The sequence below is a fragment of the Bubalus kerabau genome, chromosome 4 (genome assembly GCF_029407905.1).
Source record: "Bubalus kerabau isolate K-KA32 ecotype Philippines breed swamp buffalo chromosome 4, PCC_UOA_SB_1v2, whole genome shotgun sequence".
NCBI classification, from domain to species: Eukaryota; Metazoa; Chordata; class Mammalia; order Artiodactyla; family Bovidae; genus Bubalus; species Bubalus kerabau.
The window spans coordinates 73,135,342-73,257,237 of NC_073627.1; the positions used below are offsets into that span (position 1 = coordinate 73,135,342).

At 47.7% G+C, this 121,896-nt stretch overlaps 1 protein-coding gene and 2 long non-coding RNA genes across 4 annotated transcripts; 2 read left to right on the forward strand and 1 right to left on the reverse strand.

Annotated features, from left to right (window-relative positions):
- Positions 1-45,691: 45,691 nt before the first annotated feature.
- Positions 45,692-97,594, reverse strand: BLK (BLK proto-oncogene, Src family tyrosine kinase). 2 transcript variants are annotated; one of them, XM_055580174.1, is made up of 13 exons: positions 97,497-97,594; positions 64,051-64,159; positions 61,654-61,708; positions 60,140-60,233; positions 59,177-59,275; positions 58,089-58,192; positions 53,851-53,997; positions 53,230-53,382; positions 51,775-51,954; positions 50,598-50,674; positions 48,080-48,230; positions 47,006-47,137; positions 45,692-46,323 (listed from the first exon to the last, which is right to left on the reverse strand). In XM_055580174.1, the coding sequence occupies exons 2-13, from the start codon at positions 64,156-64,158 to the stop codon at positions 46,118-46,120; spliced, it is 1,506 nt and encodes a 501-aa protein (XP_055436149.1). In that variant the 5' UTR covers position 64,159; positions 97,497-97,594; the 3' UTR covers positions 45,692-46,117. The 2 variants fall into 2 exon arrangements, with proteins under 2 accessions (XP_055436149.1, XP_055436150.1); XM_055580175.1 differs by lacking the exons at positions 61,654-61,708; positions 64,051-64,159; positions 97,497-97,594 and having other exon boundaries at positions 60,140-61,019.
- Positions 61,230-67,820, forward strand: LOC129649825 (uncharacterized). The gene is made up of 3 exons (XR_008713303.1): positions 61,230-61,386; positions 63,621-63,800; positions 67,690-67,820. It is a non-coding gene; the product is annotated as an uncharacterized LOC129649825 (long non-coding RNA).
- A 12,245-nt stretch (positions 97,595-109,839) lies between the features above and the next one.
- Positions 109,840-114,225, forward strand: LOC129651464 (uncharacterized). The gene is made up of 3 exons (XR_008714155.1): positions 109,840-109,945; positions 110,046-110,289; positions 114,042-114,225. It is a non-coding gene; the product is annotated as an uncharacterized LOC129651464 (long non-coding RNA).
- Positions 114,226-121,896: the final 7,671 nt, after the last annotated feature.

The window sequence follows — 121,896 nt, forward strand, 5'->3', positions numbered from 1 at the left end:
AATAGAAATACCAGCTCATGCAAGAAGTCTGTGGCCTTGATGAGGCCGTGATGTATTCTTCCTTGGCTTATACCCGCTCCCCAGTATTTATGTCCCACAGAACCCTTAATAGCACCTCGTGTGCTTGGTAATGATCATTCATGTGTTTCTTGGCATCACCTCTCAATCCAGAGCCCCAGTGGGACAAAAGCGGGTTGTTCTTGACCCCACCGTGTCCACACCATGTCTCCGTATCTCAGCCTGTGGCTGGCACACAGAAGATGTTCAGAAAACATGGGCCGTGTGAATAAATGAGCTGATGAGGAGGAGGTGCTGGGCAGACATCAAGATTCTGGGGGATGGGCTATGACCTGAGCTCTTACGGCAGGGCATCCATGTGGGTCTGGGATGGTGAGGCCACCCCACACTTCGGCATCCTGGAGCAGGAGCCCGAAGCAACACTGGAGGCTGAGGATAGAGCAGGAAGCGGAGGTTCAGAGAGAAGATGAAGATGGTCTAGGGTCAGCCATGGGGAAAGGGGCAGCTGCCTCTGGGCGGTTCCTGACACTGGCTCCGTGCTATATCTCGGTCTGTGCCTTGCTTAGCACTGCGGGGGTGCCAGGTCAGGAAGCCCAGGCATCTATGGGATGCTTGTGCCCTGCGTGGATGGCAGCTCCAGGGTGCATCTCAGGAGGTGGGGGCGGTGTGTGCGGAGTTGTGGACACATGCACAGAAGTGCTGCTCACACAGGCTCCCCCACATGCCCTCTGATGCCCGAACTCAGAGGAGGCACTGGAACCAAGTGGGTACAGCCCAAGCTGCTGCTCTGGTCACCAGAGACCACCCAGGGCCACTCCAGAGCTCAAGGGTCACAGGGAGGAACTGAAGCCTCCTTGAAGCCACTCTCAGGGAAGGTGAGGAATCAGCCCTTTGGTAGAGCCTCCACTTGGACCAGCCTCCTCTCCTGCAGCAAGCACCCTTAGAGGAAGCTGGGCTGCTAACAGGCCACCCTGCACAGCCCCAGAACTCAGGACAGTTAGGAACTCCTGGAGAAAATGGGGTTTCCCCTGAGCCTGAGCAATAGCACGTCTCATCCCTGGACCGAGGCCCCAGCCAGTTGGGAGCTTCTGCTGGGTCCGTCTTGGTGAGGCCTTCCTCCCAACTTCCTCACCTCTTCCTCTCCCCTCCCGCGCCTCCCAGGCTCCTGCTCTGGCTCCAGGGGTCTGCTGCCTGTGTGCCGCCCCTTTATCTTGTCTCCCCGTTTCCACCACTATCAGCTACTATCTGGCGCAATTCCACCCGGCGGTGGGCAGGGCAGGAAGCCGGCGTGACTCTCCTCTTTGCTCTCCATCCTCTTCCTTCTCCAGAGACAAAAGCAAAAACAGCCTGTTAACAGATCTGCCATTTCCCTCGGCTCCTTGACTTCATTTCCCACTCATTTTTTCACAGCCTCCACTTTTCCACCACAGGGTCCAGGGCCATCACTTCCTCCCGCCTGTCTGCCGGGGCTGCCCCCTCCCAAAGCCGCCTGCTCCCCTTATCCTTTCTGAGGTCAGCCCGACCCGAGGTAGCCGACTGGTCGTCTGCAAGGATGGGGCAGGGTGGCGCTCTGGCCTGCCTCGTGGACCGCTAGGCTGTGGCTCCGATTGTAACCACAGGAGGATTTTGTTTTGTTTTGTTTTTGGTCAAAGAGCATCATGCATCCACTTATTAGATCACCATTCACTCAGACATTCACTGTGCACTTCCTATACTACTGCTGGACACCCAGAGAGGCGCAAGATGAGACCTTGGCCTCTAGTAACTTGGGGAGTTGGCAAGTTGCTGGGCCGAGTTAAGTGCTCCATCCAGTGCTTGGTAGGACTTACTAAGTGCAACCAAGCACTCTGAAAACTCAGACGAGGAAAGACAGATGCTCACAAGGAGAGTGGGTGCTTGTCAGCACCTCCTCTGTACCAGGAGCTGGGTTAAACTCTTGTGCTGTTGCCTCGTTGCATCCTGGTCCTCTCGGCAAACCTTTGGGCAGGTGTGATGATCATCACCAATTTGCAGATGAGAGACTGAGGCTAAGTTATGGCTGGTGAGTTCAGCATCTGGGTTCATAGCTGGAGTCCCATTTTACTTGAAGACCCAGCTCAGGGCTCCTGTGCACAGTCTTCAGCCCGCCCCTCATGCCACTTGGTCTACATCGCACGCTGGTGGAAGAGTGAGTGCTGGAGAAATCTCTGGCTTGAGAAAGAGATTAATTGCAAAAATAATAGATGCTGAATTGCACCAGGTCTCAGTTTTCCTCATCTGCAAAAGGGGTGATAACAGTACCTATCACTTAGGTTTGTTGTGAGCTTTAGGGGAACAGTGTGCATAGCGTGCTTATCATAGGGACTGGCATGCAGTAAATATTAGCCGTGAGTATTTTTGTGATTCTTACAGGAGACAGAATATCAGGAGGTGACTTAGGAAGTGGACTGTCAGGGTTGATATAAATTTTGTATCTGTTTTCTAAGGGCAGACACCCTGGGCCTTGTCATCTCAGACTGAGAGGATCTGGACAGGACAGTGCCCCAGAGGCTGTATTTCCATTTTCTCTTGAGTTTACTCTGAGTCTCCCCCGTGCTCAAACAGCTTGTTACTTTCAAAGTCCTTGGGTCCTTCAAAAGCTTGAGCCCCTTCTCTTGTGTTTATTGAAATTCAATTTTTTCCTTTTTCCCTTGTGGCATAATACCCGGTGGCTCGGTGATAAAGAATTAGCCTGGAATGCAGGAGACCTGGGTTCGATCCCTGGGTTGGGAAAATCCCCTGGAGGAGGCCATGGCAACCCACCCCAGTATTTTCATCTGAAAAATCCAACGGACAGAGGAGCCTCAGGGGCTACAGTCCGTGGGGTCACAAAGAGTGGGACACGACTGAAGCAGCAGAGCACACAAGCAGGCATGCGTACATCACATAAAGTTGCCCGTTTTAACCATTTTAAGCGTGCAGTTCAGTGGGATTTTGTACATTTGTTTCTGCACAACCATCCCCACCTTCCATCTCCAGAACTTTCTCATCATTGCAAACTGCAACTGTGTCCCCATAAATAATGACTCTCCTGCCTCCAGCCCCCAGCCCCTGGCACTCTCCTCTCTGTCTCTATGAATTTGGCAGCCTTAGGTGCCTCATATAAGTGGGATCGTGTAGTATTTCTCCTTCTATGTCTGGTTTATTTCACTCAGCATAAAGTCCTCAAGGTTGTCATTTGTATCAGGATTCCCTTCCTTTAAAATTTTTTTTTTTAATTTTTATTTATTTGGCTGCACTGGATCTTGTTGTGGTATGTGGGATCTTTAGTTCCCCGACCAAGGATCGAACCCAGGCTGCCTGCATTTCAGAGCCTGGAATCTTAGCCACTGGACCACCAAAGAAGCCCCTTCCTTCCTTTTTAAGATTGAATACTATTCCACTTAGGAACTTCCCTGTAGTTCATACAGGCAAGCAGATAAACAATCTGCTTGCAATGCAGGAGACTCAGGTTTGACCCCTTGGGTTGGAAAGATTCTCTGGAGAAGGGAATGGCAACCCACTCCAGTATTCTTGCCTGGAGAATCCCATGGACAGAGGAGCCTGGTGGGTTACGGTCTATGGACTTGCAAAGAGTCAGACATGACTGAGCGACTGAGCACACACTATTCCACTGCATGGATAGGCCATGTTTTTGTTTTCCATGCATCTCCTGATGGACATTTAAGTTGTTTCCACCTTTTGGCATCTGTGATTAGCGCTGCTGTGAACATGGTGTACAAATATCTGTTGCTAGATCAAATGGTAATATTATGTTTAATTTTTTGAGGAACCGTCATACTGGTTTCCACCATTTCACACTCTACCAGCAATGCACAGGGGTCTTTTTAAAAAATTAATTTATTTTTTAATTGAAGGATAATTAGTTTACAGAATTTTGTTGTTTTCTGTCAAACCTCAACATGATCAGCCATAGGTATACATATATCCCCTCTCTTTTGAAACTCCCTCCCATCTCCCTCCCCATCCCACCCATCTAGGTTGATACAGAGCCCCTGTTTGAGTTTCCTAAGCCATACAGCAAATTCCCGTTGGCTATTTTGCATGTGGTAATGTGAGTTTCCATGTAACTCTCTCCATACTTCTCACCTTCTCCTCACCTGTCCCCATGTCCATAAGTCTACTGTCTATGTCTGTTTCTCCACTGCTGCCCTGCAAATAAATTCTTAATGTCTATTCTCTATGCCTATGTCTTAGAGAATATGTCTGTTCTCTATGTCTGTTTCTCCATTACTGCCCTGCAAATAAATTGCTGCCCTGCAAATAAATTCTTGATTTCTCCATAACCCTCACCAACCACCTCAGGACACAATTTACTCTTTACAGGTGGGAGTATATATCTGATTGTTGGGAAATTCTTTTTGTCCCAAGTTCAAATCCTCTAGTACCCTTTTTGCTGGCCTGGTGACTCAGTGGTAAAGAATTCGCCTGCCAGTGCAGAAAACGAGGGTTCAATCCCTGGGTCGGGAAGATCCCTTGGAGGAGGACATGGCAACCCACTTCAGTATTCTTGTCTGGGAAATCCTATGGAGAGAGGAGCCTGGCAGGCTACAGTCCATAAGGTTGTACGGAGTTGAGCAGGACTTAGAGTGTAAACAACAAGAGTAAGAACCCTTTGCACCTGTCCTGGGCTGGCCTTGGTTCCTAGCCAGTCTAACTCTGCTCCTTCCCCTGGGTATCCCTTCGGCAGCCTGGGGCAGCCCCTGCCCAGCGGTCAGTACACTGACCCGCCCCGTGCCTGCTGGCTCCCGGCCCACCCTGCCGCATGCTGACATGAGGTTCCCGTGCTGACTGCTCCTGGGCCCCTCCTGCCCCTGAGTGGGCACAGAGGCCGACAGGACCGGGGGACGCCACTCCCTTTCTCAAGGAGTGTGAGTTATTGGAGGGAATGCTGGCTCCCTGAGGAGTTAAATCATCCCTTGACTCAGACAACAGCCCTTTGCCCCCCTGGAGAGCATCACTCATCCCGGCACCCGCGGGACCAGGCTCTGTGTCAGAGGAAAGTGCCGCTCCCTTTCCCCTCGCCCAGAAGCTCATCCATCATCCCTATTAGAATTTCGGCTCCTCAGATTAGACATGGAACAGCTGGCCAAGCCAGGGCTCCCCGGGGCTCTGGGAATTTGCTCTGGGAAGCTGGAGGGGATGCCTCAGAGGACGGGGGACCCCAGATGCCAGGACTCATCCCTCCAGGCCAGCAACTCCGCCACTGCTGGACCCCATGAGACAGGAGGACTTCAGGCTCGGTGTCCCCGAGGACTTGAACAGCCGTGGGGAGGGGACCTGGGGAGCCCAAGAGTGGGCTGTGGCAGCCATGGTCTGTGTGTGACGTGGCCACCCTGCCCCTGGACCTGCACTGGTCATGCCCAGGTTCTATAGCTCTTGGATAAATGTTGCAAAACTCTGCCCTGGCAGGAACTGCAGACATGTTTTCTCACTTACTTTTCACCAGCTCTTTGATGGAGGTATTAGTTGCCCATTTCACAGATGATAAAGCCAAGGATTGTGATGTTATATGACTTGCTTAAGGCCTCAGAGTCCATGAGAGCTAGATAGAGGTTTGAATCCAGATCTGGATGATCCAGCCCTGGCTTCTCTTTCTTGTCACAAATAACCCCACCAGTATTTTTATGCTCCTCAGAAGTAGTGCAGTGGTCTAATTCTGGGGGCAGAAAAGTCTCCCCAGGCTCTGCTGACATTGAGTTCATCTTCAGCTATTCTCCAGGCTGTGCTGTCCAAATATATTACATTTATTAGTGTGTGAAGCTATTAAGCTTTTAAGTTCTTCTGCTGACTTTAGAAAATCTTTTTCCAGTCTCCTGGCTGTCTGTTTCTACCATGTCTTAGATCCTGCCTGGGGACTTCCCTGGTGGGACTGTGGTTAAGAGTCTACCTTGCAATGCAGGGGACCCTGGTTTGATCCCTGGTTAGGGGAACTAAGATCCCACATGCCACACATGAGCTAAATTTGTGTGCCACAACTGCTGAAGCCCAAGTGCCACAACTGCCAGAGCCTGTGCAGCACCAACAGAGACCCTGCATGCTGCAAGTAAGACTCAGTGAGGTCAAACGGATAAATATTTAAAAAAAAGATCCTGCCCGGACTCAAGCTTCAAACTTGAATGGGATGTGGCAAGGGATTAAAAACTCTGGGAAGATAGACAATGCCACTTCTGAGGGGTGTGCCCTAGACCTCCCAAGTGACCTTAAGGAGGACAAGGAGTGGTCTCAATTCTAATAACAGTGATCACTCACCGAACCTCCACTGCGTGCTGGGTGCTTTGTGTAGCTTGACCAGTCCTTACAATCATTCTGAAAGATATTCTTGTCCCCACTTTACAGGTGACAAAGTAGAGGCTCAAAGAAACTAACTTGTTGCGCAGTTAAATGCCTCCGAAGTGCACACTTGTTCTGACACATCACAGGTGTTCTTGCATGGCCTGGGGATGCCTCCATGGATGAAGATTGCCCCTGGCCAAAGGCCCTGGCCAAAAGACCCTGATGATGGGAAAGATTGAAGGCAGGAGGAGAAGGGGAGACAGAGGATGAGATGGTTGGATGGGATCACCGACTCAATGGACATGAGTTTGAGTAAACTCCGGGAGTTGGTGATGGATGGGGAGGCCTGGCATGCTGCAGTCCATGGGGATGCAGATTCAGACACGACTGAGTGACTGAACTGAACTGAAAGGCATAGCGAGGCTGAATTGCTGCACCATCTGGAGCGGCCAAGTCAGACCAGGGCTGGGGTCTGCTCAGGAGCTGGAAGACCTTGAACATGGCTACAGCTCCTCCTTGATCACTGATCTCTTGGGCTTCCTTGTGGCTTTGACAACCATCAGTTATGTCAACACAACACCTTACATGTGCTGAAAAAGTCACTGCTTTGGGAAAATGTGCTTTTGTTCTTCACAACCAGAGTGTCAGAGCCACTGTGAGTATAGGGGGGTCCCTTAAATCTCAGAGTTTCATTGGAGAGGTGGATCCATCTGTTCACCCTTGGGACTTGGAGCGGGGAAGACCCTCCTCAGTCCCCTCAGCAGAGCTTTCCGTGGAGCTATCCAAGGTCCTGCAAGTGCTTTGCCCGGTGCTGCCTGTAATCAGTTGACCTCCAATCTTTCTGTCTGGGTCCTTGGCCTCTGGCCTTCCCTGACTTTGGGACCCACCAAACTTTACAGTACCCCGCCCTTTCACCCACTTTCTAGGTCCTGCTGATCCGAGCTCACTGGACCCAGTGCACCATGGCCTTGAGGCCTCCCTCTGCACCTCTGCTGTCCTTGCTGATAATCAGCCAAGCCCACTGTCCAGCAGTGTGTCACTCTGTCCCTTACATCCTCCCACGGGTACTTGCTTTCCTGTGTGGTTGTTCCTTGGAATCTGGTCGATTTTCAAGACATACTCAATTTATTGATTTTGTCCTTTCTACTTCCCCGGCCACATAAGCAGACATTTATGAAAAGTTTCCTGGCTTTACAGCAGTGGGGATATTCTAATTTAATAAAGCCCATGACTTGAGGAGGCTTGTGTCTCAGTCTTGTGACGTGGTTACATCTACTCTATGTATCTCGATACAAGAAATTGATTCTCCAAAGAGAATTGACTAGAAAATGAGCTTCCATTGAAAAGCTGGTTTGCTTTTGTGTTCTGGTCTCAGCATTGCTCCTGACCAGCAGTGTGACCTTGGGCAAGTCATTTAAGCCATACATCCCTTCGTATCTCCTGTCATTCACTCACTTTCTTGTACAAGTTACTCATCATGCATCATGCACTTGGCGAGGTGCTGTGGATGCCGCAAGGAGAAAGATACAGTTTCTATCTTCAGGGAGCTTGCAGTGTAATCCAGGAGACCAATATGCACTTGGCTAAAATATAAATAGTGTCAAAAATTATTACAACAGTAGAAGCAAAGTGCAGAGGGTACAGGGAGGCCATATCCATCCTTGCTGTCCCATCTGCTTGGAAGGCCTCACCCAGATGCTCGTGTGACTCACATCCTCACTTCTGCAGCTCTTCGGTCGATGTCCTGTCATCAGAGAGGCCATCTCTGACTACCCTATTTGAAGAAGGAACCCTGCCCCTGACCTGGCACCTCCCTGTGTCTCTCTTCTGCTTTTTTTCCCCCATAGCACTTATCATCCCCTGGCAGGGAAGAATCCATCCTATCTGTTAAGTGGGGGGCTTCACTCATGATCCCAGTAGTGAGTTAAATGGTGGCCCTAAAACATACATATACATCTTAGCCCCAGAAGCTTTGAATGTGACTTATTTGGAAAAAGAGTCTTTGCAGACATAATTAAGGATCTTGAGAGGAGGTCATTCTGGATTTACCTGGGTGGACTCTAAATTTAATGACAAGTGTCCTTATAAGAGATAGAAGAGAAGACTCAGACAGAGGACGAGGCCACTTGAAGACAGGGGCAGAGACTGGAGTGACGTGGACACCAGCCAAGGAAGCTAGAGAGGTTGGGAAGGATGCTCCCCTGGAAGCTTCAGAGGGAGCATGGCCCTGCCGACAGCTTTACTTCAGACTTCTGGCCCCCACGACCATGGGAGAATAAATTTCTGCTGCTTTAAGCCACCAGTTTTGTGATCGTTTGTTATGGCAGCCACAGAACATAATACCATCTCTATGTTGTTCCTATGGTCATCTTCATGGCAAATAGTCTGAAACCTAAAGAAGAGTCAGGACTGAGAACATCATTCAACAATGCCAACGTTTTCAAAGATTCACCAGCTATCTTTGTGGAAATAAACACAGCTTGGGAAGGGGTGTATAAGTCACCCCTTATGCACCATGCTGGGGAAACATGCAGAGCAAGAGGCTTTCTCTTGCTGTTCCCAGGGTGAAGAGAGAGATGCATGGTTATCTGGCCCCACTGGGGATATGGTCATCCACCAGCTTTGCCTACAAAATAAAAGAAGGGTCACATTTCAATTACAGCATGAGAAGGAGTCCAAACTTCTGTCAGTAAATCATTATATGAACCATCCTACATCCTTACTGTAGAAAGTGAAAGTGTTAATTGCTCAGTCGTATCTGACTCTTTGTGACCCTAAGGACTGTTGCCTGCCAGGTTCTTCTGTCCATGGGATTCTCTAGGCAAGAATACTGGAGTTGGTTGCCATTTCCTTCTCCAGGGGATCTTCCCAACCCAGGGATTGAACCCAGATCTCCTGCATTGTAGGTGGCTTCTTTACTGTCTGAGCCATAAGGGAATTCCTTACTGCAGAAACACCCATGTAAAGTCTGTATTCTACCTCTAGTCTATAAGGATGGTATGCGGGCCCATCTAGTGTATTAGTGTAGTATATTAGAGCATATGCTATACCTATTTATTGTTTTTTAACATCTGAAAATGACTTTTTTTGGTTACTAAATTACTGATCAAATGACAGTGTACATTTGATGAATTGGGCCCATAGATGGCAGAATGGGACCATTCAGTTCACATTCTTCAAGGAAAAGACTTAGAGGCATTGTCTCTTTCAGCTACTCAAGAACATTCCCTGTTTCCAAATGTACCCATTGTTGTTTAGTTGCTAAACAAAGAATCCATGAGATTCTCCAGGTAAGAATACTGGAGTGGGCTGCCATTTCCTCCTTCAGGGAATCTTCCCGACCCAGGGATTGAATCCATGTCTCCCCAAATGGCAGGCAGATTCTTTACCACTGAGCCACCTGGGAAGTGCTAGAGGCCTGTGAATCCACTGAAAAGGGCTCTGAGGACCCAAGCTCAGCTGCTGGCCTTGGGGAGGGCCCTGGACTGAGCAGTATTTCCAGGGGATTTTCATTTCATCTGCTTGTTTCATTCTTTTTACAATGACTTGAACCATTTTTAAAAGTTCTGTTATTTAAATAAAAAAGAATGAGAAGAAAGGTGCTCAGCTGAGGGTGTGACTTTGGGGTCACTCGGGCCTTGTAGCTGGAGGGGGCGGGGAGCGGGTGGGAGGTGGGCTCTGTGGTTCTCTGCCACTCCAGGCTCACAAATGCAGCTTTGACTGCTGCTGCTGCTTTCCGGTTCCTCGTCATCCTGTCGGGGCCTTGATGTGAGATCCATGAACAGACACAGTCCTAGAACCTAGTGTTCCAGACAGAGTGCTGTGCAGGCAGACTCGTGGGATGTGTCCTTTCATGAGGAACAGCCAGTAACAGGCCACCCAGCCCGACCCGGCCCAGCCCACCTCTGAGGCCACCCAGGTTCAGAGTGGAAGCATCCCCAACCAACTGTGGAGTGGTGGGTGCAGACCCAGTGGCCACGGCAGGTGTCTTGGGAGAGAAGGCTGCCTCTAGGCACGTGGCACCCTGTTCCCCTCCCCCACCCCCCGCCCCCAGGGTCAGAAAAGGAGGCAGCCTTTCACCTTTCAGAGAGGCAGGGGTTAATTCTAAAAGCACAGGACACCTGGGACCAGAAAAGGTCTCCAGGGAGGGGAGAAAGAACGCAGACTGTCATATGGAGGAGAAGCCTAAAATGGTATGTAAATTAGTTATTATTTTTCAGTGCAAAGGATAAAATAAACTGAGAGGATAACCAGCACAGACTTTTTAGGGCTCCTTCAGGGAACAGAAGAGTCTCATTTGTAACCAATGCTGTTAAGCCAAATGATACAATGCTGAAAAAAATATTACATTTGCCTCGCTTCCTACTTCTGTGCATTAGCACTTTCCCTGGCAAATGCTGCATCTTCAGAATTAAAAAAGCAATCAGGTCACAACTGCCATAGTCAAGAGGAGTCTAAGGAAACTTGATGAATAAACGTAACACAGCATCTTCGGTGGGCTCCTGGCACAGAAAAAGGACATTAGGTGAAAACTAAGGAAATCTGAATAACTGCGGGCTTCAGTGAATAAAGGCACGAATATTAGTTCTTTAATTGTACCAAGTGTATCATATTATGTAAGAGGTTAACAAAAGGGGAGACTAGGAGGGAGTAGGTGGGAACTCTCTGTCTTAGCAACCTTTTTGCACATCATTTAGATTCTAAATTTAAATTCTAATTTTAGATATCCTAAAATTTTAGTTTTTGTTGTTGTTAAAATACATCAGGCCTGGCCTGGTTTAATTGGAGTTTGTAAGTGATAGTAGGGGTGAGTGGAATTCAAAGTTTAGAGGGGCTATATAGATTTGTTGAAGCTCATCAAGCCATACATTTAAAATTCATCAGTTTTACTGTATTTTAATTACATTTTAATAAGCTGATTTTTTAAAGGGGAAAAAGCCACGAAGTTTAGGGGGTTTACAATGAGTTTATTTGAAGTAAGATTTGTGAGTGATTTTCTGTAGAATTTCCTCCCCACTGTCCCAGTTCACCCTTAGTTCAACTGTATGAGATACTATTATTCCCATTTCACAGATGGACAAACTGAGCTCAGAGAGGTTACATGGCTTTTCGACATCACCCTCCCCACTCCAGTTGGTGCTTTATTTACTCCTGTAATCTGGATAATCCAGATTACAGGATAATTTCCCAAAATTGCCTTGTCTCTTCATGTGTCAGTGTCTGCCAAACACTCACTCCCTCTTCTTTTCTGCCCGCCAAATTGGCCAGTGCCTCCCACCCTCTAAGGACGGACTCAGACCTCACGTCCTTTGAGAAGCCTTCCTGGATGCCCCCGTGTAACAGTCACTCCATAGTCGGTGCTCTCTCTGACCGCCTCCCCCACAAACATATTCTGTCCTCGACTTCTCTGACCTCTCATTGGACCGGGAGCAACTTGATGGCTGGGACGGTGCCTTTTCCTCTTTGAATCTAGCGTCTGCCCAGGGCCTGGCCAGCCCCGGCTGGGAATCACTTGCGTTAAACTGAAGCTAATGTGAAACAGCGTTGATCTGATCAGGCTGCCACAGCAGCGGCAATTTTCCTCACACTTCTGGAGACGGGAGTCCAAGCGCAAGCTGCGGGCAGCGTCGGGTCCTCCTGAGGCCTCTCCTTCGTGCAGATGGCCGTCTTCTCTTTGGGTCTGCACATGGTCTTCCCTCTGTGTGTTCGGGCTCTAATCTCCTCTCCTTATAAGGACACTGGTCATAGTGGATTAGGGCCCACCCTAATGACCTCACTTAATTACATTGTTAAAGGCCCCAGCTCCAAATCCAGTCATATCCTGGGGTTCTGGAGTCAGTACTTCACCCTAGGAACTTGGAGGAGACACAACTCCATCTATGAGGAAACCAGGGCAGGCTGTGGGGTTGGAGGTTGGTGGGGAAGCCACCACTAGGGTCCACCATTTAAAAGATGCAGTTAAGGGAGTTCCCTGGTGATCCTGTGGTTAAGAATTGCCTTCCAGTGCAGGGGATGTGGATTTGATTCCTGGTTAAGGAACTAAGAGCCCGCATGCCTTGGGACAACTAAGACAAGATGTGACTAAATAAATATTTTTTTTTAATTAAAAAAATTTTTTTGGCCATGCCTCTTGGCATGTGGGATCTTAGTTATGGGACCAGGGATCGAACCCGTGCTTGCTCCATTGGGAAGCCCAGAGTCTTAACCACTGGACTGCCAGGGAAGGCCCCCCAAAATTAAAAAAAAAAAAAAAAAAGATGCAGGTGATGTGTGGGCAAAGGCCTGAACATTTCTAGGCTAGAGTTACAAGGGCATTTCTTTTATTCCAGGGCAAAGAATGCGGGAAAGACTTGTCTTTGGAAAATGATATGAGGTCTTGAGATGAAGGATCTCTGAAGACACTTAAGTTTATGTATCTCCACTAATGACCGCTTCAGCCGGAAGAAGATCCTGCAGGCCTTTGGTCTGTGCTGTGTTTTCTGGCCTTGACCCTGCTATCGCTGTGCTCACAGTCTCCCTCTCACTCCTCTTTCTCTCGCTGTTACTTTTGCCTGTCCAGCCCACACAGCACGTAACATCTTCAAGGCCTTGCGCTCGGGGCAGGGGGAGGACCGGAATGGAATTTCAGACTAAACTTGCACTGGCCAGCTACCTTCTCAAGGGCATGGTGACGTCTCAGGCAGCAGCTGCAGCTGTCGAGGACAGCCAGGAAGCCCCAGTGGCTTCTTTTGCAAAGAAGGGGGAGGTCTTGACAAACTGCCCACTCCAGGGAGGGTTCTGTGAGCCCCGTCCCCAAGGGCCCAGTCATCTAAGACCCTAGGAATGCGCAAAGACAGGGGAAGCTGGCAACATTCATAACTGCTGGTTTGTGCCATCAACACTGCTACTTTGGGAGTCAGGGTTTGTTTTGTCAGCATCAGTCCTTACAGTGAATATTCGGGGGTTGATTTCCTTTAGGATTGACTGTTTTGATCTCCTCACTGTCCAAGGGACTCTCAAGAGTCCTTTTCATCACCATAGTTTGAAAGCATCAATTCTTCGATGATCAGCCTTTTTTATGGTCCAGCTCTCATATCCGTGGTGGCTCTTTATTATTTGGCACAGTACTTGCTGGTCCACAGAGTGGCCTCACACAGGGCTCCACATTTGATCCACACACATCCAACCATCCACATCCCCATCTTGCAAGAGAGGAAACTGAGGTTCTGCAAAGTGGCGTGACTCACCCAGGGCTGCCTACCTGGTATGGGGTGGCATTCACATCTGAGAATAAGTCCCTGGCTTCTGGGACTGGGCTCTGTGCCTGTGTGAGCTCATTTGAGCCCCTCACCAACCTCCACTGGAGAGGCTGGGGCTCCTCATTTCCCAGGTGGAGATGAGTCCCGTGAGTCCCGGAGGTCATGGAGCCAATACCAACTCTGATGACTTCTGATCTCAGGTGCTTTCTTCTCCAGCACACCACCATACCTGGACAGGCGGGACCCAGTAGGTTTGGGGCTGAGTCCTGTCTTCCATGCAGTCTGGCTGCTTGAGACAAATGGTGGCTGGAAGCATGGGGGTGAGAGTGGAAGTGTACCCACTGGCTAGGGGACCAGGTCATGCATCCCCTGACTCGGGTGCCACATCTCCTCGGTAAGCCAGGGACCGTGCTGGCAGCAGCTCTGGCCTGCAAACGTAGAGCATCTTTCCTTCCACCAACACCTCTGGGGGGAAGACTTGGTGTCATGGAAAAAGAGAGCGTGAACTCAGGAGACAGACCACCTGAGTTCAAACGCTGATGCTGCCATAGCCTTGCATGCATTAATTAATTTCCCTGAGCCTCAGTTTTCCCACCTGTATGATGAAGGCTTCCTTGGTGTCTCAGATGGTAAAGAATCCGCCTGCCAATGCAGGAGACCTGGGTTCGATCCCCGGGTAGGGAAGATCCCCTAGAGAAGGAAATGGTAACCCACTCCAGTATTCTTGCCTGGGAAATCCCATGGACAGAGGAGCCTGAAAATCCCATGGGCAGAGCAGCCTGGCAGGCTACAGTCTGTGGGGTCGCAAAAGTGTTGGACACGACTTAGTGACTACACAACAGCAGAATGGTGAAGGCAGTGATGCCTACTTGGTAAGACTGCTTTGGAGATAAAAATGAGACAACGTGTGTCCGTCATCCAGCACTGTCCCTGGAGTGTGGGAGACGCTTAGTAAGGGCAGCTAATGTGATGATGACTACCACATGGGGCCAAGCACCCAGTGTGCAGTCCTGGGAACTGTGTAGGTGCCTGGCGCCCAGAACAAACTCTCTGGATGATGTGTGTGTCTGCACACCTGGCTTTCCTGCTTGCAGCCCATGGAGCCAGGGCTGGGCAAGCATGAGGGTCACCAGCTGTGAAACCTTGGACAAGTTACTTCAGCTAAGTCTCCTCTGCTTGTCTGCAAGATAGGAATAATAATAGAAGCACTTTCCTGGAAGAGTTGTGAGAATCAAATGAGGCCATGCATGTAGAGACTCAATACAAAACAAGCTTTATATATACATGTATTTGAATATATATAGATATAGATATATGGGCTTCCCTGGTGGCTCAGCGGTAAGGAATATGCCTGTAGTGCAGGAGACCTGGGTTCGAGCCCTGGTTGGGAAGATACCTTGGAGGGCATGGCACCCACTCCAGTACTCTTGCCTAGAGAATCCCAGGGACAGAGAAGCCTGGCAGGCTGCAGTCCACAGGGTCGCACAGAGTCAGACAACTGAAGCGAATAAGCAGCAGCGGCATACAGATATCCATATGAAAGATCATTATCATCGTCATTGTTTCGTGTGTCAGCTCAGCCATCTCTGCCTGGACGTCCATGTTGGAAGGACTAGGGACCTTGTCTCAGTTAGAGGAGAAGGAAAGGGCCATTACTGATCAGTGATGTGTGCTGACAGTGGACGAGGAGCATAAACTCCCCAAGTTTCCTCTCTTGACATGGACGATCTCCAAGGTCCTGTTGGTGTCAAGCATGACTCTTTCCTACTTGGAGTGTTAGTTGTCTTCTCCATCCATGAGGGACTTGGGCTGGCTGATCTCGAAATTCCTTTTTAGCACCATTACTCTAGGACCCCAGTGACCCCAAACATCATCCAAAGTGCTCCTCTCCAGAGAGCTGGCTGTAGTGGGGAACAGGAAAGAAGTCAGCTCCTGCTGGCCCCTGACTCTGGGGTGGGGTGGTGGGGAGGGCTGCAGAGGCAGCTCCACAGCTCATTGGGCGGCGCCTGGTCAGTAGCCGGGCTTCCCCCAGCCTGCATGCACAGCCCTCCTCCCTGGGCCCAGCCTGGTGGGGACAGGCCGGTCCAGTCTCTCTGCTGTGCTCTCTGGCTTGAAGCAGTGCATCTGGGGAACTCTGTCCATGCCAGGTGGCCGTTGAGTCTGCTGGTGTGGCCATGAAACGTGGCCCTCAGAGCTGCTCAGACCTGAGGAGCGGATGGACCTTGACCGCTAAAGGGGCCTGCGAACAGCCCTTCATTATCTTCCCAGAGGAATGAGCCACTGAAAATGAAGCTGGAGAAGAGAACGAACATCTGCTGAGCTTCCCACTCTGTTGGCACCACGCAGCTTCTCAGGATACAAAGAAGACGACAAGGGGTCCATTATATAGGAAATAAGACAAAATAAGGCAAATTGCTTATTTTTTAGAATTTTTTTTTAAAACATGTCTGTTTCTTCTAACTTGACCAAAAGCAAGACAGTGAGGATATCCTTCATGCTGTTAACCAAAGTATCCCAGAATCTGGCAGTGTGCCTTACCTGTGGCAGACTTTCAGAAAATACCCATTAACTTAGTGGAACAATTACAATATTGCTGAGTAAGAATGGAAGTGTGATCAAGGTGCTGGGAGAAGGTAGAGAAGGTCAAAGCCAGAGAGGTGACAATTAGACTGGGTTTTGAAGAATGAATAGGAGTTCATCAGGGAGAGACAGTATCAAAGATTTTTTTTTTCTTCAGTTAGATTTCAGGATAAACTTTCTGTTGGTGATACTTATGAGACCCTTAAATAAGCTGTGATAGGAGGCGAAGGTGTGAGCCATAAAGAATAAATGTCTTGAGGTTTCCACAATGGGGAAGAGAATTGATGGATATTAATGGCTTGCTTTGTATGTACCCAATGCTGTGCCAGGCACTTACTACATGATATCTTATTCCTTCTAACCCTCCTATGAGATAGGCATTTGATAAATGGAGGTGCAGCCTTAGAGGCTTCCGTAACTTGCTCTGGGTCTGGGAGCTTGAAGGTTGGACTAGACCTAGTATTTTCCACACCCAAAACTCCTGTTCTTTCATGGGCAGGCTGGCCTTCCTTCAAGGCAGGGGACCTGGTCACCTTAACCATAAGCTAAATGAATTAAACGCCCCTCTAGAAATAGAGCCTTCTGCTAAAGCTCCAGGCTCCAAGGCCAGAGTTGGAAAATAAGCTCTAAGTCTTTCTCTTCCAAAAGAGAAAAAAAAAAAAAAAAAAAAATCATCTGCGCCTGTAGCTTTTCTGCTTTCCTTTCTCCCAGTTCACTCCTGTGGCCTCACTGTCCATCCTCCGGCTTGAGGACACTCAGAAGCTCCAGGAGGAGGCCTCAGCTGTTTCATCCATCAAGACCTTGAAAGGACCAGGGCAGGTTTGAGGGGCAGGATGGGGGGGAGCCTGGTTGTTCCAGAAAGGAATCACAGCCCGGAGGTCCCTAGCTCCATTCCCTGGAGGGGAGGAGGTGGTGGGGGTGGGAAGGGATGGAGGAGCAGAGGAGAAGGGAAGATAAGCCAGTGGTCATTTGTCTTTTTAATTGGCTCAAATGCTCGGAGGAGAGAGGCGTGATTATCCTGGCTCTGGGCCTGGACAGGGTCCAAGCTCCAGGCCATGGAGCAGGGGCTGCACAGTATGGGGCTGCAGAGGGAGCCTGTGCTCTGCCCTTCACCCGGGAGGGGCTCCTGGGGAGGGAGGGCAGCTCTGGAGATGGGCCGGGAGGCAGCAAAACGTGGTCAGAGGCGGCTTTTGCTTCTCCAGCATTTAAGAAATTTTAAAACAGTAATTCAGTGATTGAAATAGACATATTTTAAAGAATCCGTGGCATCCGAAGGCCCCTCCTAATTCATTCCTGTGCTTGTGGATGGAGCCTGTCAACCAGCTAGACCTAGAGGTGTCTGTAGGGAGGGAGCGTGTGGGAGGTGTTTGTGTGAAACTTGAACTTCCCTTTAATAAGGACAGAACAGACAGTGCTCAAGCACTGGATCTCAAGGTATGCCCTCCTATTTGCTAGCCCATTTATAGTCAGCAGTGAATGAATGTTAGTGGCTCAGTTGTGTCCGACTCTTTGTGAGCCCATGGACTGTAGCCTGACAGGCTCCTCTGTCCATGGGATTGCCCAGGCAAGAAAGAATACTGGAGTGGGTTGCCATTTCCTTCTCCAAGGGATCTTCTTGACCCAGGGATCGAACTCAGGTCTCCTGCATTGCAGCCAGATACTTTACCGGCTGAGCCACCAGGGAAGCCCATAATCAACAATGCCCTGTTGCATTTATTTTCCCATTTGGGTCTCTGAAACAATCTGGTGAAAAAGGTAGGATACGTTCAAAAGCGGTACACCATCCCACATCACAGGTCACAGCTGAGGAAGCTTCAGCTCTGAGAGGTTTGGTGATGTTGCAAGAACACCCAGCTCTGCAGCTGGGACTCAAATCTGGGTCCTCGAATTCTGAATCTGTGGGCTGGCCCCCGGAGCTGTCCACCCCACAGAGGATCCACACAGGTGGATGCCTGGTGTGGCCTGGTGGTCCCCAGTGATGGATGTGGGCACAGCTGCCAGGAACAGACAGCTCAGTTCAGGTTCCCAGTCTGAGCACATCTCAGCCTGGTGAGCTTTCTTGGTGGGAGGAAGATGCTCCCAGGGCAGGGAGGGAAGGGGTTCCCGGCAGCATGATTGGTCCGGAGAGGAAATAGTGAGGGCAGGGAGGGAAGGCAAAAGATGGGGTGGTCTCAGTACCAGAGTATCCAGTGAACCAGGGCTTCCCTGGTGGCTCAGAGGGTAAAGAATCTGCCTGCAATGCGGGAGACGCAGGTTTGATCCCTGGATCAGGAAGATCTCCTGGAGAAGGGAATGGCTATACCCACTCTAGTATTCTTGCCTGGAGAATCCAATGGACAGAGGAGCCTGGCGGGCTACAATTCATGGGGTCGCAAAGAGTCAGACAGACTGAGGGACTGAGCACGCAGAGAACGCCCCAGCGTCCCTCCCTGCAGCAAAGTCTGCTTGCCGCCGTCTCCCTACCCTGAGGCAGCTCCTGGAGGGACTGGCAAGCTGGGCAGGTGCAGGGGACAGGGGTGGGGGGCCTCCTGCGGGCCTTGTTTTGCCGCCCTGGGTGCTGTGGGAGGGACTCTCCATTTCCTCCCCCCAACCCCAGCCCCACTCTACCCCATTATAGTCTGTGTCTCTGAATTTGATTCCTCAGGTATCTCCTGTCAGTGGGATCATACAGGGTTTATCCTTCAGTGACTGGCTTCGTACACTTAGGAGAATGTCCTCAAGGTTCCTGCACTGTGGCCTGTGTCAGAGTTCCCTTCGCTGTTAAGGCCGAACAATATCCCGTTGTATGGACATGCCACATTTTGTTTACCTGTCATCAGTCGGTGGACACTTCGGTTGTTTCCACCTTTACAAATCTCTCCACCTGTTGAGACTCAGCTCAGGCGTTACCTTCTCTGCAAACCTAAACTGCACACGGTTGCTGAACGTGTCCGGGGCTGGACAGTTGTCTGGGGACTTGCATGGTGGAGGCAGCCGCTCCCCCACACCAGCATTCCCAGGTGCCTTGAGCAGGAGGGAGAGCAAAGTCTGCTTGCTGCCTACGCCTGTGCCGCCTGGAGGCCTGGCGGTGTGCTCCTGACACTGGAAGTCACTTGTTGGCGATGACTGAAGACATCAGACTCATAGGTTGGCCTTTTCTTCCAAGAAGGAGGTCTCTCTCAAGTCCAGGTCAGATAACTGTGCTGGTTGGAAGCTCCTGGAGGATGGGGCAGGGCCTCTTGCCCCGAGGGGGGCCTCAGCTCAGCCCTCAGACCCTAAGGGACTTAGGGTGCCTGAGCTTGAGCCCTGATTGCTGCTGGGGCTCTAGGTGGGAGGTGTGCAAAACTGCTTTATTCTTTAGTGGGAGTCCATAGTTTACTACCGCAGACCCTCTTCATCTATTCGTGAACCAGTTAGCCAGGATGAGGGTCCTGGGAATGACACATCAGTGCAGGAGAGAAAACGGAAGTGTCAAGGAAAGGAAGAGAGTCAAGAACAGAGGCTAAAAGCCTATGGGAGTGTGAGATGCACTCTGACATTTTAGAGAAGGACTGCTCTAGATGGTTAAGAATTTTTTGCTTGTCCTTTAGTAAAACACTAAATTTACTAAAATTTTTAAAAGTCGCTTTGGATTTAGGACTTGCCTGGTTGGTGCAGTGACTAAGACTCGGCCCTTTCACTGCACGGGGAATGAGTGAGAACCCTGGGTGGGGAACTGAGATCCCACAGGTCTTACTGCACGGCCAAAAAAATCACTTTTGATTTATATTGCACATCACAGACTCCTTCCAGCGCTGAGACTCCCGAAAGTTCCTTCTCACATTTGAAGGAAAAGAGAACCATCATGCGGGAGGGGCGCGGGAGGGGGCGCACAGGAAGTGGTGCACTGCAGCGATTTGCCAGCAGGTGGCGATAATGTGTCCCAGGGAAAGACATCTTTGTTTCATTCGCCAAAGGTCCTGGATGAGTTAGTGGGTGGCCTAGGGCTAGGTGAAGGCCATGGCACTCCACTCCAGTACCCTTGCCTGGAAAATCTCATGGACGGAGGAGCCTGGTGGGCTGCAGTCCATGGGGTATCGAAGAGTCGGACACGACTGAACGACTTCACTTTCACGCATTGGAGGAGGAAATGGCAACCCATTCCAGTATTCTTGCCTGGAGAATCCCAGGGACGGTGGGGCCTGGTGGGCTGCCGTCTATGGGGTCGCACAGAGTCGGACACGACTGAAACGACTTAGCAGCAGTAGCAGTGGGGCTAGGTGAGGGTTGTGACTTAGAACCTAATTTTCTTTGCCTTTGGTCAGATGTGAAGTATGATCTGCAAGATCTATGGAGGTAAGTTACACTCATTCTACTCTGCCCCAGAGACAAGGAGTAAGAGCCAGGGTGAGCTTTACAATAATAAAAGATGTCAAAGATTTATGGTAGTGAGGTCCTCGTCACCAGAGGTGTTTGAGCTCAGGCAGATGATTCTTTCTTAGTAATATTGTCGAAGATCCTCAAACCTTAGATGAGTTTGGGCTAGGCAGCCTTTCCACACCAGAGAGCCTATCTTGTTATTTTCCTAAGAGGAAAATGATGAATAAGTTCTTGGCTCATGGAAGGAAGCAGTGTGTCTTATCTACCAGTGACTCACCTGTCCTTAGGACATATAGGCTCATGTGATAAACATGTCAGTAGATACAGCAGCCTTATTAGCTAATTAGGGATCAGCACTGTTGTTAGCTCACTGGAGCAACTTACAGGACCCCCTCAGTGGCTGATGGTTAACAAAAAACCCTTCTCACTTCCATGATGGCATTTGCCACCCTACCCACCCTACCCCCAGTCTCTCGGCTGGCTGCCGTGTCTGTGCTGCCATTTTGAAACTTCAGGTTAGCTTTCAAGGAGCCCCACCTCCAAACACCGGCCCTTAGCATTCACTGGACGTAAGATGGTGAGGACAACGTGCATGCATGCTAAGTCGCATAGTCGTATCTGACTCTTTGTGACCCCGTGGACTGTAGCCCGCCAGGCTCCTCTGTCCATGGGATTCTTCAGGCAACAATACTAGAGTGGATTACCATGCCCTCCTCCAGGGGATCTTCTGACCCAGGGATGGAACCCACGTCTCCTGCATTGGCGGGCAGGTTCTTTACCTCTGGCAGCACCTGGGAAGCCCCTAATGAGGGCAATAACCACTTCCATTTCTTCTCTCTCTCAGGAGGTGGAGCCAGGCAGGACTGACACTGCTGCTCCGTAACCATCTGGAGAACTGGCCTGAATCCAGTTGAGAACTCCAAGTGTCCTAAAAATACCAGTCCCCACCCCCGTGTCCGATCCCAGCCCCCACATCCAGAAATCCCTGACAGTAACCATATGCCACCAACGAGTCAGTCCAGGCCGCCTTGGCAAATGTCAGCCACAGTTGCTCGTAATCTTCAGGGAGGAAGGGCGGTGCCAGAAGCGACCGGTTTCTTTATCCACATCACCCAGATATAAACAATATAGGGGAACCGTGACAGGGAGCGCCTCCTAGACCAGTCCCCCTGACCCATTTCTCCTGAGCTGAGTTACCCTCAAGCTCAATGCCCTAATGGTTCCCGGGATTTCGGCTTATGACTCTTATCTGCTGGAGGCAAAAGCACCTCGGTGAAAGACATTTTTTGGTGCCCTGTTCTGGATGGCTCGGTAATCCTCTCATTTATGTACGCAGACAAGGAGATCAAAGTCCCCGGGGATGCATAAAACATGTCAGGGCTGGGAGTCATACATCCATTAAAGCTGACAAACGCTTTGTCCAGCCGACGGGTGGCCAGATAGCCACTCTGGGGGACAGGAGAGCTGCGAGGAGCCAAGCAGAGGAGGGCAGACCTGCACTGGGCTGAAGGCTGGAGAGGCAGGGCCGAGCATGGAGCCAGAGTGGGGCATGCAGGGTGGCCGTGGCACCCAGGCCCCAGCCTCCTGCAGCACCCAGTCTCCCATGAGGACAGTCGATGTTTTCTCAGGCAAGTGCAGAAAAGCAGGTTCAAGACGCCCTCCACATTTGCCATCATATCCTCCAGTTCTCTGGCTCAGGTAGGCCTGTGCTCTCCAGGGTCCACGGAGGAGAAAGTCCTTCTGAGAGTTCCTACTTGAGTGACATCATCAGTTTCCCTCCGCTTTTGGGGGAGTCACTCTGCAAACAGAGCAAAGTGTCCCGGAGGGGGCCTGATGCTCTCCTGGCCTGTGGGAGAACACAGGCTGCTGTTTTTTCCCCAAATAAGGAGAGGTCTTAGGTCAGAATGTGCTTGGATCTCTGTGTGTGTGTATGAGAGAGACAGGAGGTGGAGAGAGAGAGAGACAGAGGAGCTGAGACCTGGATCAGGAGCTCTGGCTGCTGCACAAACCCACAGTTCGAGATGCTGAACTATTCTGGTACCTGCAAATATCATACAAGTTAGTATGCCTTCCAGGGGAGCCTCATAATAACTACACAGCCTGGGCTGGCTTCACACAGGAAGTCTCCCTTCAAAGCTGCAGCTGGTGGGAGCTGCCCAAGGAACTGCCAGGGAAGCCTTGACTTTAGTTCTGAGAGATGCTGTGCTTGGGGTGCGAAGACAGCATGGTTGCTAGGGGATGAACTGGTTCTCATGCTGCTCTGGCTTTGCTCCTCTGGGTATCTTTGTCCAGTGCTAGGCTCATGGGAGCAGATCGAGAATAAGAAGTGCAGTCGGTGAGTCTTCTTCCTCGCACCAGGATCTGCTGTCCCCGTTACACCTCCACCTGTCCCCACAGACCTTGTCTCAACTTCAAGGCTAAGGAAGTGATCCTCCAGGCAGCCCCTACTCACCAATGGGCTCTTTCGGAAATAGTAACACAGTTTCCTATGGAGACAATGCAATAGTTCCAATCCTCCAGACAAAGCAACAGATTTGATAAAGCATTTTCCTCTCCTAAATGCTAGTTCTTGAGGAGACATAGATTTGGTTTTTATTGTTGGTAATTCTTATCAGTCTTTTATTTATTTATTTTCTCAATTATTTGGCCTCAAGGCGTGTTGGATCTTAGTTCCCTGACCAGGGTTCGACCTCTTGCTCCCTGTACTCGCAGCATGGAGTCCTAACCACTGGACTATCAGAGAAGTCTCAGGAGACATAGATTTTTAATCAGAAGAAGGTCGAGAAATAGATGACGATTTATCCACCTGAGGGGACTCCTGAGCACCTATGAGTGCTGTTTTGTAGAGATTGATGACATTGTTCTTCTTTTTTTAAAATAGAAGATTACAAGTCTTTTAAAAGATATTTATTTATTCTGCTTCATCAGGTCTTGGTTGCGGCATGCAGGATCTTCTCTGCAGTGCACATTATTCTACTTTAAAAAATTGTACTTAGCTTCAAATCTAATATGTGTTCCTTCCATTCATACAGACCCTTTGCTATCCTTCATTAATTGTGACGGGGGTCATTTAAAGAAATTTCTTCAAATGAAATTCAAGAAAAAGCAAGATGGGAAAGGAGAGAAGTTTCCCCTGAGAAAACTGGGTGTGAGCTAAGGCAGAGATGCAGGAGTTAAGAGGGGATGTGTGTATATATGAGCAAGTGTCTGATCTGAAGGGAGCTAAATTTTGGACGGAGAACTACAGCACGTTCTACAGAGGTGAGGGCAGAGGGTATGTAATTCCTTCAAAGAGACATGGGAGTTGGCCCACCTGCAGATGTCTCTTGGTTTTTATTTCCAGCCACTAGAGGGCAGCACTAGCCCAGAACAGTTTGGTTGCTTTGGGCGGAGAGTCTGGTGAGTGAGACCCACCCAGGCAGCTCTCCGGCCAGGACCGGCCTGCTTCTCAGCTTTCCCGAAGCTCCCCTCACCTCACAGCTCAGGCCACTCAATTCCCACCCTCATTCCAAGTTCTGAGACGAATCTTGACAAATGTGGTTTTCATCTCTGAAGCTTTTGACTTTTTCACTTGTACGCCAATTCTCACCTTCCCCTTGTACCTCCTAACTGCTACTTACTTAAAAAACAAACAAACAAACTCTCCCTGGATCTCTAGATCTCAGTCTCCTCTCTTCCTTGCGTCCCCCTGCCTCACACCCCAGGGACAGAATTTCCTGACTATGCAGAGACTGGCATCTGCTGCTGACGTCTCTGACAAAGATGCTGCCTTTGCCCATAGTGGTAGGTCCTGTCCGAAGTCTGTCCTGGCCCATGTGCTGGGTCTGTCTCTTCAGCTCCTGCCCCTCCTAACTTCCCCCAGACTTCTGCAGTTAAGCCTATTGACCAGCAATATCAGGAGGAAAGACAGCCACACGTATTGCCCTTCCATGGTGTTGCATGGTTTAAGATGAAGCCCACAAGCCTTAAGATGAGAGATGCCTGGCTCTTTTCCAGGCTTCTTCTCCTACCTCCCCTCTCCCCGTCCCTTTAGGCATACCCTTTGCCCTAGTCATCCCCTTGCTTGCCTGTGTGCTCAGTCTGACTCTGAGCACAGGGACTGTAGCCTGCCAGGCTCCTCTGTCCACGGGATTCTTCAGGCAATAATACTGGAGTGAGTTGCCATTTCCTTCTCCAGGAGATCTTCCTGACCCAGGGGTCGAACCTGCGTCTCCTGCATTGGCAGACTGGTCCTTTACTGCCGAGCCACTGAGGAAGCCCCAGTCGTTCCTACGTGGGTTCTTTTTGCTGGTGTTTTGAAGTCCCTCATAAGCTTTTCCTTCTTTCTAGAACAACCTTCTCCTACATGAGCCTGGCTAACTCCTCTGCTTGATTTAAGGCTCAGCTTAAGCTGTGTGTTCAAGGGGAAGCCCTCCCTGATGCCTGACTTGGGGTAGGAGTCCTCTCCTGGGCATCTCCATATCCTGTTCTGCCCACTGTTGCAACTCTGAATCAGTGTTTTGCTGAATTACACAGCCCCTACAAAGCCGCCTGATGCTGGGGTTCCCCCCACCCCCCACAGTGTGTCTGGTGGACAGGGACTGTGACTCATGCCTTCTGTGTTCCTAGTGCCTGGACAACACAGCCTGTCTTTGTGCATGAACACTGACTGTTCAATGAATCATGAGTCAAGTTTATCTGAATGATACACTTAAGCATTTTCCTAAGTACATTCCAAGAAATTCTATTTCCACTGAATGATAGATATTAGTAGACTAAGGTTTTCATAGAAAATCAATTTGGAGAAATGCTAGATTAAACAAAGTAAAATAGATGTCTTTTTGAAGTATTTTCCACAGTTTCAAGTATTCAGTATGTATTATTGTCTTAAGGAGCCTCTGATTTTTTAGGGCTGTCTGGCACATCCTTTGGGAACCCTGCTATAATTCCTATATCCACTCTCACATGAAGCACAGGGAGAGAGAGAAGTGCGGCTGCTTCTGTGGGAATAAGGCCACCGTGGCCATGGTGACACACACCTTGTTTGTATGTTTAACTACATTTATTGTTGTTTAGCCACTGTGTTGTGTCTAGCACTTTTGCAGCCCCGTGGACTGTAGCCCACCAGCCTCCTCTGTCTATGGGATTTCCCAGGCAACAATACTGGAGTGGGTTGCCATGTCTTTCTCCAGGAGATTTTCCCAACCCGGGGATCAAACTCATGTCCCCTGTATTGGCAGGTGGATTCTTCACTGCTGAGCCACCAGGGGAGCCCATCCATTGTGTTTACTGTCTTCTTACACTAGTGATGCTGGTCTTTCATAGTCCTTAAGATCTGTGGAACACTGATTGAACTTCACCATTTCATCCCAGGGATCTTGGGAAGTAAGGCCATTTCATCATTTCCTAATATTTTCAACCCACACATCCCTTTAGTCAGGGGCCCTCTTCCTTCTCCTTACCAGATGGAGTTCATTTGCCTAATTTGTGAGTTTTGACACTGTTTGTGCCCTTTTGCTGCACAATTACTTCCCCGGGTTTCTGTGGGGCCCAGCAATCACGAGGCCACCATTGGCCTCTTAGAAACCCACTGGTCAGAGGGAGGTTCAAAGACGGCGGCCCCTCAGCCTTAGAGCCGCCTGCCCTTGGCTTCACAGACTCTGAGAATTCCGAGACTTGGTAAAGGGACTCCCCTGGGGGCATATCCTCCATCTCCAGCTCCAGGAAGGGCCTCATTAATCCTCATAATGTTTTGTCTGGGCTGACAGTATTTCAGAGGGGGCCGAGTCTTATTCTTACCCACGTGCCCCCTCCTTCAGTCCTGTGAGGCACCCTCCCACCTGTCTTCAGGGCCCCCTCACACTTCTCAGGGGAAAAGAATTGGGTGGGTGGGTATGGGAGGTTTAAATCAGGGCAGAAAAGAGAGGAGAGTGTTGCATCAATCACAGAGCATTAAATACGTGACCCAGGCAGGATTAGCGGGACCCCTTCCATAGCGGCCTGTAAGAACTTAGACATTGATTGCCTGCAACATTGATCCCTGGGGGAAAGAGCTTGAAGGAAATGACTCTCGAAGGTCCCTACCACAGAGGGCATCAGAACCAAGTCAGTTGACCACTGCCCTCTGATGAGGATGGAGTAGGGAAGATGGTGGGTGGAGTGAGAGGTGAGAAGGGCAAGAAGTACTTCCACTGTGGCCTTCTCAATCCATGCCTTCATCAGCTATTTGCTGCTGGCCTGCCATGTGCCAGGCATTGCTCAAGGCCCAAAGGACACAGCAGTGAGCAGTGGGTCTGACACTCCCCAAGTATCTGCAGAACTGTCCCAAACTCTGAAACAAAGACTTGTTCAACAATTTCTAGGTCTACTTGGCGCCAAGTCAGCTGCCAACTTTATGTTTCTTTTCATTTTCCTATTGTGGCAAAATATCCATAACATTAAATGTACCATCTTAACCACTGTTGACTATACAGACTCTGACTATACAGACCTTTATTAGCAAAGTAATGTCTCTGTTTTTCTAGACAGCATATAAACAAGCAGAAACATTACTTTCACCAGCAAAGGCCCATACAGTTAAAGCTATGATGTTTCCTGCAGTCATGTATGGATGTGAGAGTTGGACCATCAAGAAGGCTGAGTGTCGAAGAGCTAATGCTTTTGAACTGTGGTGCTGGAAAAGACTCTTGAGAGTCCCTTGAACACCAAGGAGATTAAACCAGCCAATCCTAAAAGAAATCAACCCTGACTTTTCATTGAAAGGACTGATGCTGAAGCTGAAGCTCCAATACTTTGGCCTCTTGATGTGAAGAGCTGACTCATTAGAATGGACCCTGATGCTGAGAAAGATTGAAGGCAGGAGGAGAAGGGGACAACAGAGGATGAGATGGTTGGGTGGCATCACTGACTCCGTGAACGTGAGTTTGAACAAACTCCAGGAGATGGTGAAGGACAGGGAAGCCTGGTGTGCTGCAGTCCATGGGGCTCAAAAGGTTGGACACGACTGAGCAACTGAACAACAAACCATTGTTGAGCCTGCGGTTCCGCCAGTGGCATCAAGTTCATTCACAGCAGTTGCAACCACCACCACCACCATCCATCTCCAGAACTTGTCATCTCCCTAAACTCAGACCCTGTACCTATTAAACGCTGATTCCAGTGCCTGGGAACTGTCATCCTACTTCCTGTCTTTGTGAACTTGACTGCTCTGGTGGGATCATACAGCGTCTGTCTGTATGCGATTGGCTGATTTCACTTAGCAGAATGTCCTTATTTCATCCATGTGTCAGAATTTCCTTCTTTTTAACACTGAATAATATCCTAGTATAAACACCGCATTTTGTTTATCTGTTCATCTGTTGATGAATATCTGGGTGATTTCCACCTTTTGGCTATCGTGAATAAGGCTGCTATGAACTTGAATGGGGGGCTTCCCTCCTGATTGAGTGGTAAAGCATCCACCTGCCAATGCAGGAGACTTGGGTTCAGTCCCTGGGTTGGGAAGATCCCCTGGAGAAGGAAATGGTGGGCTACAGTCCTTGGGGTGGCAGAAGTGTCAAACATGATGTAGTGACAAAAAAATGAGAACTTGGATGGACAACCAACTTTCATTTTACTTCAATGGTGTAGGCAAACATTATTTCTGGGAGGAGAAAGGGGATGTGGGGACATCCCTTAATTGTACCACTTGAGTTCGGATGTCATGAATCTAAGGTACTCGACTACAAAGTGTTTTGTGGCTGTAACCTCATTCCAACAGGTCCAAGAGGCAGGAAATAGAAGGTAAGTGTCCAAGGCAGATCTGAACTCATCTGGGGTGGATCTTGCAAGTTCAAGGGGAAGAATCGAGATGACCTTGGGGCTGTCTGCCTCCTCTCAAAGCGGATTCCTCTTGATTCTTCACAGAATCAAGAATGTGAGCTAGTGGGCAGGTGCCAGACTTTCTAAGGAGACCATGCTGTGAGTGGACAGACAGTTGATGAATCAGAAATGTGGGGGTCAACTAAACAGAAAATTAACAAGGAAACACAAACTTTAAACGATACAATAGACCTGCTACTGCTACTGCTAAGTCGCTTCAGTCGTGTCTGACTCTGTGCGACCCCATAGACGGCAGCCTACCAGGCTCCCCCGTCCCTGGGATTCTCCAGGCAATAGCACTGGAGTAAGTTGCCATTTCCTTCTCCAATGCATGAAAGTGAAAAGTGAAAGTGAAGTCGCTCAGTCGTGCCTGACTCTTAGCGACCCCATGGACTGCAGCCTACCAGGCTCCTCTGTCCATGGGATTTTCCAGGCAAGAGTACTGGAGTGGGGTGCCATTGCCTTTTCCATACAATAGACCAGTTAGACCTAGTTGATATCTATAGGACATTTCATCCCAAAACAATGAATTTCACCTTTTTCTCAAGCACACACGGAATCTTCTCTAGGATAGATCACATCCTGGGCCATAAATCTAGCCTTGGTAAATTCAAAAAAATTGAAATCATTCCAAGCGTCTTTTCTGACCACAATGCAGTAAGATTAGATCTCAATTACAGGAGAAAAACTATTAAAAAATTCCAACATATGGAGGCTGAACAACACGCTGCTGAATAACCAACAAATCACAGAAGAAATCAAAAAAGAAATCAAAATTTGCATAGAAACGAATGAAAATGTAAACACAACAACCCAAAACCTGTGGGACACTGTAAAAGCAGTCCTAAGGGGAAAGTTCATAGCAATACAGGCATACCTCAAGAAACAAGAAAAAAGTCAAATAAATAACCTAACTCTATACCTAAAGCAACTAGAAAAGGGAGAAATGAAGAACCCCAGGGTTAGTAGAAGGAGAGAAATCTTAAAAATTAGGGCAGAAATAAATGCAAAAGAAACAAAAGAGACCATAGCAAAAATCAACAAAGCCAAAAGCTGGTTCTTTGAAAGGATAAATAAAATTGACAAACCATTAGCCAGATTCATAAGAAACAAAGGGAGAAAAATCAAATCAATAAAATTAGAAATGAAAATGGAGAGATCACAGCAGACAACACAGAAATACAAAGGATCATAAGAGACTACTATCAACAATTATATGCCAATAAAATGGACAACGTGGAAGAAATGGACAAATTCTTAGAAAAGTACAACTTTCCAAAACTCAATCAGGAAGAAATAGAAAATCTTAACAGACCCATCACAAGCACGGAAATTGAAACTGTAATCAAAAATCTTCCAGCAAACAAAAGCCCAGGTCCAGACGGCTTCACAGCTGAATTCTACCAAAAATTTAGAGAAGGGCTAACACCTATCCTACTCAAACTCTTCCAGAAAGTTGCAGAGGAAGGTAAACTTCCAAACTCATTCTGTGAGGCCACCATCACCCTAATACCAAAACCTGACAAAGATGCCACAAAAAAAGAAAACTACAGGCCAATATCACTGATGAACATAGATGCAAAAATCCTTAACAAAATTCTAGCAATCAGAATCCAACAACACATTTAAAAGATCATACACCATGACCAAGTGGGCTTTATCCCAGGGATGCAAGGATTTTTCAATATCCACAAATCAATCAATGTAATACACCACATTAACAAATTGAAAAATAAAGACCATATGATTATCTCAATAGATGCAGAGAAAGCCTTTGACAAAATTCAACATCCATTTATGATAAAAACTCTCCAGAAAGCAGGACTAGAAGGAACATACCTCAACATAATAAAAGCTATATATGACAAACCCACAGCAAACATTATCCTCAATGGTGAAATATTGAAAGCATTTCCTCTAAAGTCAGGAACAAGACAAGGGTGCCCACTTTCACTATTACTATTCAACATATTTTTGGCCACAGCAATCAGAGCAGAAAAAGAAATAAAAGGAATCCAAATTGGAAAAGAAGAAGTAAAACTCTCACTGTTTGCAGATGACATGATCCTCTACATAGAAAACCCTAAAGATTCCACCAGAAAATTACTAGAACTAATCAATGAATATAGTAAAGTTGCAGGATATAAAATCAACACCCAGAAATCCCTTGCATTCCCATACACTAATAATGAGAAAATAGGAAGAGAAATTAAGGAAACAATTCCATTCACCATTGCAATGAAAAGAATAAAATACTTAGGAATATATCTACCTAAAGAAACTAAAGACCTATATATAGAAAACTATAAAACACTGGTGAAAGAAATCAAAGAGGACACTAATAGATGGAGAAATATACCATGTTCATGGATTGGAAGAATCAATATAGTGAAAATGAGTATACTACCCAAAGCAATTTATAGATTCAATGCAATCCCTATCAAGCTACCAACTGTATTCTTCACAGAGCTAGAACAAATAATTTCACAATTTGTATGGAAATACAAAAAACCTCGAATAGCCAAAGCTATCTTGAGAAAGAAGAAGGGAACTGGAGGAATCAACCTGCCTGACTTCAGGCTCTACTACAAAGCCACAGTCATCAAGACAATATGGTACTGGCACAAAGACAGAAATACAGATCAATGGAACAAAATAGAAAGCCCAGAGATAATCCACGCACATATGGACACCTTATCTTTGACAAAGGAGGCAAGAATATACAATGGATTAAAGACAATCTCTTTAACAAGTGGTGCTGGGAAAACTGGTCAACCACTTGTAAAAGAATGAAACTAGAACACTTTCTAACACCATACACAAAAATAAACTCAAAATGGATTAAAGATCTAAACGTAAGACCAGAAACTATAAAACTCCTAGAGGAGAACATAGGTAAAATCACAGCAGGATCCTCTATGACCCACCTCCCAGAATATTGGAAATAAAAGCAAAAAAAAAAAAAAAAACAAATGGGACCTAATTAAACTTAAAAGCTTCTGCACAACAAAGGAAACTATTAGCAAGGTGAAAAGACAGCCTTCAGAATGGGAGAAAATAATAGCAAATGAAGCAACTGACAAACAACTAATCTCAAAAATATACAAGCAACTCCTACAGCTCAACTCCAGAAAAATAAATGACCCAATCAAAAAATGGGCCAAAGAACTAAATAGACATTTCTCCAGAGAAGACATACAGATGGCTAACAAACACATGAAAAGATGCTCAACATCACTCATTATCAGAGAAATGCAAATCAAAACCACTATGAGGTACCATTTCACGCCAGTCAGAATGGCTGCAATCCAAAAGTCTACAAGCAATAAATGCTGGAAAGAGTGTGGAGAAAAGGGAACCCTCTTACACTGTTGGTGGGAATGCAAACTAGTACAGCCACTACGGAGAACAGTGTGGAGATTCCTTAAAAAACTGGAAATAGAACTGCCTTATGATCCAGCAATCCCACTGCTGGGCATACACACTGAGGAAACCAGAAGGGAAAGAGACACATGTACCCCAATGTTCATCGCAGCACTGTTTATAATAGCCAGGATGTGGAAGCAACCTAGATGTCCATCAGCAGATGAATGGATAAGAAAGCTGTGGTACATATACACAATGGAGTATTACTCAGCCATTAAAAAGAATACATTTGAATCAGTTCTAATGAGGTGGATGAAACTGGAGCCTATTATACAGAGTGAAGTAAGCCAGAAAGAAAAACACCAATACAGTATACTAACGCATATATATGGAATTTAGAAAGATGGTAACAATAACCCTGTATGCGAGACAGCAAAAGAGACACTGATGTATAGAACAATCTTTTGGACTCTGTGGGAGAGGGAGAGGGTGGGATGATTTGGGAGAATGGTATTGAAATATGTATAATATCAGATATGAAACGAGTCTCCAGTCCAGGTTCGATGCACGATACTGGATGCTTGGGGCTGGTGCACTGGGACGACCCAGAGGGATGGTATGGGGAGGGAAGAAGGAGGAGGGTTCAGGATGGGGAACACATGTTTACCTGTGGTGGATTCATTTTGATATATGGCAAAACCAATACAATATTGCAAAGTTAAAAAAGAAAAAAAAAAGAAATGTGGGGGTCTCACTGGCTCCAGAGTTCTTACACCCTGCAGTCCCCACCCACCCTCTAGCCTGCCTAAGGCAGGTACTGGAAATTCAGTCCTGATTTTTAGCTGGAAATTTTCTAGTCCCTTTGTTTTCCCTTCCTGGCGTGTCTTGCCACCTCTTATTTGCAACTTACTTAAAACACACACACACACACACACACACACACACACACACACACACAGTGAAAGTGAGTTGATTTGAGAATATGCAGAGGAATTGCAGTTTGAAAGCATGAACTATGGAGGCCCATGGGCAAATCTAGAGAGAAGCAAGGGAAGCTTAATTTTACAGGGTAAAGGGGAGAGTCTGCTGGAGGAAGCTGATCTGAAGTAGTTTGGGGCTTACTTTAAGGCATGTGTGGAGAAAGAGTGAAAAGTAAATGTAGGTCTTTAAACAGATGGTTATGAACAGTCCTGACCAAGAGAGGAGATCAAAATTAAAGTGATCAAAATGTTTTCAGATAGAGAACGAATATATGGTTGTTAGTGGGGAAGGATCGGGTGGGGAGGGGGGAGGAGGGATAGTTAGGGAGTTTGAGATTGACATGTACGCCCTGCTGTATTTTAAATGGATCACCAACAAGGACCTACCATACGGGGAACTCTGCTCAGTGTTATGTGACAGCCTGGATGGGAGGGGAGCTTGAGAGAGAATGGATACATGTATGTGTGTGGCTGAGTCTCTTTGCTGTCCACCTGAAACTGTCACAACGTTGTTAATAGGCTATACTCCAGTATAAAACAAAAATTTTGTTAAAAATCAAAGTTTTAAGTATCTGAAGATGCCAATGTATTGATCACTTACTAAGCAATTACTTCCTGACTCTCCAACCCTCTCAGGCAGGTGGAGGCTGGGGCAATGGGGCTGGGACCCTGAGTCTGGTACAGGGGAGATTAGAGGTGGGGGCGGTGGGGAGAACGAGGTTGTGTGAGGGACACTGGGAAGCCAGGTGGGGTGATGGGGAGGGAGGAGGAGCCAGAGGGACCAGAGCAAACAGGAAGAATGACGATTATTTAAGACACTGAGCAGTAACTGTATGCCAAGCCCTGTTCTAGGCCAGGGACGCGGCAAGAAACACACTGGCTGCTCTCGGGGAGCTTACACTCACTTTTGTGGTTTGCAGATGTTCCAGACACCTCCTGGCAATTTCTACCAGTCAGGGTGGGCTCCCTCAGGCCTAATGGGTCAGAATCTCCCTCTTCCTTTCTCCCTCTCTTTTATGTATTAATTAATCAATCAACTGATTAATTATGGGATTTCTAACTGGTTAGGGCAGGGCAATGCTGTAGACATGGATTCCCCACTTGGTGTCATGGATTTCGAGTGGGAATTGGAGGGAGAGGCCAGAAATGGAAGCGGTACAGCCCTCAGGGGAAGGATGCTCACCAGGGGGCTGCAAGTTGACCTTCTGTGTCACCATTGTGACTCAGATCGGGGTCACCTGGGGCCTGGCTGACACCTGAGTCAGAAGCTGGCAGGACTGTTCAGAGGAAAGTCGAGGCAGCCCTGCCCTGGAGAACTGTTCAGCATTGGCGGTGAGAGGCTCACATGTAGGAGACAAGGCAGTGTTTCACAGGGACCAAATGGACCAGCTCCAGTGTTTAGAGCTACAAGAGGTTGGAAGGTGTGCTTGGAGTAGGGATTTAATCCACAAGACTAATGGGGAGGATATTTAGGAAGAATGGTAAGAACAAGAGCAAGAATTTTGGTGTCAGAAGGACCTAAGTTGTGATCCAGTCTCAGCTGGGGATTTGTCCTCAGTTTTCTCATCCATATAATGGGCACAAGAATAGGACCAACTTCATAAGGATAGACTTAAGGAATAGAATCAAATTCCAAAGGTGTAGTAAGTATTTGGACATAGGAGACACTTAACAGACAATGGTCCCCATTACTTTGAGGTTTTGATTATAATTTAGTCATATTCCCCTCATAGGCAGGGGCGGTGACTGACTCTGTGTATCCCTTGAGTTTGCATCGTGCGTGGCACATGCTGCCCATGGGAAGACTGGAAAGGTAGGTTGGGGCCTGTCTGCTCTGGGCCTCTGTACTCTGGGGATGAAAGTGGAGGGTGTGGCCCACAGCGAGCAGTTCCTACACAACAGCTCCTAGTACTGAATTAGGACTTACAGTGCTGGAGCCCTGGGTTGCTAGGTCTAGACCCCAGACTGGCTGCCTTGCTAGACCAGGGAAGGGAGGAGGCGTGGGGATCAGGCTAGGTGAGTCTGGTCCCCAGCTAACTTGGGGAAACACTTAGCTACTTGAGCTTCTGAAAGCAATGCAAATAATTAGTGAGAAATTTTCTTGTACCTCACTTGTTTTTGTTTTTGTTTTTTTAATGACATTTTTTAAAAAGATCTTTTAAAATATCTTTATTGAACTTGTTACATTGTTTCAGTTTTATGTTTTGGTTTTTTGGCCCTGAGGCATATGGGATCTTAGCTATCTGATCAGGGCTTGAAGCTGCACTCCCTGCTTTGGAAGGCAACGTCTTACCCCTGGACTGCCAGGGGAGTCCCTTGTATCTTACCTTATGAATGTGGGGTCAGTGGAGCGGATGTCCTTATTACCTGCACGTTAAGACCTGGATGCTGAGGTTCAGGAGGTTGAGAGCCTGCTCCAAGAGCGCAGACTTGGTGAATGGAGGGCCTGACTGACCCTGCTGACCACGAGTCCTGCAGCCTTTTTGAGGGAACTGTGACTGGGCTTGCCCAGATTGGCAGAGGTCTTCTGGCTTCAGAGTTCTGTAATTCTTCATTTTCCTTCACTGATAGATGTCATAGACCAGCCTGCCTCTCTCCCAGGGATCTTAGCATCTTAGGAAAGGGCTTTTGGAGAGGGGAGAACTCAAAGTGGGAAGGTGCTAACTGGTCCTGAGTGCTTTTCTGTGTCTAGGCCCTGCGCTGGGCACTGCACAGTCCAGTGTTCACAAACATTCCAGGCCAAGCAAGAGGAGGCATTATCCTCCATTTGCGGAAGAGACCGAAGTTCACAGTGGTCCCATGATTGCAAAGACGTATATGGGGATTATCAGGAGTAAGTGAGCCAGAGGGGCAGTGTTTCAGGAAAGGGGGCCTCAGAGGTGGCTTACCACTTACTCTACCATCTGCACATGGTACCCGCAGCACTGGGTCCCTAGATCAGGTCCTCCTAGGATCAGATGCTGCCTTCCAGGCCTGTGGAAGGATTCCAGTCCCCCAGGCCTGTGGCTCCCCCAGCAGAGAGAAGGACGCTTCCCAGCTCATCCAGATTTGCGACGGATGCTGTCGTGTCCATCTCAGTGTTTACACCAACTTCTCAGAGATTCTCGAGCCTCCAGTTCAGCCCCCAATCAGCAGGGAGCGTGGAGAGATCCGGAGGCCTGAGCAGCTGCTGGCCGCAGGCTGACCCCTGTGACCCCAGAGTTATCGCAGGGATTCAGTGCTGCGGTGGGCCCAGGACCACCAACGATGCAGCCGGGACAAGGGCGGGGGTGAAGCGAAGAGGAAAGCTAAGGGAGGCTGCCACAGGCCTCTGGACCAGTCCTGGCTCCTCACGGGGTGTGTAACGAATGCCCGCTGCCTGCAGGGGCAATAATGCCAGTACTGCTAGCGTCTCCCAGGCATGTTACAGACACCACCGCCCTCGCCCTCCCCCAGCCCTGGAGGCAGGCACGGGCATTGTCCAGATTCTGTGGCTGGGGAAACCCAGGTATGGAGCAGAGAGGGGTAAATGCCATACCTGGGGCACTCCCCACCTGGGAAGTGACCCCACCGGGATGTTAATCCAGGTGAGTCAGCTCCAGAGCCCCGCCTCACTCCAGAGTCCTAGATTGAAGCCCACTGGAATTCCCACCAAGCCCTTACATGAGCCTGGGTGCAGGAATTCTTGTGGGGCTTCAGGAACTCAGAGAGAAGGTGGAAGAGAGGGTTGAGGGTTTCTGTGTCAGTGGGTAGATTGCCCACCACCGGTCCCACACCAACCCCACTCCCAGGGAACAAGGACATCAACCCACAGCACATCAGCATTAGGACTCACCGGCCACAGGGGGAAGGGACTTGTCCAAGACCATGTGTTTGTCACCTCTCGTGAGTGTAGGAAATATTGGGTCACAGCCATTGTCCCAGGAAGGCTAATCATACTTGCAGTTAAACTCAAGGGACAAATCATAGACTCCTGAGCCAGACAAGGGTCATTTCCTCCAGCCCCCTGTCTCCAGAATTTTTTTTTTTCCTTAAATACTCTTAGGATAAACCACACAAAATTGCTAATATTCAATTATTTTGACCAACAAAAATGGCAGTTTCATATGGTCCAGCCTAATATTGAGAAGATCACACTGACTCAAGAAAATTTGCTGGGAAAACCCAGATTGGAATTCTGATATCTTTCATGCTCAAGTCCTTTCTCATCCAGCTGCCTGTTTTCCGCACAGTTTATCCAGAGGCAGTTGTGCTGCAAGCAGCTGGGTCTGCCGTCCTGCAAACGTCACCAGCTGAGGAGAAGCGGAAGGGGACTGGGCTGGAAGTCTAAACCATGTAAATCTGAGCAAGCCACCCACTCCCCTGGGCCTCGGTTTCCTCACCTGAGTCTTCTTACGGTGTTTTCACCATTGGAATGATGCGTGCCGAGTACCTAGCTCCAGGCACCCAGTCAGTGCTCATGCCATGTGTGCTGGGTGAATCTGAGTCAGCAAGATCAGTGTTCAGCTCAGAAAGAGTCCCCACAGAGATGAAGCCCCACTCGGCCATCGACCACCCCCACCCCAACTCCACTGTGGAAAACACTCTGCAGGTGCCTCCAGCCGTGGGCAGCTGCCACCTGTGTCCCCATCAGGCTCTCTGCATCCACCTCCCCCGTCTGCTCTGTCTCTTCTCGCAGTTCACCTGGGTGCTGTTTTGCCTGGAGTCTCAGGGGTTCAGAGAGGCCTTGCCAGGCGGGGATCTGATCCCATGAAGTGCACCTTCCACCTCACTGAGTCCCTCAAAAAGCCAGGAGACACAGGTCTCAATTAGTGGGGCTCAAGGGTAATGGCATTCACATGAGTCACCCCCAATGGAGAGGGTCCCTCTCTCACTGACAAAGCTAAGGGGAGCCACTTCTAGGGTCCAGGCCCCTGGGGGAGACCAGGGCTGGAGCTGATGAGATCCACTGGGACCCCCTGCTTTCCCGGCTGATGCGTATTCAGTGGCCTGCATTCAGATCCTGGTTCTGCCTTGTATTTGTTGGAGACCTTAGTCACTTAATATCTCTAGAGCTTCCTCCCTGTTGGGTAGAAAGATTAAGAAGCAAAAAAGCAGACCCACCACCCAGCACAGCAGCAGGCCCATGGAGGGCGTGCAATCCATTCTGGTGACATTACTGTTACCACTGGCGGGCTGCAGTCCGTGGGGTCGCTAAGAGTCGGACACGACTGAGCGACGTCACTTTCGCTTTTCACTTTCATGCATTGGAGAAGGAAATGGCAACCCACTCCAGTGTTCTTGCCTGGAGAATCCCAGGGACGGGGGAGCCTGGTGGGCTGCCGTCTATGGGGTCGCACAGAGTTGGACACGACTGAAGCGACTTAGCAGCAGCAGCAGCAGAAAGAGATGAGGATGTCCCTGGCGGTTCAGTGGTTAAGACTTTATCTTACAGTGCAGGGGGTGCGGGTAGATCCCTGGTGGGGGAGCTAAGATCCCACGCACCTTGAGACCAAAAAACCAAAACATAAAACAGAAACAATATTGTAACAAATTCAATAAAGACTTAGAAAGGAATGGTCCACATCAAAAAAAGAGAGAGGGCTCCTGAGGCTTGAAGACTGTCATGGGGATGTCCGAGCCATGGAGGGAGGAGACGCTGGTGGTGGGAAGTTCGGCTCCCAACCCCCAGCCCATTAGGATGCCGGCCTTTGCCAGGGGAGGGGCTTGGTCACGATCCACCAGCCGCGTCTGGTCCCTGGACCTCCCGCTGGCCTCCCTCCCTGCAGGGACGATAAGCCTGCTGACGGCACATTAAAGGTGTGGTGCAGGGCTGGCCTCCCCGCGAGGCAGCCGCTGATAACCTGGTGGTGGGGGGGCGCTATCTGGAGAGGAAATGGGCTGAAATGGGGGGCGGCAAATGAGGCCCCGCATCAGGAGGCTGATTGGAGCCTCAGGGCGGGACCCAACCCCGGGGTCACGTCATCCCTTCTCTGCCACCAGGCACAATTGCATCGTGCAATCCATCACTGACGCTGCCTGGCTTTTTTCCTTCAAGTGCATTACTGCATTCTCATTCTAAAAGATTTCCAGCCAAGGACGAGTCAACTGTGAGCCCCTGCCTTATCTGCCTTTGTCCCCTGAGTCCCCACCGCCAGCCCAGGTCAGGCTGGGCTCTCTCTGGTCCCTTTACTGCACATTTACATACATGTAAGAGTGGGTGTGATAAATACCAAAATTGTGTGTGTGAATTCATGCCATACATCTTTTTCTGCACCTTCCCCGTCCTGAACCCTTGACATGTCTTGGGCATGTTTTCACATCATAAGGAAGTGCCCCATTCATTTTAATGACAGAATTCTAGTCCACAAAATACATGTTCCTTAATTTACTTATATCTTCCTCTTTGCTGTACCTTCAAATTGCTTTCTTTTCTTTTTTTTAACTTTTAAAATATTTATTTGGTTGCCTTGAGTCTCGGTTGCCGCATGTGGGTTTCTCTAATTGTGGCCCGCTGGCTAATTGTCCTGAGGCCTGTGGGATCTTAGTTCCCTAACCAGGGATTGAATCTGCCTCCCCTGCATTGGAAGCTTGGAGTCCTAACCACTGGACCACTAGGGAAATCCCTCAAGTTGTTTTCGATGTTTGCTGTTGCGATGACAGAAAGTGGCCGTGAGAGGTAACTTTCACATATCTTTGAGAAGGAGGGTTAGGGTTAGGTCTTAGTGTACCATCATTTTCTAGAAGTGCAATTACTTCACCACTGAGTACAAGCATCCCAGATTTTGCATGGTGCTGCCGAAAATGCTCCCCAGAACATTTTTTTAAATCAAATAACACTCTTGTCAACACTAGATGAAGGTAACTAGTTTCCTACATTGTCATCAGAAATGAGCAATATTGTTATTTTTGCCATTCTGATGGCAAAAATATTGATTACCTATTTAATTTTCACTTTTCCACTTACTGCTGTGATCAGGCAACCTTGCCTATGTTATTAGCTTCCCTGGTGGCTCAGACGGTAAAGCGTCTGCCTGCAATGCTGGAGACCTGGCTTCGATCCCTGGGTTGGGAAGATCCCCTGGAGAAGGAAATGGCACCCCACTCCAGTACTCTGGCCTAGAAAATTCCATGGATGGAGGAGCCTGGTGGGCCCCAGTCCATGGCGTCACAAAGAGTCGGACACGACTGAGCAACTTCACTCACTTTCTGTCCAGTACTCATGTCCACTGTTTGTCCACTAGTCTTTTGGTTGTTTAGAAACAGGAAAGTGTTAGTCGCTCAGTCGTATCCAACTCTTTACGACCCTGTGGACTGTAGCCCACCAGACTCCTCTGTCCATGGAATTTTTTTAGGCAAGAATATTGGAGTGACTAGCCATTTCCTTCTCCAGGGGATCTTCCCGACCCAGGGGTCCAACCCAGGCCTCCTGCACTGAAGGCAGATTCTTTATCATCCAAGCCACCAGGGAAGCCCTAGAAATAGGAAGGACTCAAGTTTTCTTTCCTTTGTTATACAGCTACTGCAAAAATTTCCCCTTGTCTGACACTCTTAACTCATTCATGTCCCTCCTGAGGCTTTCTTTTGCAGGATTTTTAAAAAATTATTTGTTTTTGCTGCACTGGGTCTTCATTGCTTCGCATGGGCTTTTTCTAGTTGTGGTGAGTGGGGGCCACTCTTGTTGAGGGCTCAGTGATTGTGGCACATGGGCTTAGGTGCTCCTCAGCATATTGAATCTTCCCAGACCAGGGGTCAAACCCCCGTTCCCTGCATTGGCAGGCGGATGCTTATCCACTGTGCTACTAGGGAAGTCCCCTTTGCAGGATTAGCAGCAACCCACCTCATCCTTTGCTTCTGGAAGTTTAGCCCACCTTTCTTTGGTAGATATCTGGTACTAGCATTAACAGTTACTCTTCTGTTGAATGCCTGCCATGTACCAGGCTTTCTGTGAGGGACAGGAGAGGTATTGACTATCTCATCTGCTCAGGCAAGGACCCAGTTAGTGGGTGCAGCTGATGAGAGATGACTCAGGCTCAAGGTGTCAGCTGACTTGCAAAGGCCTCCTGGCTGAGCAGGACTCCAGCCTCCAGAGCCTCAACCACTGGCTCTTTTCTTCCTAGCCTCAGCCCCTTTCTGATGTGGCTCAAACCATCCTTGCCTGAGCCCCAGTTGGGTGCCTCATTTTGACTTTAACATGTTACTATCTCTGGGATGTGGGCAAAGAGCAAAACAGCAACTTGTTCCCATTCACTCATGTATTTGACAAATACCCACCAAGGACTTTCTATGCTTCCAGCTTTGTGCCAAGGGCTGTGGACACAGTGGGAAAAAGACACAGCCCAGCTCAACAGAAGGGACCATCTGGCCAAAGCTTTCTGCATTTTGCTGTATCATTTGCTCACTCAATGAGTCTCCATGGGTCATCTGGGATTCAAGAGGCACTGCGTATTTTTCTTAATCTCGTGTGTGGTGCATGGGGTGCAGTAGGTCAACTGTTCAAATCTAGGGGCTAAAAATGAGTAAGAAAGAAATAACACAACCAAGAAATAAGGCCAATGGCAAGAAGCTTGTGCAAGTCTAACTTGTCTCTTCCCCAGGTGCCCTGCTTCCCAAGTGGCACTAGTGATAAAGAACCTGGCTGCCAATGTAGGAGACTTAAGAGACACAGGTTCAGTCCCTGGGTCAGGAAGATTCCCTGGAGGAGGGCATGACAACCCACTCCAGTATTCTGGCCTGGAGAATCCCATGGACAGAGCAGCCTGGTGGGCTATGGTCCATAGGGTTGCACAGAGTTGGACATTAATGAAGCAGCTTAGCACACACCAGGTGCCCTGGTCTGCTTAGCTACCCATGCGTGCAGGCCAGCCCATGTGTGCATATGCACAGCATCATATGCACATGCCCCACCCCTCTTGTCCAGTTTCCAGAACAGAGGCCACAGATTCCACTTCTCTCTGGAGAGCGGAGGGCACACAGCCCAGCTCATCCATGAAAGGCCAAGTCCTGGTGGCTCATGGAAAAGGCCATTCAGTCCAGAGCGATGAGCAAGAGGTTAATTTTAACCAAGAGCCTGCAGAGTGACCTTGGCCTAAAAGGAAATGCTCCAGCAGAGGCACCCCCAGAGGGGACCCTCCTCCTTCCAGGAGACATCAGGCCAAGATTAGGGACCCCCTGCCCTCCTGCCCTCCTTCCTCACAGCGATGCTGTCAGCTTATGGGCAGTTGTCCCCTTCACCTCATCAGTCCTCAGTAATCTGCCTTCAGACCCCTTGGGACTGGCTCCCATCAGCCCTGTCAGCCTCTGCTACCCACAGGAACCTGGTGGCCCAGGGGCCAAACTGATTTGAAACAGAGGCAGAGGGGCTGGGGGTGAGCAGGCTGGGCTCCCACACTGACCCCCACGTCGGAGGGGCTGGGGGTGAGCAGGCTGGGCTCCCACACTGACCCCCACGTGACCCCAGGGAGATGCTGTCTGTACTGGGCCCCCGGCAGGTGGGGGAGCGATTGTGTGCTGACCTCCTACCGCACATACAACCCATACCCGAAGCTTCATGCACATTATCTCAGCTTACCCTTGGCTTCCCTGTGAGCTAGTATGTTTGTGTCCATTTTAAAGACAGTGCAACTGAGGCCAAGAGAGGCTAAGTAACTGGCCAGGGGTTTGGCAGCCAGTAAGAGGCAGATCCAAGAGGTGGAGTGAACACTTCCTGGTTCCTCCGAAGCCTGTCCTTCCACAGCACAATGGACAAGTGGCCCGGGAACGAGGCCACAGGGGTCTGGGCCCAGCCTGTGGATGGGTCTGGGGCAGCGCCAGCTCTGCCTCCAGCAAAGCCTAACCTCCTCGTTCTCCCAGGAACTCCCCACTGGAATGGGCTCTGCACTGAGGCTCACCTGGGCTTGCGTCCCCGATGCCCGAGCTCCGCAGGTGACCTTACCTCTCACAGACGAGGTTTTCTCATCTACAAAGGGGCCTAGTAACAGAATGGGTTCTGAGGTTGTCATCTGGCAGGTGTCATGTGGCACAAACTGAAGTAGGAGCGTGGCACCGGGCAGGTAACAAAGGTGTGCAGCACTGCTCCAGCATCCTCGCTGTGATCACAGCAATGGATGTGAGACACACGCTCCCACGACTGAGGTGTATTTAAGAGCCCTTTGGGAGCAGATTCTTGTCTTCCTCATCGCTGGAGCCCTTCATGGCCAAGGAGGAACTGAAAGGTCAAAAAGTCCCTGCAGGTGCCAGCCAGATCTTTCCACACACCCACCATTCTGCCCAGAAATTTTAATTTTCCCCAGTATCTTCTGGACACTCCCTGATGGCTATTTTTATGTTCTTGGCTGCTGTCAGGTGGAGTTGTCACCCCGTGAGTTATCAACAGAATCCCCATCTCATGGGCAAGGACTCTGGCCACCTCACCTCTCCGGGGACCACAGTTATTGTCTCAAGGATGAGACTCCATCTAGCCCGTGGTCCCACCAGCACCAGATATTTCTCCTCCTTGCTTTTCCACCAGGCGCTCACAAAACCTTCCTGTCATCCTCTCGGAGCGGTTTGCTTATCCTTATTCAGAGGATAGCCCCCCACACGGCCACTTAGCTGGCCCTGCACGAGTTGGGTCCACCCCAATCCTCGCTTTTCACCTCAGTGCTATTTGCTGGATCCCTCAAGTGCTGGGCGTGAAGCCAGGGTCAGCGCTCCGGCCCCTCCCCTGCAGTGATGTGATGGTGAGTGGCACCGTCAGCCTTGCCACCTCCCCTCGTTCAGGACTAGGAGGAACCCGGCGGCCACTCAGGCGGCTGACATCTGAGAGGCTGCGTAGAGCCGGGGACCCCTCTGTAAACTGTCAAGTGCTCTGCCCTGGGGGCCCCATTCTCATTAGTAACTTTTTAAAAAATATTGGCTTACTGTTCTTTTGGCTGTGCCCCAGGGCATGTGGGATTTTAGTTCCTGGACCAGGGATTGAACCCTCGCCCCCTGCAGTGGAAGCCTGGAGTCTTAACCACTGGACCACCAGGGAGGTCCTGTGAGTAATGTTTTAAAGGCTCTGGATTCTGTTCCATCAAGTGAATAGCTCTTTTGCCATGGTTAAGAAATGAGGTTTTTCCAGGGAGCTAATTAATCTGATTTGGAGAATTCTCAAATACAAGAAGGGCTTCCCAGGTGGCTCAGTGGTAAAGAACACATCTGCCAATGCAGATGCCTCAGGAGACATGGGTTTGATCCCTGGGTTGGGAATATCCCCTGGAGGAGAAAAGAGCAACACACTTCAGTATTCTTGTCTGGAAAATCCCATGGACAGAAGAGCCTGGTGGGCTACAGACCATGGGGTTTCAAAGAGTCGGATACGACTGAGCAACTTCATACACACACAAAGATGTCTGTTTTCAAAAACAAAAGCCTTCAATAAACTACAATCTGCCCTTCAGGAAAGCGGGTGAGCTGGGGTGGGCAGAGGCAGGACCAGACCCTGGCCCCAGTCTATGGACCTGGTGTGACTCTGAGTCCTTATTTAGGCCTCAGTGTCCACTCGTGAGAGGGTGAGAATGGAGTGAGGGTTGGGCTAAATGATTGATTTTCAAAACAATTTAAAAGTCATACTCTGTTCAAATAACCCTTGTGAGGCCTCTGAGCTTGTGAGCCAGAGGCAAGAGGGGCTGCTGTGCTTGAGGTAGGTGGGCTTTCTCCCAGCCACTTAGTCTACTGTGAGCCTCCTTCTCCTGAGAGCCCAGCATGGAGGCCCAAGGCTTCGAGGGAGCATGGTCTGAGACATCTGGACAGAATATTCCTGGAAGAATGGTTAAGAGTGGTGAGTCCTTACTCCGCTATTTACTAGCTGTGTGGTCTTGGGTTGGTTACTTACTTTCTCTGTGCCCCAGGTTTCCTCATCTCTAAAACAAAGATCATAGGATCTGCTGCTGCTGCTGCTAAGTCACTTCAGTCGTGTCCGACTCTGTGTGACCCCATAGATGGCAGCCCACCAGGCTCCCCCATTCCTGGGATTCTCCAGGCAAGAACACTGGAGACCTCTCTCTTTATACCCAATAAATATGGACTGATTATGAAGCTCTGTTCAGTTCAGACTGTCACAGGATCAGAGGAATTGAAACACGGCAAGTTGTTGGCCAGAGGTTTGGGGGAGGGTGGGAGGGAAGAACAGGTGGAGCCCAGGGAATGACAGTGAAGCTATTCTGTAACCCTGTACGATGGCATGGGAGTATACATAGGTCCACACTCACAGAACACAAGGCAAAGAGTGCATCCTAAGGTAAACTGTATGCTGAGTTGCTTCAGATGTATCCGACTCTTTGCGACCTCATGGGCTGTAGCCCACCAGGCTCCGCTGTCCAAGAATACTGGAGTGGGTTGCCATGCCCTCCTCCAGGGCATCTTCCCAACCCAAGGATCAAACTCATGTCTCTTACATCTCCTGCATTGGCAGATGGGTTCTTTACCACTGCGCCACCTGAGAAGCCACACAGGTAAACTATGGATTTCAGGTAATAATAATGTATTGGCTCATCAGTCCTTACAAATGTATAGCTACAATTGCAAGATGTTAACAGTAGGGAAAGTTGGGGGCGGGGCGGGATGAGGGGTTAAATAGGGATTCTCTATACTTTTCATTCATTTTTCTGTAAACCTAACAGCTCAAAGAAGTAAAATCTAGCATAAATAAAACAAAAACATGACAAATGGGGAGCTTCAATGAACAGTGCGGCGCCTGGAACGTTCCTTGGTGTTACCATCCCCAAGTCACCTGTTTATGCTCCCGGTCCAGGGACCCAGAGCCCGGGGCTTGCTCGCCTCCCTTGCATGCGCCACTGCTGAGCAAACCCCCTTCTCACTGTTACCCAACTCAGACCTGGAGGCTGAGGATGTCTGAGGTGAGAGTGCCACCTGCTGGCGCTACTCTAGCTGCCGTAAAAGGCAGAGATGGCGCCCTTGTCTTGGGGCTGGGGTCCTCGATTTCCTCTTGAAACCCAGTGCCCTCTGCGAGCCCCTAGAGGCACCACTCATACAACCACGAATGGCAGGTATGCGATGTCCAGGCTTGTCGCCAAGAACGACACGGGAAACTTCAGGTCTCGCGACTTTATTTCCGAAAAGTCCCAAAGTGCTGAGCGCAGTCTGTGTCAGGTGAGAGTCGCTGGACTCAGGTCGCCGGTGGCCGACTCCTCGTTTCTGGTGCCAGCACAGGGAGCCTTCTGTGACGTGATGACGGACACCGAGGAGTGTGTCATCCTCGTCACCGGGTCATCCTCGTGAGGAACATGCGAGGTAGGTTCTATTGTGGTTCATCCCCTTTCTGCCAGTGTGAAGAGGCGCTAAGAGGCTAAGTCGCCTAGGGGCGCTCAGCCGGAGAGGTGTGGCGCTGCGATTGGATCCTGCTCCAAAGTCCAGGCCGTGACCCAGCTGCCTCTAGTTTCCTCATCTGAGAAATGGGCGTGCGGACAGCTCCCCGCCTTTCGGTGCATCTGGGGCTGAGGCCAGACAGTTTTGCACGCGGGCCTAGGGCTGCAGCTCGTACTGGTCCTCTGTGGCCGTGTGGAAGTCCTCGAGCACTGACTGCAGGAACTCGAAGGTGGGCCGCTCCTCCGGCCGGCTGCGCCAGCACTCGGCGATGATGCCGTTGTACAGCTCAGGCGGGCACGAGTCTGGGCGGGGCATGCGGTAGCCGCGCTCCAGGTTGCGGATGACCTCGGGGTTGCTCATCCCTGGAGGTGGAAGGGACGTGGCTGAGGACCGGCGGGGGCCCGCGAGGCATCCACCGCTGTCTCTGCCCTCAGCCCGGTTGGTGCCACCTTTACGCATCCCTCTATTTATTTTTTATTGCTTTGAGAACAGTGTAGATAATCTCAGTGCAGGGCAGTTCCTCCTGGATGGGGTGCTACCTGCTTACCTGGGGCTGTCAGGCACACAGGTGAGCATCACTCACCAAGCAGGTGCTTGGTGAACAGGCCCCAGCCCCTCCCATAGGCTGCTAAGGGCCCAAGCCCTTCAGATCGGCCTGGAGGTTGACTCTCGGGATGGAGGTTCGGGGGCTGTACCCACGGTGAAGGCCAAGGGAGGGACCACTTGGCCACTCAACTGAGGGCAAACTAACTGGAAGAGATTTGAATTCAGATCCCAACCTTAACTGAATTCCAGGTTTGTGGGCTCACTGACCTCTGCTGGATGCAGGGGACACAGTCCTGTTTCCAAGAGCAATGCTGAGGGGAGGGAGGGAAGCCCCGCTCCACCCCCAGAGCGGCACACCTGGGTTTCAGTTTCAACCATGGGGCTCCATTCTGACACGCAGGTGGGCAGCCCCAGGCCCTGAGGATGGGACATCTGCCATCACAGCCGTCTCAGGACGGCCCTGAGCCGGGAGGGTCGCTGCAGGACACAGCTGCCTACCTGGGTAGGGCACACGCCCATAAGTGACAATTTCCATCAGGAGGATTCCAAATGACCACACGTCCGCTTTGATGGTGAACACCCCAAAATGGATGGCCTCTGGGGCGGTCCACTTAATGGGGAACTTGGCCCCTGCAAGAAAGCCATGAGCAGCTTCATGAGGCCATGACTGACTTCCTCCACACCCCCAACTCCTTGCTCTTTCTCCCCCAGCCCCTGCCCTGCCTGGTGATGCCTGGGTCACTATATCAGACAGAAATGCACCCAGGGAGTCATTCAGACCCATAGGACGCATGACCAGGAGTGTGAAGACCCTGGGGGTCCACAGCACCAAAGGACAAATACCACCCCCATCTCCCGCTTTGTGTCTTTGCCTAAATTGGCTTCACTGGGCGACCAGCATGTGTTTCCACCTGGGACTGAAGAGGTCGTTTCCACCTCCCATTAGCCTTGTTTACTAACAGGAACCCATGACTGGGGCAAGTCATTTAACTTGTCCTTGCCTTAGTTGGGCTCTCCTTTACTGTTGGCTCAGACAGTAAAGAATCTGCCTCCAATGCAGGAGACCTGGGTTCAATCCCTGGGTCAGGAAGATCCCTTGGAGAAGGGAATAGCTACCCACTCCAGTATTCTTGCCTGGGAAATCCCATGGACAGAGGAGCCTGGTGGGCTACAGTCCATAGGGTCGAAAAGAGTTGGACATGACTGAAGTGACTGAGCAGGCAGGCGTTTAGGGCAGTGTTTTCTAAAGTCTGCTCTGTGAACCCCTGGTTCTATGAGAGGTTAACAGAACCTACGTGGAAAAAGTTTCTGGGGTTCCAGTGACTTCAGGAGACACAACGTGAAACATATGTGCACTGTTCCTTAGCTGCTGCCTTCTCACCGCCTCTATTATGCTGCTATGGGCTGGGAATCTCCAAGAGGACTCTCTAAACCTACTCTCACATAGTCATTCCTCCTGAGGCACCTGTGGTCTGCAGAGCACGTCAGGGAAATGCTGAACTAGTTGGGAGTAAGGTCAGACTTGCACCACAAGAAGTCCAAGGCGGACTGGGGAATTGGGATGCTGCTCACCCTCCTGGGCGGTGTATTCATTGTCGATGATCCGGGCCAAGCCAAAGTCACCAATTTTGCAGCACAAGGCCTCAGACACCAGGATATTGGCCGCTCTCAGGTCCCGGTGGATTGAATTCATCTGCTCGATGTACGCCATTCCTTCTGCAATCTGTGGGAGGGGGCCCCACAGTGAAGGCCAGTCCCCCTCAGGGAGAGAAAGGACTTTAGGCCACCCTCTGCATCAGAGCCAGGCGGGGTGAAGGTTCCAAGGTGTGACAGGACAGGGGGAGCTGCCGTGTGGCTGCAAAGTGGGGCACACGGGCTGCGGCTGGAGGGGAGCTTTGCACTTCATGCTGTAGAGCAAGATAAGGAGCACCCAGAAGGCAGAGTGTGCACACGTGTGTGTATGCTTGTACACAGAGCAAGGCATTAGCGTGATCAGAATGTTTTAGAAGCTGTTCACCTGGAAGGTTCTGCTTTTCTGCTTTCCTAACCTTCAGATTCTTGGCCACATCGACTTATAAACTTAGTTATTTGCAGAGTACATCATGAGAAATGCTGGGCTGGATGAAGCACAAACTGGAATCAAGATTGCCAGGAGAAATATCAGTAACCTCAGACACGCAGATGACACCACCCTTATGACAGAAAACAAAGAACTAAAGAGCCTTTTGATGAAAGTGAAAGAGGAGAGTGAAAAAGTTGGTTTAAAGTTCAACATTCAGAAAACTAAGATCATGGCATCTGGTCCCATCACTTCATGGCAAATAGATGGGGAAACAGTGGAAACAGTGACAAACTTTATTTTTTTGAGCTCCAAAATCACTACAGATGGTGACCGCAGCCATGAAATTAAAAGATGCTTGCTCCTTGGAAGAAAAGTTATGACCAACCTAGACAGCATATTAAAAAGCAGAGACATTACTTTGCCAACAAAGGTCCATCTAGTCAAAGCAATGATTTTTTCAGTAGTCATGTATGGATGTGAGAGCTGGACTATAAAGAAAGCTGAGCACCGAAGAATAGATGCTTTTGAACTGGGTGTTGGAGAAGACTGTTGAGAGTCCCTTAGAGTGCAAGAAGATCCAACCAGTCCATCCTAAAGGAAATCAGTCCTAAATAGTCACTGGAAGGACTGATGCTGAAATTCCAATACTTTGGCCACCTGATGCAAGGAACTAACTCATTGGGAAAGACCCTGATGCTGGGAAAGATTGAAGGCAGGAGAAGGGGATGACAGAGGATGAGATGGCTGGATGGCATCACCAACTTGATGGACGTGAGTTTGAGTAAACTCAGTGAATTAGTGATGGACAGGGAAGCCTGGCATGCTGCAGTCCATGGGGTCAGAAAGAGTTGGACACAATTGAGCGACTGAACTGAACTGAACTTATAAACTCAGGTTTATATCCTTTGCCTCTAGGGGACCCAAGATTTCCTGAAGGATTGACAGAGATCATTGACAACGAGTGAGAAAAGGAAAAGAAGGGGAAAAAAGGGAGTGGGCAGGCTTATCACTGAGCTGTGGTTTGAAACCAGTTACTAGGCTTAGTTTTCCGAGACCACCTCACCATCCTGTTCAACCCAGCCTGTGTGCACCTCAGTGGAAAAAAGGGGGTGGAAAAAAGGCACGGTGACCTCAGTTCCTGCCCTGATACTAATAGCAGATAACGACTTGGAGGGGGGTGGGGGTGGTGTGGGATAGGGGAGGGTACCTCCCTCCAACAGGATGTGTGTGTGTGTTTCTGCGTCTCACGGGCTGACCACAGACCGGAGCTCTTCTTCTGAGAGTTCCAGTTTCAACAGACACACACCCAGGGCCACCAGATGTGCTTTGCTGCCAGTTAGAATCCTCAGCTAAAGTCCCCCGGGAGGAACGTTTCCTTCCTCTTCATTTTGCTCCTCACCTCATGATGTCCGAGTCTACAGAAGGCATTGATTGGCACCATCTGAGGATGGAGGAGGTCACCACAAAGTGCTGACCTGCCATATGACGTGGAATTCGTGGGGACTTTCTGGGTTCCCCACACCATCCTTTCTTCCTCTGGTCCTCACCAATAGAACCTTCATGGCTGCCTAGGAGAAAGACTACATTTCCCAAGCTCCCTTGCAGCTAGGTGCGGGCAGGTGACAGGTGGCCAGGGGGCTGGGAGAGCAAGTGTAGTGAGTGACTTCCAGCACTTGGCTCTAAAGGGAGGGGGTGCGATTTGCCCCCTCCATCCCACTTCTTCCTCCTGGCTGAGGAGGACAAGGTGCTAAAGCATGAGCAGGCTTCCTGGGTGGGAAGATGATCTATTAAGACCCAGTGGGTGGAAGAAACCTGGGTCCCTGTGACTCTGAGGGGCAGCTCCACTGCGGCCCCAGACTGCCCGCCTCTGGTGCTTACACACTGAAGCTATGATGACTTGGGCTTTTTGTCTCTCACAGGCCAGCCTAAATCTAATGGACAGAGCCTCCAAAGAGTTGATCTCGCTGAGCCACAAGGGCAGAGGACAGGGCCCAGGGGCCTGGATCACCGCACTTGGTGCTCACAAACCTGGGCCGACATGTCAATCAGCCTTGAGAGGGACAGTTGGCTACCTTCATCCGTCTTCAGGAAATCCAGCAGGCAGCCTAAGGAAAGAGAAGTTGCAGCTGAACTTCTGCAGCGTGACCCGACCCTGGCCGGGCCGGCCTCTCGGGGTGTGGGCTGCTGCCCACCTGGGTGGGAAGTGGGTGGCACTCTTTCAGGTCTCTTGTGCCCCCACAGCTGCAGGTGCCTCTGCTCTACAGAAACTCCCATCTCAGCCCTCACAGCTCCCAAGAGGTGCTGATCTGCTGCCAGCTGCTCGGAGGACATGATGCCTCGGTCAGGTTCAAGGTCACACAGTCAAGGAACCGGGTCAGAAACTGCTCATTCCCTGCATGACATTACAAAGCATCTTCCGCCCACTTCACCCTTTGTTGGCAGACATTCTGCCTCTGAGGATGCAAGAAATCACCAGAATTATGGAGACTCATCTCCTGGAGCTGGTACAGGGGACAGACGCTACTCCTCTTTGGTACCTAAGAGCAGGGGACTGCTCACCTGAGGGGTGGCTAAGAGGTGAGCCAAGGAGCCACATGGATCTAGCTCAGTGTAGGACCCCTTCATGACACCCTTTAAGGAACAGACAGCATCAACACAGCATTTTAGGATCTGACAGGAGTCGGGGTGCGGTCAGGATCATAGAAGGGGTAAGAAGGATTCCCCAGGCCCCAGCAGAGAATGGCCATACTCTAGACCTCAGTGGCCATCTCACCCAACCTCTCATCATCCGTGTTGAAAATGTTCATAGGGTTGTACAAGGTCTCCTGGACTAGAACTGTCTCTGGACGCCCAGCCTACTATTCTTTAGACTTTGCTGCCCTCTGTCCGCCCCAGGGGGTGCCAAGCACAGGAGGCTCCCTGCAAAGATGCTGGTTCAGGGTCTCCTGAGCTATGGAAACTCCTCTATAAGGACAACTTAGCTGTCTTGTTCTCATCATTCTTCACTCTGCCCCCACCCATGCATGTGGAACACTAGATCTGCAGGATATTGGCTGATGGATCCAGCTCATGCCTCAGTAGTCCCCTGCAGAGGTCCCCTGGCCAGCAGATCAGCCTTATCCTTCTTGGCACCCCCAAGCCTGGACTCTCACCCTCAAGCCCTCCTGCCTCTGTGTGAGGGACGCAGCCCCGGGCAGGTCCCCACCTCTGGCCATATATTCCGTCACGATGTAGATGGGCTCCTTGGTGACCACAGCATAGAGACGGACCAGCCTCTCATGCTGGAGAGTTTTCATCAGGTTGGCCTCGCCCAGGAAGGCCTCCGGAGACATGGTTCCCTCCTTCAAGGTCTTGATGGCCACCTTGATGTTGTTTTTATAATAACCTGAGCCCGGGGGACAGAAGATGAAGAGGATGTTCAGAAGACTTGGAGGTGGGGGGAGGTGATCCCTTATCCAAAATCTACGTAAGCTTCCAGGAGCCATCCCTGTTCTATATAGATGGGGCACTGAGGCCAGAACCCTGCCCCTGAAAGTGATCCTGGGCTGGAATTACAGCTCCTGATGGTGACGGATGCGCCCACTTACCTAGAAGGATTCAAGCTATCCCGGCCTCCTCTGCTAGACAGGAACCCTGGGCAGTTAAGGAAATTACCCAGCCTGGGAGGGGGGCCGTTTCACCTCCTGATCCCTACAGCCAGGTCTGGGGTGCGTCCCTTTTGTCCTCCTATCCCCGCCTAATGAATCTCTTCAACCACTTGATACCGTCAGTATGGCAGTAAGCATCACAGCCCGTGGCAGAATCATAGAGGAGGCAGAGGTGGCTGGGGCCTCCGTGCCCCCTCTCTGTGCCCTGTGATGTTCATCTCTAGATCCTTACAGCTCCTGCGCCGCCTACCCCGCCACCCCCCCGCCACCACACCGCCCAGTCAGTCCATTAGGTCCCTGTCTGCACTGAAGTGAAAAGATAAGTCAGGACTCAGACTTGCAAGGAGCCAGAGGGAGCTCCTGCCAGGGGTGTCCCAGGCATCAGTCTTGGATGCCAGAGGAATCAGGGAGGAAGCAGGGTCCCACCTTGAAATCATGCCCCAGAGACACAGACCTTTCCAGGGATAAAATAAAGCCTCTTTTATATTCTGATCGCATATTGGTAAGCAGAGGAGCAGCCATTCACTGTAATTGAAGGCGAGGCCACAGGGGCCGGGAAGTTAAGGGACAGGCCAGTCTCACAGCTGCATGTGGTGACTTTGTTATCAGTGTCCGGGAGCCCCTGGTTCACCTCTCACCCTGGGTAACACAGTGCTTCCACCCAGTGAGACAAAGTAAGAGGAGCTAGCCAGGCTCCTCTTCCAGGTCACACAGGTGTCAATGGCAAAGGCAGCTCTGGGCAGTGAAGAAGGAAGGCGGGAACGGGCTGGGGTGGAGGCAGGGGGAGAGCTGGATTCTACTCCTGCTTCCTCACCATATCAGAACAGCTGAGGGCAGGTGACTCCAGTGTTCTGAGCTTCCATTTCCTCATCTGTAAAATGGGTATATGGTCCCAGTCTCTTCCCCTTCACAAGCCTCTATGGGAAGGACGATGCCCAGTGCAGATCCCGAGCCTCCTGTGCTCTAGGATGCAGGGCAGTGGGTGATCAACTCCTGGAGTACCACATACTCACCCATCCAGACTTCACCAAACTGCCCGGATCCAAGCTTCCTGACCAGCTTGAGAGACTGCCGGGGGATTTCCCATTCATCCTGGCCCCAGGGATTCTGGGGAGCCAGGCTCACACAGGGGTGGGTCAGCCTTTGGCACAATCCGTCCCCTTTCTCTGCATTAGGAAAGAAGAGATGAGCTGGAGGTCACAAGCATAGACAGATCTGTGGAGACCATACAGATCATGAGAGCTGTATCATTCCCAGCTGTGTCCCTGCTCCTTCTTGACAGCCCCACATCCACCCCAAGTTCAATGTGCACAAGTGCACACACACACACACACACACACTCAGCTCTCTGCATTTGTTTTACATAAAATAAGCATGATATCATTGTCCTGCTATCTCTAAGAGTGAAAATACTTGCTATTCTCCATGTGGTCACAGCCAACATAGAGGATCAGGGAGACAGACAGGGAATCATTATGCTGACAGTTAACACCTCAGGTCCAGCCTTGGGATAATCCTCCACCCCTCCACCAAAACAGCACCAATGGTTCATGCGATCTTGAGAACTGAGTGACTGAGAGACACGAGGCCTCCTCTGGCACAGCCCACCCTCTATCAGATGCCCCCCGTCTTACTAGAATAGTGCTGCACCAGAGCCTGCAGAGTGGGGAAGGCACTCCGGGGGGAGATGTAATAGCCGCCTTCATCCAGGGAGCGGATCTTATAGTGTTTGATCACCTCCCCCTGCGTGGTCACATCCTTCACAGACAGAGAAAAGGCACCTAGAGAGTTAACAAAGACACACGCATGAGAAGTAAGACACAACGAGGGAAAATCAGGATTGGGATTTGGGGCTTCATTTCAAGGCCTTGGAAAAGTGCTGTAAGTTGCTCACTCGTGTCCAACTCTTTTGAGACCCCATGGATTGTAGCCCTCCAGGGTCCTCTGTCCATGAAATTCTTCAGGCAAGAATACTGGAGTAGGTAGCCGTTCCCTTCTCCAGGGGATCTTCCTGACCCAGATTTCAAACCCAGGTCTCCTGCATTGCAGGTAAGTTCCCCCAATTCTGCTTTCCATTTTGACCATCATCAGTTACCTTTTTCTTTGTCTCACCCTCCACCCTCCTGGAAGCCTTTCCTGTCGGCTCATTCTAACTCTGTCCTTGGCATTCCTCCTCAAGCCTCCTAAAACTGCTCCAGAACTCTGGAGCATGCAGAATGCTCTCTTAGCCATCAGGCTGTTCCCCTACTTGGGCACCTGTGACTTGAGGACCCTTTGCCCCGGAATATTGAGAAATACAGAGTTTTCGGAGGGACTAGGAGATTGACTCACACATTCATTCCTTCATTCCGTTTAAAGATTGACTCTGCCCCACATGCAATGCTGCCAAGTCACTTCAGTCGTGTCCGACTCTGTGCGACCTCATAGACGGCAGCCCACCAGGCTCCCCCGTCCCTGGGATTCTCAAGGCAAGAACACTGGAGTGGGTTGCCATTTCCTTCTCCAATGCATGCAGTAGCAAATTACAACCGGAAGCACTCCTGTCCCTGGGGAAGAGTATAATAAGACACAACCCAGGGCTTCTGTTCAAATCCATACACACATCTACGTATTCTGTTTTCTAGGTTAATGTTTCCTGCGGTCGGAGGTTGCAGATGTCAAGGATTAAGAGCAATTTTAGGAGGCAAGAGTTTCCAGCTGGGAAATTTTCCATGAACTTGATATTTTTATAAGGCGCCTCTGTTCAGCTCTCTGGGTGCTACATACTTCCACTTTTATTTGCTTAATGAGAAACCTGAGGCCCAGAAGGGGGATGTCGCTTGCCCCAGGGCCCTTGGCTGATCAGTGGTTGGCTTGGGGGCTCCCGTGACCGTACTAAAGGCGCGCCTACCGCAGGCAGTACCACCCTCCGCCACCAGGTGTCAGGCTCGAACACCTCTTGTCCTGGGCGTGGGCGCTTGATTTTTGCCCTGCGCTGTTTGTCTTCAGGCGTCTTTCCTCCCTTTTCAGACTATCACCCCATCTCAAATCCCTTCTCCCCTACCTTGGCCATTGCGCCTCTCTCATCGCCCATCTGCAAAAGGATGTGGAGAGGCCGCGCGTCCTGTGGCGTGCCCTGCCGCTGACACAGCCCGCCCCTCGTATCCTACCTCAGCCCAACCTGCACGCTGCAAAGTGTCTTCCCAACTTCGCCCCTGGTGAGTGCAGCAAGCTCGGGTATCACAGGAACCAGAGAGTGGCGCTAGTGAGCACATTCATCCACGCACCACCGTAGTGAGGAAAAGAGCTATCTTCTCCATTCCCTCTGCTGTTCCCTGCTTGTGATGCCTCCAGATCAGCCAAGGAGGCCCGAGTCGCTTCCTCCAGTGCCACGGGAGCTCTTATTTAGGGCCTCTCTGCTGTGTGGGCTCCTCTCAGGGCCTGTCCCTAACATCTTTTTACAATTTGGCATTCCTTCTTCTTAAGACGGGTCTCAATCCTTCCTGTTCACAATATCTGGATCCCCTGTCCTGCCTCCACGCTGCGGCTGGAATGCTCTGGGATGCGGGGCTGGGCTCCCAGAGACTGAGATTTTCGTAAAGGTCACCTGTCCTTGAACTGGGAAACTAGTCAGTTCTAACAAACATACCAATAAAATTAGTCTCGAGAAGCTAAGGGATGTTCTGGAGACCTCTTAGGTTAGAACTCGCTGCCCGCCTTCTGAGAGCAGTGTTCCTTCCCACCTGAAAGGCTTTGGATTTCTGCGGAACGTGTGCGCATGTGTATAGAGGTGCTGTATACTTGGCGAGGGGTCTTCTAGCCCCTGCTCCAACTGGCCAATCCCAGCCTGGACTAACTGTGGGGAGGGGGGCAAGGACAGGAAGAGACACCCCACTTTTAGAGATCCTTTCCTCCTTCACACTGAGGTTGGGGTGGCTTTCCCTCCAGAGGGCCCCTTAGCAACAGGCAGCCATTAAAACATCATTTCCTGGTGAAATGACGTGATGTCTGGCATTTGCTTCAAAGTAATAGGTCTGGGGATGTACATGAAATCAGATTATCTGGGTTGATTATTACTGAAGCTGGGTGTTGAGTACACGGGTTCCGTTTACTATTTGCTTTACTTGTGTATGTGTTTGAAATATTCCACAGCAAACAAAACATCTAGTCATCTTCATCCTGTTGGGGAAGTTCTCCTCCATCTGCCCAGTGTTAGGTCTGTTTGACACATTTTAGAGCTTGTGAAAACTTTCAGAGCCTCTCAGATGATTGGGCCCTGATGCGTCTTCACTGTTGGTCTAGAGTGAGTCACTTCTTCCCTCAGTTTCCCCATCTTTCAAATGGGGATACTGGCCCAGTATCTCAAAGATGGAAGGCTAGAGGCAAACCCACTAGGAAGCATATGCCTCAAGGTTCACAGCAGTACCTTCATAACAGCCCCAAACTGGAAACAAGCCCAATGCCACCAGTATGGAGAAAGAGCGTATGGAATATTCATATCCTGGATTCTGTTTAGCTGTCAAAGTCAATAGATTATTGCTGTTGCCTCGGCCATGCAAATGCATCTGTGATGGACGGAACTGTGTCCCCCCATCCCTGCTAATTCCTGTGTTCGAGTCCTATACCCCAGTGATGTGACTATCTTTGGAAATAGGGTCTTTAAAGGGGCGGTTACATTATTGAGGTGGGTCCTGATCCACGCAACTGGTGCCCATATAAGAGGGGATGAGGATGCAGACATATGCAGAGGGACCACCACATAAGGATACAGGGAGAAGACGGCCACCTACAAGCCAGGGAGAGAGGCCTCAAGGGAAGCCAACCCTGTGGCAGCTTGACCTTAGATTCCTGGCCTCTGGAACTGTGGGAAAGCATGGGTCTGCTGTTTAAGCCTCTCAGTTCCTCGTACTTTACTACAGAAGGCCTAGCAAACAAATACAGAATTTTACAATGTTGAGTGAAAGGAATAAGACACAAAGACTAAAATGGCTTGATCCCATTTGTATAATAAAGGTGAAAAACAGGCAAAACATGCGTGGTAAAACTATAAAGAAAGGTAAGGAAGGGCTTCCATCAAAGTCAGGATAGCGGTGGCTCCTCTGGGGGTGGGAAGGTGAATCAGGAAGGGGTACCGGTGGGGCAGTGAGAGGGGCTCTGGGCATCTGGAATATTCTTGCTCTTGTGATTACACAGATGTTTACTTATTATGACTCTATGTTTATAATTCTGCTCTTGTTCATAATTTATGCAATTTTTAGATGTGTTTTATACTTGATAGCCAAAAGCACTTTAAGAAGGAAAGACAGAAAACTAACGACAGAGAAAGAGAAAACCCAGTGACCTCAGAGTGTCGGCAGACACATTCCACTCGGTCAGTGGGTTTAAATCTAGGAGTCCCCGCAGTTCTCATGATCACTACCCCCTTCTTTTGTATCACAGGCTGTGCCCCAAACTTCCTATGCCTCCCAGGCTCTTGCAAGTGTCTGAGCCACAGCCTCTGACTGAGATGATCTCTAAAGATTCTTTCAAATCCTTTGATTCCAGATGGGTCACCCCCCTTTCCGCCCCTCACCAGCCTCAGCGCTCCCGCTGGCCCAGGCAGTGTGAGACCAGCCCGCAGTGGCTGGCACAGCTGTCTAACTCCCTCTCCAATCCCCCACCCGTGTTGGGTACATTTCTAGCCAGGTCTTGGGAGAGCTGTCTGTGTGCACAGCCTCAAATACTGGATACTCATGGGCTGTCCTGGCTGGCCTGATGTGGCGGGGACACCCAGGTGGAAGCTATCAGATTCTCCTGGCTGGCACCTCCCCTGACCCCCACCCAACTCCCAGAAGGAAGGCCATAGGTGGGGGTCCCCGGCTGCATGGCGGGGGCAGCAGGGCCCCAGGCTTACCTTTGCTGGTTTCACTCTCTCTAATAAGAAAGGCACCAGCCTTATTGACTGGAGCCAGAAGCTGCCTCTCGGCATCTCTCCGGCAAATTGATCTAAAGAACCACCTGGAAAGGAAAAGCACAAAGGCAGGCAGAGCCGAGAGTGGCCATGCTCCTGGGGATCTTGTCACCCAAGTCCCTTCCCCCTTAAGATACAATGTGTTCCTGTTGCCAACTTGACCCTGAGCTGAACCCCCGTGTCTTGATACATGAAATTCCCTCAGTCCCTTTTCCTCCTGTCAGCAATGGACATGGTGTTTCCTTGACAAGAAATGAGAATGGTGTTTGGTGCCCTTTGTTAATTTCGCTCTGGGTAAATGCACCCGATACCTTCCCCTACAGCCCACCCTCCTTGGGGTTGGTCTCCAGTGCTCCTTGAGCGTGGCTGGTTGAGGTGGACCTGCCCTAGCCTCCCTCTGGTCCAAGGAAAGGCCCAGGACTGGGCGTGCTGGGCAAGGAGCCCTCCCGAGGGTGAGCATCACTGGACAGGCACACCAGGCGAGGCTGCTAACCTGTTCCAGCTCTGAATTTGACAGACTCTGAGCTCCTTCAGGGGAGGGGCCGTGTCACTGTTGGTTTGGCGTCCTCCCCGGTCCTGGGCAGAGCCGGGCTCTGGCTCTGGTTGTTCGGGGCTGTAATGCCTGAGGCTGTGGCTGGTGCCGTGTGCTGTGAGTGATGAGGATACTGTGCCCAGGCTCTCCTGTAAGGCCCCCATCCTCTGAGTCCCCCAGGTGTGAGCCCTGAGTGCTGCCCCCTGGAGGCAGGGGAGGAGGCTGGCTGGTTAAGGGCATCCCTATCAGGTTAGCCAGGAAATGGGCAGCTCTTATTTTACAGATGGGAGGAGTGCGTAGGCTCCCTGGTGTCCTTGGTGTCACACAAACATTGTCTGGAATTTTAGACAAGCCTTTCCCAGCAACTCCGAGTCCCCACCCCTGTCCTGTGCCCTCTGTGCCGGGTTCACACCCTGCTCTGCTTTTTAGCTGCTTTCTGGCTCCGTCCTGCCTGGAACAGAAGCAGCCAGCACACCTGTGGGGCTGTCTGTCCACCTACTTTTCCACTTCCAGGGTCTCTACCCGGGCCACAAAGTTGCTGGGCACGTAGCCTTCTCTTCCTGTGATGAGAGACTTGGCCAACCACCAGTCTCCAGTTCTAGGAAGAAAGGAAAAACAGAATGGGTAGTGACTCTCAAGGGCCTCTCCCTGGGTAGCTCACAGCCCACAGCAGCGTCTCAGGCAGAAAATTCGAGAGGCAGACAGTCGGGTAGAGAGAAGGGACGGGGGCCAGTGGCTCAGTCCCTGAGGTGTCTGGGTCATTTCCAACTTGCAAGCTTCCTTCCAGGGAAGAAGGGGATAATACGGCCTCCAGGGGAGGTTTATCTACACAGCCTGATTCACCCAAGAGGGGCCCAGTCTTCTAGTGAGCAGCCTCCTCTCGATTAATGGGACACTTTTAGAGTTTAGGGAGTAAGTTTGTACTGGATGGGAAAGACAGAAACAAGAAGGGCTGCTAAGACAGGACGAACCAAGAGCCATTCTGCTCTTGGCTGGAGGCCCTCATAGAACTTCGAGAACAAAAGCAGCTCCCAGGTTCCACAGGACAAGCACGATGTTTGAAGCAGAGTATAGACTTTGGAGGAGTTTTTGAGAAGAAACCCTGGATAAATCTGGACACAACTGACTCTAACCCAGAGCTGTGATGGAGCGGTCAGGCAAGCACTGTGGGTGTCAGGAGGGCTGCATGGAGGAGGTGACAGTAGAGGTGGGTTTTGAAGGAAGGATAGGATTTTGACAGCAGAGCAGGAGGTAGTGAATAGGAGCCATCTCACCAGAAAGACTTTTAAAAAGTACATGGAGGAAAGGTGATTGGGTTAAGTTTAAGAAAGTGCTGGGTGACTGGGCTGGGGGGTGGGGGGCAGGGCACTGGAGAAGATATTCAGGAGGCAGCTGTGGGGTGTCAGGGTGGGGAGAGGGGAGGGGGTCCTGCAGGGATGGGCATGGTGTCCTGGACACTTACTCCTTCAGGATCTGCAGCTTCTCCCCCTTCAGCATCTGCAGGTCCCGGTCGTTCATGGCCTTATAGTCATACAGGGCCACCACGAAGTGATTCTCTAAAGGGAACAGGGTAGACATGGCCGCGAGAGCCGTGGTAGGGGCTGGGAGAGTCCCAAGGGTCTAGGGAGATGAGCTCCGTGGACCTGAGGGCTGCAGACCTAAGTCTGGGGCCAGCGTGGGCAGATCTCTCAGCACCTTGTGGGCCGTGAGCCTCCCCTCCTGCCCTCCCGCCTCTGTTCCAAGGGGAGTAGTGATCTCAGACCACAACAGCTGTAACTTTGACCTGTGACTGTGCCCAGGGCTTGGTCACAGTGCTCAGCCTGACAGTACCCAGACAAGCTGGTGGTCCCACAACAGAGGTGGGGAGGGGGCTCCGGAGCTTGGCTTAGCGTTTTTCCAGTGACCACTACTTCTCTGCCAGCTCTGAGGAGCCAAGACCTCTCCAGGAAAAGGTCACCTGGAGACCACTTATCTTCCCTGGGAGTAGATGACTCAGCTTTGTCACCAAAGCCTGGCTATTCACCCCCTCTGCTGGGAAGGAGGGGCTGGAATACATGTGCTGAAGGCTGTTGGTTTATTTCCTTCCCCTGAGCTTTCTTCCTGGAGGTTCGAAATCCCCAGCAGGAAGTGAAGGACCCACACCCCCCACCCCACAATGGTGATTCATCGTGTCCTCAGCAGGATAAGAAACTCCAGGCACCAGGTGAGGCCCCTAACTGGGCTCCAGCTCTTTTGAGTAGACAGACACTGAGCAACTTCAGGGGAAGGGCCATGTCATAATTAGTTTGGCATCCTCCGCAGTCCTGGGGCAGAGCTGGGCTCTGGGCTGATTGCTTGGTGCAGTGGTGTGACTACCTGAAGCCTGAGGACCCCAGGTGCTGGGTGCAGGTGGGTGATGAGGATGCTGGGGTGAAGCAATCCTGGAAGCCCCACCCCATGAGCCCCCTGCCTGAGTCTGAGCTTCTGACGCAGGACGGCCGAGGTCATTCATCATGTCATCTCCGCAGTCCCTCCCATCAGAGTGAAGTGGAGGCTGGGGGTGGTTAGAAGGTTGGTGGGGGGCCTTTAAAAGTGGGTTGGGAAACAAGATGGTGCTTCCATGTGTGGGACAGAGCAGCAGCTGGGAGGCAGAACATCGGCCTTCAGCCTTGGAAGCTGGGTGCTGGAATCTCTGAAAGCCTGGGTTTGGTGATGCTGTCTGTATTTGAGGTAACTCTTTTGCTGTTCATTTATAGTTTGTAAAGTCTTTTGCAAAGACTGAGGCTCAGATACTGAAGGAGCTGCTGCTTAGACTCCTGGAGAGATCCCCTTTGACAGGTGAAACCTGGGGCACCTCACTCAGCCTCCCTCCAGACTTCTCCCTCAAGGGCTTGTCTTCTCCAGGCAGCGGCTCCCGCCTTAGCCCCTGGTCCAGCCTCACGAAGCCGGAGACCAGAGGACGTGGCCAGGGGGCGCTCAGCTGCAGCCCCTTCTTACCTTGATCTGGGTGCGTGGTGTCAGGAGGTGGGGGAGCCAGGTGGTTAAACACAACCTAGAGCGGAAATGCAGGCGCTCTATATTAGTTCACACCCTGAGGTCTGGGTGGGGCCCTGTGGGGCGAGGCTGCCCGCTGGAGGGTCTGGGGGAGCCCGAGCTGCACAGTTAAACTCTACATGAGCCGCTGAAACTCCCCAGGTGCCAGCACCAACCCCCACTACCCACTCCCCACCGTCTGCCAGACCACATACAGGGTTGGAGGAGGGGTACATGGGGATGCCCCAACTTCGTAAGAAGCAGCTGTAGAATTGGAGGCGGGGAACTGGATCACCAGCCAGGGTATAAGCCTGGTTCTGCTTTAAAAGATGAAGTTGCAAAAGAGTATTTGTTCTCAAGGGAAATTATTTAAAAAGCATATTTCGCTAAAATTCAATGAATGCATTCCCAGATATGCATCCTGTAGAGAAAGTTTTATACAGAAATGCTCCTAGCCCCCCCAAAAATTAAATAAAAATTGTTGAAGTGTGGAAATCACTCTTTGACCAAAGACAGACAAACAGCCAAACTGGCTGGAAAGTCATGCAATGAAATTCTGGACAGCTCTAGGAGTTTGTGGCTATAGTCCTGCACATTCACGTGGATAAAACCCACATATGTAACAGAGATCAGAAACCCAGGTCTCCGGGCTTCCTAGTGGCTCAGTGGTAAAGAATTCATCTGCCAGTGCAGGAGGCGCGGGTTCGATTCCTGATCTGGGAAGAGCCCACATGCCGAGGAGCAATTAAGCCTGTATGCCACAACTACTGAGCCCGCATGCCCTGGGACCTGTGCTCTGAAATAAGAGAGGGCACCACCGTGAGAAGCTTGTGCATGACAACTAGGGAAGAGCCTGAGCAGCAGCAAAGACCCAGCACAGCCAAAAATAAACCAATAAATAAACATTGAAAAAAAAAGATCCCACGTCTCAGATGAATATGTGCCATCTGATTCAAAGGGCAAAATCAAACTGAATAGTGTATAGAAATGCATACATATGTGATCACACAGAAAAAGTGAAGCTGAAAAATGATAAACACTCAGGTCAGTGAGACCCGAGGTGACGAGGATGGACTGGGGGCAGCAGACGGTCTCAACTGGTCACTTTCTGCTTCTGAGGATGAGGGAGTGCTGTGCTGGGTGTTCATTTTGTTCTTATTTTCAACTTGATGTATGTGTTACAAATATTCCTTTTGTATTCTATATTTATTGAACACAATTTTGAAGCAGCATTTTGCAAAACGGCATGTATCGCATGGTTCCATTGAAAATATAAACACATAAATAACATACAGGAAAGGGGTCTGGAGGCAGGAGCTCTGAAGTGAAAAATCCTGGTATCATTGGGCAGTGGGACAAATGAGTATTTATAATTTGTTTCCATAATTAATATATATTATGTGACTTTTTAAAAAAGTTAAAAGCATTCCAAACTCTAATACTTATTAGCAAGTAACAAACTCAATTTAAGTCAGAATTTGCCCAGTGAATCAATTGTTCATTCAACAAACATTTCGTTATTTGCCAAGCCCTGCACTAAATTGGGACATAGATGGAGAAGATTTCTCTAGAAAATGGGATTAGCAATCCCCTCTCCCCCAACCACTTCAGGTCACTGTCAGAATAAAGCAATGGCCAGATGGATATGCTGATGGGGGTAGAGAGATCTGGAGTGGGGGATCCAGGCATGACTCCCAGCTGCCCCAAATGAAAAGGGGGTAGGTGGCCAGGCAGGAGGAGACATGAATGGTCGTCTAAAAGTGCATCTTTGGGGATGTACCATCAAATGGTGCTTTGTGAGCAGACCAGAGGGGACAATGATCTCCAGGAGCTTCTGGGCAGGGATGGGGCAGAAGATGTTGCTAAATACTCCAGACTCCCCCAATTTCCTTTTTTCAAGTTGACATTTTTTTATTTCCTTTTCTCTTCAGGCTGCCCTTGCCCATTGAAAACTGGCTAAGAATTAACAGGTGGGCCTACCAGGCTTGGTCCTGTGCTAAAGGCAGTGTGCCTTCTATACCTGTATATACACTGCATATGGTCACAGCCCCATCAGAAAGGCATTCTAACTGGACCCATTTTACAGATGCAGACACTGAGGCATAGGGGAGGTAAGTAACCTGCTTCGAAGCACACAGCTAATAAATTTTGACTCAACAATCTGTCTGCTTAATTTTATACTATACCACCACCACGACTTGAGCCAGGGTGGCCGTGGGAGGGGGCCTGTTTGTCGGAGCCCTGAGCTATCTAGAGATGGTGCTGGCCCTGGCTGGAGATAGGTAACAGCCCTGGAGCCGCACAGGTAGGCTCTGTGCTCCCGTCGCCCACCCTCTCCAGCTGGGCACCCAGGTCACTCACCAGGGATGGCAGTGGTGGGGGCTCTTTGCTCTGAGTGCTGGTCTTCACAGGGCTCCATCCACTCCTACCCTTCTCCTTGACCTGCCTTTTGCTGCTCACCACTCCCATCCTGTCAGAGAGCATGCAGCAGATCAGCGATGTTAGTTTTCAGAACCTCTGTGCACAAGAGAACCCCCAAACCCCTTCCGGTGGCCGATTACAAATGTAGAGAGGCAGTAGTGGGGAGTGTGAATGTCAAAGTCAGAACATGGGTTCAGAAGGGGTTTGGGCAGGCTAAGCTTGTCTGCATCTTTTTCCAAGAGCCAGAAGAGGTGGCCCAGAGAGGAGAGACGCCTGGGATTAGGACTCAGAGATGGTCTGGTCTGAGGAAAGTGCCAGAAATCTGCTGGGGTGGATCCCAGGCCCTGGGGACAGGAGCCTTGCTATCTAGAAAGAGGTGACCAATGCATCTAGTGGTCTGGGTTTCAGTCTTCACTTGGGAAGATCACATCCCCTCTCGTGGACCATGAGAACATTCTGAGGTTCTTTCCAGCTCAGGTTTTCAGATGAGATGCTGTAATTTACAGCAGTGAGAGCACAGGCACCCAAGGTCAACTTCTTAGTAATACCTGGGAAAGTTCTCTGGAGGCGAACGGAATATGATTGAGATTTTTCTTGAATAAAGAGACTTCAATGACAGATGTGGGGAAGGCCCCAGCATCCCCACAATGTCATCAGCACCCTCACTCCAGGGGCAGCTGGAACTGTACTGCCAAGAACTGTACCTATCTCATATCATCCTTCAGATCTCCAAAATGAGTGCAAGTGGGAGGTCTGAGATGGTAAATAGCTGGTTCCTGGTCAGACACACAGAGCCAGTTTTGGAGCTTGGGCTGACCCTAGACCACCACGCTCCAGCTCACAGCTGGCCCGCCCCCACCAGGCAGGTGCTTATGGAGGAAAGGGCTGTTGTCTGGAGGGTGTGTGGATGACGGGGTTCCTGACTGCCATAGGATATATACATCGTGCACCCCTTTCTCTCATCTCAGCGTCTTACAGTTAATGATGATTCATGGGTAATTAGCAGCATTTCCCCCTCTCTCTTAGTGATACATAAACACTAGCCCTCCGAGCAGCAGCCTCTTCGACTCAAAGAAACACCGTAAAACATTTCTTTCAGAGTTAAAAAGCACACACCTCATATTATTTCTCTTCAAAATCATCTTGAAAACAGAAAAGACTATAATAATTGTGAATAATGGATACAGAACCATAGTAACAAATAACCCACAAGTATTGTTTTTTAGTATATTTCTCATACAGAACATTGTAAACTATGTTAGTAATATAGTACTAATTTTATTAGTACTATAATAATTACTAATTATTAGTAGTAATAATGTAAACTAATTACTAATTAGTTTTAGTTACTAATAATGTAAAGAGTTCTGATAATTCACATTGTTAAAGAATAACACTTTTTTCCTTGTATTCGTGGTGTGCGTGCTCAGTTGCTTCAGTCATGTCTGACTCTCTGTGACGCTATGGACTGTAGCCCGCCAGGCTCCTCTGTCCATGGGATTCTCCAGGCAGGAATACTGGAGTGGGTTGCCATGCCCTCTTTCAGGGGATCTTCCAGACTCAGGGATTGAACCTGGGTCTCCTGCATCACAGGCGGATTATATACCGCTGAGCCACCAGCAAAAACCCCTTTTTTGTATTTACTTGTATTTAAGTAGTCTCTTTTGTTAGTTTAGATCACCTTTAACATCAAAGGAAATACAGTGCCAGAGTGACAGGCAACATCTCGGTTTTCAGCGATCTTTAGGTATCCATGTTTTGGATAAGGGATAGTAGGTTTGTACTTGTAAGGGCTGCTGAATTTTACCAGGTGCCTATTTAACATCTATTAACACAGTAATTTTTCTTCTTTAATTTGTTGATGTAATGAATTATCTTGATAATTTTTTTTCTATTGAAACATCCTTGCATTCTGGAGTAAAAGCTATTAGGTTACGGTACATTAGTCTTTTTGATTCATGGTTGGATCCTATTTGTTAATATTTTATTTTGAATGAAAATCTATATTCCCAAGTGTGATTAGTCTATGAGGAATTAACATTAAGATGATGCTGGCTTCCTAACATACCAGGGCGCTCATCTCTTTTCCTATAATCTTGAGTAATTTAATAGCACTGGGGCTATCTGTTCTTTAAAGGCTAAATGGAACTCAGCTGGTAAGTCCTCTGTTCCTGGGATTTTAAATAATAGATCTTTAAATAAATTTCCAATTTCTTCTACAGGAATTTGTCTCTTGCTATTTTTCCTCCTTCTTACACCATTTTGATAATTTATATGATTTATAAGAGGTCTTTGATTTCCTTTACTTTTCAAATTCATTGCAATGAAGGTTTACATCATACTGTTTTGTAATTATTTTCATTTCTTCTCTTTCTTGATTATGGCTTATTTCTTGTTCCCAACAGACATTAAAAGTACTTTCAATAATAAGTATGATTTTTTAATTGGATAAAATTATCTGAAAGTTTCTAAGACCAAATAAAGTTTTATACCAGCTTTAAAATTATGAAAAAGGAGGGTATAATCAAAATAGCATGAAAGTGGTATAAGAACAGATGTCTCATCAGTGAAACATAACAATAAGCATGCAAACAGATTCCAGTACATATGGAAATGGTGGCATTTTAATTCAGTGGAGAGCTGAGGGTTTATTTTAATAAAAGGTATTGAGAAGATATCTATCTACTTAGAAGAAAGTGCAACTAGACCCCAATCTCACACCACATTAAAAATAAGTTCCAGGTATACTGAAAAAAATATTTAAAAAAATTTTTAATTAAAAATTTGGAAGAAAAATTAGGAGTCTAATATGTATGACCCAGGCTTCCCTGGTGGCTCAGTGGTAAAGAATCCACCTGCCAATGCAGGAGCCACAGGAGATGCAGGTTTGATTCCTGGATCAGGAAGATCCCCTGAAGAAGGAAATGGCAACCCAGTCCAGTATTCTTGCCTGGGAACTCCAATGGACAGAAGAACCTGGAAGGCTACAGTCCATGAGGTTGCAAAAGAAATAGATGCGACTTAGTGACTGAACAACAACAAAAATAACAACAACAACATATGATTCAGAGCTGGAGATAACAATGAACCAAGATAGACTAGCTGGAAACTACGCGAGAATAAAAAGACATATTCATAACAAAAAGGCAAATTCATAAATGCTAAAGGTACTAAGCATCAAGTCAGTAGATGAGCAGTAGATTGGGGAAAAGATTTGCAAACCGTATGGCAGACAAATGTCTATTTACAACACACACAGAGCTCATGAAAATTGACAAGAAGTATGGGGTTAGCATATAATCTACTCAATAGAAAAATTAGTAAAAATATAAATAGGCAATCCATCCAACACAAATGTGAATCACTAAATAGGCATGTGAAAATGGTAAAATTACTTCCCAATTGGAAAACACAAATCAGAGTATCAAGGAAACACTATATTACGTCAATAAGATTGGGAAATAAATACAAGGAATGGTAATACCAATTGTTGATGATAGAGGGAAAATTGTGTTTCTTACACATCTGGTACAAAAGTATTTATTAATGTTATTTCATCTGTTCTCTCTCCATTTCTAGGTTGAAAGCTTTATGAAGACTGGAATTTTTGTATTATACATTGTTAAATCTAAATTACCAAAACAGTGCCTGGCATGGAATAAGCGCTTAATAAACATTTATTGAACAAATAAAATATTAAATATTACCAAACTTTTAGAAAGCAATCTTTCAAGTTCTATTAAAATGAAAAAATATACATACCTTTCGATTTACAATCTCTCTTCCAAGAATCTCACTGTGTAATAAGACATCATTATATAAGAATGTATAAGATAAACATGCTTTATTGCAGCAATAAAGCATCAAAAACCAGAACATAAAAAACTTTGTAACTGCTCACCAACTATAAAGCTGGACTTTAAAACTCTCTAAAATATAATACATCTATTTAAAAAAAGTGCTAGATCTTTACCAGCGAGGCTAAGAGGAATTTCTACAACATATTGTTAGGTGAGAAGGGCAGGATGCAATGAAGCGGGTGAGGTTTACCCATATTCGGAAAAACAAAAGAATGAGACGAGAAATGCCTGTATAGGCTTAGGGTTAGGTTTGGGAGGATAAATAGCAAGATGTTTACTTAGGTTATCGGCGGGGGAGGTAGAGACAGAAAAGGAGGTAGAACACCCCCACCCCCAACCTCCAACAGAAAGAAAAAGCAAATTTAAAAAAATGTGTGTGTGGGTGTGTGTAGGAGTGTTGATGCAAAGTAGGGCTCCAAAAAGATATTTCCTAAAATGTTAATATTGTTTATCTCAAATAATAGAACCTCATGTGACTTTTGCTTTTTTATGATTTCATATGTTCCTTGAATTCTTTAACAGCAAGCATATCTTATTGGTACAAGCAGAAAAATGAAAAAAGACGTGAATGACTTGCTCAGCACCAGAGAAGGGTGTAAGACCTGCCCCAGGGTCAGCCCCAGCACTGAGAAACAACTCCCTGGGTCTCAGGCTTTTCCTTCTGGCTCAATGAAGGGTTGGCGGGCAGCAGCTTCTAGAATTTTCCCTACATGGACATCTGGTTCTGCACCTGTGCAAATGACCAACCCTGTCTGGTCAACCCTATTGCCACCAGTTTTAAACTTTCTGTGCAAACCTTTCTCTCCACTTAAACAACAGCACTGGGCATCCACATAACTTGACAAGAAGTATCAATACAATTCCTCAGATTAAATCACCACTACTTACACTTCCTTGTCCTTCAGTTCCTTAGCAGTGTGTATGCAGACGGTTTTCCATGGGTTTTCTAAACACATAGGTTCTCCAGGGTCCCTCCACCCCTGGGGCTCTGACTGGAGCCCGAGTTAATCAGGAGGGCATGTGACGAGCAGCGTCCTGCCCCGTGCTCGGGCTGTCACCCTGCTGTGAAATTTTAGCAGTGTCAGGCTGGGTGGAGCCAGGAAACTCAGGGTCCGTGCAGAAGCCCTAGGCAACATGTGCAGGTCCCAGGAGCTTCAGGGGCTTTGCTGCACTCAGGGGATACTGGGCTTCCTCCAGCAGTGAAGGATTGATGGGAGAAGGGTATATGTGTAAGTGTGAGAGTGCACACACGTGCACCTGTGTGTGTGCGCATGGCAGAGCAACCGTGTGTATGCTGTGTGTGTGTGTAGTGCAGAAAGGGTGGGGGAGTAGCACGAGAAGGGGAAGGCTGGGGAGGGGGCTCATGCTTGTTTATTTGGACTAGGTCAGACCCCCGTGCAGACCTTTACCGGAGCAGGGAGATCAATGTGGGCCCCAGGGGAGACGCTTGTAGCCTGAAACACAGCCTCAACCTTAAAACCTTTTATTTACAGTTGCATTTCACAGGTTGAAAGGACTTGATAGATATGATTTACTGGATATTCATGTAGCATCCATAGGGTTTCCCAGGTGCCGCTAGTGGTAAAGAACCCGCCTGCCAATGCAGGAGACATAAGAGATGCCAGTTCCATCCCTGGGTTGGGAAGATCCCCTAGAGAAGGGCATGGCAACCCACTCCAATATTCTTGCCTGGAGAATCCTGTGGACAGAGAAACCTGGCAGACTACAGTCCATAGGGTGGCATAGAGCTGGACACGACTGGAGTGACTTAGCATAGCACATAGCATCCATAGGGTGGCTACAATTATTCTCATTTCACTGCTGAGGATGGAGTGGCCAGGTGACTTGCTAAGATCACACTGAGGTGATGGAGTCAGGGGCTGGAGGGAGTTCTCAGCCTATCCTGCCCCCGACCTCCCTGCCCAAAGAGGGTGCATGGGTGCCTTGCTTGGGGCTCTATCACCAGGGCTCACAGTTCGAGTTCTGACACCTTATCTTCATCTCTGTGGGGACTGCACCTGCCTCTGAAGGAAAAGCCCTCCGAGAGCTGATGGAGAGGGAAGGTGTGGAATTCCAGGGAGAGCCTGGCACAGCAGTCTCCCTCCTCCCTGGTCCAGGGGAAGTGGGTGGTCCAAGCAAGTGACCAATTGGCTGGGTGAACTTGGGCAAATCATCTCATCTTCTAGACTCAGTCTTCTCATTGATAAAATGGGGAAGTAGGAAACTATTCCTCCTTTTCATATATAAAGACTTTTGGAAAAAACATACTCAAAGGTGAATGCCAAAAAAGCCAAACAATAGACTTTCCTGTTTGGGGCTGAGGAGGCAGTTCGTTTCTGCAGAATTAAACCAGGTTTCCACGCACTTTTCTGCTTGCATTACCCTGTCTGTGGGCTTCCTTCATCCTGGTCCTGGCATTATGGAACACCATTTTTTTTTAGCATGTTTTAAAATAAATACTGATAACCTGTCAATTATGTCTTGCCTAGTTGGAAAAACTTGGTCTATTTTTAGCCTTTCACAGATGTCTTTTAATTATGCACTTACAGTCACAGGTGTAATTCCAATGACTGTCCATTTGTGTAAAATTAGGGGAAAAGGCACCAAAACATGGAAACAGTTGTGCAAACACTATTACTCAGATGAAAGTGCTAATCCGGACAAGACGGAACTGTTGACACGCAGGTGGCAGTTCATTCATCAGCTGACGTGCTCGAGTCCAAATTAGTGTATGGAAAATGTTTGGTAATGTGGACACAGGGTGCAGCTCCCTAGGTTCTATAAAGGTCAAAGGGCCTGTACCTAAGTCATACGGTTGTTATCCAGACCAAACCAGATGAAAGAACCAGAGCAGACAGGATACTAAATAAATCGCAACTGGAGGATGAGCTGGGTGACAGAGGAGAGCCTCACGGTGCTCTGAGCTGGCCTGGGACCCCCTGAAGTCCCTGACCTTTCCTCTCGGGTTGAGGGCCGGGAGAGGCCAATGTGAATGGCAGGTCACCACGTGGCCCCAGAAGTGCTGATGGCTCTGAGTCCCTCCACCTGCACTGGCCGCTCCAGAAGCAGCTTATCTGAGAGGCAGGAGGTGGATGTGGAGGGAAAACATCTTCTGTTATACGAAGTCAACCCTGGAATGCACATGGTGGCAAGACAGAAAAATCAGTTTGACGCTGGTTTACTGTTTTAATTTTGAAAAATTGAGGTACACAAAGTTCAACGTTGTGGCTCTGGTTTACTCTTTTAAAGAGCAGGTACCGGGACTTCCCTGGCAGTGGGTAAGACTCTGCTTCCAGTGCAGGGGGCCTGGGTTCGATCCCTAGCTGGGGAACTAAGATCCCGCATGCCTTGCAACAAAAAGATTTTTTTAAATACCAGGTACTCTCATGTGTTAAGTGGCCTTCCTGTGCCAGATACTGAGCCAGACACCCCACGAACACTGTCGTGTTCGAGAGAGACCACAGAGCACCGAAGACAAGGTTACAGAGGTCTGAACCCCAGTCTTGCTCTGTTCAACCTCTGTGTCCTTGGGAAATTTGCTTAACATTGCTGTAAAGATTCGATGAGTTATTCCATGCTCCTGGCACATCTTAGAACAGTGCGTGGCCCATAAAGTAAGTGTTAAATAAATACTTCACTATTACTCCACATATACAAATAACTACCAGTCACAGCTTCTTTAGTGACTGTGAAATGGGCAGCACCACCTTCTTTCTACAGATGAGATGGACTTGAGACTTGAAGCCCAGTTGAGCTAGTGAGCTGTGGGGACAGCCTACCTCTGACTGGTTCCTAAGTCTGGTGTCTGGAAATTTTGCCATGTTCTTGGCCAAAATCTCAACTCTGTGACTTCACCTGACAGATGTGAGGAGCCAATTCAAGGTGGAACAGGTGAGCCTATGAGCAGAGCCAGGGTTCATTTTGGACACTGGCTGGTGTCTCATGATGAGATACCAGCTTCCCGTTGGTGAGTTCCTTGCATCCTTATGGAGTATTGGCCAACTTCTAAGCATTCCAAGTGTTGTCCCCCTCCATGAATCCTCTAGTGCAATGCCCATTTCCTAGATGAGAAGAATACAATGATGGGCTTATGACTCTGATCTAAAAAGAGGCCAAAGAACTTGAACTGAAACTTATTTTTCGAGTCTCCTGTTCAGGATAACTCAACCTGAATGAAGGTAGTTCACCTTGTGCGTATCATCCCCTCCACTTGTGATCATGATGATCACAAGTGCTCTAACAGTGCTGGCTCTTAGAAACTATATTCTTGTGTTCACTCAGTCACAGAAACTGCGTCCTGTGTCAGGCGCAGCGAAGACACAGAGACGAAACAAGGAGGATGTCTGTTCTCGAGGGATGGTAAGACGAGAGACGAACACTCAAGTCACAACAAGCGGGGTATGCAGATGGCGTTCAAAAGAGAGGTCTTGTGAGCTGAGCAAGAAGAAATCACTTCTACCTGCGGGAAAACACTAAGTAATCCTTAAGGGATGGTTCAGATATAATTTTTTAGATCGAAACTGTTTTGAACGAAAAAATTCAAAATATAAAACATAAGTATAATGAACACCTCTATACACATCTCCCAGATTCACCAATTATCTTTAGATACTATTATTATTACTTATTTTATTTTTTCCTTTTTTGGCCACACTGCCCAGCATGTGGGATCTTAGTTTTCCCAACCAAGAATCAACCACACCCCTTGCCCTGGAAGCACAGAGCATTAACCACGGGACAGCCAGGGAAGGCTTAGAAATTATTTTCTTAATGGAAATACTTTAAGTGTTTTAAGACAAATCATTTTATAAAGGACTTAAACTTTAAAGTGAAATGAAACTCATGGCTTGAAACATGCTGTATCACCTCCATACTCTGTACGCATCTCTAAAACATGGAGACATTTTTCTCACATAATCACAATGCCATTATCACACATAACAAAAGGAGCAGTAACTCTGTGGTTTTATCTAACATCCAATCCATAATCAGTTTCCCCCAGTTGTCTCAAAAAGGGCTTCCTGATGTTGGTTTGTCCTATTCAGGATTCAGACAAGCTTCACACATTGTATGGGATGGTTGAGTCTCTTGGGTCACCTTTACTGGAGTGACCTCCCACCCTCGCCCACCCTAGCCCCTGCTTGGGTTTGTTTCATGCCGTTGATTTGTCAGATCCAGATTGGTGGCCCTGTGGAATGTTCCGCTTTCTGGAGTTTGCTTCCTCATGATGGCTCATAATGGATTCCCCTGTGTCTCATTGTTCTTGCTGTTCGGTCACCCAGTCATGTCCGACTCTTTGCGACCCCACGGACTGTGGCACACCAGGCCTCCCTGTCTCTCATCATCTCCTGAAGTTTGCCCAAGTTCATGTCCATTGTCGATGATGCCATCCAGCCATCTCATCCTCTTCTCCTTCAGCCCTCAATCTTTCACAGCCATGAGTCAGCTGTTTGCATCAGAAGACCAAAATACTGGTGTTTCGGCTTCAGCATCAGTCCTTCCAATGAGTATGCGGGGTTGACTTCCCTTAAGATTGACTGGTTTAATCTCCCTGCTGTCCAAGGGACTCTCCTGTCTCCTTCAGCACCACAGTTCAAAAGCATCAATTCTTTGGCTCTCCGCCTTCTTTATGGTCCAGCTCTCACAACTGTACATGACCACTGGGAAGACCATAGCCTTGACCATGTGGACCTTTGATGGCAGAGTAATGTCTCTGCTTTTCAACACACTGTCTAGGTTTGTCATACCTTTCCTGTCAAGAAACAAGCGTCTTCTGATTTCATGGCTGCTGTCACCATCCATAGTGACTTTAGAGCCCACAAAGAGAAAATCTGTCACGACTTTCACCTTCTCCCCCTCTATTTGCCATGAGTTAATGGGGCTGGATGCCATGATCTTAATTTTTTTAATATTTAATTTTAAGCCAGCTCTTTCACTCTCCTCCTTTACCCTCCTTTACTCATCAAGAGGCTTTTTCATTCCTCTTTGTCTTCTGCCATTAGAGTGGTATCAGCCACATGTCTGAGGTTGTTGGTGTTTCTCATACATAGAACTAACTCTGCAGGATTCACTACACTCAGATTCATCTTTTTCTGATAGGGATGCCTAATAGGAGTGACATGTGCTTCACGTCATGTAAAGGCTCATCTGTCAGGAGGCTCAAATACCCAGCTGCCCCACTTCAGAGATGCTAAGATAGATCTGGGTTCAGGTGATGCCAGCCTGATCCTTTCATTGAAAAGCTCCTTATCAACATTTTCAGCTAATGGTTCCACGAGAGGTCACTGAATACTGATGCTTTAATTCCAGCATTCCTTTCACACTTGTTAGTTGGGAGTTGAGAGAGTAAAGGATGAGAATGAGAGAACATCAGAAAAAAAAAATGCCATGCATAATTCCACCAGGATTAAGTAGTATCCACATATAGAGGAACAGTGCTTTTCCAAAGACATGGAGACAAAACCCTTGTTCAGAAAACAGAGTTTTTCCATTGGCTAGATTGTAGAGCATATGATGGAATTAGTCAGGAAACCACAGTGAATGCCTTGTGCAGTATTTTCAATACTAGTGGGATATCTGCCCAATGCTATCACAGGACCCACTCTTAGAGCTGGAACTCCTGCCTGGGTACCTCAGGGCTGCTGAGCGAGCTGGCAGTGGACTTGGACTTGTGTGTGCCCTAGGCCAAAGTGGCTGCCAACTTAGGCTCGGTGATGAGTAGACACACATGTGGGTATTTCGATTTTGCAAACTGAAAACGTTCCCACAGTGGAAATTCACTCCCCACAATGATAAATTTGATGGAAACTGTTTTCAGGTGGTGAAACTTTTGAGGGTGCTGAGCAAAACTTCAGGAAGGAAGACAGCATTTCTGTGAAAATGTGTTAAAATACAGATGCATGCTTACTGTGTCACCTACATTTGATTCTGCTGATATAGCAAAGCTTGAAATTTGTTAGGCAAATTATGTGTAAAAATGGCACCAGGATAGTATTTAAATTCTTGTGATAATTACTAGCTTGCGAATAAAATTCTTTTATTTGGAGACACCATATACGTGTTTATTTAAAAAACCACAGTATTGGAAGTAAAACATGCTGCCCATATGTTGAAATGCAAACAGCTACTGGTATATTTGGTACTGATGGGACTGTGGACTTTAATCTACTTTTGCTTCTTTTTTTCCATTGTTTTTATTACAAAATTAAATCATGAATTCACTACTTCCTAATGGAGTCAGCTATGATTTCTTAGCATAGTCGTTGCTTAACTTGCATTATCACAGCTGGGAGTTTGAAGATTCCTGAGTTCCAGCCCCAGCAGTTCTGACATGGAGGTCCAGCCTGGGGCCAAGTGTCTGCATTTTTAATTAGCTCCCCGACCATGCTGATGCAGACAAGTTCACCTACCCCACTCCACAAAGACTCTTTCTTTTATTTGGCTGCACTTCCAGAGTATTACTTGAAAAAGGGATTAAAAGATAGTCTTGCAGACTTCATAGTGAAGTCGCTCAGTCGTGTCCAACTCTTTGTGACCCCATGGACTGCAGCCCGCCAGGATCCTCTGTCCATGGGATTTTCCAGGCAAGAATAGTGGAGTGGGTTGCCATTTTCTTCTCCAGGGGATCTTCCCAACCCAAGGATCGAACCCAGGTCTCCCGGATTGCACACAGACCTTCATTTGAGTCCCTCATAACTTGACATACAAAACAGAAAGAGACTCACAGACTTAGAGAATGAAGACATGTTTTCTGGAGGAAAGGATGGGGGGGAAGGGAAAATTAGGGAGTTTGGGATGGACATATACACACTGCTGTATTTAAAATGGATAACCTACAAGAACCTACTGCTTAGCGCAGGGAGCTCTGCTCAGTGTTACGTGACAGTCTGGATGAGAGAGGAGTTTAGGGAGAATGGATACATGTGTATGTATGGTGGAGTCCCTTCACTGCTCACCAGAAACTATGACATTGTTAATCAACTACACCCCAACACAGAAGCTCTAAAAAATAAATAAAATCAAAAAAGAGTCTCTCTTAAATAATGCTTATAGTTTTCCTGCCATTGATCCTCTTATCTTGAAAAGAAATATTTTTTGTCCTCCATACACATATTCCTTCCATATTAATATATTTCTATATTGTTTTTGGACATGAGGGAGATAACTTCCCTTTGTACAACAACAGCCAGCATGACTCTGATATTTGCCAATTGGCAAAGCATTTTCACATGTGTATCTCAGGAGCCTCAGAACAACCCTGTGAGCAGAATCCTCACCTTCATCCTCTGGAGGCTGAAGACAGAGGGGAAGAAGCAGAAGAAACTGAACAGGCATTTGAGTCTCTTCTCTGACGTAAAGCCGTGTTCTCTCACGCTGAAGCTCACAGCTGTGCTCCCAAATGCACATCTGTTCACAGCCTGAATTTCTTTCTCATTATCCATCATTGGTCCTCGAGAGCCTCCTCTCCAATGTTTGTTAAGCACAACTCAGAAGTGGAATTGGTAAACAGAAAGGAGACTTGTGCAGAGAAGCACCCCCACAGGTTTCAGGGGGTGGTGGGGACATTTGGACTGAAAAAGCTGGCTCTATTTTATGCTTGCAAACAGGAATTTGGGAATGGTAAAGACAGCAAAAAAGAAAGAAAAAAAAAAAAAAGGTCTTAGGTCCCTGACATTTTTGGGGTTAACTGTAATAATGTTACAGTTATTGTAATTATCTGTAATAGTCGACAGACACGGATTGACAGGCACGGAGATCTAAAATTAACTTATAAAAACTCTTTGTCGTAGGGTTTGCCCATCAAACGGGAGAGTGAATACTAACGCAGAGTGCCTGTGCTCCTCCCTGCTCCACGCTGGTCACTGCCAAGGCTTTCCATGTAGCGCCTCTAGTATCGACAGGAGACACACTCCTTCCCCTTTTATAGATGAAGAAACTCAGGCTCACCGACGTCTAAAGACTTGATCAAGACTGTATAGTGAGTCACAGACTGATATTTAAAAATCAATCCTATAGCTTCAAAAGTTAGCTGATTCTACTCTGTTCCAAAGTATGTGAAGTAATGAAAATAAGACACTGAGATGACATCTGTGAAAAGCATGAAACTGATTAGAAAATTAAGTAATAAGTGATAAACAAGTAAAAGTAGATCATGATAGGATTTTAGAACAAGATGAGGACCTTAGAAATTGTAGACATAGGAACAGAAAAAGAAACTAAAGTGAAGCACTTTAAATAAAAAAAGAAATAAAAGTGGAAAAAGAACAAGCACGGTGACCTGTGAGACAGTATTATGTGGTCAAAAAACATGTCATTGGATTATCAGAAGAGGGATAGAAGAGAAAAAAATTGGAAGAAATGAAAGATGGAAATTCCAAATTTGATGAAAACTATAAACTCAAGGATTTGAGAAAGTCACTCAACATCATAGAGGAAGAAAACCACATCAAGTTACATCATGATCAAATTGCTGAAAACTGGTGATAATGAAAAAATCTTAAAAACTGCTAAAAAAGATATATTATATTTTTAGCAAAACATCGTAGGAGAAAATCTTTGTGACTTTGACAGGCAAAAAATCTTTTAGAACATAAAAGCATGAACTATGAAAGGAAAATTTGATATATTAGAGTTTTTCAAAATTAAGAATGTCTGCACTTTGAAAGACACCATTAAGGAAATGAAGAGGTAAACCACAGACTGGGGAAAATATCTGAAAAACATGTATCTGATGTGAGAATATATAAATAACTTTTTCAACTCAGTAAAAGAAGACAAAAATTCAACGTAAATAGTTGAACAAAGGAGATATTATATGATTGGCAAAGAAGCACATGAAAAGGCGCTCAACATTATCAATCGTTAGAGAAAACAGTGATTAAAATCACCAAGAGATACCCCTACATACCCACCAGAATGGCTACTGCTAAAAGACCAGCCAAAGCAAATGTTGGGCGGGCTCTGGGGAAACTGCAGCTCACACACAGCATCGAATGCTGACAGCAAAGCAAAATGGAACAGAAGCTTGGGAAACCAGTTTGGGAGCTTCTATTCTATGATCCAGAGATTTCATTTCTAGTTATTGATCAAACAGCAGTGGACGCATCTAACACAAAGACTTGTGGGCATACACTCCTAGCAGCTTTACTCATCAGCTCCCACTGGAAACAACGCAAAGGTCCATTAACTGATAAATGGATTTCAAAAATGCAGTTGTAATTGATCACTCTAGCTATACTAACTCCAGTACTCTTGCCTGGAGAATCCCATGGACGGAGGAGCCTGGTGGGCTGCAGTCCATGGGGTTGCTGAGGGTCGGACACGACTGAGCGACTTCACTTTTCACTTTTCACTTTCATGCATTGGAGAAGGAAATGGCAACCCACTCCAGTGTTCTTGCCTGGAGAATCCCAGGGACAGGGGAGCCTGGTGGGCTGCCGTCTATGGGGTCACACAGAGTTGGAGACGACTGAAGCGACTTAGCAGCAGCAGCAGCAGCAGCTATACATACTAACATGGTGAACTTCCAGAGCACCATGCTAAGAGAAGGAAACAAAACACAAAGAATGTATACTGTCTGACTCCATACACAGCCCTCTCATATGCACGGGGATTTGATTCCAGGAGTCCCCACATTTGCCAAAATACCTCCCTGTCTGCCCTTCATATTCACAGTTTTTGTATTTACAGATTGAACCAATCACAAATGAAAATTTCGATAAAGAAGAGAGGGTACAGGTGAGAGGCAGGTGAGGAAGGGCTTCTGCATCTTTCATAGTGGGAATCGATACAATTGCCCCAGAGATAAATTTAAAATCAAAGTATTCTTTAAAGTTACAAAGGTGACGAAAAGGAGATTTAAAAACAAAAACTGTTAGCATCCCTTATTTCTCGGGTGAGAGAGGGAGGGGTGGGACAAATTTTTATTTTTCAGTTTAGACCCTTTGGAGCTTTCCACATTTTAAGAAATAATGTTTATGGATAACCTACGTATTGATAAAATCTAACTCGGCAAATGAATGGGTAGACAAATAAATTAGGAAAAGAATAAAAGATCTAACTGACCAAAAATGCCTGGAATACATTATTGTTAGGTGAAAAAGTTTATTGAAGAGTATTTTGTATAAATAATCGTAGAAAAGAAAAAAAAAGGGGAGTATATAAATATATTTGCAAATGAAAAAATGTCTGAAAGCCCTTTGGTATAAATAAAACTGCCAACAGGGCTGTTTCTGGAGAGTGAAATTCACGACCAAAAAAGACTTTACATTTTTACTTTACACGCTTCGGTGCGGTTTGTGTTAAACATAGAACAATACGCTTAAATACATAATACCATTAAATGGTGGTGGTGGTGGTGGTGGTTTAGCCCCTTAAGTCGAGTCCGACTCTTGTGACCCCATGGACTGTAGCCCGCCAGGCTCCTCTGTCCACGGGATTCTCCAGGCAAGAATACTGGAGTGGGTTGCCATTTCCTTCTCCCAATACCATTAAATATTGTTTTTTAAATGTGAAGTTAAAAAAAATGAATTGGCCATTACCCTAAAAAAAATATATGGGACACGTGCCCCTAAGCAACATTCTAAAGGATGAAAGAGGTGACGGAATTCTATCCTTTGTGGGTTCAGGCCATGCTTGCAGGACCTGGCTTCCTCTGATGAATCACTTTAATATGCTTTCCTCTTTCCGCACGTAATCTGCTTGCAGTTATAGGAAATTCACAAAGTAGAGAGGAAGATAAGATTTACTGACAGCACCATTATTTAGAGATAATCACTGTCAGTTAGGGCTTCCCTGGTGGCTCAGAGGTTAAAGCATCTGCCTGCAATGCGGGAGACCCGGTTCGATCCCTGGGTCGGGAAGATCCCCTGGAGAAGGAAATGGTAATCCACTCCAGTACTCTTGCCTGGAGAATCCCATGGGGGGAGGAGCCTGGTAGGCTACAGTCCACGGGGTCACAAAGAGTCGGACACGACTGAGCGACTTCACTTCACTGTTAGTTAACATTCTGGTATGCCATTTTTCATTGGCATTTTTTAAAAAAACGCAAAACTGGGATCATTATCTACATCCGGTTTCTGTGACCTGTATCATGGCTGCCTTTTCCTGTCATTTACCCCCTTTGCCTGTTGCATCACATGCAGGGCTGTGGGGCCTCCTATTGGAAGGTGGTACCATACTTAATTTACCCATTCTTCTGGTTCCATGCCCAAGCTGCTTCCATTTTTTTTAGTATCAGAAATAATTCTGCAAACATGTCTTTGCTCATATACCCTACCCTTGTTCAAGTCCCCCGTTAATCTTTGTTGAGGTTAAAAATCCTAGAAGTGGGATTGCTGGGCTCAAGAGCATAATATGTTTAAGTCTTCTGATACATATTTGCCAAATTGTCCTTTAGGCATTTTGGGACAACTGGATATATGGATTTCCCTGTACTTTCTCTAGGAAACGTTATTATTCTTTTTATACTGTTAGTTTATTTAGAAAGTTATCTTTTACTTTTCAATCTAATTTTTTTGTTTCGTTGCTGTTGTTCAGTCACTCAGTCGTGTCTGACTCTTTGTGACTCCATGGACTAAGTAAGTAATGTACACATGTTGAAAATCAGAAAATTAAGATCTATATAAAGGAAAAAATTAGAAAGACTCAAAATCTCACCACATATGAAAAAAACACTATGAACACTTTGGTGATGAATTTGCAGAGCTTTCATATTTGCATATACCCTTAAGAAGATGGAACCAGACTGTTTATGCAGTATAATAACGTGGTTATTTCAGCAAACAGTACAGTGTAAACTACATACACATAAGGGTAATTTGGGAACCAATATTATTAATTGCATGCCATCTACAGACAACATTAATTTATTTAATCACTATTGCTCAAATAAGTTATTTTCAACCTTTGATTTCTATAAATAAACCTGTAGTAAACATCCTTATAGGATAAATCTTTAGTTGTTTGTCCAATATTTTTAAAGCTATATTTCTATAAGAGGAATTATGAAGTCAAAGAAGAGGCATATTTTTAAGGATCTTGAACTCTGATACTAATTTCTGCAAAGATGGTATTATATTCTCACAGCAATGAAGAAAGCTCATTTTCCTTGATCTTTGTCAAGAGCTTTTATCAAGTTGCAAACCTTTGCCAATCCAATAAAGTGAAAAGCAACATGGCTTTAATTTACTTTTCTATGAATATTTATCATGTATTTATCAACCACTTGTGTTTCTCATGTGATGAATTGGTTGTCCACAGTCTCTGCTTATTTTTACATTGAGGTGTTTATCATTTTTCCTAATTACATACAGGAACTCTTTATATCATAGATACATTTAATTTATACATTAATTTGTCAAATATATTCTAAATACTTTTCTCATTTTCTTTTAAATTTCGTTTAAAGTATTTACTGTGCACAAAAGATTATCATCTTTATCTTGTCAGTTTACTAATCTCTCCCACCAATCTTTGCTTTCGGTGTTCCCTCTTAGAAATATCTTCCCCAACCTGAGATTATAGATATATACACCTACGTATATATTTATTAATTTTCACTATTAGCTTTTTCACAATATTTTATATGCATAAAAAACTCAGAAACAAATGTAACAGCAGTAACATCAAACACGTATTAATATTTTGTCACATTTACTTCAGTGCTCTTTTTCTTCCTCTCTCTCTTTTTACGTCACCAATGCTACTAAAGCTTGATCATAATTTTCTCCTTTCTTTGTCTCCAAAGTCATCATTATATTGAAGTAACTGGGTGTTATTACCACATATGATTTTGTACATTTGTGACATACAAATAAACAGCCACAAGCAATATATACTTTTGTATGCTTTGCCAACGGAGAAGGCAATGGCACCCCACTCCAGTACTCTTGCCTGGAAAATCCCATGGACGGAGGAGCCTGTTAGGCTGCAGTCCATGGGGTCACTAAGAGTCGGACACGACTGAGCGACTTCACTTTCACTTTTCAGTTTCATGCATTGGAGAAGGAAATGGCAGCCCACTCCAGTGTTCTTGCCTGGAGAATCCCAGGGACAGGGGAGCCTGGTGGGCTGCCGTCTATGGGGTCGCACAGAGTCGAACACGACTGAAGTGACTTATGGCCTCATAATGCAAGTTACGTTTTTGAAACTTGTTTTTTTTTTACCCAAACTTATTCTTGAGGTTTATTTATTTTGCTATACAGATCCCTAATTCTTCTATTTTTAAAAAATCTTATTCTATTAAGTGAATAAACCACATCTTATTTGCCCCTTTAATCATTTTTTGCTAAGGAACAATTGAGTTGTCTCCTCTTTTTCACGATGACAAACTCCATGGTGAGGAGCCCATGTACCCCTGCACATGTGTGAGACTATCTCTGCACGGTGTGGCTCCAGGGTACTGTGAGGACCCACAGGGCTACAGCGTGAGATCCTTCAGTTTGGCTGTGGAGTCCCAAAACTGTCTCCAAGGTACCAAATTGTCCTCCTCCCAGCAATACCCAAGAATTCTCATTTCTCCACATGCTTGCCAAAACCGGTGTTACGAGACATTGCTTTTTACTAATCCAATGGGTAATAAATGGAATCTTTTTGTTATTTGATTTTTCTTGATTACTTTTAAGATGTTTATTGATTTATGTGGGTTTTCCCCTCTGTGGATGACCCATTCATATCCTTTGACCATTTAGAAAAATTGCAGTTTTCTTTTTAAAAAAAGAACTCATTTATTTTCAGTTATTATTGATTTTTTTTTCCTACTGTGGAAACTATTTACAAATCGATGAAACTTTGCTATGATCTGTAACCAAGATACGTGCAAAAGGATTTGCTATCACGTTTGAAGCAATGCACACGAAGACAACTGCCAAATTCCTTAGACTGGATAAGAGAAATTTAAAAGGCAAGAGAAGTTCTGGTAACAGATTAATGTACTGATCAACACCATCATGAAAGCAACTTGTCATGGTCTAACTCTCAGTGTTGTTTTTTTCCCTCAGTGCTGTGTAAATAAAAGAAAGATATGTCCTAACCAGAAAAAAAAAAAAAAAAAGAATGCATTTCTAAGAGGTATAAACTTCCAGTTAAAAAATGAATGTCATCGTGATACTATAATCAATAGTATTTGGACTGCCTATTTTTCAGATTTCCTCCTTCTGTTCAGGCCTTCAGAAGGAAAATTACTCTGCTTCAACACCAAGGAACTATTTCAAGACTCCTGATCCAAACTGTCAAAGTGCTTTCCTGTGACAACCCGGTTTGCCAGAAGCTGTGTGGGAGCAGGCCCACCTCGGGCAGTGTGGCCCCCTGACGTGCTCCTGCCTCCCTCCCTCCTTTCTGTGAAGAGCCTGTTCTCCCTGACAGAGGCCCGTGAGCACAGGTCCTGGGCATGCTGTGGGGAGTAGAGACCAGGGATGCACTCTGGAGCTTGCGTGCTGGCTGGCAGAGAGGTGAGCCAAAGGGATACCAGACAGCATATAAGCAGAGAAAATGGCTAATCACTTCTGAGAAAGGTGAGTTTGTGCAGAGAGCAGAGCCCGTGTGATGGATTTGAAAGAGACATGGGGATATTCAGTGGAGGAAAGCCCTCCCGGGTCTGAGTGACCAGAGGCAGCTGCCTGAGGTTGGAAGGGCAGGGGGATGGCAGGATGGAAGATCCTGGGTTGCGGGGCTGAGAGGAGGGCTCAGCCCGGAGCAGAGTCAGTGGGGAGGATGGAGTAGGTGAGGGCAGAGAGGAGGGCAGGTGAGGGAGCCGGGCTTCCGTTCAAGAAGCCACATGAACCTCTAGATGGCTTCAAGTGGACCCACTTACCTGATCGAAAGATCACGGCAGCTGCAGAGGGCCTCTGTGAAAGGTGGTGGACGAGAGATCAGAGAAGGGGGATGCTAAGGGGGATGGGGAGATGCCAAACAAGGTGACGATGAGCTTTAGCTGTGGGAGGGGCTGTGCGTGGAGGGGAAAGAGCTGCCCCATGCTCCTCCTACGGATCAGAACCTCTCACCCTCCCCCACCTGGGGATGTCTGTCCTCAGAATTGGAACCCAGTTCCCAGCAGGGATTCCACAGATTAGTCTTCAAAAATTGAATGTGCTAAGTAAACACACACGAAAGTGGCTGTTTGATGTCTGAAGCCAAGTTCTGCCAGGAGTACCTGCTCTCTACAGCCTTGGCTGGGGCCTGGATCTAAAGGATCGTCTGTGCCTTGTTTAGCATAAAGCGATTCTAGTGCCCGTGTGAAGCCAGAGGCCTGCTCAGTTGGGTGGGGGGTGCTGCCAGCTCCTGGGCAACTGGAGGAACTGGGATTCAACCATCAGCTGGCTGTGGACACTGTGTCTTCCCCCATCTGCTCCCTACCTCAGCTTCCTCCCTGTTAAGTGAGTTTTGAGCAGCCAGCATGCATCACTGTTATCAGCATCTAAGGGTGCTCAGCTTCCTCCTCTTGGAGGTTACCCTCCTGAACCATGGGCTCAGCGCTGGGCTGCTCTAGAAGCTGCTACAGGAGAAAGGTACCTCTTTGGCTTCCCAGAAGTCACTCTCAGCTGAGGGGGAGGGCCCTGGACTCAGGATCCAATTGTGGGACCTTGGGAAATAGCACCCAATCATGTAATGGGGCCAAGAGCTCTGACCACAGAGCTGGGGCTGCACCAGCAGTAGGCAGGGTCTCACCACGGTGGGCTCAGCACCAATGGAGCGTGGTCTTCAAGAGCTGGGCCTCGGCCTCCTGCCCCACAAGGTGCTGCTCATGCCCAGGAAAAGCTCCCTATCAAATTTGGCTCAGCAAGTAGGCGGGGCACAGAGGAGCCAGGCCTATGCTGCAACAGCAGGAGGCTCTGGGAAGCCTGGCGGCATCTGGAAGGTTCCAGTGTGCTTGGAGGCTAGGAGGTCCGTGATGCTCACGGGGGAACAGAGCCAGAGGAGGGGTTGGTAGAGCTCAGAGAAGCAGTTGACTACATCACCAATCATATTGCCACTTGGATTTCTAGTAAACAGCTCAGACTTGAAATGGCCAAAAGGAGCCCCCTTTTCTTTTCCCCCAAAACCCCCTAGGCCTCAAAGCTTTCCCATCTCACTAAACAGTGACTCCATCTTGGAGTTTCTCCCGCTCTTTCTCCTACTTCCCACAAACAAACCATCACCAAGTTCTGTGGGCTCAGCATGCAGCCCGAATTGGACCACTGTTGCTATTCCAGTCAAAGCCAGGAGCTTGCAGTGGCCTCCCAGCTGTTCTTCTGTTCCTCTTCCTGCCCTCCCACCAGCCTGATGCTGGAAGATGCAGGTCAGGCCGTGTCACTTCTCCCCCGATTACCACCTGGCACGACATATATTTCCAAATTTGTTTGGTGTCTGTCGTCCTACATGAGAAGAGGCCTTTGTTTTGTCCACCGATGTGACTCAGTGCCTCAGGAAAAGCTCACAGTTCTGTCTGAGTGAGTGAACAGACAGCTCCTCTTCCCACGTGGCATCCATTCTACCATCGACAGAGGCAGTTGATCGCATCGTGAAATTCCATCCCTGCCCCAGCCCTCGAGGCTTCAGGGTTATTACATGATATGCCAGGATCAAAACCTCCTCCTCCTTTTGGTTCATAGCCTTGCTCACTTCCCATCCTGGCCCAGGACTACAGCACCACCTTTCCCGAGGCAGCAGAAGAGGAGGGATTTTAAATCACGAGGGACGCATTTCAGTCACGGCTCTGCCTCTTGGTAGCTGAATGCCCCTCTCCTCCTCTAGGACCTGCCACGTGGAGCTCACAGCCGCTCATGTGAGCAGCGCTTTATAGATGCCACAAGCCAGGTGCTAATGGCCACCACTATATTAAACACACACTCCACTCTTCCCCTTTCCACAGGCTCCCTCCAAAACTATCCTAGAGAATGAATGTCTCCCTCTGGGTGAGCCTGTGGGGCAGCTTATTGTTCCTTCTCCCCCAGAGACCCCATGTCCCTCCTGAAGGCCCAGAAGGATGGAATGTTTCTTCCTGCCACTTCCCTGGAATTAGACTGTTTCCCAGACCCCTGTCTAAGCCCTAGTAATGCTTCCGGTGAGCCTCTGAGCTTCCTGAGGTTACAGAGGGTTTATCTAAACTCTGCAAGTCTCAGAAATCAAAACCACAGCCATCGTCCTTCCTTCCTTCTTTTCTTCTCCCCTTCCATTCCTCCCTCCCTTGGCAGTTTTGGAATAAAATTAATATTTGTCATTTCCTTTCTCAGGCCTTCCTAGGTGGCTCAGTGGCAAAGAATTTGCCTGCCAATGCAGGAGCCTCAGGAGACAGGTTTGATCTCTAGATCGAGAAGATCCTCTGGAGGAGGAAATGGCAACCCACTGCAGTGTTCTTGCCTGGAAAATCCCATGGACAGAGGAACCTGGCAGGCTACAGTCCCTGGGGTCGCAAAGAGCAGGACACGACCGAGCAACAGAGCGCACAGTCATTTCCTTTCTCTCCCACATCCACGCAGTTTTCTGAGTTTAGTTCTTGGGGAAATGGGAGAAGATGGAGAAGTATCAATGCAAGACCTCCTAGGGGATCTGCTTGTTAATTAACAAGCATTTTCTGAGTGGAAAAGATGCCTTGGGAGGTGAGAACCATAGAGCAGAAACCACCCCTCTGCTGTGCCCCGGGGGAGGGATGGCTCAACCACACAGGTTATGAGAAGCCTTACTGGGCTGTGTGGTCTGAGGTCGTCCACCGTGGTGTTTATCAGAAGGTTTTTTCTTGGTTAGTATGACCCTCAGTAAGAACACGGTGTACACCTGCGAGATGGAACACGCAAGGTGCTCGTGTGCACACACATCCCCCACGCCTTGAAACAAAGGCTCATGCAATGTTACTTGTCCTTACTCAAGCAATGCGTTTGAGTATTTTCTATCCTATTCTATTTCTCAAAAAAAAATTTTTTTAATTAGGTAAATACACATGACACAAAATTTACTATCTTTTTAACTGTACAGTTAGGTAATGGAACAAATATTCACATTGCTGGGCACCCAATCTCCAGAACTTCTTCATCTTGCAAAATTGAAACTTCATCTCCATTAAAGAAAAACTCCCCATTTCCCCCTTTGCCAGTCCCTGACAACCACTTTTCTACTTTCAGTCTCTATAAATTGACTACTCCGGGGACCTCATAGAAGTGACACCATACTGTACTTGTCCTTCTGGGACTGACATTTCATTTAGCACAATGCCCTCACGGTTCATCCATGTCATGCCATGTGTTTGAATTTCCTTTTTTTTTTTAAGGCTGAATAATATTCCATGGCATGTACATGCAACAATGTATTTATCCACTCAACCATGCGGCTATTGCGAATAATGCCACTGTGATATTTGTACAGTATGCAAATATCTCTTTGAGACTGCTTTCTCTTCCCCTCTCAACTCCCTCTCTGCCTTTATCATGGCCCACAGATCAGCTGTCTTCCCCTCTGTGCCCTCAGCCTCGTTCCTCTGACTTTGCCATCCCCATCTCCCAAACTGCTGATGCTTCCTTTAAGGTTTGGGGGTCCCAGTTCTGGAGCCAAGCCTTTCTTGAATAATTAATTCCTGTTTTTGGATAGGCAGTCATGCTTTGTTGCCCAGAAAACCTTGAAAGTGAGTAATTTAGACTCATCTAGAAGTTGAGGTGAAGGCAAAAAAAGCCAAAAACGCTCTTATGAAAGCAAGTTACTGAATGATTTTGTGTTAAATAAGATGAAATATATAACGCACTTATAAGAGTGCCTCAACACATAGTAAGGACTCAATAAATGTGAGTTATTACTGTTAAACCATGGCATAATAATGTATTATTATAAAGTGTTAGTTGCTTGGCCTGCAGCCCACCAGGCTCCTCTGTCCATGAGATTCTCCAGGCAAGAATACTGGAGTGGGTAGCCATTCCCTTCTCCAGGGAATCTTCCTGATTCAGGGACTGAACCTGGGTCTTCTGCATTGAAGAGAAAACACAAATATAATAAAATGCCTTCTCACCCACTTCCCTGTCATAAACAGTAAACAGTCTAATTTTCTAGGGCAATGGTAAAAAGATGCCATTTATATCAAAAGCCAGTGTTATTCCATGTACTGATTATCGATCACAGGCAAAACTAGAGGGCCAATAAGGTACACTGATCTACCGTTTAGTGTTGTATTACATATAAGATGCCCAAGATGAAATTATAATTTACTCTTTTCTGTCGCATGATTATTTCCCAAATTTCAGGAAGTCTTTCCTCTTTCAAGGCTGCCAGTTTTCAGTAATAATAATAAGTGGTTAACTTAGCAGAAATTCTCAGAAGAAGCAAGGAGACTTGAGATTAAATTTTGCCCCATCTTTTTGCCTCCAGGTATGAACGCTTGTGGAGAAGGCAATGGCACCCCACTCCAGTACTCTTGCCTGGAAAATACCATGGACAGAGGAGCCTGGTGGGCTATAGTTCATGAGGTCACTAAGAATCAGACACGACTGAGCGGCTTCACTTTCACTTTTCAGTTTCATGCATTGGAGAAGGAAATGACAACCGACTCCAGTGTTCTTGTCTGGAGAATCCCAGGGATGGGGGAGCCTGGTGGGAGGCCATCTATGGGGTCGCTCAGAGTCAGACACGACGGAAGTGACTTAGCAGCAGCAGCAGCATGAACACTTGAGTTTAAGGAGATTCAGGACAGGATTACTAAGACAGAAAGGAAATCAAACACATTTAGGAAGCCAAAGTCACCAACAGGTGCCAAGTAGGTTGTTGTTACTAAAAACATCTGAAGAGAAAAGGTCCATTTGTATTTAGTAAATCATGAGCTCAAGTCTCCCACCCATTGGGTTGGACTGTTGGGTTCAATCTCTTGGACTTCAAAGTTTCCTTGGCTCTTTAAGCCTTGAGTGATAACATTTCCATTTGATAAACACAGCTCATCTCCTATGGTTAATGCTTGTAGGAGGAAAGAACAATTAACCACCACAAATATTTCTGTGTCAGTCTGACTCCCTGGAGAGAAATGCAAGGCTTAAAAAAAAAAATCAAAACATTTAGTGAAGTTTAGTGAAGAACCAAAGATAGCCATAATCACAGCAGAACCTTGAACACATTAGCATTTAGCTTTGGTTAAAGAAGTAAAAAGAGAAGCAACTCTCTTAACCATAAGGCACTTTAGCATAATGGGTGTGTGTGCGTGTGTGTGTACTGAGTTGCTTCAGTTGTGTCCAACTCTTTGCAACCCTACGGACCATAGCCTGCCAAGTTCCTTGGTCCATGGGATTCTCCAGGCAAGAATACTGGAGTGGATAGCCATTCATTCCCTCCTCCAGGGGATCTTCCTGATCCAGGGATCGAAACTGCGTCTCTTATGTCTCCTGCTTTGACAGGTGGATTCTTTACCACTGGTGCCATCTGGAAAGCCTCACATAATGGGTATGCACACACAGATCAGGCAGTGAGATACACTTGGGTTCTAGTCCAAAGGCTCCTCAGATGGGAATAATATGGTCCCCATTCCACATCTGGACTTCTGTATGTAGGCACAGATCTTTAGAATTCTTTCATTTCAACACCAGACTTGCCAAAAGGAATGGGAGGGAAGAAGAGAGAAAGAAACATCAGTTGTTTTTAAAAATATTTTTAGGGACCCCAATCTCCTTTGAGAATCTGGTGAACTACAGACACTTCCGTCACTCCCAAGTACTCTTACGTGCAGACACATCCAATTTTGTGTTCAGTTTCAGGACTCCTCTCCCTGCAAACCCGCACAACAGTTCATGGACCTCTGATTAGGAATCTTGGTTTAGACTATGGGACAAATGAGGCCAAATCCTTGGGTTTTCTTTCCTTCTGAGTCATTTCATCTCACAGAGAGGAAAGTCTGTTCTCCTGCCAAAGACCACATCAGTAACCCTGGCCAACGAATATAGCTGTTGAAAATGAGGGAGCTAGATGAGAAGACAAGAACTCAAGCTACGATCACCATGACTTCAAATGCAAATCCAAGACCACCCCACTCCACCCCCAAATAAGTCTTTCGTTTCTCTATATAATTGTTTTTCCTTGGACGATGGGAAGAATACTCTGGCTGTGTGATGTAGTTCAGAAGGACTTTACAATTTACATGTTATTTTGTTCCCAATCATAACCCTCTATCATGTTAAAAAAAGGGGGGGGGGACTAAATGTCCAGTTTGAAATAGAGTTAAGATAAGGAAATATTATGCAGCTTCAAAAATGATCATTGTGATAATACTTTCTCCATTAGTCCCACTCTCTCCATCCCCCACTGTGTCCACAAGCCCATTCTCTACATTTTTGTGGCCATTCCTTCCTTGCAAATAGGTCCATCAATATCATTTTTCTAGATTCCATATCTATGTGTTAATATACTATACAATATAATATACAAATATGTTTTTCTCTTCCTGAGTTACTTCACTCTGTACAACAGGATCTAGGTTCATCTACCTCACTAGAACTGATTCAGATTCCTTCTTTTTTATGGCTGAGTAATATTCCATTGTATATATGTATGTAAGATAGACAGCTGGTGGGAAGTTGCTGTGTAGTATAGGGAGCCCAGTCTGGCACTCTGTGATGACCTGGAAGGATGGGATAAGGGGATGGGAAGGAGGCTAGGGAAGGAGAGAATATATGTAGAATTATGGCTGATTTGCATTGTTGTAGGGCAGAAACCAACACAATAGTGTAAAAATAATTTTTTAAATATTTAAATAAAAAATAGAAAAAATGATCATTGTGAAGACATGTCGCCATGGGGAAGATGCTTATGTTAAGATGAAAAAAAGAAGCAAGGAAAAAACATGGACTCCAAAGGTCTCTGTCCTTTATGATTCCAGTGATAAAAAGCTGCATCCTACAAACAAAGGCAAGAAAGTCTTGGGTAGAAGTCAGAGGTGGAGTTACTGATGGCTCATATCTGTTTCCAAAAGGTTTTTTTTTTGGTATTTTATGATTGTTATAGTTAGAAAGAAAGGAGATACCTGATATATCTGTACAAAATCAGCCTTTCTCCGAAAGGGTTGTGGCTGATCTCCTGCTTCTAAGTTTCCCTGCTTAGAAGGCTTTCTAAGTGAACTGGTGAAGAAGACAGACCCCCAGAGGACTCAGTCGGAGCCCCACAGGCCCCCACTGAGCACAAAACCTTGAGCCTGTGGTTGAAAGAGCAGAGAGAGAGCACCTCCTCACTCCTGGTAGACCCTGCACAGATTGGGTCCCTGGCATCTGAGTCTGGGCTGAGGGGGACACTGGTTCCCGCAAAGAACATGAGGAATTTCATATCTAAATCCACGCGAGCTTCTGGTGTTTAGATTCTCCCCCCACCAACCACAAACAGAGTCAGAAGTAAAGGACCCATTCAGGTGACAGACCCCTCCCCTGGGTCATGGGAGGTTAGCTACTGTCAAAACAGCCACCAAGGGAAAATTTCCAAAGAGCTTCTTGCAGGGCAACCTGCCAGGGGTGAGGAGGCAGCAGCTTCATCAGTCGGGACTTGACCTTCTTGAGGTCACGGTCAGTCAGCACACCAGTCCTGAGCACGGAGGCTCCTGAGTAAGAGCAACACGGCAGCACAGCTCCGACCTCAGACTTGGCTCACGTCCCTCAGGCAAGCTCCTAACCGCCTCCCTTTCATCTCCCCAGCCCTGTAGCTGGGGTGTCATGAACAGCAAGAGCCACCATCCTGCACACCTGGCGTTTCCTTCCCAAAGTGCTCAGCACACACAGGCCTGCACTCGAGCAGTAGCTCCTTCACCCAGGATCTGCTGACCCCCAGAGAGAGGGGTGTGTATATGTATATGATATGTACAGGTACATCTCAGTGTCCCAGCTCATCCCACCACCACCACGACCCCATGTCCACACATCCGTTCTCTACATCTGCATCTCTTCCTGCCCTGCCAATAGGATAAAGAAGTTATGATACAAATACACAGTGGAATATTACTCAGCCATAAAAAAGGAACAAAATCGGGCCATTTGTAGAGATGTGGATGAACCTAGAGTCTGTCATACAGAGTGAAGTAAGTCAGAAAGAGAAAAACAAAACCCATATGTTAGCACATATATGTGGAAACTTCCTGGATATTTTACTGCTGTCTCTGATCCTGAAGTTGTTTACCTCAGTTGTATCTGTTGGGTGGAAATAATATAACCATGTGCTACACGCCCCTTTCTGGTTTCCCAGCTGCATGTTCAGTCCAGATGTTTTGGCAGCTTGAAATCGCTATGGTAGGAGTGTTTATACCACAGGAATAGGCAAGGGCTACATATTTAAAAACAGAGACACTACTTTGCCAACAAAGGTCCATCTAGTCAAAGCTATGGTTTTTCCAGTAGTCATATATAGATGTGAGAGTTGGACTATAAAGAAAGTTGAGTGCCGAAGAATTGATGCTTTTGAACTGTGGTGTTGGAGAAGACTCTTGAGAGTCCCTTGGACTGCAAGGAGATCCAACCAGTCCATCCTAAAGGAAATCATTTCTGAATATTCATTGGAAGGACTGATGCTGAAGCTGAAACTCCAATACTCTGGCCACTCGATGTGAAGAACTAACTCATTGGAAAAGACCCTGATGGGAAAGATTGAAGGCAGGAGGAGAAGGGGACGACAGAGGATGAGATGGCTGGACGGCATCACCGACTCGATGGACGTGATTTTTGAGTAAGCTCTGGGAGTTGGTGAAGGACAGGGAAGCCTGGCATGCCACAGTCCACGGGGTCGCAAAGAGTCAGACATGACTGAGCGACTGAACTGAACTGAACACATGTGTGATTGATGCATTTTTGTTGATTTCCCTGACTTAAGACAGTGATGGAGAAAACATTAATAGTGTTGATTTTGCTTTAAAAGATTTGTAGCTGTGGATAGCACCCCTCAACATGGAGAAAATTTTCAAGTAATAAAATACTGTTATTCAATTTAGTAAAGAAGTGGGTCACCCCACAGACTATCAAGTGCAGTTCACACACATGGTTTCACTCTGATCTTACTTCTTAGAATAAATGAAAATATCAGTGAAGTTCATGTGCATCAATTGCTTGACTTTGGGTCCAAGAGTTTGGCAAAAGTTCACAAGATCATTCTGTGGAGAATCAGTTGGCTATGTGGAATTTGTAAGAATGGGTATTACATATATTAATATTTGTAAATGAGTGTTACTCATCATTTATACCAGTAAAACTGATGATTAACTTACGTGTATGTGTGTGTTTCCCGGAAAGTTGGAGGTTAAACATTTGCCAGTACACCCCTGTTCTCAGTCTTAACCTGACACATCCCTGACAGCCCTAACCGTGCGAGGGAGTCCACCAGACAGACAAAGGGACAGACACCACAAAACGGAAATGGCTCCTTCCCATTAGGAAATGGAAACTTCAGCCTTTCCCATAAAGCCACCCAAATAAAATCATAAAATGGTTTATTACTTTTGACCCTATCTTCAAGTACAATATAAAAAAATAAAAAGAATTTGTTTTTTAAAAGTCTCATTTACTTTAGAAATGGTGGGACTAAAAAGAATCTTACTGTGAAATAATTTTATAGAATTTCTGTAGCAATGCTATGCTATGCTAAGTCACTTCAGTCGTGTCCGACTCTGTGCAACCCCATAGACGGCAGCCCACCAGGCTCCACCGTCCCTGGGATTCTCCAGGCAAGAACACTGGCGTGGGTTGTCATTTCCGTCTCCAATGCATGAAAGTGAAAAGTGAAAGTGAAGTCGCTCAGTTGTGTCCAACTCCTAGCGACCCCATGGATTGCAGCCTAACAGGCTCCTCCGTCCATGGGATTTTCCAGGCAAGAGTACTGGAGTGGGGTGCCATTGCCTTCTCCATCTGTAGCAATACAAGGTAGAATAACTGTAAAAATGGACAGTTGAAACATAGGTCATTTGTCTAACTATAATAAACACAGCCGGATATCTCACCATAAGTTGGCCCTCTTGGTGAAAAAATAAAGAACTGATCTATGTTTTGTATGCAGAAAGAAAGATAATTCTTATTTAACACCCTCATCATGCTTCAAGCTCTTTCTAAAACCCTCTCCTGTTTTGGATAGTGTTTGGAGAGAGGACTTGGTCCCTGTCTTGGAAGAGCCCAGATCCAGAGGGGCAGCAGACCTGCCAACAAAGTGCCCCAGGCATGTGCTAGACGCCTTGGGAACTCAGGGGTGGATTTGGGCACTGTTAGGCTAATGGCACCCCACTCCAGTACTTTTGCCTGGAAAATCCCATGGACAGAGGAGCCTGGTAGGCTGCAGTCCATGGGGTCGCTACAGTCGGACACGACTGAGCGACTTCACTTTCATTTTCACTTTCATGCATTGGAGAAGGAAATGGCAACCCACTCCAGTGTTCTTGCCTGGAGAATCCCAGGGATGGGGGAGCCTGGTGGGCTGCCGTCTGTGGGGTCGCACAGAGTCGGACACGACGGAAGCGACTTAGCAGCAGCAGCAGCAGCAGGCTTCCCGGGTGGTGCTAGTGCTAAAGAGCCTGCCTGCCAGTGCCAGAGATAGAAGAGACACAGTTTTCATTCCTGGGTCGGGAAGATCCCCTGGAGGAGGGCATGGAAACCTGCTCCAGTATTCTTGCCTGGAGAATCCCATGGAGAGAGGAGCCTGGTGGGCTACAGTCCATGCGGGTTGCAAAGAGTTGGACACGACGGAAGAGACTTGGCATGGCACGGCATGACACGACAGGAGAGAAGACATGGGCGCTGATCCTGAGACCCAGGACAAGAGGGACTTGCCTGGATGAGAAAGAGAGGTGCACCACAGAGCGACCAGCAGGAGGGGCCTGGTGTGTTCCAGAAGCAGTGGCGGAGCAGGAGATGTGACAGGAAAGCGACTGCAGGCCCAGCGGTAATCACCGCTCTTCAGCTCAGATCTTCATCTCAGTGTTGTGATTTTCATGTAAATGCTATCTCCCCACAGCTTCATAATTCTTTCCTCTTTCATGTCTTCTTCCGAAGCTTTCTCTAATCTGGTTGAGACATCGCCTTTGAACAAGGGCACACCTGCTCTGCCGGGCCTGTGAAGCCCAAGCGCACGCACGTGTATGTGTGTGTATGTATGTGAACGTGTATGTGTGTTGAGGGGGGGGGGGTGGGTTGGGTTTCTCTGTCTCCCTGGTACCTCTCTAAACACTTGATCCTTAAAGCAAGGCTGCTGCCCCTGGTGATCTCGTCTGGATGCTGCAGATTCTAGGGTCTGTGCAGGGACCTGGCCCCCCAGGTGTCACTCAAGCAGGAGCTGGCTCTTAGAGTTCCAGTTTGACTCTGCATTCCTCAGGAGATGCTCTGCTCATGGAAGAGTGTTTGCAGCACATTCAGTGCTGCCTGGCTGGCCACAGATTCTGCAGGGAAGGGTGAGCCCAGGATGGCAGAGTCCATCCAGGTATTTCATACCGGGTCTGGGCCCTCATTGGCCTCCACGCTCGGCCTCCTGCTTCCCCACTGGGGATGGGTCAGGTGTGGGTAGCTGGCATGAGCTGGAGGCCCAGGAGCCTGAACCAGCACAGTGAGCTCTGCTGGGAGACAGAAGTGCAGTCCTTAGGCCTAAATCCCCCTGACACAGAGTGAAGGCTCAGAAATGTGTGTTGAATGAAAAAATAAATGAATGATGAGGAAGACCACGAAGACAGGGAAATACGGCGCTTTTTGAGAATCAGGTGGGGAGTTGGGAGAGAGGCTGATAGAAAATGCAAGAGGCTTTCTGGGTTCCAGAATGTTCAAAGAGAGGGTGGGCCCCCCAGGCCATGAACACCAGTTGTCCCAAGCATGTTCAGATGTTGACTATTTCTGCTCCAAGGCAGGATGAGCATAGATTTTTATTTTTTATTTTGGAATAATTTTAGGTTTACAGAAAAATTACAAAGATAGGATAGAGACTTGCCCTGCATCCTGCACCCAGCTTCCCTGAGTGTTGGTGTCTTTCCTAACTATGGTACACTTGCCAGAACCAAGAGAGGCACATTAGTGATAGCTGTTAAGCTCCAGACTTTATTTAGAGTTCACCTATTCTTCACTAATGACTTTGAGGTTGTTGTTGTTCCAGGCTCCAAACCAACCCATATGTGAATTCTGGATTTAGCTGTCATTTCTCCTTACTCTCCTCTGAAGTGACAATTTCCCTCTCTTTACTTGTTTGTCATGACCTTGAGAATCTTGAAGGTCAAGTAGTCTGTAGTCCTTCAATTTGGGTTTGTCTGATGTTTTCTCATAACTAGACTAGGATTAGGGGTTTGAGGAAGGAATATCTTGGAGGTGAAGTACTTTTCTCCTTGCAGCCAAAGTTAGACAATGAATACAAGGTGACTTATCCCTGGAGATGTTAACCTTGACCTTGGGGCCAGGATTCTCCACTGCAGGGTTACCGGTTTTCCTTCTCCATACTCTCTAGTAAGTCCAGTCCTCACTTAAGCGGAGGGGTTTCTAACTCCCTTCCAGGAGGGAAGAGTGTCGACATAGATCACGTGGAATTCTTCTCTATAATGACAGAAGCACCGTAATGACGGTTTTTTAGTTCCTTGGTCATGTGGCAATTGAGGGTGAGTGAGCACATTGGCCAGTTAGGAAATGACTGGAAAAGTTGTCAAAATCCTAGTATTTTTAAAATTCTCTCAAGATATCAACTATTCTTTCCTTTTCACAGTTGGCCAAAGAGCTCTCTTAGCCAAACAGGCCATCTTTAAACCTATCCCAGGGCTTCCCTAGTGACTCAGTGGTAAAGAATCCACCTGCCAATGCAGGAGACACAGGTTCAGTCCTTGGGTTGGGAAGATCCCCTGAAAGAGGGCGAGGCAACCCACTCCAGTGTTCTTGCCTGGAGAATCCCATGGACAGAGGAGCCTGGCGGGCTACAGTCCATGGGGTCGCAAAGAGTCGGATATGACTTAGCAACCAAACAGCAATAAGCCTATTCCATCACCCTACCTCCAAATGTCTGGAAAATGGAAAACCTGATTGTAAAAAGAAGACCAAAATGAAATGAAAGCAACAAGCAATCATTGACCTTGAGTCAGAACCTCCACACGTCACTGCTGCCCTGCATCAGCTTGGCACCATGGTGCCTTTACCCTCCTTTACAGGGAGGCTTTTGCCTGGAGCACACAGCCCTGAGTGCCCATCCACACCCTCACCCCACCCACAGCCTCCTTCTGTCTCTCTTCCGTGGCACATTCACCACCTTTTCCAGCTTCGAAAGCCTGAGCAGCAGACTCTATCCTGGATGGACTGAAGTTTTATCAATCAAAAAAACTCTTTTGGGTGACCATTCCATAATGAAGTATGGCAGAAACCATCACAATATTGTCAAGTAATAATCCTCCAATTAAAAATAAGATGAAAAAAAAAAAACCGTCTAAAATAGAAATGAACAAACGACGGGGCAATCTATCCACAGCTGGGGCTCAGACCCTAAGAAAGTCTTCCCTCTCCCCTGTAACACCCATAGCAATGTTCCTGCCTACTCTCCCAGGGTCTCCACGGGCCCCTAAGCACTGTCTGCGCTGTGTGAGGAAATGCGATGGTCAGGAAGGCGGAAGATGAGTCTTACCTTGGCAGTATTCAGCGGCTGCTCACCATAGCTCTTCAAATCGCCGCGCCTTGTCGGGCAGCGGCCTCCTAGCTACAACCAGCGACTCGGAAACAATCCTGAAGCAGGAGCCCATCCCAGGCGTCTCAGTCACTTCAGTAGCTCGTGGCTTCCTGCCAGCGATGGCAAGAACCCGCCGAGGTGGCAAGCTATCCCCCCACCCCCGTCTGTGGTCACAGCTGCCTCCACCGAGCCCCGCCCCTCCCACCGGCCCTTGGAAAGCTTTCGTGGGCTCGCTGTGCCCAGGAAAAGCCTATGAGCAAGGACCACGAGCAGCTGGTCTTTCTCTGGAGCTGGGTCACGTTTGTCACTGTGCCCCTCTGCCGTCAGAAAGTTTTCCCAAGGGGCTTTGGTTTAACAACACGGAGGTGTTTTTCCTGCAGCGAGCCTGGTAGGTACAGTTAGTAAACCTCCAAGTTAACCCTGCAAGGTATTTCACGCTGCCTTGCAGGGTTGTCTGCAAGGCAAGAAGGAGCTTGGGTTCAGCTGCCTTGTGCCGTCTGTGTGAGCAAGGTGGCCATCTCCCAGCCGTGCTGGTTTTGTCTTGTCTTCCAAATAGTCCTGATGATACCCAGCTCATGGGATACAAAGAGCACAAGTGATAGAATGGAGTGACGGCAAAAATTTGGCTAATTCCCTTGTCTCTAGTAAGGAAATTCCCTTGACTCTAGCCAGTCCTTGATTCTGATCTCAGAGCCTTTTCAATTGTACTATGTCACTCTACTGTGAAAACTCAAGAGGAACAGAGACTGATGGAGTTGATGGGGAAGGACCTTAACATCTAGAGTGACGAGGTGCCGTCCTTTACCACACCAGCTGAGGGACCAATGGGACCAAGAAGTTTGCTGAGATGCCCTCTGGAGACGTATTGGTTCAGCCGGACATAGGGAGCCACTGGCCTCCTACTTTCTGATCTGTGGACCAAAGGGAGCCAGTGGGTGGTCTCCTCTCCTGCCCTTATGTCTGGGAACCTCGATATCGGGGGGCAAGGAGAGAATTTAGACACATTGGCTTCTACTCCTGCCCTGGGACTACAGTTCAGAATCTCAGCTTCTTCATGGAGTCCCTTCCCTTGGATTTTAGGATTAAGAGAGTAATTCACTGTGAGTCTCTGGCAGGAAAGATTTTTTTGACAGATGTTCATGGCAACCTTAGCAGCAACATAGAGATCTTGGGTTCTAAGACTCCTTGAAAACAATCTATTTTATTTTCCCCAAAAGATTTTTTTGTGAGAACAGACGAATTAATGTATAAAAAGCCTCTATTACAGTATTTAGCACATGAGAACTCCAAATAACTGGTAGCTGATGTGAATATGTCTAATCCAAGTGCCAAATCTGATCTTTTAGAAAAACTGCTTTGTCTTCTTCCATCCTTGACAGCAAAGGGCCCAGAACCATGCCCAGAACTGGCTGTGCTCAGTGAATCGTAGGTGTTATTTTTATAGTCACTTCCTGACACCTGAGAGTTGGACCTAAGCGTTTGTGCTCTAGTTTGAAGACTCCCAAACTACTTAAACTTGTGATTTAAAAGTTAATGATTTGATATATAGTAACTACACAGGAGCTCAGCCTGGTGTTCTGAGACAACCTAGAGGAGAGAGATTAAGGCAGTGGGAGGGAGGCTCAAGAGGAAGGGGACATATATATGTGTACTTACGGCTGATTCACATCGTTGTACAGCAGAGACCAACACGACACTGTAAAGCAATTATCCTCCAATTAAAAATAAAACAAAACTTGGAAGTCAAAAAAATAAAATCTTAAATACAGAAAAGTTCTTGAATTGAGGAGAGATTATTCAGTCCTGTTATTTCAATTCAGCTAACACAACAAACTTTTCTGATTGTTTGCTTTAAGAACACACAAGAGGCTGGGGATGCAGATATAAATAAGCATGCCTGTCCTCTGTGGGAGCCAGTCTAAGGTGTCTGAGAGGGGTCTGGTAGATAGACAACCATGACTGGGTGTGGTGAGTGCAGCCATTGGTGTCTCAACAAGGCACAGTATTAGAACAGAGGCAGGAACAAGAACTCCATCGGGGACTACTGAAGGACATTACCAAGGAGCCGGCTTTGAACACGGTTTGTCCCTAAGGATCCTGCAAACTCTCAGAGGCAGAGCCAGCATTGAGCTTTTTACTTACCAAGGGTCCAGTGATACCGCCTGAATTATGTCTAATTTTTTTTTTAATCCATGGCGCTTAAATAAGTGAGTTGTGAAGAATTTTGTACATACTTGAACTCAAGGATACAGAGAATACAGTGGGAAATAGGGAGTCTATCTTTCTAAAGAGAAAATCCATTTCTTCCAATGACTTATCTATTCAAGGTTAGAGTGAGAGGGGATGTGTGAGGTTTGCAGGGAAAGGAGTTTAGAGAAGCTGGCTTTTGTATGATTTTGGGGGAAAAAAGCTTCACCTTTCTGTCCACCCCCAACAGACAGGGATCGGAAAAAAACCCAAAAATGGATTCCAGCAGCCACCCAGAAAAGAAGGAGGAAATGACCTTACTCTTGGGTTTCAGTTGTCTAAGCAGAAGTGAAAGTTACTTTCAGCCATTTTCACCCTGACAGAGTCATAGCATCCATAAGAAAGGCAGGGGGAGGAGGGGAGGCGCTGGGAGAGAAGATGGGAAGCAGCAAGACATATGAAGTGAGGTGAGGGGTGTCTTTAACAGAAGCTTTTGTTGGAGAACCTCAGAGAGGGCTCCCAGGGCTGCGCTGAGATGAGACTCTGCTCTGACCCTCCCCCGCTCAGCTCACTGTTCAGCCTCACTGGCTGCCCCATTTATTTTTGCACATTTGAGGTGACATATGCAAAATGTGGAGCTATCCTTCCATGTGTCTGCAACAGCCTTCTGACATCAGAACATTTCTGGAAAAAAAAAAAATCAAAAGCTGTGGACAATAGAATAGTTGGAGGGAAGAAACATTAAAATAATCCAGTCCAAGATTCACTTAGGAATGGTGGTGTGAGAAGTGGGGCAAATTCCCTCTGAAGAAAATAAGTATAAAGCCAGAAAAAGTTGTCAAAATTCACCATTCAAAGGCACTGGAGCCTGACCAAAGGCAGACAGATTGAAAAGTGTTTAATCTTGGAAAACTTCTCCTGCATCAGAACGGCCGTGAGCCTGTGGTCTTCTTGTTTGGACTTTCTGTGTCTCATCCACACACCTCAGCCCGGCTGATGAGAAACACAGCTTTTTTTTTTTTTTAACTACGACTTATTTTTTAAAATATAATTTTACTTATTGGCTGTGCCAATAAGTTGCTTAGTTGCTGCTCGAGGGATCTATGATCTTCCCTGTGGCATGCAGGATCTTTAGCTGTGGCAGGTGGGATCTATTTCCCTGACCAGGGATCGAAGCCAGGCCCCCTGCATTGGGAGTGTGTAATCTTAGCCACCGGACCACCAGGGAAGTCCCGAGAACCACAGTTTTACTCGTGCGAATGATGAACTTGTTTGAGGCCTGTTAGTGAAAACCAGCAGCCAGGTGAAGGTGACAGATGTGATCTGGAGTGAGGAGGTGAAAATCTGCTACTTATGGGTTAAAGGCCACAGAACAGTTCAGATCAAAGCGGAAAAACTGCAGCTTTACTGGGCTTGAGAGCACAACTTCTGTTCAGAGTAGCCTAAAGATCACCTAGAAATGCAAGGGGGGAAATCTGGAAGTAAGAGAGCCACAAAAGGGCTGAGATAATAAACTCCCCACATGTCCCTGACCAACTCCTAAAATATGCACAAGTCAGGGAGACCAGAGAGAGTCCAGAGAAAAGTGAAAATCAAGGGAGACTGAAGGACACTCTGCAGATTTGAATTTCTTCCTTCAACCACACACAACTTAGACAGCAGAAGATAGAAGGCTCACATGTTCAAGGTTTCTGAGCAGGACTTCTATCCAAATAATGACCTGACCACTAAATAGTGCACAAACAGGGAACACCCTTAGGGAGCCAGACTGAAAAACAAAGTAAAATACTAAAAGTAAACCCTACACAGTGATATCAATGGCTGCACACCATGGAGGAGACCAACTTTGCAATGCAGATGCAGAAAAGTTAAGAAAACAGGAAACAACTTTCAGAAAAATAAAACAAAATTCAGGAATAAAATAGAATTCACAGCAATGTCCAGTTTTCAACTAGAAATTACTAGGCACACAAAAAAACAAGAAACTGTGACCAGAAAAAAGTCAATATTCTGATGCCACACGGACCCAAATGTTGGATTTAGCAGACAGAGATTTCAGAGCAGCTTTTTTAGTTATGTTCAAGAAATGAAAAGAATATATGTTTAAGAATTAAAGGAATTTATGTGGAGAATATGTCAACAATAAGAGACTCTCAACAGAAAAATGGAAATTATAAACAAGAATCAAGTGGAATTTCTGGAGTTGAAAACTACAAAGACTGAAGTTGAAAATTAATTAAATAGGCTCAACAGCAGATTTGAGCTGGCAGGAGAAAGATGTGGATTTGAAGATAGAGCAATAAAAGTTATTGAATCAAAAAAAAAAAAAGAGAGAAGCAGAAAGAGTTAAGAAAAATGAACGAGACTTACAGAACTGACAAACGAAGTATAATGTACAAATATAAATGTAATAGGAACCCCAAAAATAGAAGAAAGAAGAAAAGACACAGAAAAACTATTTGAAGAAAAAAAATAGTTGACAGTTATTCAGTGTTAGTGAATGATATTAGCTTAAAGGGTCAATGCTATGGTCTGAATGTTTGTGTCCCCCCAAATTCATAGGTTGGACTCAGTGTGCCCAACCTAATCGTGAAGTAGAGCATTTGTGAGGTGATTAGGCCATGAGAGCATGCTAAGTCACTTCAGTCGTGTCCAACTCTGTGCAACCCCATAGACGGCAGCCCGCCAGGCTCCCCCGTCCCTGGGATTCTCCAGGCAAGAACACTGGAGTGGGTTGCCATTTCCTTCTCCATTGCATGAAAGTGAAAAGTGAAAGTGAAGTCGCTCAGTCGTGTCCGACTCTTAGCGACCCCATGGACTGCAGCCCACCAGGCTCCTCCATCCATGGGATTTTCCAGGCAAGAGTACTGGAGTGGGGTGCCATTGCCTTCTTCAATGGCCTCATGTAAATTGGATAAAGGCAAATTCCCTCACTTTTATTTACCTGGAAAACAGTAAGAATTAGTGAACTTAAAAAATAAAAAAGGCCTTTTAAAAATTTTATATAGAGAGAGTTGTCTCTCTTCCACCATGCGAGTGTACAGCAAAAAGACGGTCGGTCATCAGTGAAGCAGACGCTCACTAGACCCCAAATCTACTGGCACCATGATCCTGGACTTGCCAGCCTTCAGATCAGTGGGAAATAAAGTTACGTTTATAAACCACTCAGTTCATGATATTTTGCTATAGTAGCCCAAACAGACTAGCATAGTCAAAAAACAGAATGAACCCAACATAATATAAACACAAAGAGAACCACACTGAGTCATCATGGTTATATACTGAAAACCAAAGAAAAGAGATTATCCTGCAAGCAGCAAGAGAAAAAAATGATCCATTGTATTTATGGCAGCAGCAACACAATTAGTGGTTGAATTCTCATCAGAAATGGTGGTGGCTAGAAGACACTGGAATGCTATATTTAAAGTGCTAAGATAAAAAAAAAAAAAAAAAAGAACTATCACCTAAGAATTTACTATCCAATAAAAATATCTTTAAAAAGTGAAGGTGAAATAAACACTTTTTCAGATAAGTAAAACAGAGAAGTTGTTTCTATCTGACTGAAAGAATATGACACCAGATGTTAACCAGGTGACAAAAAGAAATGAAAAGCACTGGAAATGGCAAGCATGTAAGTAAATTTAAAAATATATAATAATATATTATCTTTTCTTCTCTTAACTTAAAAAAACACATGTGATCGCTCAAGCAGAAATTATAACATCGTACTGTGGGTTTGTAGCACACATAAATATATGCACCAATAATAGCACAGAGAAGGGGAGAGTGAGCAATGGAGCTATACGCGTGCAAAATTTCCTTTTTCTTTCACCAAAAACTACATTAATTGAAAGTAGATCTTCCCTGGTGGCTCAAACGCTAAAGCGTCTGTCTACAATGTGGGAGACCCGGGTTCGAGCCCTGGGTCGGGAAGTTCCCTGGAGAAGGAAATGGCAATCCACTCCAGTACTATTGCCTGGAAAATCCCATGGACAGAGGAGCCTGATAGGCTACAGTCTATGGAGTCGCAGAGTCGGACACGACTGAGCGACTTCACTTTCGCTTTCATGATCCATTGAAGAGGCATATTGTAATCACTGATGCTGGGAAAGATTGAAGGTGAAAGGAGAGGAGGATGGCAGAGAATGAGATGGTTACATAGTGTCACTGACTCAGCGGACATGAATTTGAGGAACTCTGAGAGATGGAGGAGGACAGAGGAGCTTGGCATGCTGCAGTTCACGGGATCACTAAGAGCTGGATGCGACTCAGCAACCGGACAGCAGTAACATTGTAATCACTAGAGCAAACACTGAGGAAAGAAATCAAAGGTAAAAAGTAAGAAGGAGGAGTGATCTCAGGCAGTTAGCACACTAGGAAGTTCCAATGTTTGTCCTTCACACACACACACACACAGACACACACACACATGAAGAAGTGCAAGCAGATGAAATGGCATAGCACTGGAAGAGCTCTGAATGAAAGAACTTGCAGCAACTCAGTGGAGCACAAAACCCAAGGATGACTGTGTAGAAAAGCATCGGAAGCATCATCCTGGGATCACCCCCATCTCCCAGTCCGGCGTAGTTCAGTGCCAAGACGGATGCCCTCAGCAGGACCTTCCCACATGGGGGGAAAGAGGTCAGAAGAGCACAGCAGCCCTTGTCAGCACAGAGACACCCAAAGCTTTCACCCGACTGCTGCAGTATTTGCTGACACTGACCTGACACCAGCAAACCAAGCTGCTTAGAATCCACCTTGCTGTGCCTCCCTGGAGAAGCAGCCACCACTTTGTCCCCCACTCTTTTAAAAGGAGCCATCGCTGCGCTCCCTGCCTTGAGAGGAGTTGCCACTGCACCCCCCAGGGCCAGAGATTCCATGCCCCCACTCCATCCCCCCCTCCCCAAACAGTTGCACACATGCCCCAGACCCTAGCTCAGAAACCACTTTGTACGCACTTGACATTGGCACCACCACCACCACAGCACGTGTACCTGTGCCCTGAACCTCAGAGCCTCGGTCACTCCATGTGTGCCTGCGTCTCAGACACCAGTATCATTGGCATTAATTTGCCAACAAAGGTCCGTCTAGTCGAAGCTATGGTTTTTCCAGTAGTCATGTATGGATGTGACAGGTGAGCCTAAAGAAGGCTGAGGACCAAAGAATCGATATTTTTGAACTGTGGTGTTGGAGAAGACTCTTGAGAGTCCCTTGGGCAGCAAGGAGATCGTTGGATCTCAATCCTAAATCCTAAAGGAAATCAGTCCTGAATAATCATTGGAAGGACTGATGCTGAAGCTGAAGCTTCAACACATTGGCCACCTGATGTGAAGAACCGGTTCATTAGAAAAGACCCTGATGCTGGGAAAGACTGAGCGTAGAAGAAGGGGATGACAGAGGGCGAGATGTTTGGATGCCATCATTGACTCAATGGACATAAGTTTGAGCAAGCTCCGAGAGTTGGTGAAGGACAGGGAAGCCTGGCATGCTGCAGTCCAAGGGGTCGCAAAGAGTCAGATATGACTGAGCAACTGAACAGCAATCTCTGTCACACCAAGCATGCTTGTACCTTGGATCTGGGGGCTACAGGTTCATGTGCCGGGCCTGGCCCTATGACCACTCCAAACACGACTGCACCTCACACTCTGGTGCACCTCAGTTGTGCGCATGCTTTCAGGCCAAACCCAGCACCAAGAGGGATCTGACCACAGCATCTTCCTGAGGGGAATAAAGAGAACAGGAGCGTCCCAGCAGCCTTCTCCAACAAGGACCCCAACAACCCTCACCACCTCCATACACATCCACTGAGTATTCATCATGATGGATAAAATAAATCTGTCCCACTGCATCACAGAATTTCAGAGCAACAAAAGAGAATATTCATGCACAAGCTTCCAGAGAAACAGGGGACAGAGGATCAATGACAAAAATAGCTTGGGACTCCTCAAAGTAACCTTGGAAGCCAGAAGATAATAGAACAATATCTTCAAAAGTCTAAGGAAAAGTTATTTCCAACTTGGAATTCTGTCTTAAGCCAAAGGGAAGAGTAGAATAAAGACATTTTGGGGGTATACTAGCTCTCAAACCATTGGTTCCACATTCTCTTTCTCAGAAAGGGACTCCATGATGTGCATCATAAAAATGAAAAAAGAAATTAAGGAAGAAAAAGACCTGGAATCTAAGAACGAAAACAGCCAAGATGAGAGAGATTCCCAAGAAAATAATGAAGAGAACTCTCAAGAAAAAACTGTGAAGCAGGCCTAGGAAACAACCCGCATATTTTGAAGTAGGTTGGAGGGTTCTGGGGAGTTTCCTCAAGAAGGTGGTGTTATTGCATTGCCTGGTGTGTTCGAAGGTATTCAGAGGAGACTTATACCACTAGGGACAGCAGTTTAAAGGGTAGCTACTGCTGCTACTAAGCCAATTCAGTCGTGTCCGAGTCTGTGTGACCCCACAGACAGCAGCCCACCAGGCTCCCCCATCCCTGGGATTCTCCAGGCAAGAACACTGGAGTGGGTTGCCATTTCCTTCTCCAATGCAGGAAAGTGAAAAATGAAAGTGAAGTCGCTCAGTCATGTCTGACTCTTAGCGACCCCATGGACTGCAGCCCACCAGGCTCCTCCGTCCATGGGGTTTTCCAGGCAAGAGTACTGGAGTGGGGTGCCATCACCTTCTCCGTTTAAAGGGTAGAATTAATGCTAAACATATAGTTACTTAAGCAAATGAAAAATTGAGTCATTTCTATCCAGGGAAGACTTAAAATTGTGTTTGGGAAAAAAACATAGTATATTATATGGCTCAGTTGTGAGTGGAATTTATATAATCATACTACAGACCCTGAATACTTATAGAAATTACAAAACTCTACGGGAGATACGGTGAGATTAGAAGGGCCTGCTGGAGAAACCGGAAAGAGCTAAATTTGCTTCATAATAAGAAATAAAAAGATTATGTCTAAAACTGAAAAAATCAAGAAGCAGTGGTCAAAACTTGTTATTTGTTGACATAGAGGTAAATGTCACAGTTCAGTTCAGTTCAGTCGCTCAGTCGTGTCCAACTCTTTGTGACCCCATGAATCGCAGCACGCCAGGCCTCCCTGTCCATCACCAACTCCCGTTCACTCAAACTCACGTCCATCGAGTCAGTGATGCCATCCAGCCATCTCATCCTCTGTCGTCCCCTTCTCCTCCTGCCCCCAATCCCTCCCAGCATCAGGGTCTTTTCCAGTGAGTCAACTCTTCTCATGAGGTGGCCAAAGTACTGGAGTTTCAGCTTCAGCATCATTCCTTCCAAAGAAATCCCAGGGCTGATCTTCAGAATGGACTGGTTGGATCTCCTTGCAGTCCAAGGGACTCTCAAGAGTCTTCTCCAACACCACAGTTCAAAAGCATCAATTCTTTGGCACTCAGCTTTCTTCACAGTCCAACTCTCACATCCATACATGACCACTGGAAAAACCATAGCCTTGACTAGACGGACCTTTGTTGGCCAAGCAATGTCTCTACTTTTGAATATGCTATCTAGGTTGGTCATAACTTTTCTTCCAAGGAGTAAGCGTCTTTTAATTTCATGGCTGCAGTCACCATCTGCCGTGATTTTGGAGCCCCAAAAAATAAAGTCTGGCACTGTTTCCACTGTTTTCCCATCTATTTCCCATGAAGTGATGGGACCAGATGCCATGTTCTTTGTTTTCTGAATGTTGAGCTTTAAGCCCACTTTTTCACTCTCCACTTTCACTTTCATCAAGAGGCTTTTTAGTTCCTCTTCACTTTCTGCCATAAGGGTGGTGTCATCTGCATGTCTGAGGTTATTGATATTTCTCCCGGCAATCTTGATTCCAGCTTGTGCTTCTTCCAGCCCACAAGTATCCATTAAAAATTCTCCAATGTGGACTGTGGGGAGCAGAAAAGAGGAGACAGCTGGCAGAGGCAAAGAGGCCCTTTGTTCATGGCGAGCCTCTCTGAGTCTTCAAACTGCGTACATGTATGACCCAGATAGACACTAAAAACTAGATTTAAAAAAATAGTATTGGGATGGGGAGCCAGATGACCCAGGTTATCAGTGGGTAGGGGAGCTTCTGTATTCACAAGTGGAATATTGCCCAGAAACAATGGGAGATTCTGGGAGTATGGCCCTGAAAAAATTCTTGAGGCAGCAAGGAAACGTGACTTCAAGCTGCCATCCAGAAGTTCACCAGATCGGCAGTCTTATCCCTAATCTTTGGGAACTCCAATAGGAAAAGCATTTACTTTTCAGAAATAACTCCATTCAAGACTGAACAGGGTCAGGCCCTATCATTAAGGTTTTGAAAGTCATAACTCCTGGGTCCTAGAAGAGACGCTTGCAGACAAGGGGCTGGAAAGCACAGCATTGGCTTCCAAAGCTCTTTGTGAACCACAGCCTACATTGCAAACCAGGCCACGCATGTAAATAACTGAGTCCGAAGTCTCACCTCCAATTCCCTGTTCTTACCTGTTAGCTATTCTATTGTATTCTATTCCTATCCCTTCCCCTTTCTTCTGTGTACTTTATTCTTTTCTGTTCTATTTCTTTTTTCCTTTCTGCTAGGCTTATTTTTTAGAAAAAGATTCCCAAGAGTAATGTATCCAGGCTGGAGACCATGACTGTTTTTGCTTTATACTTCTTGAGGGTAGCTGGACAGATTTATTTTCTTTTATCTTTAATGTCTTTTATTATTGTGGTAAAAGTCACATAACGTAAAGTGTACTATTTTAACCACATTTGACTGTACAGTTCAGTGGCAGGCTGCAGGTTTACAAAGCATGCTTACGAGTGTAACTGTGCTCTGGGTTCTCAACAGATAGCCCAGTGCGAGCGAATGCCTCATCCACTTCTTACAGGTGAGGCTGGTGCCCACCTGGGTCATGCCGCTGAGCAGGGCAGCCCCAGGACTCAGGCCCCTGCCCTGCACTGACTTACTCTGTGAACTCCGGGCAAAGGCTCCGTGACCCTGAGCATTACTGCAAATGCCAGGGAATGGACTCAGGGATTTCTGAAATCCTCCTAATGTCTGTGTAATTCTGTGGGTGGAGTTAGGTTTTGGCTGAATTATGTTCCTTGAACATTCATATGTAAAAGCCTTAATACCCAGGGCCTCAGAATGTGTCTGGATTTGTATAGGGCCTTTACAGAGTTGATCAAGTCAGGGTAAGGCCTTTAGGGTGGATCCCAATCCAATCCGACTAGCGTCCTTGTAAGAGGTGGATGTGCGGACTCACAAAAGCAGTACGGGAAGTGTGCCTGCACAGAGGAGGGGCCCTGAGGAGACAAGGAGGAGGAGGCTGTCTGCAGGCGAGGAGAGAGGCCTCATTCAGAAGCGACCCTGCTAGCATCTTAATCTTGGGCTTCCAGCCTCCAAAATGAGGAGAAAATAGATGTCTATTGTTGAAACCATCGCTCTGTTGTGCTTTGTTTTGGCAGCTGAGCAGAACTATGCAGAGTCCTGTGACGTTCAACCATGGATGGCCACAGGCTAAGTGTTATTGAGGTTAAGTTGACCACCGCCCTGTGAGTCAGTAGACCAAACAGTTTGGGGCAATCTGTGGAAGATTATGGAAGCTGTTTTTAGTTTTGCTTTGGTTTTTGTTTCATTGATTTTTTTCCATCTGCTTTCCCAGATTTCCCTTCCCTCTTCAGGTAAGAGACATGCTGCCTCCTCACAGGGAAGGGCCTGACAAGCCATAATACCCACCTCTCCAACAATAAAGACTGGCCCGTGGAGAAATCTGGGACGCCGGCATAACCAACAAGAAACCTCCCTGGGATTGCTGTGCGATGATGGTAATGACAGCTGACTCTGCCCAACCCAACAGCATTATTGATGGAGTTATTGGCTGTTTAGATTGGGGGCTGGCTGTCAGCAATTCAGAACCCTCTGAGGGCTTAGATCTCAGCATGATGAGTTTTCTAGGGTAGGGGACAGAGGACAAACCCTTTTCCTGAGGGAAATGTAGAAGACAAGAGAGGATGCTGGCTCCTGGATTGAAGGATTGCCGGATCTCAATCTAAACACCAATTCCATCAATAATGCCGTTGAGTTGGGGCAGTGTTCCTTTGCCCCTCGACCATAAAAAGAGAGGAGGAGAATGCCCTACCAGAAAATAAGTCACCTGGTGTCACTGACATATTGTCACTATTTGCAGTTGCATTCCTACTGGCCAGCTAAGTCGGAACCAGGCTATGGGTACAGGAGATAACAGGTACGGATTTTATGCCGAGAAGTGGGAACGACCCCAGGGCGGAGGAAGTTTGGGACTAGTCCTGGGGCTTACGGCACTGTTTCCTGTCTCTGTTTTTCAGGGTTCAGAGAAGGAAAGAGATTTGCTGCCAGCTGGCGAGCAGGAACATCAGGACTGGATCCCAGTGCTCCTGACCCATGGTCCAGTCCTCTCTCTTCGCCAACGTGCAGCCTCTTAACAAGCTCCTCCCAGACCTCCTTCTCACAAGCCCACTAATGACCTGTTTGAGCTGAGAGCAGATGGTCTGGGAGCATCGAATTCTGAAGGCTGAACTGCCACAAGTCAGACTTTTTCCTTAAGAAGAGGTCAGCAACCTCTGCAGCTTGGCAACTCTGTGTAGCACCCAGACACAGACTCCTGAGGGCCCACCCCGGCCTGCCGGAGTCACCCCTGGTCGGACACAGCTGAGTCAGTGAAAGCTCTTTTGAGGCTGAGAGTTGAGACCTTGGATCCTAATCTTCCATCTTTTCCTCCCCTTCTGTTGAGGAAAGGTGTAAACTTCTCTACCATCCCTTCTTCTTCTCCCTCTCCTTTTCCTTTTCCTCTCCATCTTACACCTATCCCATTTTCTCCTCTTCCTTCATCCAAACCTGGGCTCACTTCTTTCTATTTTTCTGATTGTCCCCTGCCTTAATTTTTTTTCTACCTTCAATACAGACTTCTTCCCTGATTCTTTTCCTTAATCTCAGATGTGTCCTATTCTTTTCTATCCTAAAAATACTTCCCCTCAACAGCAGCTGCCCTTAAGACATCAGCCGACCTCACCAGCCAGGTCCAACCTGGACCCTCAGCAGCCAGCCCTCTACCTCCTCACCCTGCTGGGGCTGACCTTGCAAGGATCACTTAGCAATTACACTATTTTCAGAGGTAGCAGAAGCTGAGACCAAGCTGGGTGGCTCAGTAGAATCCAGAGCAGGAGCTTGAAGGCCCAGAGGAGGAGGGTGAAGGCTCAAGCTGCCTTTTGAGCCTCAGGTCTCTTCTCAGCCTCCCTAGAGGGGGTCGCCACTGCTCTGCCCTCAGTTTCCCCCACTTAGCCCATTTCCCACAGACTCGGGTCCTGCCTCAGCCTTCCAGCCTAAAACCATCTCCCAAACAGGACACACAGGAGCTTTCAGCCTACAAGAGGGCTACAGCCAGATGAGCTTAAGTTCTTACTCCCCTGTTCCAGCATCAGGAGGGACCACCCCTCAAGAGGAATGAACGCCAGGCCTGATCTCGGGTGGCCTCTGTCTATAGCGGCTTGAAGGAGGATATTGGTTCCCGGCCAGAGATTGAGGTCAGGTCTCAGCAGTGAGAGCACCAGATCCTAGCCACTAGACCAGTGGTCAGTGACAAGGCCCTGGCTTCTTGGCTTTGCAGAACAGAACTCCCACAGAGAAAGAAAGTAGTGAAACAAGTAAAGTATTTATTAGGGGTGAAGGCAATGGCACCCCACTCCAGTACTCTTGCCTGGAAAATCCCATGGACAGAGGAGCCTGGTAGGCTGCAGTCCATGGGGTCGTGAAGAGTCAGACAGGGCACACGACTGAGCGGCTTCACTTTCACTTTTCACTTTCATGCATTGGAGAAGGAAATGGCAACCCACTCCAGTGTTCTTGCCTGGAGAATCCCAGGGATGGGGGAGCCTGGTGGGCTGCCGTCTGTGGGGTCGCACAGAGTCGGACACGACTGAAGCGACTTAGCAGCAGCAGCAGGGGTGAAAGAGTACAGTATGTGCGAATAGGAGCTTCCCAGGTGGTGCTAGTAGTAAGGAACCTGCCTGCCAATGCAGGAGATGTAAGAACCACGGGTTCGATTTCTGGTCGGGAAGATCCCATGGAGGAGGGCATGGCAACTCACTCCAGTATTCTTGCCTGGAGACTCCCATGGACAGAGGACACGATTGAAGAGACTTAGCATGCACGCATGCATGGATAGACACACAGGCAGGCCCAGAGAGACAGTCGCTGGGTTGCATCCTCGTGGCAGATTGAATTACTCTTATTGGGCATTTCTTCAGGTTTCCTTCGGCCAGTCACTTTGGTTTGCCTGGTCCTGAGGCCATATTTGGTGTATCTCAGGAACCTCCTACTTGTGCATGCTCATCTCTCAGCCAAGATGGGTTCTATCAAAGAGGCTCATGGGTAGCTGACATCACTTCCTGTGAGGTGACGTCTCCTCCCTTTTTGACCTCCAAGGAGCCTTTCTACCTACATGTAGTTGAGGAGGTCTCCTTGACTTTGAGAGTGAGGAATATGTGATCTTTTATGTCTTATCTGGGCAGGGCTCAGCCTCCTCCATCATCCTGCTTTTGTGGAGTTTCAACCTGGGGCCCATCCGTCTCCTGCCTCAGGCCCAGAAGTGTACCAGGGCCCTCCTTTTCTGTCCCCCTTTCCCCACCGGCTCACACACATTCCAGATACCCAGATACAAACACCTCGTCTGCCTGGGCCTGGGGGGAAGGAGGGGTAGGTTGTGGAATTTTCCCAAGTCATAACTACTGCATGGAAAACATTTGAATGTCCAGTGCTCCCACACTCAGGGCTAGAGGGGGAAGACAAGTCCCGACTAGCAGCCAGGTTCCCATACAAGGTGCAGGGCATTGATGGAAGTGCCCACTCTCACCTCCACCTCTCTACCTGCAGAAAAGACAGAACAAAGCTGAGCCTCTGCTGATTTCCTAAGAAAGGAGATAGAATAATCTACTACCCTTCTTCAGCTTCTGAGAAAAGAGGATTGCTCACAGAGGCCAATAAATAACAGGGAAGGGGGAATGAATTGAGAGATTGGGGTTGACATATATACTCTCTTAATACCATGTATAAAATATGTAACTAATAAGAATCTACCATATAGCTGAGGGAATTCTACTCAGTGCTCTGTGGTGACCTAAATGGGAAGGAAATCCAAAAAAGAGGGGATATATGTGTATGTTTAGCTGATTCACTTTGCTGTGTAGCAGAACATTGCAAAACAACCGTGTGTGCGCTGAGTCGCTTCAGTCGTATCTGACTCTTTGCGACCCTATGGACTGTACTCAAATAAAAATTAATTAAAAAAAAAATAACAGTGGAGAGAGAGATCCCCTGTCATTTTTCTGTAAGTCCATGTCAGGCAGGCCAGTGGTGGCCAGACCATGTTGGAGATGAACTAAAGGAGCCATATCAACTCATGCCTAGGTCTCAAATTACCCACCCTATCACCTGTGGCCCTGGACACTCTGGCACCCCTGGCTTAGTTCGTTTCCTTCCATGCCTGCTTTGGCAGAGGAGACTAGGGACAAGCATTTATAAGAACTTGTGTTCACTCATTGGTTTGTTCACTTACACACGCATCGCTGATTGTGCATTCTCTGTGTCCCAGTCCTGAACTAGCACCAGGTACATTTCCAGTGCAAGATAAAACGCCATCCCTGACCTCACAGGCTGGGACTCTATCAGGATTAGGGGAGACAGACGAGGATAGGTGACCTCAGGGAGAGGTGTCAGAGCGACATTTCGTCTTGGGTGATAGGGAAGCAGAGATGAGGGGCACCGATCTGAGTTAGAGGGGTGATTATTGGGGAAAGAGGGAATAGAATCAATACACGTAAGGAAAGATTAGAGAATCAATGTATTCTAGGACCTGCAAACAGGTACATCTGACCAGATTTATTAAACATTTTCTCTGCTTCCTTTCAACGCTTAAGTGGATGATACAAATGTAATTATCTGTAGCCCAGAACCTAGTGTTTTTGCAGGTATTAGATGTATTTCAATGGGCATGTTTGTATGTGAGTGGAAAGCTGATGGTTCTTCTGAAGGCAAGAAGTCACGATGCAGAAAAGACTAAGATGTTTCAAAAGACTAAGATGTTTGGGTCATTAACTTTGTAAAATTAATTAGTTTCTAAAATTAATTTTATTGAAGCATTGTTGCTTAACACTATCGTGTTAGTTTCTGCTGTACATATCAAGTGCTCAGTCGCTCAGTGGTATCTGACTCTCTGTGACCCCATGGACTGTAGCCTGCCAGACGCCTTTGTCCATGGGATTTTTCCAGGCAAGAATAATGGAGTGGGTTTCCATTTCTTCCTCCAGGGGATCTTCATGACCCAGGGACCAAATCCACATCTCCTGCATCTCCTGCATTGCTGGCGGATTCTTTACCACTGAGTCACCAGGGAAGTCAGACATACATATATCCCCTTTTTTGGGCTTCCTTCCCTTTTAGGTCATCTCAGAGCATTGAGTAGAGTTCCCCGTGTTACACAGTAGGTCCTCATTAGTCATCTATTTTTATATAGTAGTGTGTATATGTCAACCCCAATCTCCCAGTTCATCCCACTCCTCCTCTTCGTCCTTGGTGCCCATAAATTTCTCTATTTCTCTATGGATCGTTAGCTGTTTTTTGAACTTGGCCTCTGCCTGATTTCTTTGGGGCTCCATCTGACCTCTCTTAGACTCTGAATCCCATAGGACTCCACTGCTTGCATAGCTGGACTTCAGGGTAAGAAAGGCTACTTTTGCGGGCAGGGGTGGAAGGTGGGGGCAGTGGGAGGATTTTAGAGTTCCTCTGAGGTGCTCCTCTCTCCCAACTGCCAACAAGTTACTTTTCTCCCTTGTAAAACTTCAAACATAATCCACGCTTTTCAGCATAGGAGCTCTAACTTGCAAGGATGCAGAAATGCCCACAGGGAAAACTGGCTTGGAAAACTGAGGTCAGGTCCAAAGAGAACAGAGTGGGTCCTACAGAGAGATGGTATGGTGAGAGATGGTATGGTACGGTGAGTCTGCCTGAGGTTGGGGTGCCCCACAGCAGAGGTTGGGGTGCAGGACTCCCAGCCCCAGGCTGACCGACCCTTCCTGGGACAGCTGGGCCACCTGGCCTGCATGGACCGAGGGCTGCCTTCCTGGGGGGCAGGGGGCAGAGCCAGGCTGTTAGCTCATCCTGGCAGAGTCCTGGTCACTCACACAGCCCCTGACTCCAAGATGCCAGGCCACTGAGGAAGAATGTATCCCACCATCTCAGTCCATTCACACTGTTCTAAGAAAATACGACAGATTGGGTGGTTTATGAAAAATAGACCTTTATTTCTCACAGTTCTGGAGGCTGGGTCCAAGATCAAAGCAGATTTGGTGTTTGGTGAGGGCCCGCTTCCCGGTTTGTGGCCAGTGTCTTCTTGCTGTGTCCTCACGGGGCAGAAGGAGTGAGGGGAGCTCTGTAGGGTCTCTTTTAAGGGCACTATTCCCATTCACGCGGGCTCCACCCTCATGACCTCGTCACCTCCCCCAGGCCCCATCTCCTGATGCCATCACAGTGGGAATTAGGATTGCAACATACAAGTTTCAAGCCACAGCACTATTCTGAATATTTTCTTTCTCTTTTCCACCTTTCTTCTGCTTCTCCTCCTCCCCTCTATCCCCTCCTTCTCTTCCTTCTCCTCCCTCTCCCTCCCCACCCTTGCTTTCTTCCTCCTCCTTCTCATAAGCTTATGGCATCATTGCAACCAACCATTTTCAAGGAGGGCTGATTCTGTTCGCTAAACATTTTGATCTGATGAAGAAACATTAATGTGAAGGTGACTCACTTTCTGCAGGGTGTCCTGCAGAAGTGGTTGTGAGAGAGGCAGTTCCTAGGCAGGTTGATAAGGAGTCTAGGGGTCCCCAAGAAGAGAGGGGTCTGGAATTCTCAAGGAGGAAGAAAGGACAAACTTCTTTTATTTCTCCACATTCCTTAGGATTATATAACAATAATGTATCCTGCCTAAGGACAGTCTCTGGATCAAACCTTCTGGCTAATTCTTTATCTTAAAATGTAAATTATGGGAGGTCTTTATAACCTCCAGACATTCTTTGGAGTATATAACTTCATTGTTAACACTAGCAAGGGGGTACTCTTTCTGCCCCCTTCTGATGCCTATGTCAGAAGCTTTTTCTATCTCCTTTATACTTTAATAAAACTTTATTACACAAAAGCTCTGAGCGATCAAGCCTCGTCTCTGGCCCCAGATTGAATTCTTCTCCTCCGGGGGCCAAGAATCCCGGTGTATTCGCGTGATTCAACAACAACCTTTCGATTGCTCTGCGTGTTTACCACCTGTCACCCTTCCCTTGGTCTCCCTCGTCCCTGAGAGCGTCAGTAAGCCCATCTCTGGGTGCCTGCATCTATTTCCCTTTCCCTATCTGCTTCTAGTTCTGTCTGTGGACCAGAAACAGTCCTAAGCACGAGACAATAGTCAGGGCAGTCACAGCCGCCCATGCTAAGTCCTGGCTGCATCCCTGCCAGGAAGTGCCCTGAGTCTGTGCCTGAGGATTGTGGCCAAACCACGGGGTATGTGATCAGCTCTGTGCTCCATCCTGTTTTCCTAGTGTCGGGTCCTTACAGGACTACCTCATGTTCAAGGAAGGCAAATAAGGCAGCTAAGACATTCGGGAACCCTGTCAGCTTGATTGTTTAATATTTGCTTGTGCTGTGGGTTAGACTAGAATAAGCAACAGGCATGACCCTTCTCAGATGGGGCACAATCGAAGATCAGTTGGTTCACAGACACGGTTAAAAAAACATTCTTTATTGGGAGCCTACTCTGTGCCAAACGTCACATCAGGCATTTTATAGGCAAGCATTCACATTCATTCTAATCCTCACCATGGCCCATAGTCATAGGTATTGTGACCCCTGATGTGTAGAAGGGGAAATGGAAGCTCAAAAGGGTAGTTATTTGCCCTAAGCAGCCCAGTAACAACTGGCAAAGCTAGAACCAGACCCAAGGTCCCCAAAACCAGAACTGGGCATTTGGTACCCCTCATCCCCACCTTGGTGGTCAGGATTGGGTGGCAGGGAAAGCGTGCATCCCATTTGCTTCAACTTCCATGGGGACAATCAGTTTGTGTTGATTTTAGTTGAGCAGTTTAGTTTAGGGTAGTTAAAGAGGTCTGTCCTTGAGGTATATAATTCTTGGAAAGGGGATGAATATGAAGACCCAGAGAACTTCTTCCCCCAGAACCACACCCCCCCCCCCCCCCCAGTAATGGGTAATAAGTACAGCATTATCTTTTTTGACTTGGCCTTGTTTCTGCCTCTAAAGCCCATGTTTATGATCTCGGTTTTCTTAGTGATAGAAAGATCAAGTTCAGGACTTCCTTGGCAGTCCAGTGGTTAAGACTCCATGTATCCAATGCAGGAGTGAACGCAGGTTTAATCCCTGGTTGGGGAACTAAGAGCCCACATGCTGCATGGCATGGTCAAAAAAAAAAAAATTAAATAAACAAAATAAAACAGATAAGCAACAGGGATTTATTGTACAGCATGGGGAACTATATTAAAAAAGAAAGAAAGATCAAGTTCAATTTTATCCCCATGCACGAAGACTTCTCTTCCAGATACCGATCCTTAGCCTCTATACCATCAGGAACTGGTGGAAATTAAAAAAATAAAGACTAGAGGCACTCAGAATGCTGTTGAGTTCATGAAGCAATTGAGAATCGGGTGGAGCTTCCCCATAAGGTGCAGAGTTCTACTGCAGGCCCTAGACGTTCTCATCCTGTCTTCAGGTCAGGAGCACCTCACCTCACCTCCACCCCAGATTAAAGCACAGCAGAGTACAATTAGGCTCTCCCCAGGATATAGGGAATGCAGCCTTGACTGTGTCTCACCCAGCCTCACAGCAAACCCACAGGATTCTTTTTCACCCATCTAGTTGGCCTTGACCTCTTGCTGATCCAGACTGGCAGATTCTGTCAGACCCTCGCACTTTGCAGTTTCTGGTCCTGTCTTCTGCCTAGCATGATACATTCTATTGGGTGTGTGGGAAAGATGGTGGAAGCTTGGGTCCAAACGTGCCAGAGCTTGAACCCTTCATTCCAGGAATTTGACAAAAGTCTAATTAGTTACAGAGACAGGACTGGAGCCTGAATTTCCTGGTTCCTATCCAGGACTCTTTCCAGGGTCAAAGGCAGTGAGATGATATTCTAGATGAAGGATCTAGAAGGCTCTCTCCTGGCAGCAGGCTGCTTCATGCCCGTCATTAAGTGTCATCATTTCTGCTTTCCTTCCAGAGCTGGGAGTGCCCAGGGAGACCTCATTGCAGCTGAGGATGTGCTGGTTATTGTTATTCAGTTGCTCAGTAGTATTCAATTCTTTGAGACCGCATGGACTGCGGCATGCCAGGCTTCCCTGTCCTTCACCATCTCCCGAATTTACTCAAACTCATGTCCATTGAGTTTGGTGATGCCATCCGACCACCTCATCCTCTGCTGCCCCCTTCTCCTCCTGACTTGGAAATACACTGCAGCATCTTTAAGATGGTGATTCTTACAAGTGTTCATCAGATCAAAGTGCAAACTCTGCAAGAGATGCCATGGTGGAGAGGAGAGTGACCGGGTGACGAGAGTTCACAGATATGTGTAGTGTCCTGAGTTTCTTAAACAAACCATCAGGCCCACCCTCAGTGTTTGAGAGGTCTAAAGCCAAGGCATAAACGGAGGCCCACACGCCATGTGTCCAAATATTTGAGAGTTGTAAACCAAGCTAACAAATCATAAGATAATGTTTGTTCTTTCCTCTTGCCTGGACAAACATATCTTTATAACAACCTCAAAGGCAGGTTTCAATTGCAAATCTTTGGACACCTAGAACACCGGGGCAGAGAGGTGAGGTTTCAGCCCCACCCGTGGCCTTCCTTCTTTCATTTTTGACCTGAGGGCCCTTGTGCTTAAGCAGGGAAAGCCCAATCCTGAGAGTCCACTCCAAGTCCAGGAAAAAGGCCTGCATAAGCCCAAACGCAGGCCATCTGGGAAGGAAATTCCCAGGTCCTGGATACCTAGAGCATGGGAGAGGGGAGGAATGGATTTGGAGTGGGTGATTCCTCTTGCCTTACGGCCCTCTTCCCTGGAGGAGAACCAGATGAGGGCTATCTAAAGCATATAGCCAAGGCAGGCCCTCTTGCCCATGTATAGGCAAGTATTATTAAAATTATTTCCATTTTACAGATGAAGTAGCTGCAGTCAGAAAACTTGAGTGACTCTACACAGGCACACACCAGCCATAGAAGAGCCAGGACTTGAACCTGAGCCTGCCTGCCTCCAGATCCCTGCTGGGCCTCTGCCCCACACGGCTCTCCCCATGGTCCAGCATCACCTGGGAACGCAGTGAGCCTCTCCCTGCTGGGGGCCTGAACTCCCAACACGTCTCGCCACTGGAAACAATCTCTTTATTGGTCTCTTTGCCTCCTGTCTTGTCCCATCACCCAGCCAGGTTTTCTAAGACACAGAAGCTGTGACAAGTGACCTTCTTAACCCCCTGCCTTCAGGGTCATGTTCAAAGACCTCACTTTGGCCCATCATGTGCTCTTGCACTCTTCCTCTCAGCAGTGGTCAAGCCCCCTCTGGCCTGCACACACTCTTGCAAATGCGATTCCTTCTCTGGTCTTGTCAGGCCTCCCATCCCCTCTCCTAGCCAACTCCCTCATCCTCCTCATTTGGGCTTAGATGGCCTCTGTCACCGCCCCCCCCCCCAACTCTAGTTCTAAGGTGCATGCTCTTTGTTAATTAATTCCTACATCAATAAGTGTCAGGCTCCACACCTGACACTTGGCACCGGGTGGTACAGAGCAAGCCACCCATACCTGCTCATTGACCTGCTGGGCTCCCTACAGGATGGGAAGCTGGTCCTCGTCTCCTTTCTGTGCTTCAGCCTGAGTCAATCCCTTTTGAGAGATAAGGGCAGCAGAGAGCCATTACGGTTGCCAGCATCAACGCCTCTGAATGACAGGCACTTCCTGGACCAGCCCAATGTCCCGTGGTCCAAACGGCCACTGGAGGGGAAGAGCCCCGAGGGAACCCTGCTGCTCTGAGCTCCAGCCCAGCCTCACAGCTCCTCATATAAAAGTCATTCAGAGCAGGAGACATCAGGTTCATAACCCAAGCTCAGAGCCCTCTTCTCCTTGTAGCAGTATTTTTCTTTCAACGTTGCAAATTACAAAAGCAATTCACTGTAGAAATTTAATGGAAGTCTATAGAAGAAATTTAAAATTCTCTGTTATTCCACCACCCCAGAAAAAATTCACAGCTGAAATTTGCATACCTTCTCTGGATCTTTTTTGTACGTGTATAAAATGATTAAATATTAAATATTAGAATTAAAGGTTTCATACTGTCTTATTTACTTCAATATTTGATGTTCCAGTCTTATTTGCTCAGTGTGAGATCATTAGCATTTTCCTATGTCATCAGGATTTTTTTGAGAATTTTATTTGGATGGCTACATGTGATCATATGCTACAGTTCTGTAAGTCAGCTGAGCTGACATGAGCCAAGGCAGTGGCAGAGGGGATGGAAAGAAGTGTAAAGACTGGATCCATACGAGGGCTTCCCTGATGGCTCAGATGGTAAAGAATCTGCCTGCAATATAGGAGACACAGGTTTGATCTCTGGGTCAGGAAGATCCTGTGGAAGAGGGAATGGCTACCCACTCCAGTGTTCTTGCCTGGAGAACTCCATGGACAGAGGAGCATGGCAGGCTACAGTCCATGGGGTCACAAAGAGTCAGACCCAACTGATCGACTTTCACTTTCACTTTTCATATTTAAGAGCTAGAGTCAAGAGGTTTGGTCAATGCCAGGGACTCTCCAGAAAGCCCCTGTTCAAGAACACGTGCAGGTTTAGCACCGTCAGCCTGTTTGCATGAAGAGGTGCTCCCGTTAGTGGGGTGTCTCCTTTGACAAAATCCTTAGTGGATGTCCTAGTGAAAGAGGAAGAAAGGAAGTAGGACAGGACTCAGATGGGGAATTGCACCCAGTGAGGGTCATGGGCACCAGAGGGAGCTGAGTCCCACAGAAAAGAAGGTGGTTCACCTTGGGTCAAGCCACTCTGCAGCCCCAGTCCTCAGTGTGTACATCTACCCTGGAAATAACGATGCTTGCCCTGCATCTCCAGTACTGTCCTGAGATAACTTTGAAGGAGCCCGCAGAGAAGAGTCAAGAGTCTAGGAAAAGAACCTGGCCGTGTCCAGGCTGCCCCTGAGAGTAAGGCTAACTTCCAGTAATCAGCCCTGGGGCAGGAGATCCCAGGGGGAGGAGGAATTCTGCCCCCGTTATTGGGACTGGAGTACCCCGTCTGCAGTCAGGACTGATCCTAAAGGCCTGGGTAGGGCAGCCCTGGTTGCAGTCCTGTATGTGTCTTAGGTGCCTGGAGCTCTAGGCTCTGGTGGAGCAAGGGCACCCATCTCCAGTGGTTCCAGTGGTTGGCATGGCACCTAGTATTCTGTGCCTCGAGGCAAGCTGTGGTTAGTGGAGAGAACACAAGCTCTAGGGCAGCGCCCCCCCCCCGGTTCCCCGCCCCCCCCTCCCCCGCCCCCCAGTCCCCGGACTGGTCTGGGAGACGGATCTGGAAGAACGTCTGCTTCTACTTAGCCTCTCCGAGCCTCAGTTTCCTCATCTGTAAGCTGACCCACCGAGGGGCTGTGATGGTGTGGTACGTGCTGGGCACTCAGTCTACAGGCCTTGCTGCCGGTGGTTGGCATTCAAGCCGCTGGCGGGTGGCGTGTAGGCTCCCTGTTTGCCGACACCTCTGGAAGAGGGGTTCTCCTGCCCCCTCCACGCAGGCAAACTGCTGACAGCGGCGAAGCCACGTTGCCATGCTTGGAGGAAAACCGCCTTGGTTTCTTTCTTTCTTTTTTAAAGTCTATTTGGGTTTGGTTTCGTCTAGGGTTTGGGCCATCGCGTGCGGTTTGCTTCTACTCTCGGCTGCTCGGGTTGAGGTCCTGGCCGGGAACGAGCAGCTAGAAGGGCTTTAGGACCCGGCGCGCCCCGGGCCCGGGAGCCCCGGGCGGAGAGGCTTGAATGAGAGGCTGGAGGGGGATCTCGGCTGAAAGGACTCGCGGCGGAATAGCTCCGCTGTCGCCAGGCAACCGCCCTGACGCAACGCTAAAAAAAAAAAAAAAAGTCCCTTAAAAAAA

Coding starts and splice junctions, on each gene's coding strand:
- BLK (XM_055580174.1), bottom strand. CDS start 64,158: ATGGGAGTGGTGAGCAGCAAAAGGCAGGTCAAGGAGAAGGGTAGGAGT. Junction 60,234..61,653: donor CACCACGCACCCAGATCAAG/GTAAGAAGGGGC, acceptor TGTTCCCTTTAG/AGAATCACTTCGTGGTGGCC. Junction 46,324..47,005: donor TGGGCGTGTGCCCTACCCAG/GTAGGCAGCTGT, acceptor TTCCACCTCCAG/GGATGAGCAACCCCGAGGTC.